The 144179-nt window shown below is 42.0% G+C and overlaps 1 protein-coding gene, 2 long non-coding RNA genes and 1 other non-coding gene across 7 annotated transcripts; 1 reads left to right on the plus strand and 3 right to left on the minus strand.

The window, feature by feature from the left end:
- The first annotated feature begins 673 nt into the window (after positions 1-673).
- Positions 674-45008, plus strand: LOC140194542 (uncharacterized). The gene is made up of 3 exons (XR_011885237.1): positions 674-747; positions 26738-26901; positions 44044-45008. It is a non-coding gene; the product is annotated as an uncharacterized lncRNA (long non-coding RNA).
- Positions 2061-11677, minus strand: LOC140194543 (uncharacterized). Its single transcript, XR_011885238.1, has 3 exons — positions 11618-11677; positions 4673-4855; positions 2061-2393 (listed from the first exon to the last, which is right to left on the minus strand). It is a non-coding gene; the product is annotated as an uncharacterized lncRNA (long non-coding RNA).
- Positions 45009-48422: 3414 nt separating the features above from the next.
- On the minus strand, positions 48423-117627 carry zfr (zinc finger RNA binding protein). Of its 4 annotated transcripts, none has more exons than XM_072252303.1 (21): positions 117316-117624; positions 116975-117063; positions 116667-116748; positions 95145-95415; positions 93887-94010; positions 92458-92676; positions 91685-91911; positions 86521-86709; positions 78220-78490; positions 77580-77755; positions 73537-73656; positions 73312-73457; positions 72124-72262; positions 71541-71743; positions 70848-71013; positions 68915-69056; positions 65723-65820; positions 64777-64872; positions 56706-56817; positions 52318-52415; positions 48423-49469 (listed from the first exon to the last, which is right to left on the minus strand). In XM_072252303.1, exons 2-21 carry the CDS (start codon positions 117009-117011, stop codon positions 49284-49286), a joined length of 3102 nt encoding a protein of 1033 aa, XP_072108404.1. In that variant the 5' UTR covers positions 117012-117063; positions 117316-117624; the 3' UTR covers positions 48423-49283. The 4 variants fall into 4 exon arrangements, with proteins under 4 accessions (XP_072108404.1, XP_072108403.1, XP_072108406.1 ...); XM_072252302.1 differs by having other exon boundaries at positions 70848-71016; positions 117316-117623; XM_072252305.1 differs by lacking the exons at positions 48423-49469; positions 52318-52415; positions 56706-56817; positions 65723-65820 and having other exon boundaries at positions 64785-64872; positions 70848-71016; positions 117316-117627.
- Positions 107660-107805, minus strand: LOC140195755 (small nucleolar RNA SNORA66). Its single transcript, XR_011885542.1, has one exon. It is a non-coding gene; the product is annotated as a small nucleolar RNA SNORA66 (small nucleolar RNA).
- Positions 117628-144179: the final 26552 nt, after the last annotated feature.

The following is a 144179-nucleotide window of genomic DNA, read 5'->3' on the forward strand; positions in this document are numbered from 1 at the left end:
ATATTCCCAATGAGAGACGGAGGGCAAGTAGAACATAAAACATAGAATATAGAACAGTATGACACATTACAGACCCTGTGGTCCATGATGTTGTGCCGACCTTTTAACCTACTCCAAGATCAATCTAACCCTTCCCTCCCACATCAACTTCAGTTCTTCTTTCTTCCACATGCCTAAGAGTTTCTTAAATGTCCCGAGTATACCTGCTTCTACCACCACCACTCACAGCGCGCTCCACGCAAACAGCCTCTCTTTAAGAAACTGCTTCTCTATATTCCCCCAGATACTTTTGACTGGGTAAAGGATGGAAGGCAATTATGGTATTTATCTTCTTGGTTTTTCAGTGAGGCACTGCCCTCTTGTCTCAAAACAACATTTGATTAAGTTTAGTGGAGTTATTGATTGGGATGTCGAATTGTTATTTTTCTCATATTTTCTTGTGGTTTAACTTTCCCATGCTTTTTGTACTTTTATTTAATCATCTATGTACATGTAATTGTTCATTTTTTAGTAATTGTTCATTTTTTTAGTAATTACGGTACAGATGCTTCTGTATCTTTCTAGAAAGTTCTTATTTTTCAGTAGCAGGTGTCACACCACTTGAATCTGGCCATTTTGTAAGTTAATTATTATTACTGGAATTTTGTTTTCTCTAGTCAGAGTATGAGGAAACCGCAACTATTTTCCTTCATCTTCTCTGTACTCTGTTGGCTCGTTCTCTGTGTGTTCTTCATTCTTGTAACATACGTAAGTAACTAGTTTTATGCCTCATTCTTCACTTCCGAAGATCCTTTGGATCGCAAAAATACCGGGATCCAGCACCAGTAACAGTGCATGAGGTAATGAATAATAATATAATTGGGCAGCAATACTGAGTGACTTTAAGCCATTAATAGTTTGTAACACAATAATGAAGAGACGAAGAATGAAACAACATTAAGCAAGTATGGCCCATAAGGGCATTTCAAAGAACACTGTTAACTAGCTATTGCAAACAATACTTTCAACTAATTTTCCCCTGCACTCTTTTCAAAAATTATCAGGTAATACTTGTTTTAATCAACATTTTATCCTGCATTATTAATGTGAGTATGAACATGTGCAAAATGCAAGTTGCTAGAGACATTGAAAATGAGCAGGTATGAAAGATTTGCTCAGCTGTTCCGCTATTCAGAATTAGAATCAAGTTTAATATCATTGGCATATGTCATGAAATTTGTTAACTTTGCAGCATCAGTACTTGCAATGCATAATACTAGAGAGAAAAAACTATGAATTACAGTAAGTACATATATATTAAATAGTTGAATTCAATCAGTGCAAAAAACATAAAAAGCAGTGAGGTAGTGTTTATGGGTCCAATACCCATTCAGAAATTGGATGACAGAGGGGAATAAGTTGTTCCTGAATCACTGAGTGTGTGCTTTCAGGCTTCTGTACCTCCTTCCTGGTGGTAACAATGTGACGAGGGCATGCCCTGGGTGATGGGGGTCCTTAATGATGGACACCGCCTTTCTGAAGATGTCCTGGGTACTACAGAGATTGGTGCCCATGATGGAGCTGACTAACTTTGCAACTCTCTGCACCTTACTTCGATCCTGTACAGTAGCCCCACCCCAATACCAGACAGTGATGCAGCCATGGTACAACTATAGAAATTTGTAAGTGTTTTTGGTGACAAACCAAATCTCCTCAAACTTCTAATGAAATATAGCGATCATGGTTGATTCTTTGTTCTCTGTCTCAATAGCATATTCATACTCACTCCCCATACCCCTTGGTATTGGTATTGGTTTATTATTGTCACATGTTTGTCTTGCATACTCTCCATACAGATCAGATAATGACGCAGTGCAATAAGCTAGAACAAGGTAAAACAATAACAATGCAGAATAAAGTATAACAGCTACAGAGGAAGAGCAGTGCAGATAAATTAGATTAGATTAAATTAGATTCAACTTTATTGTCATTGTGCCGAGTACAGATACAAAGCCAATGAAATGCATTTAGCATCTCACCAGAAATGCAAAGAATAGTGTTATTTACAAGATAACTGCGAATAAAAAAAGTGCTACAGCACACAAATATAAAAGTACTGGGACAGTACAATACAGATGTAATACTGCTTAGTGCTGTGAAGAGAGGTTCAGCAGTGTCACAGCCTCAGGGAAGAAGCTCTTCCTGAGTCTGCTGGTGCAGGAGCGGAGGCTCCTGTAGCGCCTACCGGATGGGAGGAGAGTAAAAAGTCCATGGTTAGGGTGAGATGCATCCCTGATAAAGTGCAGTTTAGATTTTGAGGCCAAGAGCCCATTTTACTGAAGCAGTCCATTCAAGAGTCTGATAACAGTGGGATAGAAGCTGTCCTTGAGCTGGTGGTATGTGCTTTGAGGCTTCTGTGAGAGGGGAGAAGAGAGAAAAGAGAGGTGAGCGAAGGGGGTATTAGTGCATTATTGTCACATTTACCAAGATACAGTGAAAAGGTTGTCTTGCATACTGTTCATACAGATCAAATCATGACACAGTACATTGAGCTAGAACAGGGTAAAACAATAACAATGCAGAATAACGTGTAACAGCTACAGAGGAAGTGCAGAGCAGGTAAATAGTAAACTGCAAGATCGTTGATGGCTTTCGTCTGCTGCAAATGTACAGGGTACTGGTGAAGCTGCACCTGGAGTACTGCCTTACTTAGCTTTGGAGGCAGTGCAGAGGAGATTCACCAGGTTGGTTCCAGAGATGAGGGGGTTAAACTATGAGGAGAGATTCAGATGCCTGGAACCGTACTTACTGGAATTCAGAAGAATTAAAGGAGATCTTATAGAAACATATAAAGTTATGAAAGAGGTAGATAAGACAAAGGCAGGAAAGTTGTTTCCACTGGTAGGTGAGACTAGAACTAAGGGACATAGCCTCAAGATTCAGAGGAGTAGATTTAGGATGGATATGAGGAGGAACTGCTTTTCCCAGAGAGTGGTGAATCTGTGGAATTCCTGCCCAATGAAGCAGTGGAGGCTACCTCAGTCAATATATTCAAGACAAGGTTAGATAGATTTTTGCATAGTAGGGGAATTAAAGGGTTATGGGGAAAAGGCAGGTAGGTCGAGATGAGTCCGTGGCCAGATCAGCCATGATCTTATTGAATGGCAGAGCAGGCTTGATGGGCCAGATGGCCGACTCCTGCTCCTATTTCTTATGTTCTTATTATGTGGATTTGGAATCTTCCTTTGCCGTGCTTTACAGTCGTTTGCGACTCTAGATTACCCACTTCATCATGCCCAGGAGTTGTAAAGGTGAAAAAGGGTGGGGGCTGGTTTTATTGGGGAGGTTGTAAATGGAAGAGAATGTGAATATGCCAATGTAGTGTCACAACTGGACTTCATCCTAATCCACCGGTGCTACCTGTTAGGAACTTGTACAGTCTTCCATGACAGCATGGAGTGTCCCTGGGTGATCTGTTTCTATGCACATCCCAAGGGTGTGTCTGACTGGAAGAACATAAGAACATAATAAATAAGAGTGGCGTAGGCCATTGGGCTCATTGAGCCTGAATTCCAGTGAGTATTGTCCCAGACAGCTCAATCTCTTCTGTTGCAAGTTAACAATCACTACCTTGCTTCCAAGTGCAATACTCCTAGTTATAAAATGCAAAATCATGCTTAATTCTCATCAGATTTCTCAATGTTCTTTAAACTCTGGTAGATACTATTAACTTTGACCACTTAAAAGGAAAACGTCATAGAAAGTTCTAAAAATGGAAATTCAGAATCGAAGATCTATTGTTTATTAATCGCTGATTCAAAGGAGAGTCTGAGCAGTTAGAATTAAGAGGACAGCTGCTGAAGGGTACGTGGTTAGACACCTGGTCAAAATTCCTTTCAAGAGGTTCATCGGTCAAGATCAGCAGCTCTTTCACTTTTCAGTCGACTTGACACACACTTCTTCCTGTGGATCATTTGACCCTGCTCAAGACTTAGCCCAGGTTCAAGTTTCACTGGTCCATTCACGTAGCCAGAAGGCATTTCCCAGCCTTATTGTTGATAGCTTTGGAGTATTAAGATGTCAAGCAATTTTTCCATTTTAAGCTTTCATTCCTAGTAGTTGTCCAACGAACATAGGTGGTATGGTAGTGTAGTGGTTAGCACAAGGCTTTACAGTACCAGCAACATGGGTTCAATTCCCGCCTCTGCCTGTAAGGAGTTTGTGCGTTCTCCCCGTGATCATATGGGTTTCCCTGGGTGCTCTGGTTTCCTCCCACTGTCCAAAGACGTACCGGTCAGTAAATTAATTGGCCATTGTAAATTGTCCCACGATCAGGCCAGGATTAAATTGGGGGTTCGGTGGGTGGTGCGGCTCGAAGGGCCGGAAAGGCCTATTCCGCACTGTATCTCAGTTAATAAATAAAAATGAATAGACATTCACAATCATTTCCCCTGTTTGGTCTTTATCCTACACTGCAGTTATCCAGAAAGTACCTCTGACTGGATTCTATGGTTTCTATGGACTGATTAACAATAGAAATAGGATCAGGAGAGGACCATCTGGCCCGTAGAGCCTGCTCTGCCATTCAACAAGATTATTGCTGATCTGGCCACGGACTCAGCTCCATCTACCTGCCATAATCCTTAATTCCCCAGCTTTGCAGAAATTCCGTATGTTGCGAGAGGATGCTCACCAGACCAGGCAGAAATGGCTGTTACAATGGCAGCAAATTTAATTCAAGACGTGTTGCACTCGAACCTTGGTCTGACAACCTCCGGCACACTCAGCACTCTGTTACACAAGACATTCGGCAGATGCTGGAAATCCAGAGCAACACACACACAATGCTGGAGTAGCTCAGCAGGTCAGGCAGCATCTATGGAAATAAATAAACAGTCAACGTTTCCATAAGACCATAAGACATGGGGGCAGAATTAGGTCATTTGGCCCATCGAGTCTGCTCCGCCAGTCAATCATGGCTGATCCTTTTTTCCCCTCCTCAACCCCATTACCCGGCTTTTACCCCATAACCATTGATGCCATATCCAATCATGAACCTATCAATCTCTGCCTTAAATACACCCAACAACCTGTCCTCCACAGCTGCCTGTGGTAACAAATTCACAAATTCACCACCCACTGGCTAAGTAAGTTTCTCCATATGTTTGAAATGGACGCCCCTTTATCCTGAGGCTGTGCCTTCTTGTCCTAGACTCCCCCAACATGGGAAACATCCTTTTCACATCTACTTTGTCTAGGCCTTTCAACTTTTGAAAGGTTTCAATGAGGTCCCCCTCATCCTTCTAAATTCCAGTGAGTACAGACCCAGAGCCATCAAACGTTCCTCGTATGATAACCCTTTCATTCCTGGAATCACCCTTGCGTACCTCCTCTGGACTCTCTCCAAAGCCAGTACATCTTTTCTGATTTGAGGAGCCCAAAATTGTTCACAATTCTCAAGGTGACACCTCACCAGTGCCTTAAAAAGCCTCAGCATCACACCCCTGCTCTTGTATTCAAGCCGTCCTGAAATGAATGCTAACATTGCATTTGCCTTCCTCACCACCGACTCAACCTGCAAGATAATCTTTAGGGTGTTCTGCGCAAGGTCTCCCAAGTCCCTTTACATCTCAGATTTTTGGATTTTCTCCCCACTTAGAAAATAGTCTGCACGTTCATTTCTACAACCAAAGTGCATGACCATGCATTTTCCAACACTGCATTTCATTTACCATTCTCTTAATCTGTTTAAGTCCTTCTGCAGCCTACCTGTTTCCTCAACATGACCTGCCCCTCCACCAAGAGAGCTGATCTTCACCCTGGGCATTCTCCACACACTGCTGGTGACTAACTAAGTAGCCCAGGGAAGAGGAGGGAGGAGGGGCCTGGCTTGGAAGAGAGGCTTGAAGGGTCCTGGATAGACACGATCAAAGGAAATATTCCCCATGAACACCACGTGGCTGGGATTCGTGAATCTGATGGGTGTTCTGTCTTAAACAGCCAGAGCATCAGTCAGAAGCTGAAAGGTCTAGGTCCACTTACTGAACACTCAGCTCCTGTTTGGGTCTGGCGATGGTGTTCCAGAATAGCCCTCACTTTAATCAATTTTCCCCTGGAGCCAGAATCTGCACCCCACCGCCCATCCTCACCCTGAGGTACAGTTGGACAGTGTCCAGCAGTGTGTGGAGTATGTTGGATTGAAGAGATTCCAAGTGGAAGGTATGCTTGTCTTTAATGCTCAAGTTGGCATTCTCCTTGGGCTCCTGAGCCGGTCTGGGAGTAGTGAAACACAAGGGTGTATGGGGACTGTTAGTGAGGCCTTCCGGTAGCATCCTGGAGATCGGACATCCCTGAGCATCAGAAGCGGGAGAAGCATCTTGGACTGCGGGGCCCGAGGTCCGAGCAGAATGGTGATTGTCCGGGGATACGAGGAGCTCGCTCACCCTGCTAACCCCTCCTGAGTGCAGAGGGGACCTGGACTGCCTCCGTGTGGATCATGAGGGTGGAGCTGAGAGCAGCTGAAGGAGCCAGCTGTTGGATTGTCCAACCCTGGCAGATGTGGCCAAGGTGTGATCCATTGCTCAGGCACAAATGGGAAGCAGTGTGTCACCGAGACAGACCCAGCAGGGGTCCCAGTCCAGCTGCAGAGCCCGGACTCTGGACATTCTGTCTATCTGGAGACACACTGACTTAACCCCACCCTGAGTCTGGAACTGGACCCTTCACTCTCCTAGCCTGTGGAAACACCAGGTGAGCACATCCACGTCCAGCGGCCCAGACACCCACAGGTCCTGAACGTGCCCCCACCCCAAACAGGTGCGAAGCATCTGAAGGACGTGAGGGCCACAGCACCGAGCCCTGTGAAAGCTGGGCACCCCTGGGACACCTGGGACTCAATCAGATGTTGTGACACAGGAGATCTGTGAAGACATTCCCGGTGGAGAGGGGGCCATTCTAAGGCCTCAGGATGACTCTCCCTGGGTGTGGATGGTTGCAGACCATCACATCACCTGCCTGTGGGCCCACTGAGGGTCAGAACAACCCACATTGTGAGCAACATGGGGGGTCAAAGGGCATGAAAGCAGAAGGTTCTCAGTACCCTGGGTCTCCTGGAGCCAAGCACTGGACAGAGCCACCCTGGTGATTCCCCTTGAGATCACTGACAGTGGCTCACTCCACCAGCTCAGTGCTTGGTGACCGAGGCAGGATCAGTGCTTGGGAAGATGGAGATGGAATGGTCTCAGAGGTGACTAGTTGCAGAAGCTGGTCCCTCATTCCTAATCCAGAACGAAGGATCTGCATAGTACAAAGGACATTGAGTTCAGGCACAGACTTGGAGAGGCTGGTGGAGGGGTCAAGGATGAAGTCCAAAGCAATTAAAGAGCCAAGTCTCCAATCCTTGAGTGCCAGTGAGGGATCTCCTGAAGGTTCTACTGCCTTAGCACAGGAGCTGGGAGATGTCCAAGGCGGAAGGGCAGACAAATTGGAGACATCAGGCGGGTAGGACGACAGCCCTTGCTCTTTCACCGAGGTTGCCACAGTGGGTGCTGTCAGAAGGTGCTCCTCACTCTGGCAGCAGTTGTCATGTCAACTTACCTGCAAAACCTGAGCTGCAGGAGCATGTGGATTGGGAGGAGACATTTCGGGGGGGCGGGAGAACGGAGGGATTTCCGGACCCTCAGTTCCAGACTCAGATCACCCTTGTGTTCAGTACATCAGCCGAAACAACGGGAGGTCATGACACCCAGACTCCTGCTGGGCTCCCGAAGACGAGGGGCCCTCGGGAAGCTTCCTTTGGATGAACCAGCAGTGGGGGAGAGCTGAAAGAGAATCCCTGGGAGCAGGAATGAGGGCGGCTATCCAGCTCCGAGCTCACAAATACTGGGGCCGAAGGAGCTCAGCCCTGGTCTGAGCCCCTGCCGCTCAGGGAAGGGGTCTCTGGGGCCCACATACCCTCCCTGGATGTGCCAGCCCGAGGAATCCAGATGCCCCTATAGGAATTGTGGAGAGTGGTTGCAGGTGGGTCCACATTGAGGAAGGGGGAGTCACATAGAGAGACAATTGAAACCTGTGACTGCTCTCTCACAAACTGGGCATCCCTGAGTGGGGTGGGGTCCAAGAGGGTTGCTCTCCAAATGAGCAGCTGCCAACCAGAGACCAAGGTCCCGGGGCTGGGCTGGTGCCACCAGAGGGTGGTGTGCGCCCTTAGTGAAAGGCACATCAACAGAAGCTGGGGGAACTGATTCTGGCACCAATGGACACGACTGCTCAGAGCCAGCTGGTGCCAGACAAAGATCCTTCCTCTATTCTGGGAGGTCTTGGTACCAGTGTGTAGCGAGGTTTACCCAGTGGTGTGGCCTGGGTGGGGGGGAAGTGACTGGTTGGTGAGTAGCCTTAACCTGCCCCTCCCACTCTGCACCAGCGGTTGAACAACCGTTGACTCTGTTCGCCTCAGTGCCATGGAGGACATCCCAGCTGCCATTGGCCAGAATTGACCACATGGATTGGGCCCTCTCCAGTGCCAGTGCGGTAATACCGAACAACGTCGAGCTGAGCCTGGTGTTGGAGCAGGTCGGTTCCTGTTGCCAATGCAGGCTCATGAGACTGAAGGTGAAGATCCTTCCTGGGGGAAGGACTCGTCAAATTTCACCAAGAAATAATCAAGGCAAAACAACTTCAGGCTGAACTGGTCTGGATGACAAATGCCCGTCGAGATACAGAAATGGCAACTTTTAAAATTAGAAATAAATCAGTGTAAAAAGAAATTTAGAGGTGGACACCAGGGTGGATGAGCTGGAAATGGTCCTGAGGTGAGGGAAGTGGTTTCGCTCCATCTCCATGACTCAGAAGATCTGTGGAGGGGAATAGTAGCTGCTGCTGAGATAGCACAGAGAGGTGGATGAGACACGGAGGAGCATCGGTTCGATTGCAGTCAGGACCTGCTGACTCAGGCTTGTAATCACAGATTTATCACTGGCTCGTGCAGGGAAAGCCTTCGTTTCCCTGTGCTCACCCCGAGGCCACAGTTTCCACTAGTCTTGTCCCTCTCGGAGAAGAAAGAGAAAGCAAATTTGCCGGCTTACAACCAGACAATGACAGTACCATTTACACTTAAGAGTCACAGATTTACATTGCATGAGAACCTGTCCACACCTTCTTCACTACCTGCACTTGTACCCCTCGGTCTCTCTGTTCTACACCTCTCCCAAGCCCTCTCACTCACTCTGTATGTTCTGTACTGGTTTCACTTCCCAAAAGCCATCACATTGCATTAGCCTCAGTTAAGTTCCACCTGCCATTCCTTGGCCAAATTTTCCAGCCGGTCTCCATCCCTCTGTAACCTTAGACCACCCTCACTTTCACCTCACATCGATTTTTGTGTCATCCACAAACTCTCTAGTTGTTCGATCTACATTCTCCTCCAAATCATTGACACATCTGATAAACAACAGATTGTTACAAGATGACTACAAGACCATTTACACTTCTAGATTCAGACGGGGGCTGAAACACTGCCTGAGAATTAAAGTCAGCAGATAAGCATTGGACACCGTCTTCAGGAATGCCCAAGTGGTGCATCTGACATCACTGAAGGGCCTTTGTTGACATCACCCCGGGAGCAGCTCCTTAGCAATGGCCCAAGATCAACAAAGACAGTGGGCCCCAAACAGTAATTACCCATATTTATCCAGAGTGACCCTTAAATCCCAAAGACAATCACTCCAAACATCGCCTTGTGAAGAAATGGAAGGAATTGGTACACTGTCTCACTGTTGCTTGAGTTCTTTCTCCCAGGTATCTTCCTTCTCTTCAGAAATCTCCACCTATCCTTTGTGCGTGTCTTTCTTTGCTTCAGAGTTTTGATGTTGAAGATTTGGTTCAGGGAAGTCAGTCAATTCTGGGATGAAGTCCTGTCAAGGACCTGGGTGCTGAATCTCAGGAAGAGGCCTTTTGTCTCATCATGGTGCTGCTACAAAGAACGCTCCACAGATCCTCGAGCTCATTTTCTTTCCTGCCCTCTTTCTTCCTATCTCCAGCTCATCCTCTCTCAGGGCCTCCAGCCTCTCAAAAGAATGTGCTCGCTTCCACATCCATTTCACTGTCTTCCAATACAGAAGATGCAGCTCGGGAAAAGTATTTGACATACGATCAAGGAAGAATTCTGGACTCCAAGACAAGGCCTTTCAGCCCATTGTGGTGCTGCTAGGTTGTAGGTTTGAAAGCACGGGTCCTAACTCAGTGAATGGGAAAGCTGGTGAGCAGGACAATCCAAGGACCAGGTTTGTCACTTGGGGACCAGGCAAATCTCAACATCACCATCCATGAATGAGCCCAAAATGAGGCATTTTAACACATCATGTCTACACCAGCCTCCAGATCATCAAAACATCCTCCAGCCATGCTCTCGTCTCCAGGTGACCAGGATTTAAATCTGGTGTGATGTGTCCCATTGGTGTCACAGTGGCCTTGTGATGTCAGGGCTTGACCTCTCCCAGAGTGGTCACACCGCAACATCTCCGTAGTTAGTAAAAGCCTTGGTCATTGGCTGGGTTACAATGATGTGATGAGAGTGAAAGGACCATCTGGTTTCTATGCTATTGTCAGGAATTATAGAGGTGGGATTGTTCACTTTCCCTGTACCTTTTCCATAATGGAGATTCAGTGTCAAAATACTGCTCGGAAACAAGGAAATGACCAAGTCATTCCACTAAATATTTTGAATTATTCTTCCTGGTTGGATCCGTCCTTGGCTACAACATGGACTCTTCTGAGTTAGTAGTGGAGAGAAAGTCACTAAACAAACTGTTATCCATTATGGACAATCTGGCACATCCTCTCCGTGACCTACTGCATAAACAGCGAAGCATCTTTTCAAACAGACCCATTCAGTTCCGCTGTCACAAGGATTGTTACAGAAAATCATTCCTACCAAATGCTATAAGCATATATAACAGTTCATCTCTGTGCAACAGAACACACATCATAGTTCAATAGTCTCTGTTTTATTTCGTACATTATTATTGCACAGTATTGCACATTAGTAAATTATTATTGTGTATATTATTATTCTGCACTTTATTATTAGTTAATATTATTATTTATTATTATTATTGCTAACTGTGTTTTTAAATGTTGCTACTGTAATGAAATAATTTCCCACTCAGGATCAATAAAGTACTTATTTTTATTATTATCTAACCTAAAAGAATTGGGAAATAAAATGGTATATCTAAGGAAGAAACATAAATTAATCGTGAAAATGACATTTGCAAGGTCTTCTTGTGAACATTGTCGCAGTCCCCTGGAAAACACACTGATGTTACTGATGACAGTTCTGTGAACTCTGTCCCACTCTCTATTGAATCCTTGAGTGCATTCTCACACTTGGGACTCCTTGAGAGTACAGCCATGCCCTGGGAGTTTCCTGTGCTCTGACTTCCTGTCCCACACTTGGGATCCTGCCTCGAACACTCAAATACAATCCTGTTGATCACTTGCAGACTTTGTCCCTTCACCAAATGCATTGCCCGTATATAGTGTCCCCTTATCAGTCTCGCAGTCCTGGGGATGCCTGGGTGCACTGTCACTCTTGAGTGAATGCAACATATGAATTTTCCTCATTCCGAAAGGCATTTACCTTCAGACTTTAAATAACTGAAGTCCAAAAATATATGTCCTTTCAAGATTCAAGATTGTTTAATGCCATTCCTGTTCACAAGTGTAAAGGAAAACAAAATAACTGTTACTGTGGATCGGAATCAGCACAAAAAACACAATAAGATTAAGAACACAGTAATAATTTTAAAAGCACAATAACCATAAATACATAGCTTGTATAGAAAGATTGATTGTATATCCATAAAGTGACTGATGGGAAATAATAAGCAAGACTCACAACACGCTGGAGGAACTCAGCAGGTCGGGCAGCATCCGTGGAAAAGATCGGTCGACATTTCGGGCCGGAACCCTTTGTCAGGATGTGAGTCCTGACGAAGGGTTCCGGCCCGAAACATCGACCGATCTTTTCCCCAAATGCTGCCCGACCTGCTGAGTTTCTCCAGCGTGTTGTGAGTGTTGCTTTGACCCCAGCATCTACAGATTATTTTGTGTTTGGGAAATAATAAAGTAGTGATGGAGTTAGTGTGTATCACTCTTAGTTTATTCACCAAACATCCTCATTCTACAAGAACATACACAAAATGCTGGAGGAACTCAGCAAGTCAGGCAGCATCTGTGGAGGGGAATAAACTGTAGATGTTTCATGCAGTGACATTTCTGATCTTGATGCCATTGCTGATGTGAAGCACTTCCCTCTCTCTGCCCTATCTACATCCTTCACCATTGAATCTATCTCTCGATCATCTATGTGGGTGATAGAATAACTCTGCTCTTTATGTAGCTCAGTGCCAAATCCTGTTGATAACACACATTACATTCCTCTGTACTGTATTCCATCATAATCTGTAGCCTCATGGCTCAGCCTTTATAAGGCACTGTCTGTCCTATTCATTCTTTAATCTCTAACATTATTTTTATATAATTCTTTATAATTGTTGAATTTTGTTATTTTTGTTGCATGTCACAGCAACAATCCACAGCAAAATGTTAATACATGTAAGGCTGTAAGACATTGAAACAGAATTAGGCCATTCGGCCCATCAAGTCTGTTCCACCATTCCATCATCGCTGATTTAATGGTCTGTCTCAATACCATTGTCTTGCCTTCTCCCTGTAACCTTTGATCCCTAGACTAATCAAGAACCTATCGTCCCTACTTTAAATATACCCAATGACTTGGCCTCCATGGCCATCTGTGGCAATGAATTCCACAGATTCACCACCTTCTGGCGCAAGAAATTCTTCCTCATCTCCGTTCTAAATGGACATACATGTAAATATATATTGTGAATAAAGTTGATCCTACTAATCAAATATTAAAAAGTTTAATTGTTCAATAATAGTGTTTTTAATCATCCTGCTGGACACGGTTTGAATAGTCTAACAGAGGACAGCAGGTTTTTATAATGTCTGCAGACTTAATGATATAATTTAAAATTCTCATCAGGTTCAAATTCCTCCATGGGTTTGCCCTTTCTCCTGTTCGGTAAATCCTCCCAGTTTTAAAGACCTCGGGTCTCTATCACCTGTCAGTTGTACTCTCACACACATCTCAGTTTCCTTGGTGTTTTGTTGGTAATAGTTTGTAAACTTACCACTCAGGTTACTCTTGAGCATTGGTTAAGTGAGCCTGAACATTACCCTTTTGAGCAAAAGAGGATGAAAGGTGACTTGATAGAGTTGTTTACAAGATTTTTATTCATTTATTTATTTATTGCTATAAAGATACATAGAAACATAGAGATCCTACAGCACAATACAGGCCTTTCGGCCCACAATGCTGTGCCAAACATGTACTTCCTTTAGAAATTAGTAGGGTTACCCATAGCCCTCAGTTTTTCTGAGTTCCATGTACCTATCCAGGAGTCTCCTAAAAGACCCTATCATATCTGCCTCCACCACCGTCACCGGCAGCTCATTCCATGCACTCACCACTCTCTGAGTAAAAAAACTTGCCCCTGACATCTCCTCTGTACCTACTTCCAAACACCTTAAAACTGTACCCTCTCATGCAAGTCATTTCAGCCCTGGGGGAAAGCCTCTGAATATCCACACGATCAATGCCTCTCAGCATCTTATACACCTCTGTCAGGTCACCTCTCATCTTCCGTCGACCCAAGGACAGAGCAGAAAAGACTCTTCTGACCCTTCAAGCCATGTTGCCCAGCAACCTGGGACATGGCTAATCATGGGAAAATTTACAATGATCAATCAACCGACTAACCAGTACGTCTTCAGACTGTGGAAGGAAGCTCAGCACCGGAAGGAATGGATGGGACTACAACCAGAGATCATTGGTTAAGGGTGAAAGGTGAAAACTTTAAAGGGAACATGAAAGGAACGTGAGAGTGTGGAACGAGATGCCAGCACAGGTGGCGCATGCAAGCTCGACTTCAACATTTAAGAGAAGTTTGAATAGGTCTGTGGATGATAAGGGTATGGAGGGCTATGGACCCGGTGAAGGTCAATGAGAGCAGGCAGTTTAAATGTTTCCACTTACACTGGATGGGCCAAAAAGCCTGTTTCTGTGCTGAACTTTCTATGACACTCTGACCCACACAGGAAGGAACATACAAACTTGCTTACAGAGGACACCCCGACTGTAATAGCATCAGGCTAACCACTATGCAACCGTGACACTTCCGATGATGTTACAAGGGATAGGCTGAGTGGACAGTCAGAGACGTTTTCTAAGGGTGCAAATGTTTAATACCAGTGAGCATCATTTTAAAGTGATTGGAAGAAAGTATAGGGAAGATGTCAGTGGCAGGTTTTTTACACAGAGTGGTAGCTGCATTGGACTCTCTGCCAGGAGTGGTGGTAGAGGCAGATACTAGGGTCATTCAAAAGACTCTGACATAGGCACATTGATGATAGAGAAATGGAGACCGCTGACGCCAGACAGACAATCTCTGAAGAGTAGTGATACTGGCTGGGGTCCACTGGTCTTGTAGAGACACTGCCCAGAGGTAGGCAATGGTAAACCACTTCTGCAGAAAAATTTGCCAAGGACAATCATGGTCATAAGACCAAGATAGCCCACATCATACGACACGGTGCATAATGATGAAAATTATGAGCCTTTACTGCTTTCCTGGGCAGAGAATTCTACAGAATCGTTACTCACCGGGAAAAGCAAATTTTCCACATCTCTGTCCTAAATCTATTACCCTGAAAATTTGAGGCTATACCTTTTAGTTCTTGTCTCACTTACCAGTGGAAACATCTTTCTGTCTCCATCTTGTCTATCCCTGTCATAATTTTATATGTTCATATAAGATCTCCTCTTATTCTTCTGATGTCCAGTGAGTATAGCCCCAGGTTACTCAATCTCTCCTCAAAAGCTAACCCCTCATCTCCAGAATAAAGCTCTGCACCAACTCCAAAGCCAGTATATCTTTCTTCAAGTAAGGAGAGCAGAACGCACGCAGTACTTCAGGAGCAGCCTCAACAGTACTCTATACAGTTGCAGCATAACCTCCTTGATCTTAAACCCAATCCCTCTAGCAAGAAAGACCAGCATTCCATTTGCCTGCTTGATATCAAATGGCCAACTTTAGTGATCCTTGCACAAGCACTCCCCCAACCTTCTGCACAACAGCACACTGCAGTCTTTCACCATTTAAAGAATGACCTGATCTTCTATTTTCCCTTCCGAAGTGGCCTCACATGTACCAACATTGTACTCCATCCATCTGCCAAACCCTTGCCCACTCACTTAACCTATCTATATCCCTCTGCAGACTGTCCACATCCTCTGCTCAGTTTGCTATTCCAGTCAATTTAATGCCATCAGCAAAAGGTTATTTACTTCCTGTAAATTGACCCCTTTGTAATTGGGTGGAGGAGGATCAGGGTGGGAGAGTGGGGTGGAACCAAAGGGAATGAATGGGCACGTGAAGGAGAATAGATTGCATGGAAATCAGTGAACTACTGGGACTGGTGGGATTACTTTAGTTCGGCATTCAATACTCCAAGCTGATCGCCAAACTTCGCCAGCTTGGTATCAGCTCATCCCTCTGCAATTGGACCTTGGACTTTCTGACTAACAGACCTCAATCAGTTAAGTTAGACAACCTCTCCTCCTCCACTCTCACCCTGAACACCAATGTGCCTCAAGGCTGTGTGCTGAGCCCTCTTCTGTACTCCCTTTTCACCTATGACTGCGTTCCTGTACATGTTTCTAACTGCATAATCAAGTTCGCAGATGACACCACGGTGGTTATCCTGATCAGAGGGGATGACGAGACGGCCTACAGGGACGAGGTCCAGCACCTGGCTGTGTGGTGTGCCGACAACAACCTGGTCCTTAACACCCAGAAGACCAAGGAGATCATTGTGGACTTCAGGCATGCTAGGAACCACATTTCACGTCCCCATCTACATCAACGGAGGAGCATGTATCAAGCTACAAATTCCTTGGTGTCCACGTTTCCGAGGATCTCACCTGGTCCCTGAACTCCTCCATCCTGATCAAAAAGGCACAACAGCGCCTTTATTTCCTGCGGAGCATCAAGAAAGCTCACCTCTGTCCCAGGATACTGATGGACTTTTACCGCTGTACCATTGAGAGCATACTCACCAACTGCATCTCAGTGTGGTATGGCAATTGTCCCGTATCGGATTGCAAAGCACTCCAGCATGTGGTGAAAACTGTCCAGCGGATTATCAGCACCCAGTTGCCCACCATTGACAACATCTACCATACACGCTGCCTGGGCAGGGCGAAAAGCATTATCAAGGATGCATCTCACCCTAACCATGGACTTTTTACTCTCCTCCCACCCGGTAGGCACTACAGGAGCCTCCACTCCCGCACCAGCAGGCTCAGGAAGAGTTTCTTCCCTGAGGCTGTGACCCTGCTGAACCTCACATCACAGCGCTAAGCAATATTGCACCCATATTGTACTGTCTCAGTACTTTTATATTTGTATGCTGTAGCACTTACTTTTTATTCACAGTTATTTTGTAAATAACATTATTCTTTGCATTTCTGGTTAGATGCTAACTGCATTTCATTGGCTTTGTATCTGTACTCGGCACAATGACAATGAAGTTGAATCCAATCTAATCTAATACAGCTGGTACAGAGTTGATGGGCCAAATAGCTCGTACAATGTTGTAAGGAAATATGAAAAATGAAAAAAGATTTAAAGCAATATGTAACAGACGCAAAATTCTAGACGAACTCGGCATGTTAGGCAGCATCTATGGAGAGGACTGATGGAAGGTCATAGCCCAGAACGCCATCTTTTTAATCCACTCCATAGATGCCGGCTGACCTACTGAGTAAATCTAGCATTTTGTGTGGCATCTGCAGAATCTCTTGTGCTTATCAAAGGGATATGGTCAGGTTGACTGGGTGGGCAAGAATGTGCCAGATCGTGCCGTGGGAAAATGCAGATCTTCCACTTTGAAGCATATGACGGAAAAGCAGAATATTCATTAACTATTGAGAAACTGGATAATGTTTGTGTTAAACAGCACGTAGGTATGCTTGTAAAAATTTACCAAAGGCCAAAATGTAGGTGCAGTAAAGTGAGTAATAGTCCCAATGTTGTTTTAACCTTTATTGCTAGACAGTTGTTTATGGAAGACAAAGAAATTCTGCAGAAGCTGGAAATTTAAGCAACCTGTAAGAAGTGCAGGAGGAACTCAGCAGGACAGACGGCATCTATAGAGAGAAATAAATATTAGTTTTATTTGTCACATTGAAGCATGCAGTGAACTGAGCTTTTTGCGTCAATGGCCAACAGAATTTGAGGATGTGCTGGGGGCAGCCTGCAAATGCCACCGTGCTTCCGGTGCCAACATTGTATGCCCACAGCTTACCAACCTAACCTGTATGTCTTTGGATTGTGGGAGGAAACTGAAGCACCCGAACGAAACACACAAGGTTATGGGGGAAACATACAGACTCCTTACATAACAGCAGCAGAAATTGAACGCAATCTCCCGATCACTGGCACTGTAAATCACCACACTACTGTTCGGCTTGTGCAGTCGATGTTTTGGGAAGAGGCCCTTCGTCGCCTGGGTATGGTGAGATCAGAGGAGATCTCATCAAAAATTTCAACCTCCTGAAAGGGCCTTCCTGCAAGAGGACCAGACCCTTGTTTGGAGGCTTGCGTGCCTCAATGACCCAGAGAGCGACGCTGGCTGGAGTCAGGTGCCTATTCTCGCTGGAATTCAGAAGGATGAGGGGGGATCTTATTGAAACCTTTCAAATGTTGAAAGGCCTAGTCAGTGCAGATGTGGAAAAGATGTTTCCCGTGGTGGGAGACCCTAGGACAAGAGGGTACAGCCTCAGGATAGAGGGGCTCCCTTTCAAAACAGAGATGGTGAGAAATTTCTTTTGCCAAAGGGTGGTAAATTAATGGAATTTGTTGCCACATGCAGCTGGGGAGGCCAGGTCATTGGGGTATTTAAGGCAGAGATTGATAGATTCTTGATTGGACATGGCATTAAAGGTTATGGGGAGAAGGCGGGGGTGTGGGGTTGAGGAGGAGAAAAAAAAAGGATCAGCCATGATTGAATGGCGGAGCAGACTCGATGGGCCAGATGGCCTAATTCTGCTCCTATGTCTTATGGTCTTACGGTCTTTGTGCTTTGGCTCTTGGTAGGGTCACCCATGCCAAACAGGTCAAAGGGTAGATAACAGATTAAGAGTGGTCCACCAGTTCTCCATGTTCAGGAGTTCAGCTCAGGGCTAACAACCCTGACTGGTTAAACAAAACTGTTACAGAAGGAACAATAAAAAACTCTTCTACATCTGAGTGTGATGGTATTCCTGAGTCTCCACCTGGGATTTGTATGACTGACAGTATTGAGAATTGACAGGAAGATATTGACCTGATGAAGGAAGCCCTAAACACCGAACTGGAGGACCTTCATTGCTGCCCTCAACGCCAGCAATGTAATGGGCACAAAGAAGAAGAAAGGGCCTTGCAGTCTGCAAGGAGAAAGGATGTTTCCTTTGACTGTTGAACTCAGGATCCTGAAAATAGATTGAGAATTAACAGACAGTCATTTAGAACTGAGAAGAGGAGATATTTCTTCTTCCAAACCATGGTTACCCTTTGGAATGCTCCACTCTAGGTGGTTGTCTAAACTTAGCCATTGTGTTCATTCAGTGCAGGGCATTTAAAAAAAAGGGATGTGGGGATAGGGCTAGAAAGTGGCACTGAGGGACAAGATCGAATATTTTCTTAATGACCGAGCTCGACAAACTTCTTCAATTTATTATGGATTAATAATTGTACAGACAGTCCCCAGGTGTTACGACAGGTTTCTGTTCCAGAGAGCTGCTTGTAACCTGAACTGTTCATGAGTCAGAAATGAAAACAGCGTGTGAGAGAGAATCACAGAGAGAGCAGTCGGGAGAATGAGCCGGCAGAGGAAGATCGGTCATCAGACGGCCTCACTGACTCGGTGAGAGAGCGAACTCACTCCACGCTCCCAGCCCTGCTCTGCTCCGCACATCTCTCGATTGTTGTACCTTAGGTATGGGGGCACGAGGCGGGTGGGGTAAAGAATGCCCCCTTCCCACATGGCAGAAGATGCTTCCAGTAAATCTGACTGTCTATCTGCAATTCACTTTCTCTATAACTGGAGCAGCTTATTCTGCATTGTGTTACTGTTTTATCATATACAGTCATCATCATCATCAGGTGCCGTGCCCAGTTTGAGCTTTGACTGCCATGGCCCACACACTCCTGTTTCGGGTCAAGTGGACCAGTCCATTGGTATTCATTTCCAATTCTCCGGTGCTGTCTCCATCATCATTTGTCTTTGTCTTCCTCTTGCTTGCTTCCCTTCAATCTTTCCCATAATTACCGTGCATTCTCACTCCTCTTTCCTAATCTCATGTCCAATGAAGTTACGTTGCCTTTTCATGATCTCATACATTATTTCTCTTTTTGTGCTTGCTCTGTTCATGACATCCTCGTTAGATATTCGTTTTGCCGATGATATTCTTTACATCCTCCTCAAAAACCACATCTCTGTTGCTACAATTCGTTTCCTCATGTTACTAGATATTGTCCAACATTCTGAGCCCTACAACAAACTGGATAAACGTAACATTTCAGTACTCTGAGGCGGGTTGTCATGCCTAGTTTAGTGTCGGTCAGTATACTCTTCATTCTTGTAAAGGTGTCTTTTGCCATCCCTATTCTTCTTTTGATGTCCATGCCGCACCTGCCATCTGATGTCACCCAGCTTCTTAAGTAGCAAAAGTTCTGCACTTGTTTTATGTCTTCCCCGTTTATTCTCAGCCTGCAGATAGGATTCTCCTTCTTTTTGAATATCACCATACATTCTGTCTTTTTGCAATTGATTGATAGACCCATTTTTGCACTTTCTTCAACAACTATATCAATTAAGTTTTGTAGTTCTTCCTCCGTACTTGCAATTAACACAGTGCCATCGGCATATCTGAAATTACTGATGTTTTCATCGCCAACTTTGATTCCCAAGATGTCTCTTATTTTTTGTAATATTGTTTCACTGTACACATTAAATAAATCAGGGGAGAAAACATACCCTTGTCTAAAGCCTCTCTTGATTTTCGTAAACTGACTCACTTCTCCATCTATTCTTACAACATCAGTTTGTTCCCAGTACAGATTTCTGATTAGGCAGTGGTCATTCGAATCTAGATCTAGAGTTTCCTGTAACATTTCAAATAAGTTATTGTGCCTCACTTTATCAAATGCTTTTGTGTAGTCAATAAAACAAACAAGTCTTTTTGCACTTGAATAGCTCGTTCTGATAGTATCCTTAACATCAATATTGCGATTCTTGTACCTTTGTCTTTCACAAAACCACATTGTTCTTTACCTATTTCAGCTTGTATCTTACTTTTAGCTCTTGTCTTCAAAATTCTTAGAAGTATCTTGGTGATATGACTCATTAAACTTATGGTCCTATGTAATTCACATTCTATTGCTCCAGGTTTCTTAGGAAGAGTGATAAATACTGATTTTTTCATCTCTTCTGGTATGATTCCAGTCTCATAAATGTCATTGATGGAAACACCATAGGAAAATTTGGACTAGGGGAAAGAAATGAAAGAGGCGAGAAATGGCTAGAATGGTGCAAGATAAATAATCAGGTCATTATGAACACCTACTTTGAAAACCATCCAAGACACTCATATACAGTACGACCTCAATACACTGTTGTAATGAATTGATCTGCACAGATGGAATACAAGACAAGTTTTTCACTGTACAGTGCTGTGCAAGAAGTTATCCTCCCAGGGCCTGCTGCAGTGAACCAGCCCCACAGCATGACGCAGCCAACACCATGCTTCACAGTAGGGATGGTGCGTGTTAGAGGATGTGCGGTGTTTGGATTACGCCAATCATTGCATTTAGTCTGAAGGCCAAAAAGCTCAGTTTTGGTTTCATCAGACCATAGAACCTTCTTCCAGCTGGCTTCAGAGCCTCCTACATGCATTCCAGCAAATTCCGGCAGATCTAGGTGTATTTTTACTACAATCAGTTGAAACACTTTGACTGCACACAGGTCTCCAAAACCAGATCTCTATTTAACTAATTCTAAAACCAATTGGCTGCACCAGTGATGATTTCGAGTGTCATATTAAAGGGGGGGGGGTGAATCAATTATCAATGATTTTTGTTTTATATTTGTAATTAATTTAGATCACGTTGTAGAGATCTGTTTCCAATTTGACACAAAGGAATCTTTTTCTGTTGCTCAGTGTCAAAAAAAGCCAAATTAAATCTATTGTGAGTCAGTGTTGTAGGACAATAAAACATGAAAACTTTCTGAGGGGATGAATACTTTTTATAGGGAATGTATATCACTTGATTATGCATTTTTGTTCATTTAAATAATTATTTATGGGTTATATGTATAAATACATATAACATATGTATATAGTGGGCACATGGCCAAGTGGTTAAGGCATTGGACTAGCGACCTGAAGGTCGTGAGTCGAGCCCCAGCCGAGGCAGCGTGTTGTTTCCTTGAGCAAGGCACTTAATCACACATTGCTCTGCGACGACACTTGTGCCAAGCTGTATGGGTCCTAATGCCCTTCCCTTGGACAACATCGGTGTCGTGGAGAGAGGAGACGCAGCATGGGCAACTGCTGGTCTTCCATACAACCTTGCCCAGAGTGAAGACTTTCCAGGCGCAGATCCATGGTCTCGCAAGACTAACGGATGCCTTAGATGTATATATCATCACACTACCATGACATACGTGCATGCCTCTCTTAAAAAGTAAATGCAAAGTTAGACCTGCATTTCAGAATCCCATGTCTTACTTTGAATTAGATTAATGTTTTGAAGTTACAAACCATAACAGTGGCATACTCAATTATTCCATTAACCAGAATGGAATCGATGGAAGACCGCACCAACAAGGCAGACAACCAGTGTGTAAAAGACAACAAATTGTGCAAAGACAAAAAGAAAGAAAAAAAAAGAAACAATAATAATAATAACATAATTATAAGAAGAAGAAATAAAAAATAAATATTGAGAACATAAGATGAAGACTCCTTGAAAGTAAGTACACAGGCTGTGGGAATATTTCAGTGATGGGGAAAGTGAAGTTGAGTGAAGTTATCCCTTTTGGTTGAAGAGCCTGATGGCTGAGGAGTAATAACTGTTCCTGAACCTGGTGGTGCGAGTCCTGAAGCTCCTGTATCTTCTTCCTGATGGCAGCAGTGAGCAGAGAGCATGAGCTGGGTGGTGGGGGTCCCTGATGATGGATGCTGCTTTCCTGCAATAACGCTCCAGATAGACGTGCTCACTGGTGAGGGCTTTACCCATGATGGCCTTGCTCTCGTCAGCCTAGTGTTGTCCACAATGTTGCCCAGAATTTCCACAAGGCCACATGACCTTTAGATATAGTCAAAGTCCCCATTATGATAGTTTGCTGGAGAAATTGTGGAAATCAAAATGCAAACCATTATCATATTTTCTGGGAATGCCCCATTATCAAAGACTTATTGGAGTGGAATACATAATGCCCTACAAGACATCTTTAAGTGTGAAATATCCTTAGAGAGTAAGACCATATATTTTGGGTATATACCTCAAGAATGGTTGAAAAGAGATAAATATTTAATGAATGTACTGCTGGTGACTGGTAAAAAGACCCTTACCAGGAAATGGTTATCACAAGAGAGCCAAACTTGAATTGTATGGATGGAAATTATAATGGTCATTTACAAAATGGAGAAGATAACAGCATCTGTTGGTCATAAATTGGAACAATTTTATTCATACTGGAAAAAATGGTTTAACTACATAACACCTCATAGGCCTGATTTTATTCTCACACGTTAATGAATATGTTGTAAAAAAAAATCTCTCCCTACTCTGTACATAGTTTTCTTCTTTTGATTGTTATTTCTTTCCTCTCCTTTCTATAAATGTATGCCTCAGATAAATATTACATGGAGATTTGTGACAAAAATTATATGATATTTATGTACCGTATCTGAAATACATCTTATGGAAATGTTTGTTTGATAATGAAATTCAATAAAAAATAAATTACAAAAAAAAAGATACAGTCAAAGTCAAAGTAAATTTATTATCTAAGTATGTATACAGGATAAAAGGGTACTTAGCAACAGAATCAGAATCGGGTTTAGTATCACCAACATACGTCATGAAAATTAGTTGTTTCGCAGCAGCAGTGCACTATAATGTACAATATAATTAACTATAAATTACAACTAAATTAAATAAGTAGTGGGAAAAGGGAACAAAAAAACTAGTGAGGCAGTATACATGGGTTCATTGTCTGTTCAGAAATCTGGTGGCGCAAAGGTAGAAACTGCTCCAGAAGTTTGATGTAGGAATCAGAAGAGGGCATGTCCTGGGTTCAAAGTTCAAAGTACATTAAATATCAATGTATCCAGTACAAGCCCTGAAATTCGTCCTCTTCACAGACATCCACGAAACAAAGGAACCCTAGAGAATGATTTAAACATTAAATCCCCGAAGAGCCCCTCCCTTTGCACAAGTAGCTGCAAGAAACATCAGAACCCCCCCTCCAGCCCCACCCATGCCAGCAGAAGCACTGGCTTCCCCCCACCCTGCCCTCCATTTCGCAAGCAACAGCAGAAACACCAGGCAGTCCATCAAACTACAGTCCACAGACCAGCACAGGCAGGCTCTCTCAGACAGGCTCTCTCAGACAGGCTCTCTCAGGCAGGCTCCCTCTCTCTCTCCAGCGAGGGGCAGGGAGGTTGTTGCTGCATCAGCGAGAGTGGACACCAGCCACTTGTTGTTCCGATGCCATAGTCGTCCGCGTCGCTTCTCCACGCCCCCATCTCGAGGACCGACAGTCTCTCACTCCCCGTCGAAAGAGAAAGAGAGAGGAATCGCTTGAGTACAGGAGCCTTCCTCTGAGAGCGGCCGGCGATTGGCAAACACACCGCCTGCTGCCTCGGTGTCCCAGTCGTGATGTTTCAGGCTCCCGTAATGCTTCAGTTGGCAAAATTTGCGAGGAACTAGGTCCCTCATGGGGCCACTCACTGACCTCCGACCTCCCAGACCCGAGGGCATACATCTTCCAGGCCATTCCTGGAGATAGTGAAGCGCTAGGACATACAGTCAGTCCGAAAACCCTCTGCTTGTGAAGAACCATAGTCTGAACTGTAAACCACGGACGCCGGCAGAACCACGACCACCTTGAAAAGAAAAAGAAGACATAAGGGATGAACAATAAGGTGTTTCATGGACAAACTTGAAGAGGTCTCCTGGGTGTGCAGAATCCGCTGGTGCCATCTTTCCTTGCTCCTCCCCCTTGGGTGATGGAGTCCTTAATGATGGATGCCGACTTCTTGAGGCATCGCCTTTTGAAGGTGTTCCGGATGCTGGGGAGGCTGGTGCCCATGATGGAGCTGGCTGAGCTTACAACTTACTGCAGCTTTTTCTGATCCTGTGCAGTGGCCCCTCCAAACCAGACTGTGACGCAACCAGTTAGAATGCTCTCCATACTACCTCTGTAGAAATTTGCCAGAGTCTTTGGTGACTTACCAAATCTTTTCAAACTCCTAATGAAATACTATATAGCCGCTGTCATGCCTTCTTTGTAGTTCCATGAATATGTTATCTTCAGAGACGTTGACAGCCAGGAACTTAAAACAGCTCACACTTTCCACTGCTGATCCTTTGCTGAGGACTGGTGCATGTTCCCTCAACTTGATAATAAATAGGTATCCGTTAGTCTCGTGAGACCATGGATTTGCGCCTTGGAAGGTTTCCAGGGCGCAGGCCTGGACAAGGTTGTATGGAAGACTGGCAGTTCCCCATGCTGCAAGTCTCCCCTCTCCACGCCATCAATGTTGTCCGAGGGAAGGGCACGAGGGCCGATACAGCTTGGCACCAGTGTCATTGCAGAGCAATATGTGGTTAAGTGCCTTGCTCAAGGACACAACACGCCACCTCAGCTGAGGCATAATAAATACAGAAGCAGAATTAGATTATTCATCCCACAGATCTGCTCTGACATCCAATCATGGGATGGTCTCTTTTTCCATCTCCACTCTCCTGCCTTCTTCCTATAACCCTGAATCACACATCACCTGAACAATCACCGATGTATCAGTCTCTGCCTTAAATAAAAGGCTAAATTGGCCTCCATGGTTCACTGTTGCAACAAATTCCACAGATTAAACACCTTCTGGAGGAAAAAATCCTCATCGTTCCAGTTCTAAAAAGAATCCTTTTATTCTGAGGCTGTGTCCTTGGACCCTACACTCTCCTATTAATGGAAGTATCTCCTCCACATTCACTCTATCCAGGCCTTTCATTGTCTAATTATCTCATTTTCAAACTTCAACCTTCTTAGCTCCATCTAGTATGGTCTCAGAGACATCAACTACTCCTCATATGCTCAACCTTCCATTCTTAAGAATTCTTGTGAGAATTTCACCTCTGATTTTGATAATATGGCACATAGAACATTACAGTACAGTACATGCCCATCGGCCTACAATGTTGTACCAACCTTTGAGTCTAATCTAACACTTCCTTCCAACATAATCCTCCACTTTTCTAACATTCAAGTGCCTACCTAAGAGTTTCTTAAAAGCCCCTAATGTATCTATCTCTAACACCATCCCTGAAAGGGTGTTCCACAATTCTGTGTTAAATACCTATCTCTGACATCCCTCCTATGCTTTCTTCCAGTTTCCTTAAAATTATGCCCCCTGATATACCTCTTCCCGGAAAAAAGTCTCTGGCTGTCCACTCGATCTATGCCTCTTATCATCTTGTACACCTCTGTCAAGTCACCTGTCATCCTCCTTCGCTCTAGAAAGAAAAGCTCTAGCTCACTCAATCTATCTTCATAAGACAAGCTCTGTAATCCAGGTAGCACCCAGGTAAATCTCAGCCCCCTCCCTAAAGTTTCCACGTTCTTCCTACAATAGGGACAACCAGAATTGAACACAATATTCCAAGTGTGGTCCAACCAGGGCTTTAGAGAAATTCAGCATTGGTTGCAGCTCTTGAACTTAATCCCCTGATTAATGAAGACCAACACTCCATATGCCTTTTTAATAACCCTATCAGTTTGTGCAGCAACTTTGAGGGAATGCGGATTAGGGAATTACGGATGTGAGCCCAAGATCTCTGTTTATCCACCCAGCTAAGAATCCTAGCTTAGGCTTGTACTCTGCCTTCAAATTTGACCTTCCAAAGTGAATCACTTCATACTTTTCCGGGCTGAACTCTGTAACAAAAGATTATCTTATCAAATGTCACTTGCAGTGTCACATGCCTGGTCCTGACACAATATTTCCAGCATTTGTAGCTTCTAATGTCTCCATTGGCTCAGTACTAAGTGGCTTATCACATTACACAATTGTGTAAGCTTCACAGACACATTTGAAATATAAATCATCAGCCTCTCTTCTGCAGACAGTAATCATCTTGTTTCATGTTCCGCTGTGGATTTCCTCATTAGTAATAGTTCATATTTTGATAACGCTTGTAAAAATATCAGTTGGCTGAAATATATAAAACACTGCAAAGCCAATATATTAAACAAATAACACTTCCAGTAAAAATAATCTGCCCTCCTCTCCTTGACAAGTGACTCATTCTGGTGTCTAAATAATGAATGTAATTTATGTGTTCAGGATTAAGTGTGAAGATTCAAGTAACTTTGTGCCGTGGAGTCATAGAAAAGTACAGCACAGAAACAGGCCCCTCGGCCCATCGCGTCCCAGTGAAACCCTTTATACTGCTTACTCCGGTCAAGATGGTGCCAGCGAACTATGATTCCTCGGACGACATCAACCAGGTAGCAAATCTTTCCAATCATTTCACTTTTTCTACGCCTTCTGCTTGTTCCTTTTGCCTTATTTGTGTTATGGAAACTGTTGGAACCTCTGATGCACATTTTGGATCTCGATCAAAGGATCCAGTGCTCTGCTGTGGCTGGAGAACTGGCTCGTGGAGATCAGAGATTGGATGGAGCGGGGGGGGGGGGTACGAAAAGATCCGAGAACACAAGCTAACTCATGGAAAAGACCAGAGACGAAGAGTGGGGGTCATGAATGACTCTGCCTCGAAGTGGTGGGGAAGACTCAAGACTCAAGCTTCGGGGTGAATGCGGAGGGGGTCAGCGATATCTCTCAACAGAGATGGTCAGTGCTCGGGCCTGGATTGGTGCGTTTGGATCCTGGTCAGTGGTCACTCTTTACGGAAGGACTGAGTTCATGCAGCTGCTCTCCTCATATGCAGGTGAAAAGCTGCTTCCCATATTCTGAGATTTATGTGATTATTAGGGTGTTTTTTTTATTGGTTTCCTTCAGTTTCTCAGTGTTCCCGCTCTTGTGGACGACTGGCGGGAGGGTGATCCGTTCATTTTTTGTGCGTAAGAGAGGGTTGGGGGATATGGTGCTAATGTCACTGTTCTGTGAGTGAGAGGGTCGAGGACTGTTATGTGTAGGGGGTTGGAGATTGTTATTGTGGCTGTTGTTTGCTGTGGGCGAGGGAGGGATTTTGTGGTTTGCCAGCCTGGTTTCTGTTCTTTTTCGTGTCGGTTGGGGAGGAGTTGATGCCTTTTTTCTCATCAACTCCCATGGTCTTCCTGTATTTATTGGCTATCTGGAGTAGACAAATATTAGAGTTGTGTTATACATACATACGTTGACAATAAAATGAACTTTTAAACCTTTGAACTCCCACTGACCTGCACTGGAACCATAGCCCTCCACACCCCTGCCATTCATGTGGCTATCCAAACTTATCTTAAACATTAAAATCGAGCTCACTTACACTACTCCTGCTGGCAGCTCATTCCACACTCTCACGCCTCTCTGAGTGAAGGAATTTCCCCTCATGTTCCCCTCAGACTATTCACCTTTCACCCCTAACCCATGACCTCTGGTTGTAGTCCCACCCAACCTCAGTGGAAAACGCCTGCTTACATTCACCCTCATAATTTTGTATACATCTATCCAATCTCCTCTCAATCTTTGACATTTCAAGGAATAAAGTCCTAAGCTATTTAAACTTTCCTCCAGTCCTGGCAACATCCTTGTGCGTTTTCTCTGCACTCTTTCAACCTTATTCTACATTCTACATGAAGTACTGTATACAATTGCAAGGGCTTCATGAGGGTGTGAATGGGACACTGGGGAACTACTGCACTGCACTTCTGTGCGAGGTTTTTAAAAAGCATGCATATGGACGAGATGATTGACGTCTTGGCACCCAGTACCAAAATACACAATATTTGAAGAACACATTGAAGATGCAGCATAAATCAGCATGGAATGAGAAGAAGGGATATTTCTTACTACTAAGAATATTGAACAGTACAGAACAATGTTGTGCCGACCTTGTAACCAACTCCAAGGTCAATCTCACCCTCCCTCTCACGTTGCCCTCCATCTTCCTTTCATCTATGTGCCTATCCAGAGTCTCTTAAATGTCCCAAATGTATCAACCTGTCCCTCCACCCCTGAGAGCATGTTGCACACACCGACCATTCTCTGTGTAAAAAAAAGACTACCTCTGACATTCCCACCAATACTTTCCACCAAACACTTCAGACTTCCTTATATTAGCCATCTCAAAATTCTCCTGCTGTCCACTCGATTGATGCCTCTTATCAACATACACCACTAGCTAGTCACCTCTCATCCTCCTTTGCTCCAGAGACAAAAGCCCTAGCTTGCTCAACCATCCCTCAGGAGACACACTCTCTAATCCAGGCAGCATCCTGGTAGTTCTCCTCTGCCCCTCTCTCTAGAGCTTTCACATCCTTCCAATAACGAGGTGACCAAAACCAAGCAGTAATGAACAAAAACACAAAAAAAAGGTAGGTGTATAGATCCTTCCCAGCTGACAAATGGCCAGCTACTATACATGAATCGCAGTGGATTTAATTTGGCTTTTTTGACACTGATCAACAGAAAAAGACTCCTTTGTGTCAAAGTGAAAACAGATCTCTGCAAAGAGATCTGTTAATTACAAATATAAAACACAAAATAATTGATTTTGCTTAAGTATTCACCCCTTTTAATATGACGCACCAAATCATCACTAGTGCAGCCAACTGGTTTTAGAAGTCATATAATTAGTTAAGTGGAGATCTATTTTTGGAGACCTGTGTGCAGTCAAGGTGTTTCAATTGATTGTAGTAAAACTACACCATAAAGACAAAAGAACACTCCAAGTAACTCTGCAAAAAGGTGATTGAAAAGCACAAGTCAGGAGATGGATACAAGAAAATTTCCAAGTCACTGATTATCACTTGGAGTACAGTTAAGTCAATCATCGAGAAATGGAAAGAATATGGCACAGCTGTAAATCTGTCTAGAGCTGGCCGTCCTCAAAAACTGAGTAACTGTGCAAGAAGCGACTAGAGAGGGAGGCCACCAAGAGACCTATGACAACTCTGGAGAAGCTACAAGCTTCAGAGGCTGAGATGAGAGGGATTGTGCATACAATCCTGCCCAGGAGCTTCACCAGTTGCAGCTTTATAAGAGAATGGCAAAGAGAAAGCCACTGTTGAAAAAAACTTACATGAAATCTCGGCTAGAGTTTGCCAAAAGACATGTGGGAGACTCTGAAGTCAGCTAGAAAAAGGTTATATGGTCTGATGAAACCAAAATTGAGCTTTCTGGCCATCAGAGTGCACACTATGTTTGGTGTAAGCCAAACAGCACACATCTTGAAAACAACCGATTGACAGATGACGCAATAGCCACAGCTCTACACACTGAACTTACACATCTGGAGAAGAGGGATGCTTATGTGAGAACGCTGTTCTTAGGCTACAGTTCAGCATTCAACACCATAATTCCCTCCAAGCTCGACAAGAAACTCAGAGACCTCGGCCTGAACCCTGCCTTGTGCAGCTGGATCTTGGACTTCCTGTCAGATCGCCGGCAGGTGGTAAGAGTGGGCTCCCTCACCTCTGACCCTCTGACCCTCAACACAGGCGCCCCTCAGGGCTGTGTACTATCCCCTCCTTCACCCTCTGTATACCCATGACTGTGTCGCCACCCACAGCTTCAATCTGATAATTAAATTTGCTGACAACACTAATTTGATCGGCCTTATCTCAAATAATAGCGAGACAGCCTACAGAGAAGAAGTCATCACCCTGACACAGTGGTGTCAAGAAAACAACCTCTCCCTCAATGTCACAAAAACCAAGGAGCTGATTGTGGACTACAGGAGGAATGGAGACAGGCTAACCCCTATTGACATCAATGGATCTGGGGTTGAGAGAGTGGACAGCTTTAGGTTTCTCAGCATAAACATCACAGAGGACCTCACGTGGTCTGTACGTACCAGCTGTGTGGTGAAAAAGACACAACAGCACCTCTTTCACCTCAAGCGGTTGAAGAAGTTTGATATGGGCACCCAAATCCTAAGAACTTTCTATAGGGGCACAATTGAGAGCATCCTGACTGGCTGGTATGGGAACTGTACTTCCCTCAATCGCAGGACTCTGCAGAGAGAGGTGCGGATAGCTCAACATCGCTGTAGATGTGAACTTCCCATGATTCAGGACATTTATAAAGACAGGTGTGTAAAAAGGGCCCGAAAGATCATTGGAGACCGGAGTCACCCCAATCACAAACTGTTCCAGCTGCTACCATCCGGGAAATGGTACCACAGCATAAAAGCCAGGACTAACAGGCTCCAGGACAGCTTCTTCCACCAGGCCATCAGACTGATTAACACATGCTGACACAACTGTATTTCTATGTTATATTGACTGTCCTGTTGTACATACTATTTATTATAAATTACACATTGCACATTTAGACAGAGACGTAACGTAAAGATTTTTACTCCTCCTGTATAAGAAGGATATAAGTAATAAAGTCAGTCCAATGCAAAGCAATTCAATTCACTTCAAAACACACCTTCCCTACCGTGAAGCACGGTGATGGCTGCATCATGCTGTGGGGATGCTTCACTGCAGCAGGCACTGGAAGGTTTGTGAAGGTAGAGGGTAAATGAATGCAGCAAAATACAGGGAAATCCCGGAGGAAAGCCTGATGCAGTCTGCAAGAGAACTGCGACTTGGGAGAAGATTTGTTTTCCAGCAAGGCAACGACCCCGAGCATAAAGCCAAAGCTACACGGGAATGGCTGTAAAACAACAAAGTTAGTGTCCCGGAACGGCTATGTCAGAGTCCAGACCTCAATCCAATTGAGAATTTGTAGCTGGATTTGAAAAGGGCTGTTCGTTCATGATCTCCATGAAATCGGACAGAGCTTGAGCAGTTTTGTAAAGAAGAATGGGGAAAAACTGCAGTATCCAGATACGCAAAGCTGATAGAGACCTATCCACACAGACTCAAGCTGTAATCACTGCCAGCATTGCAACTACTAAATACCGACTTGAAGGGGGTGAATATTTATGCAATCAATTGTTTTCTGCTTTTTACATTTGTATTTAATTTAGATCACTTTGACACAAAAGCGCCTTTTTCTGTTGATCAGTGTCAAAAAAGCCCAACTAAATCCACAGTGATGCAAATTCGTAAAACAATAAAACATGAAAACTTCTAAGGGGAGTGAATACTTTTCACAGGCACAGTATATATGTGTTGTGTGTGTGTGTGTGTGTGTGTGTGTGTGTGTGTGTGTGTGTGTGTGTTTGTGTGTGTGTGTGTTTGCGTGTGTGTTGTGTGTGTGTGTGTTGTGTGTGTGTGTTTGTGTGTGTGTGTGTGTGTGTGTGTGTGTGTGTCTAATAAACCAATAAAATAAACCAATTTGTCATACATTCACAAGGTTACTCAAATGTAACTGAAATATTAAATACACAATAGCCTGCAAGAAAATGAATCTCAGGGATGTACACAGTGACATAACGTATTTTGATAATAAATTTGCTTTAAAGTGAACTGAAAAGAATTGCAGAAAGACTGCGATAACTTTGATGATTCTTAAACCATACCAGCTGAGAGAGGAGGGTAGAAAGAATACACCCTGAAATGTGAAGTACACGTTTGGTGACCCAGAAAAGGGTAACCGTGAACTGGCGCTGAGGTACTGAACTTTATAATGAGGATGTAGGGTTATGGAAGGCTGTAAGACCAGGTCACTGGGGTTAGGGGTCTGTGTGAGTACTGAAGTTGAGGCCCGAAGTTCAAACCCATGATAAGTGTGTGAGAAGTTGGAGGCCCAATGTCTGTAAAGAGTCTGGGCCTAAGGACTGGAGGCCTGGGAGTAGCCTATCCTGGGGTTAGAAGCTTGTCTGGGTAGGTGGGAGGGTGAGAGAGGGACTTGTTTTGCTGTTGCTGTTGCCTGTGTTGTTTTATCAAATACTGTGGGCATGCTAAATTGGCGCCAGAACGTGTGGCAATTCTTGTGGGCTGCCCCCAGCACATCGTTGAGTGTGCTGGTTGTTAACACTAAAAATGCATTTCTCTGTATGCTTTGATGTGCATGTGACAAATAAATCTGATTCTACGAACAGTGACCTGTGAGCACAGGGGGAAGCGTGTGCTCAGATGTCGGCACGTACAGGGTTTACGTATGAATATGGCAAACAGTTAAAGAGCTGCTGACAAGATGAACCTGTTGCCCTTAAGGTCTTCCATCCCACCCAGCTCCACACTCACTAACATTAACCTCCAGGGAGAAGTTAAAGGAAACAAAAACTCCTGGCTGAATTGTGGCTGGGAACGTGGAGTGAAGGGAAAAAGAAATTCCTCCTTAAACCAGAAATTACGTTTGATAAATTCCAGGAGACCATGGTGACCACAAGACAGATAATTCAATAGCCTAGCTTTCGTTTGTAATGTGGGAGTCACCAGCCACACAAGGAATTTGTTCAACTTCCCATTTTTTTAACTGCCTGCATAATTGCACTCACCGAACAAGGCAACAAGCTGTTCACGTTATTGTCTCTGCAAAGAAATATATTTCTGACATTTAAGCCAGAGATGCAGATAAGTGATTTAGCTTCTTTTGTGCCTCTACAAGCAACTTTCAGCAAATAATCACTTATGAGTTACAGGAGCCTGAAGACCCACCCTCAACATTTTAGGAATAGCTTCTTCCTCTCTGCCATTGAGACCATAAGACGATTAGACATGCGGGCACAATTAGGCCATTAATATTGCCTGACCTACCAAATTCCTCCAGGATTTTGTATGTGTTTCTCTGGATTTCCAGCATCTGCAGAATCTCTTGTGTGTTTACGGATGAATTCCTTATGCCCCCTGAACCCATGAACACTATCTCACTATTTACTTATCATTTGTTTATTTCAAAGATTCAAGGTACATTTATTATCAGAGTATGTATACAGAATACAACTCTGAGATCCGTCCCCCCACAGGTCGCCAGAAAACAAAGGAACACCATGGAAGTCACACTGCATCTCCAGACCCAAGCGCAGGATCATACAGAGACTCCGAAGTGTTAAACAAAATTGGGAATTTTATTAACAAAAGAGACAGTAGAATATACAAGGTATTGGATAACTCAGAATAATTCAGCTAGAATTTCATTAGGCAAGGAGCTGAATGACTAAGCCAACTAGGGGATAACACTGACCCTTTAAATACAGTCCAGAGCATGAAAGAACCTGTGGCCAGCTGATAAAACCCCAGACTAATTACACAACTTACAATTAATCATTCTAGTAAGAGACGAAAGTCCAAGACAATTAATTGGACACCAGCAAGGTCTCTGAAAATTAACTGGAAGTAATCAAGGACAATTGCGACTTAAATGTAAACTGGGGAAGGCTTAACAATAACACAACAGGTGCAACAATACAGATAATTGTAATTAATAAAACGCAGAGAATACAAAAAAAACAACAGCAAAAAGACTCAGAGCACGCAGAATACTCTAACGATTACCTGAGGTGGTGGCAATGGAACCCATTCATAAAAAATAACAAACATTTATATGTTACGGTAATTTTTCATGTTTTGCACTGTCACAGAATAACAAATTTCATGATAAACTGTACATCAGTGATAATAAACCTGAGACTGAGTTGGAAATGCGGCTAACAGGAGTGACCCACAGACACCAATTCCATCACGCTAAGGTGACCTTTTAGATCTGTTTAGCTGAGGGATACATCGTGACTGGGATTTCAGGATGAAATTTTCTTCACCTTCTGAAAGCACCCAAGAGAACAGGCGGATCCTCAGTATAACATCTTGCTTTAAAAAGAATGGCATCGCTGATCATGCAGTCCTCCCTCGGCGCTGAACTGAGGTGTCAACGTGGGTCTGGTTCACAATTCTCTGCTGATGGACTTCAACCATTCACCTGTTTCCACTGATGTTTGGGTGCTATCGATAGAAAACTACTCCACTAGAGGCAGAATCTTGCTCGAATCACAGACAGCCTCAATACACCCATAATAAGATTTTTTTTAACTGATTTAGTTCTGCCTGAATTTACCGGTTTCAATCAAATCAGGACCAACCTACGAAATAAAATTGGAAATGTTGAATTTCAGAGCTCAAGCTTTAGGATTCCAGGGGTGGAGGGGAAAAGCTTTTGTTGAAGAAAAACTCATCTTTGTATAAGTTGGGCCACAGATATTTAGAATCAGAATCAGGTTTATTATCACCAGCATGTGACATGAAATTTGTTAACTTAGCAGCAGCAATTCAATGCAATACATAATCTAGCAGAAAAAAATAATAATAATAAATAAAATTTTTAAATAATAATAATAAATAAGTAAATCAATTACGGTATACGTATATAGAATAGATTTTTTAAAAACATGCAAAAACAGAAATACTATATATTAACAAAGTGAGGTCGTGTCCAAAGATTCAATGTCCATTTAGGAATTGGATGGCAGAGGGGAAGAAGCTGTTCCTGAATCACTGAGTGTGTGTCTTCAGGCTTCTGTACCTCTTACCTGATGGTAACAGTGAGAAAAGGGCTTGCCCTTTACAAATGTTGGTTAGTATTGATGAGGAACTCTGAATTGGATAAATGATGCAAGAATGTTCCTTGTCAATTAAAGAGTGGCTGATTTATACCTATCATGTTATACAGTAAATGAGTCAAGTAACTAAATGCTGTGTCCAGATTGTAAGACAGTGTCAAGGCCTCATGTTAACTGAGTTTAATGAATTGTAGTGAAGTAATGACATCATAACACCGTTTTCTTCATTAACATAGATGCACAAATTCAATATTTAAACCATGTTCAAAGCAGCCAGCCTCACTTTCACCACATATCTGGTGACTCATTCTTGCAAAATGCAGAAAACAAGCTGAAAGACTAAAGGCAAAATCCATCACACCACAATCCCTCACACGATAATCCCTCATACCATAATCCCTCACACCACAATACCTCACACCACATTCCCCCATTCCACAATATCTCAGAGGACAATCCCTCACACCACAAACCCTCACACCACAATCCCTCATACGATAATCCATCACGTCACAAACCCTCACACCACAATCCCTCATACGATAATCCATCACACCACAAACCCTCACACCACAATCCCTCATACGATAATCCATCACACCACAAACCCTCACACCACAATACCTCATACGGTAATCCATCACACCACAATCCCTCACATGAAAATGCTTTGCAACACAACCCTCAATGCCAGCATCCCTAACAACACCATCCATAACACCACCATCCTGCACAAGGACTCCCAAGTCCCTTTGCACATAAGTTTTTTGTACTTTCTCTCCATTTAGAAAACAGTCAACCTTTTCATTTCTTCTACCAAAGTGCATGACCATACACTTCCCAACACTGTATTCCATCTGCCATTTCTTTGCCCATTCTCCTAATCCGTCTAAGTCCCTCTGTAGACTCTCTACTTCTCAAAACTAACTGCTTCTTCACCTATCTTCATATCTTCTGCAAACTTCGAAACAAAGTCACCAATGCCACCATCCAAATCATTGACACATAACATAAAAAGAAGTTGTCCCAACACAGACCTCTGTAGAACTCCACTAGTCACCAGCAACCAACCAGAAAAGGCTCCCTTTATTCCCACTCTTTGCCTCCTGCCAATCAGTCACTGCTTTATCCATGCTAGAATCCTTTCCTGTAATACCATGGGCATGTAGCTTGTAAAACAGCCTCATGTATGGCATCTTGCCAAAGACCTTCTGAAAATGCAAGTACACAACTTCAAGCAATCCTTCTTTGTCTATCCTGCTTGCTATTTCTTCAAAGAATTCTAACAGATTTGTCAGGCAAGATTTTCTCTTGAGGAAACCATGCTGACTATGGTCTATTTTATCATGTGCCCCCAAGCACCCTGAGACATCATCCTTAATAATCGACTCAAACGTCTGCCCAGCCACTGACATCAGACTAACTGGCCTGTACTTTCCTTTCTTCTGCATCTCTCCCTTCTTGAAGAGTGGGGTGACATTTGCAATTTTCCAATCTTCTGGAACCATTCCAGAATCTAATGATCCTTGAAAGATCATTAATAATCCACAATCTCTTCAGCCACCTCTTTCAGAACCCTGGGGTGTACAGCATCAGGTCCAGGTGACTTATCTACCTTCAGACCTTTCAATTTCCCAAGAACCTTCTCTCTAGTTATGGTAACTTCACACACTTGACCATCTGGAGCTTCCACCATGCTGCTAGTGTCTTCCACGGTGAAGACTGATGCAATGTACTTTCTCAGTTCGTCTGCCATTTCATTGTCCCCCATTGCTACCTCTCCAACATTGTTTTCCAGAATTAGATCATAAAACTGAAGAAAAATACATTATCAGCCTAGACTGGCAGAAGGGTTTGCTTCTGTGCTGTGGTGCTCTATGATTCTGTGACTCTACCAGTTCAAGATCCTGAATTATTTGGGTGCCACAGTAGATTAGTTACAAGCCATGGTAGCGTAGTGGTTAGGGATGGTGGTGTTAGGGACAATAGTGTTAGGAATGGTGGTGTTAGGGATGATAGTATTAGGGATGGTGGTGTTAGGGACAATGGTGTTAGGATAGTGGTGTTAGGGATGATGGTATTAGGAATGGTGGTGTTAGGGATGATAGTATTAGAGGTGTTCCGGAATTCATGGTACAATTGACTGTAAGTTCTCCCCATGACTGCATTGGTTTCCTCCCACATTCCAAAGACATAGGGGTTAGTAGGTCATAGTCATTGTAAGTTGCCCTGTGATTAGTCTGGTGTGAATCGGTGGGTTGCTGGGCACTGTGGTTCACTGGGCCGGAAGAGCCTGTTCCACGTCGTATCACTAAATAAACAGACAATGTTTAAAATCTATAACTTCTCAGCTACTGAAGGAATATAATCCCAAATTAATAATTTACAGTATGTTAGCTTCAGACTCTGAACCTTTGTTATAAGTTAAGAATTAGCAATATATTACGAACTAACTGAAGTGCAGTAGAGACACGACAGGTTGTCAGTTTCTTCCCCTCAGCCGAGCGTTGCAGTCAAACCAGGGGCTTAACAGGGCCACTGAGACAAGTAGTGTGCCATGCCCGGAGGACCACCAAGCATATCTACAAATGAGGTGCTAACCTGTTGAAGCCACAATAAACTGCAAAACTAGCACCCACAGGATGAAACCAAATGACTCTACAGCCAATCGATCAGATCAGTAGCCCTGTCAGGCTCCAAGAGCAACACACACAAAACGCTGGAGGAACTCAGCAGGCCAGGCAGCATCTGTGGAAGGGAGTAAACAGTCGACGTTTTGGACCGGGACCCTTCCAGGACTGGAAAGGAAGTCAGAGTAAGAAGGTAGGGGGAGGGGAGGAAGAAGTACAAGGTGATAGGTGAAATCGGGATAGGGGGAGGGGTGAAGTAAAGAGCTGGGAAGTGATTGGTGAAAGGGGTAAAGGGCTGGAGAAGGGAGAATCTGATAGGCGAGGGTGGAAGACCATGGAACAAAGGGAAGGGGGAGGAGCACCAGAGGGAGGTGATGGGCAGGTAAGGAGATACGGAGAGAGAGGGAAATGGGAATGGGAATGGAGAGGGGTGAAGGGGGGGCCATAACCGGAAGTTCGAGAGAGCTATGTTCACGCCATCAGATTAGAGACTACCCTGGCTAAAAATGAGGTGTTGCTCCTTCAGCCTGAGTGCGACCTCATCACAGCAGAAGAGGAAGCAGTGGACTGACGTGCCGGAATGGGAATGGGAATTGGAATTGGAGATCCTGCAACCATCCTCAATTATGTAAAGAAAAGGTGACCGTATTCAGCCGGAAGAGTTGAGTGAAACATTCTCTCGGCCTCCTGCTGAGGTCACCACCAGCACCGAAGAAAATCTTCAGTTAATCTGATTGATTTAATGTTGTTGCAGGACTAAGTCTCTACACAAGTATCTTTGAGCACACTAGCATGGCTAGTTGACTGTCCGCTCTCTGTCAGATTTTTTCGTCTCGTATTTTAAACCTTCTATCTTTTATTTCCTTTTTCCTGGGTAAAAGATTGAGCACACTCCCCCTGTCGACACCTTCTGTACACTTATGATTTGATACACCTCTGCATGGCCACCCCAGCGCGGAAGGACCGTAGCGTAGGGTTACTCTGCCTCTGGAGGGGGGAGCCAGGTTGTGGGAAAAAGACCATCAATGTTTGTAGTTGGATACGACCCCAGGGCCACACAAATGGCGACTGTGCTCTTGACATGTCTGAATGTGATAGCACAGTTGTGGAAAGCATTGACGAGGAAAGTAAAGAATGAAAAGGATTGAATTGTGTATTCTTACAACTAATTTTTTATTATAAGGTTTATTTTGTTTATAAAAAAATACACTCCAGCTCCCACAATCAATATCCTGACTGATAAAGGCCAGTGTTCCAAGTACTTTTTTTATTTGATCGATTGCTAAAAGGAACTGGTAGAGTTCATTTCCTTGCAAAGTAACAGAAGAAATTTATCGCAGGAAGCGTTGTCCCCACCTAGGACTCCCTCAGATGTGGGGTTGCGTACAAAGGATACATAAACGGGAAGTGTCATTATAAACTGTGTTTAGCATGGGTAGACTCACATACGTCATGTCTTGTTCATAGTTAGACGTATGATTCATTAAGTAACAGTCTGGTTGTCCACATTTCTTGTGTTAGAACAGGCCGTTCAGCCCGTGACGTCCGTGCTGCCCCATGCCAAATTAAACGAAAACTATCTGCCTGCATATGATCCTGCATTCCCTGCACCTTTATTGTGTTGTCCAAATACACCTTTAACACTAACATCATGGCTGCTTCCACCATTACCCCCCGACAGCCTGCTCCAGGAACCTAACACTCTCTGTAAAAAGCCTGGGTGATGCAAAAAGACAATGATCCGAAACACAAGAGTTAATCAACAGAATGGTTTAAACAGAAGAAGGTTTGTGTTTTGGAATGGCCAAGTCAGAGTCCAGTCCTTAACCCAACTGAGATGCTGTGACATTTCAATTGGATATAGGACCGATAGAAAATGATGCTGGAGAAATTGTAATAGGAGATGAGGAGATGGCAGAGGAACTGAATGAGTATTTTGCATCAGTCTTCACCGAGGAAGACATCAGCAGTATACTGGACACGCAAGGGTGGCAGGGAAAAGAAGTGTGCGCAGTCACAATTACGGCAGAGAAAGTACTCAGGAAGCTGAATAGTCTAAAGGTAGATAAATCTCCTGGACCAGATGGACTGCACCCTCGTGTTCTGAAGGAAGTAGCTGTGGAGACTGCAGAGGCATTAGCGATGATCTTTCAAAAGTCGATAGATTCTGGCATGGTTCCGGAGGACTGGAAGATTGCAAATGTCACTCCGCTATTTAAGAAGGGGGCAAGGAAGCAAAAATGAAATTATAGACCTGTTAGCTTGACATCGGAGGTTGGGAAGTTGTTGGAGTCGATTGTCAAGGATGAGATTACGGAGTACCTGGAGGCATATGACAAGATAGACAGAACTCAGCATGGATTCCTTAAAGGAAAATCCTGCCTGACAAACCTATTACAATTTTTTGAGGAAATTACCAGTAGGCTAGACAAGGGAGATGCAGTGGATGTTGTATATTTGGATTTTCAGAAGGCCTTTGACAAAGTGCCACACAAGGCTACTTAACAAGATAAGAGCCCATGGAATTACGGGAAAGTTACATACGTGGATGGAGCGTTGGCTGATTGGCATGAAACAGAGAGTGGGAATATAGGGATCCTATTCTGGTTGGCTGCCAGTTACCGGTGGTGTTCCACAGGGATCAGTGTTGGGGCTGCTTCTTTTTACATTGTACATCAACAATTTGGATTATGGAATAGATGGTTTTGTGGCTAAGTTTGCTGACGATACGAAGATAGGTGGAGGGGCCGGTAGTGCTGAGGAAACGGAGAGTCTGCAGAGAGACTTGGATAGATTGGAAGAATGGGCAGAGAAGTGGCAAATGAAGTACAATGTTGGAAAGTGTATGGTTATGCACTTTGGCAGAAAAAATAAACAGGCAGACTATTATTTAAATGGGGAAATAATTCAAAGTTCTGAGATGCAACGGGACTTGGGAGTCCTCGTACAGGATACCCTTAAAGTTAACCTCCAGGTTGAGTCAGTAGTGAAGAAGGTGAATGCAATGTTGGCATTCGTTTCTAGAGGAATAGAGTATAGGAGCAGGGATGTGATGTTGAGGCTCTATAAGGCGCTGGTGAGACCTCACTTGGAGTACTGTGGGCAGTTTTGGTCTCCTTATTTAAGAAAGGATGTGCTGACGTTTGAGAGGGTACAGAGAAGATTCACTAGAATGAGTCCGGGAATGAGAGAGTTAACATATGAGCAACGTTTGTCCGCTCTTGAACTGTATTCCTTGGAGTTTAGAAGAACGAGGGGAGACCTCATAGAAACATTTCGAATGTTGAAAGGCATGGACAGAGTGGATGTGGCAAAGTTGTTTCCCATGATGGGGGAGTCTAGTACGAGAGGGCATGACTTAAGAATTGAAGGGCGCCCATTCAGAACAGAAATGCGAAGAAATTTTTTTAGCCAGAGGGTGGTGAATCTATGGAATTTGTTGCCACGGGCAGCAGTGGAGGCCAAGTCATTGGGTGTATTTAAGGCAGAGATTGATAGGTATCTGAGTAGCCAGGGCATCAAAGGTTATGGTGAAAAGGTGGGGGAGTGGGACTAAATAGGAGAATGGATCAGCTCATGATAAAATGGCGGAGCAGACTCGATGGGCCAAATGGCCGACTTCTGCTCCTTTGTCTTATGGTCTTATGGTCTTATGGCATGACCTGAAGAGGGCTGTTCATGCAAGTTATGCAAGAAATACTGAGGAACTAAAATAGTTTTGTATGGAGGAATGGTCTAAAATTCCTCCTCGTCCTTGTGCAAGTCTGATCAGCAATTACAGGAAATGTTTGGTGGAGATTATTGCTGCAAAAAGAGGTTCTATCAGTTATTAAGTACAAGGGTTCACATACTTTCTCCAACTTGCACTATGAATTTTTAAACAATGTGTTCAATAAAGACATGAAAACTACAATTGTTTGTGTGTTTTTAGTTTAGGCAGATTGTGTTTGTTTATTATTGTGACTTAGATGAAGATCAGACCACATTTTAAGAGTAATTAATGTAGAAAACCAGGTAATCACAAACTTTTTCTTGCAGCTCTGTGTATATACAATATACCATATACACCCAGTGGCCACTGCGTGTATGTTCATGGTCTTCTGCTGTTGTAGTACATCCACTTCAAGGTTTGGTACGCTGTGATTCGGAGATGTTCTTCTAAAAACAACGCTGTTAAAATGCATGGTTATTTGGGTTACCATCAGCTTCCTGTCATCTTGAAACAGTCTGGTCAGTCTCTTCTGATCTCACCCATTAACAAGGCATTTTTTGAACTGCTGCTCACTGGATGTTTTTGTTTTTTGAACCATTTTCTGTAAACTCTAGAAAATGTTGTGCTTAAAAATCTGAGATACTCAAACCACTGTGTGTGGCACCAACTATCATTCCACGGTCAAAGTCACAAAGTCACATTTCTTCCTCATTCTAAAGTTTGGTCTGAATAACAACTGAACCAATTAACATACTTTTATGAATTGAGTTGCTGCCAAATGATTGGCTGATGAGCTATTTGCATTAACGAGCAGGTGTACTGATGTACCTAATAAAGTGACCACTGAGTATATGTAATGTTGAACAGAAGATGAGAAGCTTAGTGAATATATGAGGCAGGAAGGAATAGGACATGCTGATCAGGTGCATTGTAGAATGAGATTCACAAATACTGGCATTGGTCTTTCAATGCTGTGATTTCCAGGGAAGTAAATTAAATCTGCTATTGCTACCTTTAGCCACTAGATGGCGCCAATGTCCACAAGTAATCAGAAAGTCACCCATTGTTTTTTCTCTGGTGGAAAAAATGGGCCCAAAGTGTGAAAAAGCAACATATGTGATTTTTAATTGTTCTGCTGATCATTCGGTAAATTGAAAAAAGTTGGGAAAGTATTTTAAATAGTTTTATCACACTATATTATAAAGTCCAAAAATATATTACCAATATGAATAAATGCAAGAGGATGTGCAGTACGACTTACAATGGGCGATAGAAAAGGCATGTAAAAAGGGCAATGTTACAATTGTCATGGGGAATTTCAGCCATAATTCCCCTCTCCCTGTCCTCTTCCCACTCTCAATCCACAGAAGAGACCCATATCAGAATCAGGTTTATCATTTCTCACATATGTCATGAAATTTGTTTCCTGTACAGTGCAACACATAAAATTACTACAGTACTGTGCAAAAATCTTGGGCACCCTAGCCATTATATATATATATATGTGTGTGTGTGTGTGTGTGTGTGTGTGTGTGCCTAAGACGTTTTCACAGTACTGTCCCAGCCATTGATTTAACCGTCATACAATATGTAGATGATGTCTTGATTACATCCAAAATGGCGGACCAGCATGAACATGACGTGCGTTACTTCTTCAACTATCTATGCTCCAAGGGTCACAACACAAATCTAGACAAGGCACAGCTGCAACAAAGATTTGCCGAGGTAAGCAGAAAATCACTGCGGATTGTGCAAAGGTTATTAAATTTGCAAAACTACCCTACAGCAGTCTTGCAAACCTGATTATTTCTGGGTTCATAGAACTACAACAGAGCATGGGTCGATTTATATGCTGAAATTGCACAACCACTCAACAACCTGTTGAAGAGCAGTAAGCGTTCAGGTAATGTGACTCTTAATGAAGGACAACTGGAAGTGTTTCAAACTTTAAAGGTGACATTATGTACTGCACCTGCATTAGGAATCCCCAATATAGGCAAACCTTTTTGTATGTCGACGAGGAGCATGACTAATTGATGGCAGTCTTAAATGTTGGAAACCACTGATTTTTTTAATAATACCTTTCATAAGATTTGTACTTTTTAACAAACTCGTGTTTTTCACACTCACTGGCAGAAATCTGTATAGTCACTAAACTAACAGTTTATCACCGTTTTTCATTGGCTGAGCATCAGCACATTACCCATGTGATGTAATTGTTTTAATTATGTAATCTATTAGCTAGTTTATCCCCACTAAAGAATTTCTTATCTATAAAAGTGATGTATTTTTCAGAGACGCCATCTTTATTCTTTTTGTCTTTGCATCCATTTGCTTCTTAACATTGTTTCTCAGTCTTTATTTAGCTTGCTTAGTATTTGTAGGTTTGTTTGTACTCTAAAGTGAACCATGATAAGAATTATGACTGCCCTTCGTTCTTGACTCCTGGAAGAACCCAAAGGATGAGAAAATAAACAGAATTCTATCGTAACTCAAGAACCCAGTGTCCTGGTAGTTCTTACTCTGCCAAAATGGAAAATGTAGAATTAGGATGGGGTCTGTGCTTACAAGCAGTCATGGCTGTTTGTGGCATTGTGTTTGACCAAGTTTTAAAAGTTTGATGTCCGCACTCATTACACACCTTACCGACTATGAATAGGGCCTCGGAAGTAACAAGTGGTCTTCTGTTCTTGAGGTACCTAATTCAGCAAACGACGCCAGTGAATCCAGCTACCCTGTTACCATCGGATATGGAAGACTATGATGGCCATGACTGCGCAAGGGTAATAACATGCTAGCGGTGGAAGGAGAAGTTAAAAGCAAGTGAATGCATGCTAGCCACCGTAAAGAAGCTAAAGCGGTACCCAACAAAGACAAGTTCTGCAGTTAATGTGCTGGTAACCTCTAACTTAGTACCTGCACTGCTGGGTTACAGTGGCAAATCACTAACCAGCCTGAAGACTTCAAATTGCTGTTTATTATGATGCATATTCTAATATTATTCATTGTTATATTTCTGCCAATTTTCCCTATTCATAATGTGCCAACTGAGTTTGCTCATAATATGTACTTGTGGGTATCACATGAATTTGCTGATGCTGTTAATGTCTCTAGCTGTTGAGAATGTCAATATATACCAGACACTATGAAAGTGTACCCATCACGGGTAAAGCTCTCCCCACCATTGAGCACGTCTATACAGAGCACTGTTGCAGGAAAGCAGCATCCATCATTAATGACCCCGAACATCCAGGCTATGCTCCCTTCTCACTGTTGCCAGCAGGAAGCCTCAGTACCCTCACCACCAGATTCAGGAACAGCTATTACCCTTCACCCATCAGGCTCTCGAACCAGAGGGGATAACATCCCTCATCCCATCATTGAAATGTTTCCACAACCTATGGACACACTTTCAAGAACTCTTCATCTCATGTTCTCCATATTTATTGTCATTTATCTTTTATTATTGTTTTTCTCTTTCTTTTTGTATTTCCACATTTTGTTGTTTTTTTTATATTGGTTGTAGTCCGTCTTGTTGGGTGCGGTCTTTCATTGACTCTATCGTGTTTATTTGTATTTACCACGATTGCCCACAAGAAAATGAATCTCGGGGTTGTATATGGTGACATATATGTACTTTAATAATAAATTTACTTTGAATTTGAACTTTGAATAGTTGCCATATGTAAAATGGATCTTCAAAATGATATGGCATTAGATCTTCTCTTGGCAGTTAAGGGTGGGGGCCTGTTCTTATATACCTGACAAGTGTGAAGACACAACTGATTTGGCTGAACAACATTTGTAAAGAAACAGCTAAAGTACATCCCTTTGACTGGATTCAATATGGTCTAGGAAGCTGGGGTTACTCAATATTATGAGTCATAATATTTGTCCTGATATGCATCATTTACATCTTTTTAACTTGTACAAGGGCAATCATTAATACAGTTCAAACTCACGTGAGTGTGCCTACTTACAAACCTAACGATGACACAATCCTATGAATACCCTTCGATAATTCCAAAAATTCAGTGAATTCTTGATTATTTTTATACTTAACACAGGTACCACAAACACAGATTCAGCTGATACTGGAAATGCAGAGCAACACATTCAAAATGTTGGAGGAACTCAGACACAATGGATGACCCAACAGGTTCGCAGGTGAAGTGTTTCCTCACCCGGAAGAACTGTCTGAGATCCAGAATGGAGGGGAGGGAGAGGAGGTGAATGGGCAGGTGTAGCATTTCTTGTCACTTGCAAGGATACATTCCAAGAAAGAGGTTTGCAGGGAGGGACGAATAGACAAGGGAATCACAAGAGGAGTGATCCTTCAGGATAGCGGCGAAAGAGCTGGGGGTGGATGGTGGTGGAATACAGAAATACGGATGTGCTTGGTGGTTGGATCCCGTTGAAGATGGTAAGAGTGGCAATGAATGATGTGTTGGATGCACAGGCTCATGGGGTGGTGGGTGAGGACAAAAGAAACTCTATCCCTGTTAAGGAGGCAGGAAGATGGGGTAAGCACAGATGTCTGGAAAATGGAGGTGTGGGTGATGGCTGCATCAGTGGTGGAGGAAGAGAAACTGTGTTCTTTGGAGGAGGAAACATCTGACGATCTAGAAAGGAAAGCCTCACCCTGGGAACAGAGGCTACAGAGACGAAGGAGCTGAGAAAAGGGAACAGCATTTTTACAGGAGACAGGACGGTAAGAGATGTGGTCAAGATAGCCATTGGAATCAGGTTTATAAAAGAGGTCGGTAGACAGTACCCTTCAGAGATGGAGAGTTCAAGAAAGGTAAGAGAGGTGTCAGAAATGGACCAAAACCGGGGAACAAGTTTGAGACAAATTTGATGAAAATCATGAGCTCAGTGTGGGTGCATGAAGCAGCCTCAATGCAGCATGGAGAGAATTGAGGAGCAGAAGAACTGTGGGCTATGGATAACCCTAGGTAATTTCCAAGGTAAGGACATATTCAGCACAGCTTTGTGGGCCAAAGGGCCTGTATTGTGCTGTAGGTTTTCTATGTTTCTAACACCTGGGTAACATGTTCTTTGTCCTATGGCATGGGTATTCATGGCCTTTCCATAACAATGATTGCTCTTGGCAGATGTATTCATTCTAAACGTGTGATTTAGAATCAAATGGAGGAATTTTGCATTGAATTGCATAATTGTTATTTCCTTTATTTAACTTTAAACTTGTTTCTATTGTTATATGCTCACATATACTTTAATTGTTTAAGTTTTTTGGTGTTTGTAGTTGCAGGTATCGCATTACTTGAATAGGGACTAATCTTATTGGTTAATTTATCTATGGAAATTCAATGGGATTAGCAATCTCATAAAACAACTAGACCACATTGGATCAGTTTCTTTTGTCTTCATCTTCCTCCTGGCTATTAGACTCTGCATTTGCCATTCTCCTTCCTCATTCCTTTGTTCTTTTAATGTTTAATTAAAACGGCCATAAGCAACAAGTTTTATGCCTCATTCTTGACTTCTGAAGAACCATTGGATCAAAATCATCAGGATACAACAGCTACAACCAAGAGAAAATCTGCAGATGCTGGAAATCCAAGCAACACACACAAAATGCTGGAGGAACTCAGGACTCCTGCTGAAGGTCTGGGCCCAAAATATCGGCTGTTTACTCTTCTCCATAGATGCCGACTGTCCTGCTGAGTTCCTCCAGCATTTTGTGTGTTGCTTGGATTTCCAGCAACTGCAGATTTTCTCTTGTTTGTGATGGGACTACTACACCGCAAAGTCTCTTCCAGGGGTGCCTACGCTTAAGTTTAAATCTTCCCTTCCACAGGAGTTCAGTAAAATCCTCTCACTGCTCTCCACCACCCTGTGATCTCAAGACACAACAGCTGCAGTGTATTTTAGTCTTACAACTCCAAGTCAAGTCCTGGTGATTTTGCCTCTGCACTCTCCCCCAGTATAAAATGTACTATCAGTAGTAAATGCAGTAAAATTGCGTAGCTACAGTGCCTATTTTGATTTCTGACAGCAGCTTCAAACCCCATGGTTTGAAGTGTGGGCAGCACTTAATGTCCATCTTAAATGCTCTGAACAGAATATTCCAGACCTTAAAGAATCATGTGCATTGTTGTGAGCCTCGTGATACTGAACAAACAGTGCCCTTGTTATCTGCTTTGTTTCAAAAAAGAGCACCAAGTAATTAATTGATTTTAAATGTTATTGTTACCATGGTGGGATTTGAACTCTAGTCTCTGTATTCCCAATACACACATTTGGGGCTCTAGTTTTGCATTTTAACTATTGTTACTTCTGATTTGCTGCTCAGCCTGTGATCCAGTCACCCAGCCTTCTTTAAGCCAGTAATTTAAAACTGTATGGCAGTTCATCATAGAATAGATGCCTAATTTTATGTTGTAACCTCTGGATTTTGCAACAAGATAACTGGATACAAAATATTTTTAAGGTTGTCATAGCCAGGAGAGGGAGTGGGGAACAGCTCCCACTACCTCTCCCAATGATCCCAATGATATGTGTCTCAAATAGCCTCTGACAACCAAGTCCAGCTCCTGATTGTCTATGTGGCTTAGCTACTAGCCAGTGGAACAGTTTCTACCGACTGGAGTAGAGAAAAAGGCCAGTTACTGAAACCTTAAAACCAATCGCTCCCGGCAGATGGGACTCGTCAGCCATGGTTGGCAGCTCATCTGGAAGCAAAAAAAATGGTCTCAAACCTCCACTGCATGGTGCTATACCCACTCAGGGAAAGGCTTCAGGAATAAACCGAGAGAAAAAACCTGGTGCTGGAGTCCCCAAAACGTCCAACAGAGTTCAAAACTGACTGGACACTCCAGCAACGCAGCTGGTGCTAAACTGCATGGGTCTCTGCCGTTCCTTTGGATTCATCAGCCGCGTGGAGAGGGGGGCAGCCTGCTCTCCACATCATACTACCCTGGCTTTCATATTGACACCATACCCATGGTCAACCTCGACCAACAGAGGGCCATTAGAACACAACAAAAACATTTCACACAATTAGGAACTGTGTTACACCAAGCAAAATCCAATGAGAAACTTAAAGGGATGTTTGTGTTGCTTTAAGTTTTATTGTTGAGTAAGAATTGACAAAGTATACACAGGGGTACAATCCAACCTCAATTACAACAGAGATGTTCAACATGGCAATTGCATACAAGCTTATTACTACATATTTGAACCATACAAAACAAACTACATAACTTTTCCATTGAAAACAAAAACAAAAAACATGAAAACTGTTAGCTTCATAAAAAGCATTTCTACAACACAAACTTCGAAGGGTATAGATCAGTCATGCAAGTTGACGTACTAGGAACGAAAGTAAAGCACTGTATTAAAACTGCTGGCAAGCTCAATATAGGACTGCTTATTTCCTTCAATGCACAACTATGAACTTGAGATAGACTGAAGAAATCAAATCCTTATTCACATTCATCTTTATACTTAACAGACAAGTCACAGGTTCTGCATAAGCAAGTATTTAGTTGAATTCAAGTTCCAGTACTACATTGCAAACCTTAGAAATACTTTCACTTGTATTAGTGAAATCTACATGACCCTCCACCCTGCTTTTAACATTCTAAACAGATGAATGTTTAAGGAAGCAATACTATTTTACATACGCATCTCTTCAAATTATAAAACAAGTTTAGCACTGGTCATTAAACAATAGAGAAAAATTATGTAATTTAGTAGTTCTGTATAAGTGTCACAAATGGAACCATTAACAATTGGTTTGTTTAAATATGCTTAGACATCATGCCACTGAGTGTAAGCGTGAGTACCTTATTTACATTTAACATAACTATATTTAAAATAATATCGAAACACTTACAAATCAGACTTTATTTTTTCAGTCCATAGATGGTCAATTTTGTATGAACAACCTTGGACATTCTGCAAAATGATTTAGAATTCTCCACTGTCAAAATCTTTTTTATCTTTCTTTCCCTCTGCTTCCAATCCATCGGTACCATCACTGTTGTCCCTCCTCCTCTTTCGATTACGTACACTGAAACGCGGATTCATCTGAGGTAACGGATCCATTCCCAAGACTTTGTGAATCTGACGGAATGCTACTAATCTCAGAGCAAACTGTAGAATGGAACGAAAAAAATCCAAATTGTAGTTTGTTTCCTCTGAATAGAAATTACATACCAGATCAAGGTAGAATTCAACATTCCATTTTTGTCACGCTTATAATGTAGAAAGATGGTTCAGGTCCCCTTACAGAAGTTAGTGACAAACCGAAGACAAGGTTACAGATTCTGAGTTTGGAGATGGTGCTTAATCCGGGCAAATATGAAGTGTTGCACCTTGACAAGTCAAATGTACACAGCAGTACACTGTTAAGGAATAGACCCTTAACAATATTGCTGATCAGAGGGACCTAAGGGTCCAAGTTCATAGCTCCCTGAAAGTGACTACACGGGTTGATAAGGTGGCTAAGAAGACATATGGCATGCTTGTCTTTATTAGTCAAGGCATTGGGTTCAAAAGTCAGGAAGTTTCGTTGCAGCTTTCTAAAACTCTAGCTAGGTCGCAGCAGGAGTATTGCACAGAGTTCTGGTCACCCCATTTTAGGAAGAATGCCAAGGCTTTGGAGAGGGTGCAGAAGAGGTTTACCAGGATGCTGGCTGCACTAGAGGGCATATGCTATACTGAGAGGTTAGATAAACTTGGGTTGTTTTCTCTGGAGCGGTAGAGGCTGAGGGGAAATCTGATAGAGGTTTATAAGATTGTGAGAGGCATAGATACACAGCATCTTTTTCCCAGGTTGAAATATCTAATACCAGAGGGGTCATTTCAAAGAGATGTCAGGGGCAAATTTTTCTCCCCCACAGATAGTGGTGGGTGCCTGGAATGTACTGCATACCAGGTGGGTAGAAACAGATACCTTAGGGACTTTTAAGAGACATCTAGATAGGCACATGAATGTAAGGAAAATAGAATAGGGACATTGTGTAGGTAGAAGGGATGCGTTTAGTTAGCCATTGGATTACTAATTTAATTGGTTCATCACAACATTGTGGGATGAAGGGCCTGGACCTGAGCTGTTCTATGTTCAATGTGCCCAGCAAGCTGAAGACCTTAGCTTTCAACTTTTACTCCAGATGTCTGCCAACTAATCTCTGATCCATGATGGTTGAAAACCTAGAAGCCATCTTTAGGTTGAACCAATGAACATTTCCTGCTCTGACGGTCTGCTAATGCTACCTGCCTGCTGGAGAACTGAACTTGCAGAGGTGGGGCCTACAACTCTAACCTGCCACTCTTGCAGGAAGAAAAGTGGGGAAGGGGGTGAGGCAAAGAAATCTTAGTGCACTGAAAAAAGTTGGGGTTATTCCCATGATTCCGATTGTGCATTCTCCTTATCCAAATTATACCAAATTTTTGTCAGTTAGGGCGTCACAGTATAGCGTAACAGTTAGCATGAAGCTATATATAGTGACAAGGGTTCAGTTCCCACCACCATCTGAACAAACTTTGTACATTCTCCCCATAACCACGTGGGTTTCCTCCCACTGTTCAGAGATGTACAGGTTAGAAGGTTAATTGGTCACACATGTGTAACTGGGAGGAGTGGGTTTGTTGGGTTGGAAGGGCCTGTTATGGAGCTGCCGCTCTAGAAGGAGTATAAATAATTAAGCTACAACAGATAGCTTCCTGCTGCTCGCTAGGAAAACGACCCCTTTTACCATCTGCAAAAAGAAATATTCCTTAGTCGTTGCTGCTTTCAAAGTTCATCGCCCCTTGGAGCTGCAGCAAGACCATGCATTAGTCTTGTTTCACCTATGACAAGGAATGCACAGTTCCAACTGCTGGCCACACTGATTCTTTTGCTGTTTGGAAAAGGCATGGAACTAGAATCTATGTACCATTTTCTGCTCCAAAACATGCACTGAAAGATAGGAACAAATGGTTCTGGCAGAGCTAACAGGGTGGGCCAAAGTCAATTTGTAGACACAGAAGAAAATGAATGAATGTATTTCTTTGTTGCACTATCCATTCCACACTCCAACCACCCACCTTCCCAAACACAAGGTAATAGCATTTCAAATGCAAGGTAATTTGCACCATCTCTAATCACGGGAGTAATTGACAGTACGATAGTTTCAATTTACTAATTTGGAGCTTAGTAAAATAGAGGGCTATAGGTAAGCCTAGTAATTTCTAAGGTAGGGACATGTTCGGCACAACTCTGTGGGCCGAAGGGCCTGTATTGTGCTGTAGGTTTTCCATGTTTCTATGTTTCCAATGATCACAGGAAACCCTTGGGATTTTTCTTCTATTCTATTTCAATTTCATTCACTTAATTTCCACAATCTGAATAGAAAGCATACTTTTTCTTAAAAAAAAGGAGGATATGAGTAAAATCTAGTCACTTTAAATTGTTAAATGTGTCAAATATGACTGGTAGTGGCAACATCTGAATCCAGAGACACTAAACCTGTATTTACTTATTATTTAGAGATACAAGCCATATTGCCAAGAACTTCCTACTTAACCCTAGCCTTATCACAGGACAATTTACAATGACCAATTAACCTACAAACCAGGACATCTTTGAACAGAGGGAGGAAACAGGAGCACCCAGAGAAAACCCATGTGCAACATACAAACTAATTAGAGGCGAATTTGTCACAATAAGGAAAATTTGAAAATGCTTATAGATCATGAGGCAAATGGAGAATTACGATATTGAACATGGATGACTAGCATGTAGTCTAAACAGAGTCTACACAAATGGGAGAGTAGGGGTGAGGCATGGAAACCAATCTAATACCAAATAGGGAACAAAATATAATTATGGAAGTAATTAGCATCAGTAGCTAACTACAAAAATTCAGAATAGTTTATTCTAGCAATGCATCATCAGGACAGACCACTACAATAATTAAGATGGACTTTTATAGCTGTCCTTTCATGCTGAGAGTCATACCTGTGCACTAGTTGTTATATCTTCCCGTTGCTGTGCCGTCACTGAATTCAATGTATCGGTAGGATTCTTTTCACAAGGATCATAGAGACCAGGACCACCTGAAAACAAAGTTAAGGAAAATAGCTATTTCACAGCATTTAGGACTTATTCTCAAACATTATTGCAGTTTCTTCGTTTTGCAGGATACCAAAGCTGAACCAAAACTAGCTTGCCGCAAGGAAGCATGATCTTCTGTTCCCCAGCTTCACAAACTACAACTCATACCAATTCCACGTGTCATCAGCTAATCATTTCCACTTACTCCTGAATAAATTTTGGCTATTGCCTGAAGTCACATCTCCCCAAAGTTCACATCAATGCTGAAATATTGGGAAAGCCTATATGGAAGCCAGCAGAAGTAAACGGTACTGCTTACACAGATTTATTTCTGGATCTTTTTTCTGCCAAGTCCAAAAATACCAATTTAAAGTTAGCAAAAGCATAAAGCCTAGCAGTTAGATATACTGTCTCACAGCTCTAATGACTCAGATTCAAACCTGACTTCAGATACTGTTCACGTGAAGGGATTCCAGTTCCCTCCCACATCCCAAAGACATGGTCAATTAGGGAATATGCAGATTGCAAGGAAATAGATGGGAGAATGTTGAGAATGCCCAGAGCAGACATAGGTTCAAAATAAACAGATAGTCTCCTCAAATACAAGAATATGAATGAATAACATGAAAGTACAGTACACTTTGGACCAATTAAACCTATGGCCCAAATTACACCAAAGAAAGAGGCCCCTCAGCCCATCTATAAAGTTGCACACTAGAAGGTACAACACCATCATTATTAATAGACTAGTCCAATGGTTCAGTACGATTGAGGGAATTTAAATGGGTAATAAACTAAAGCTACAATAAAACTAAAAATTGCTGAAAACAAAAACAAATTGTTTCACAAATAGCTTCAGGGAAGGAGACCTATAATTTTTAGCTAGCCTGGACTGGCCATCATCAACATCAGAAACACTCATGCAGTTGAACATCGCTGTCCTAGGAAGCCACATAGGAGCAATTAGGAATGGTTAATAAATGCCAACTTTGTCACAGATGTCACATCACTGAAAAAATGATTTTGATAAGCAGAGATTCTTTCCCTTGATCATCTCCTGATCAACTGTTGACTATGAATAAAAGGCCAACTAACATTATCAGGCAAATTTTTTTGCAGAACTCATAATTCTAAAGTTGAAAGTAAATTTATAACCAAAGTATGTATGTCACCATATAGAACCCTGAGATTAATTTTATTGTGAGCATTCACAGTAAATTAAAAGAAATACAGTATAATCAGGTCGATAGGGTGATTAATAAGGCTTAGGAAAGGATTAGCTTTTATTAATCGAGGCATTGCTTTCAAAAGTCGGTAAGTTAATTTGCAACTTTATAAAACTCTGGTTAGGCAACATCTACAGTATTGCACACAATGTTGGTTGCCCCATTATAGGAACGATGACGAGGCTTTGGAGAGGAGGCAGAAGAGATTTACCAGGATGCTGCTTGGTTTAGAGGACATGAGACTGGATAAACTTGGGTTGTTTTTTTTTCTGGCACGAAAACTATGGGGAGATCATAGAGGTTTACAAGATTTTGAGAGACACAGATAGAGTGGACAGAGAGCATCTCCCAGGGTTGTAATGTCTAACGCCAGAGGGCATGCATTGAAGCTGAGAAGGGGTAGATGTGACAGGCAAGTTTTTTTACTCAGAGTTATGGATGCCTGGAATGCACTGCCTGGTATGGTGGTAGCGGCAAATATATTAGATGTTTTTAAAAGATGTTTGGATAGACACGTGGATGTAAGGAAGGAAGGAAGGATGGATGGATATGGACATGGAGTGGGTAGGAGGGTTTAGTGTTTGGGTGATTTTGATTTGCTTTTCAGCTGGTTTGGCAGAAATGTGTGGGCTTGTTGCTCTGCTGTACTCTTCTACTTTCTAAAAGCTACACAAAGATGGACAATCAATGTGCAAAAGACCAATGGTGCAAATACAAAAAGAAAATAGAAACATAATTAATAAATATATAATACTGAGAACATGGGTTGTAGTCCTTGAAAGTGAGCCCGTAGTTTGTGCAATCAGTTTGGCGTTGGGGCGAGTAAACTAACACCTCTGTACCTTCTTCCAGCGAGAAGAGAGCATAGCCTGGGAAGTGAGGGTCCTCCATGATAGATGCTGCTTTCCTGCGACAGCGCTCCTTGTAGATATGCTCAGTGAGGACCCAATCCATCACCAGAAAAGCCCCACCCACCGTCAAGTACATCCACACAGACTGCTGTTGCCAGAAAGCAGTATCCATCATCGAGACCCATACCACCCAGACCGTGCTCTCTTCTCACCACTGCCATCAGGGAGGCGGTACAGGAGCCTCAAGACCCACACCACCAGGTTCAGGAACAGTTATCACGTCTCAACCACCCGACTCTTGAACTAGAGGGGGATAACTTCACTCACCTCGTCACTGAACTGTTCCCACCCTATGGACTCACTTTCAGGGACTCTTCATCTCATTATTTATTTGTTTATTTTCTTTTTGTATTTGTACAATGGTTGTTTGTCCGTCCAGTTAGGTACGGTCTTTCATTGACTCTATTCTGTTTCTTACATTTACTGTGAATGCCCACAAGAAAAGGAATCTCAGGGTAGTACAGTGATTTATACGTACTTTGATAATAAATTTACCTTAAACTTTGAGATGGTACACTGTGAAGCCACAGCACAGATAGTGAAAGTGGCCAACTTTTAGGGTGGCCAGTCAGGCAAGAAATTGCAGATGAACATTAAATTAAAACCACGTTACTTGGAATTGTTCAACCTTCAAAATGTTTCTTTATCATTGTTTTCATAGAGGGGAACAGATGGACGTTATTTACTTGGATTTCCAGAGGGGCATCCAATAAGGTGCCCCATAAAAGACTTAGCCATTAAGGATACATAGAGCTGGGGTGATGTATTAGCATGGATCAAGACATGGTTAAATAATAGAAAGCAGAGAGTTGGAACACGTGGGTGTTACTCTGTTTGGCAATCAATGGTGAGTGGTTTGCTGCAGGGGTCGGTGCGGAACACACAATTTCACAGTACACATTAAGGACTTGGAAGAGGGGACCGAGCATAGTGTATCCAAGTTTGCTGATGATACTAAACTGAGTGGAAAAGCAAATTGTGCAGAAGATACGGACAGTCTGCAGACGAGATATAGATAGGTTAAGTGAGTGGGCAAGGGTCCGGCAGATGGAATACAATGTTGGTAAATGCGAGGTCATCCACTTTGGAAAGGAAAATGAAAGAGCAAATCATTTTAATAGCAAAAAAATTGCAGCATGCTGCTGTGCAGAGCAACTTGGGAGTGCTTGTGCAAGAATCACAAAAGGATGGTTAGCAGGTCCAGCAGGCTATCAAGAAGGCAGATGGAACATTGGCCTTCATTGCCAGAGAGACTGAATTTAAGAGCAGGGAGGTTATGCTGTAACTGTACAGAGTACTGGTGAGGCTGTACGTTGAGTACTGCAGGCAGTTCTGGTCTCCTTACTTGAGAAAGGATATGGGCTTTGGAGGTGGAGAGGTGGTGGTTCACCAGGTTGATTCCAGAGATGAGGGGGTTAGATTATGAGGACAGATTAAATCCCCTGGGACTGTACTCACTGGAATTCAGAAGAATGAGAGATCTTACAGAAACATACAAAATTACGAAAGGGATTGATAAAATAGAGGCAGGGAAGTTGTTTCCACTGGTAGGTGAGACTAGAACTAGGGGACACACCCTCAAGATTCGGGAGAGTACATTTAGGATGGAGATGAGGAGGAACTGCTTTTCCCAGAGAGTGGTGAATCTGTGGAATTCTCTGCGCAATGAAGCAGTGGAAGCTACCTCAGTAAATGCATTTAAGACCAGCTTGGATAGATTTTTGCATAGCAGGGTAATTACAGGGTTTGGGGGAAAGGAGGTAGGTGGAGATGAATCCATGGTCAGATCAGCCACGATCTTATCGAATGACGGAGCAGGCTCGACAGGCCAGATGGCCTACTCCTGCTCCTACTTATGTTCTTATGTCAATGTAAGACTTAGAAAAATGTAGTGTGGCAACTAGCAATACGTTGAACAATGATAACAACTTATTATTAGTATTCTGAAATCTGGAACTTTTTGTATCCTGAAATCTGGCATCCTGGAACATTTTTGTTTAAAATGCAGCTAAGATTGAATAGGTGTGCAAGGACAGTAAGGTGGATTGCTCAAATTATTAGTATGCTCAGATAAAAGAACAAGTGTTTTTCTTCAGATCCAGTAACAGTAGCCAACATTTGAGGTTTATAGAAGACGACCACACATGGAACTCACCTGGTAAGAGTATTCCAGATGAAACACATTCGAAAACTCTCCTCATGGCGTCACCAGGACTGAGTGGTCCAGAGGCACTGCTGATCACTTTTTCCACCAGCAACTCCATGGCCTAAGTAAATTACACAAAGATCAATGGAGAATATTCCAAAACAAATTAATTCATTCATATTCTTTCAGTAACTGGTATCATTCAAAAGGAGGTAAAGATACAGAAAAGGCACAGAGAGCTTGAAACAGAATGAGAAAGGACAGACTAAAGACTCAAAGAGTGGGCAAAAACAAGTATTTTGCAAGGAAACAGATAAGACTGCAGATGTGGGAATTGAGAGCAAAAAACTGTTGCAGAACCCAAGTAGATCAGGCAGCATTTTCAGTGGAAAATGGGATCTAGACTGAAATAGATACAATAGAGGAGATAGGCAACATAAAAAGGTGGAGGGAAGGGATGGAGCAAGAGGTGGCAAGTGATAGGTGGACCCAGGTAAGCAGGAGTGGAAGTTATGACAAACTCTGGGAGGTGATAGGTGAAGGCAAAAGCCAGTCGATAATGGAATCTGATAGGAAAGTGAAGCATAGAATAAAGGAGGTGAGATGGGCAGATGGAATAAGTAGAAGAGGGGAAGAAAAAGGGTGAGCAGGGGCTGAGTGGGGTGTGGTACTAGTGCATGTAGGAGGAACTAGGTAGCTCAGGAGAAAGAAAAGGGACAGGCATAACAGGTGACCCTAAATTGGAGACTTCAAAGCTCATGCAGTTGGGTTGTGGACTACCCAAGTGGAAATATAAGGTGCTATTCCTCTATCTTGCATTTACCCTAACCCCTATACTGGAGTAAGCTGTATCAGACAAGTTCATGTGGGAATGGGGAGGGGATTAAAATGGCTGGCAAGCAGTAGCTACAGGTGGCCAAGTTAGATAAAGTGCAAGTATTCAACAAAGCAGTCACCTGGTCTCATGTAGAGAAGGTCACATCAAGATCACTGAATGCAGTAACAAGGTTAGAAGTAGTACATGTTAATCACTGTCTCATCTGGAAGGGCTGCTTATGTCTTTGGATGGTGGTGAGGGAGATGTAGGGACTGATATTTCAGCTCCTATGGTTAAAGATTTGAAGACTGGCTCTATTTGTCACATGTACATCAAAGCATACAGTGAAATGTATTGTTTGCATCAATGACCTACACAGTAGGAAATGTGCTGGGGACAGCCGAGTGTCACCATGTTTCAGACATCAACATAACATGCCCACAACTCACTAACCCTACCCTGTAACGTCTTGGGAATGTGGAAGGAAACCACAGCATACAGAGGAACACATGGAGTCACACGGAGAATGTACAAAGTCCTTACAGGCAGCAACAGGAACTGAACCCTGATCTAGTTGCATGGAAAGTGCCTGAGGAGGGAGAGGGATGGGTCAATCAGCCAGTCACAGAGAGAGTGATCCCTGCAGAAAGCAGCAAAGGCTGGGGAGGGAAAGATGCAGCCGACAGCGGATCATGTTGTAGCCAGCAGAAACTGAGAAATGATGCACTGGATATATGGAATGGTGTGCGAAAGACAGAGACCAGAGAAACTCCGTGCCTGTTTGTTTGAAGGAAGGCAGAAGGCTGGGTGAGAGTAAAAAGTATGGAAAATAAGAGCAGATGCTGGTGAGGGCCCAGTTGGGGGGAGAACAGCGCCAATGCCATTATTGATTTAGTGGAGATAGAGTTGGGAATGATGCCAGAGCAGAATTTGGAACAAGAGACTACTCCACATAGCCAATAATAAAAAAAAGGCATAACTAGGGCCCATGCGAGTACCCATGGCTACACCTTCTGACTTGTAAGAAGTGGGAGGAATTAGAGAGAAGCTGTTTAGAGCAAGAACACATTCTGCGGAGCTGTAAGCAGGAGGGGAACTAGTTGGATCCATTTTATTTTTAGGAAGAAACAAAGGCCCAAGGGTTTACCGATGGACAATGGAAGAGTAACAGGATTGGGCATTCGGGTGAAAATGAGGCACAAAGGAAGGGGCACTGGAGAAGGCACGGTGAGTGTGGGGAGATAGGATGGAGCTGAGATATGAGGAGATAAAGTTAGGTGGAGCAAGAGCAAGCAGAAACAATGGGCCTAACAGGATGTTCTGTTTGTGAATTATGGACAGGAGATAACTTTATTAAGAATAAAGGGTAGCTGGGGAAAAGAATAGATCCCATTAGCACTCAGTAGCACCACCTCTGTATAAAGCAGAAGATGGGTGGGATTTCTTAAATAAATATTTCTCCTCTGTATTAAGACCATAAGACAGAGGAGCAGAATCAGGCCATCTGGCCCATCAAGTCTGCTCCACCATTCTATTATGGCTGATTTATTATCCTTCTCAACCTCATTCTCCTGCCTTCTGTCAGTAACCTTTGACCCTTTACTAATCAAGAACTGATCAACCTTCACTTTAAATATATCTAGTGATTTGGCATCCACACCCATCTGTGACAATGAATTCCAGATTCACTACCATCCAGCTGAAGGAATTACTCATCTCTGTTCCTCTTATTGCTGCAGTCGGAGGTTTCCACCTGCCTCAAACGAGCGTTAATTTTATCTGAGCCTAAGAGCAGGGTGAGCTGCTCAATGACTTCCACCCGGCAGCACTTACATGAACTACTCTGAGAGGTTGGTCTCGGCTAGAATAAACTCCTGCATAAGGAGTCACAGCAATTTGCCTACTGCCATAACAGGTTGGCAGTGGATGCAATCTCACAAACTACGTCAGATTGCTGTTTATTGATTACAGCTTAGCATTCAACACCATCATCCCCCTCAAGACTAATTATCTGTATCTCCCTCTGCAACTGGATGCTTGACCTCATCAGGAGACCACAGTCAGTGTGAACGGGAAATACCAGCACTTTCTTGCTGATAATCAACACCGGTGCATCTCGAAGGCACGTGCTAAGCTCACTGCTTTACTCCCTCCATACTGCGGGGCCAGTAACAACTCAAACGCCATCTATAAATTTGCCAATGACAATTGCTGTTGGCAGAATCTCAGATGGTAACAAGGTGGCATACAAGAGTGATATAGATGGGCCAGTTGAACGGCATCACAACAACAATTTAGCACTCATTGTCAGTAAGAAAGAGGAATTCATTAATAGGAAGAACACACAGTAGTCCACAACAAGGAGTCAGAATTGGAAAGGGAAAGCAGCTTCAAGTTCCTAGGGATCAGAGGATCAATCCCTGGGCCCAACCTATTATTGCAACTATAAAGAAGGAAAACTAGCAGCTATACTTTATTCGGAGGGAGATTTGATACGTCACCAAAAGACTAACACATTTCTACAGATGTACAGTGGAGAGCATTCTGACTGGTTGCATCACAACCTGGTATGCAGGCTCCAATGCACAGGATTGAAGAAAGGTGCAGAGGATGTTAAACTCAGCCAGCTCCTTCATGGGCAAAACACTCCCCACCGTCAAGGACATCTTCAAGAGGTGACGTCTCAATAAAGCAACACCCATCATTAAGGGCGCTCACCATTCAGGACGTGCCCTCTTCCCATTACCAGCATTAAGAAGAAAGTACAGGAGCCTGAAGACACACACCAAATTTCAGCAGTAGCTTCGTCCCCTCCACCATCAGATTTCTTAACGGTCCACGGAGACCACCTCATTATTTTGCTCTCCAATGCACTTTTACATGTCTTACTGTAACCTATAGCAACTTTATATGCATTTAATTGTACTGCTGCAAAACAAATTTCACAACATGTCAACGATAATAAGCCTGATTTTATACCAACAATGGTTTAGATATCTTCCCTCAGCAAGCTGAAAGCAGGATTTCTTTACAAAGTATGCGATCCATCATACTGAACAAAACTAATTCTGGCTGTAGCCTAAATAAGAGCAAGCTTACACCAGGGTGCACATAGTGTTAGAGCAGTTACAATAAACAGCATTTTATATATCTGATTGTCACCTTTGGAAAAAGATTAGTTAATTAAAAAATGTGAGTATCACTGCCTGAGAAAAATTTATTGCCTGGTTCTAAATTCCTTCAGAAGGTAGAAGTGGAGAGCTGCTTCCAAGAATAAGTGAAGACCTTCTTGTGAAGTTACCCCATGTTGGATAAGGGGTTCTGATATTTTCACATGCAAGTCAAAAATGTGGATGTACTTGAATCTCTATTGTCATAATTAAACACTAGTTAACTGCATAAACAGATTAATTTTCCTTATATAACTGCAAATTGCATATTGGATAAGGGGTTCCGATATCTAGTTCTAACATTTACAGTCTGATAAGATTTTTCCAAGTTAAAATGGAGGAAGATTTACAAGGGAAGCAGGAAGGGTGGTGATCTTGTGCTACTGCCACTCTTGACTTGATTTTTGCTGAAAGTTGTGGGTTTGGCAAACACTAAAGTACCCTAGGAGAGTAACTGCAATGTATTCTGAACTAATGATACAATGATCATTTATGGTATTAATCAAATAGGCTGCTTTGCCCTGGATGTGACAGGTGGCGTGAGCGTAAGAATATTACAACACTGGACAACGGGGTGACCCGTTGGAGCACCCTTTGAGAGAAGGGTACTGCAGTCTGAGGTGACCAAAATTAACATAAAATTTTCCTGAATGCTATTGCTATCTCTTTGATTTGGAAATTAAAGATGAAAAACTCAACTTATTAAAGAAGAAAGATGCATAGCAAGACAAATATGTGACCAGAATGAGCATTAAATATCCATGAAGTAAATTTGAACGAATTGGGCTTGCTGGGGTGGGTCTCGAATTAAGTGTCCGATGTAATGATGGATTTGGCCTTGAATAATCACAAAAGGATTCCATCGATTCCTAGTTGGAATGACTTCTTTGGCACCGAAGGATGTCATTTGGAAGAGGCAATTGTATTGTCTGATGTTCTTCCTGAACTCGTTTGCAATAGGTTCATCATTGCTGTACAAATTGAGGAGTTCATTAGGTACAGGCTGCAAATTGCCCATCCTGACCTGTCCCTTCATACAGCAGAATTGTGCGGTTTCTCTAGTGAATAGGTAGGCATGACAGTGAGGGCATACTCTGGTCACCGAACCGACATCAGCAGAAATCTGACGGCATGCGAGTCGTGCATTTTGTCTTTTTCTTTCTCTGTCGAGGTATTGTCATCGAAAGCGGCCATTGTCATCTTCAGCAACTCTCGCAATACTCTGTGCCGCATATTCGAGTTGATCTTTCCTTTTCTCCTGTCTCTTCCTCTCTCCTCCTTCTCTGCCTGTTTTTGTCATTCTGGAGATGCGCAGCCCTTTCATCCTTCATCTCTTCTACCATTTGTTCTTTCTCTCTGATCCTGAAGTCATGTGGCCCTGGCCTGATCGGATTCTTGTTCTCTCCTCAGTCTGTGCCTATTGTTGTCATTTTGAAGACATGCATGCCTGTCCTCCTCTGTCTCGTCTTCTCTCATCTTTTTCGTCCTGACTCTTTGATCCTGGAGTTGTGCGGCCTTGGCCTCATCCGATGGTTGTTCTCTCCCTCTCCTTGCCGCTTCCCAACGACATTTGGCGTCATCTCTTGACCATAACGTCCCCCTTCTCTTTCCACACGGCATAATTAGGCTATCCATATAATTTTACCCTAATGCTTGATAGAAGATAGGAAGCAGTAACACCAAAGCCTCCAAGCTGCTGAGGCTGGCCATGCGCAAGCGTCGGGCTGTGGTGTCCCAACTTCCATGATGGCTGATCAGGTCTTGGGTGAAAAGCAGCCTGTTGATTTTTGGCGAGTAAGTCATTTTATACAAATATGTAGCCCTGAACTTTGCCTGCATTCTGTAAGTTGGCTCAATCAAATTAAAATGCGCTGAAATGCACCGTTTATGCTAATTGGAGGTCACAAACAGACAGAGCATGAGAGTTTTAGTAGTATATAGATAATACTTCTTGTACCTCCGCTGAAAAATATTTGGAAAATAAGAACAAACCAAGGTTTGAGATAAGTGCATTATTTCAGTTGCTGATTTAATTTCCTGATCAGCAGAGAATGGTCGTCGTCAGGATCTAACATGATAAAATCCAGTTGACACTAAGATTAAGGGAGTAGTGGACTGTGAGAAAGACCATCAATGCCTGCAGCGGGATCTAGACAACCTGAAAAAAAACGGGCTGAAAAATGGCAGGTGGAATTTAATGCAGATAAATGTAAGGTGTGGCACTTTGGGCGGACAAACAAGGATAGGACAAACACAGTCAACAATAGTGTACTGAGGAGTTGTGATAGAACAGATGGATCTAAGAATACAGATCCAAAATTCCTGGAAAGTGGCATCACAGGTAGATAGGGTTGTACAGAGAGCCAATAAATTGGCCATTATATATCAGACCATTGAGTACAGGAGTTGGGATGTTATTTTGAAGCCACACAAGATGTTGTGGAGGCCAAATATGGAGTGTTATGTGCAGTTTTGATCATCCACCTACAGGAAGGATACCAATAAGATTGAAAGAGCACAGAGAAAATCTACAGGGATGCTGGTAGGACTTGAGGAACTGAGCTATAGAGACAGATTGAATAAAATATTCACTCTAAATTTTTTTTTTTTTTTTTAAAACAGCTGCACAGATCATTGTTCCGAGCAGAAATTTTTAAAAATTATTATAAACAGCCTGAAAACTGCGCGGCACTTTAATAAGCGGTGGTGTTCAGCGGGCCGGCAGTTTATTAACAATGAGTTACTGACTTCCTTTTTGTACTTACTATTACAATTTGAAACAGTGTTGCAACTTGAAACCCCGACAATGTAAATACATTGAAGCTCTAAAATGTTTCAAAATAAAGGTTGTGGTACATATATTATTAAAAATATGGCTATATTCATTACCATCATTAATTGCAAGGCACTGCACAACTACATTAACAGATTTCAAAATTGTGTTAGCACAATTTCAAAATTATACTATCATATAAAAGAAAATTCCAGCTTTGCGACAACAAAAGCTATGTACATGGGAGCATTTCAGTTACTGTGCAGTCCTGCACCTGCACAGCTTGGAGGGAATAGTGGTTGAATAGGTTACAACTTTATTCCCTGGATCCTAGGAGAATGATGGGAAATTTGATAGAAGTATATAAAATTATGAGAGGTATAGAGGCTGCAGATGCAAGCAGACTTTTTCCACTAAGGTTTAGTGAGACTAGATCTACAGGTCAGAGGTTAAAGGCAAAAGCTGAAATATTTTAGGGGAACCCAAGGGGGAACTTTTTCCATTCAGAGGATGGTGAGAGTGTGGAACAAGCTGTGAGAGGAAGTGGTGGATGTAGGTTTGATTGCAACAATTAAGAGAAGTTTGGATAATTACATGTTTCGGGGGGAGGGTATGAAGGGCTATGGTCCAGGTAGTTTGAGGGGACGAGGCAGAATGACAGTTTGTCATGGACTAGATGGGCCAAGGGCCTGTTTCTTTGTTGTAACTATGACTCCACGATCATAAAGTGAAACGTCAAGGATGGGTTGACTTATTTTCCCTCTCAACCCCATTCTCCTAACTTCTCCCCATAGCCTTTTGATGTCCACACTAATCAAGAACCTACCAACACCCAATGACTTGGCCTCCACAACCATCTGTGGCAATGAATTTCACAGATTCACTGCCCTCTGGCTAAATAAATTCCTCCTCATCTCTGTTCCAAAGAGATGTCCTCCTATTCTGAGGCTGTGCCCTCCAGTCCTAGACTCCACCAAGTCTAGCAGGCTGAGGACAAAATAGTAATTAACCAGACTGGATTTATCCTACTTTCTTTTTTTCGGGACATTCCTGGAAGAACTTCCAGACTGTTTGTTAGAAGCCATTGAAGTGCATTGGCATGGATAGTTCTGGAGCATAAATCTCCAGTATTTTAAAGATGTCATTGCAGTAGGATAACAGTAACAAATGTAGTTATGCTACTTTTGCCAACTATTTTGTGGCCAATTCTTATCATAGAAAAATGCAATTCGTGTAATTAGATTATTATTGTATATACTGACAAAGTTAAAGCAAGATTTTCTTAAATAACTGTTACAATCAAAAAGAGGATACACTCACCCAGCTTGGCAAAACTCCCCATGTTGGCATCCGCTGGCAGAGGTCACGTAAGATGCGAATAATAATTACACAGGATTGCAAACCATTGGCTCTAGCCTGGAGCAGAAACAAAAATCTGAAATCACATGGACGTCAGTAAGTCTCAAGGCTAGAGACTAAGTAATGGGGGAAAACACTGCTGTTTTGAAACAAAAGCTTGTAAAGATGATGGATTTAAAGAAAACATATCCAGCACTTTACTCATGAGCCTTCTGTTCACAGCAGAATTCTTCTGTGGAAGAAATGGGGGTCAAAGTACACAGCAGATACAGGAAGAAGCTGGCCTAGCTCATCTTCCTGGCCTCTTGAGAACTTCCTCTCCCCCACGTTCTTCCTCTATGACATTTTTAAAAGAATACAAGTTTTATCCATGGAAAGTACATTATTGCACATGTTAAAAGGAAAATATAAATCACGGAACACAGAGTAGGCTGCCTTTTCTTACTGCACGTTTGCCACGCTGCAAAGTCGCAGTAAGCTTGAGCAACTTCTGTCTCCCGCTCTCCAACATAAACTTTAAATCTTACAAATTATAAATGAAGCAGGTGAAGAAAGCTGAGCAAAAAAGCATTACAGATACCCTTTTAAAAGCTAGTTAAACTGCAGCCTTATGGAACAATTACAACACAATACTGATGTGCAAACATTACAAAAAGCGACACAAGGATGCCTCATGCTACAGGCAATGACCAGAAAAAAAATAGTCAAAGCTGAATTTAAAGTTTTAAACAATGGGGGGGAAAAAAATAGTATTTTTCCTGGTCACTTTCCTAGGCAAAGGCACGATCAATGTAGGCAGCCTTGGGAATATTAGGTTTACTAATGTAACAGCTCATTTTCATGGAAAAGTCAAACTCAATCATCTCTCATAAGGCTACAAGTAAGTAAGTAAAATGATGTTCCGAACCTGGAACCACTTAGCGTGGCGGAGAGCAGCCAGAGCGTCAAGGCATTTTTGCCTGTCCAAGACGTCCGGTGGGTCTTTCACCATAACCGAGGTTACATCTAAAATGGATCGAATTGGCAAAGTGCAGTGAGGAATGGGTGTTTGACCAGGTAGGCATGACATTTCAGAAACATAGCCATACTGCCACACATTCTACTAAAAATTTACAATACACGAGGGAATTATCAATATAACCTTTTGAAATATCCAATAACTTCCAATTAAACGTTTCACTGTACTTGAGCTTTTGACATCTCAAGTAGCATGATGAATAATGACACATTCACGAATGTCCTGGTATATACAAAAAGAATGATACTGCTCAGAATATTAGTTTTCCCTAAAAATACACGGAGGACTAGTAGCCACACTTCACCAGCCAATTCAGAACATGTAATAGAAGGGCCTCCAGAAATCCATGTATAGAATTAACAATAAAAGAATCTTATATACCAGAGTTGGTCAATTGATAAGGTGTATAGTTTAGCTAGTTCACTGTATTTCATGTTCATGACTTTGTTGGGAATGACTTTAAGGTAAGCTACAGAAATGTTCTGGCGAAACTGGGCTATTGTTCATTGCCATGTTACAAAGTGGTATTTGGCAAACTATTTGCCTTAATGAGTTATTTAAAAGTATCCAATAACTACAGAATGCACAAAACAGAAAAAAAGGTTAACCCTTGCAACACGTTTACACTATTTTTTTTTAAAAAATCACTGAAATTACTCCAAAAAAATTGCATTTGAAAAGTGAAAAATAAAATCTGTTTAATCTTTAAGGATTTAATGAAAAGTCATGGACTGATAATATCAACAGTTGCTTGAGTGGTACTTGAGTAGTTTGAGCATTTCCAACATTTATTTAAAAAGTACAGTCAATACCATGGATTATGCAGACACTTTCTTGTATGGAATGTTGTGTAAATACTAATAAAGTAAGAGAACTACCAAGCCAACATTTAAGTTTTCAGGCCAATTATCTTTAGGACTTGTGGTCCCAGATTCAAAAATATTTATTTTGCAGCTTTGCTACAAATGTGAGAAAAGTACTAAATTCTAATTAGTGTACCTAGAGACAGCAAGATCAGTAAGTTTGCTTGGCTTTTAAGCAATTTGGATAGGAAACACGTTCATCATATTTAGATGTTTTCCTAAAAACACACTACTCTCCAAATTAATAATGTCAATCTTTGGCTGTTAGATTTAGCTTTTATAAGCTTTCATTACAGAAAGGAAACGCATGGTATTAAAGTCACTAATAGACAAATAATTTAAACAAAAAAGTCACTGGACATTGAATTAAGGAAAATCTGCACTAATAATTACAGATGAAGGGTCACTGACAAATGTATGAATCGTTTCCCTCTAATGCTGCCTGACCTGCAGATTATTTTTTATATTTTGGATTTGCGGCATTTTTCTTTTATCGGTAATTATGGACCCTTCAAGCTTGGAAGCTATTATGCTAGCTTGAAATGAACTTGGCCCTTGTGATACATGTGTACTTACTCTGTTTTTGAGGGCAAACCTGTTATGTTCAAATCAGTTCATTGCCATTTTCTTCGGCAAGAAGAATTGTATTCTCAATTATAGACATTACAATCAAGTATTCGACCAGAGCAAAGGACTTATGATTACTGGACCAGTAAAAACAAATGAATTTTTGTGGCCCTGCTAAAGATTCATAGAAAATATTTACTTTTATGTCAGCGGCATTAAACCAGGTCAAAGAAAGCAAGAAAGGAAATGGAATTCTGCAAGAAATACTTAAGAGATAGACCGATACCACATATCTGGCAGCATGCAATATCCTGGCATGACATACCAGGAATTTGATTGTAAACAAAATAACCCTAAAACTAAATTTGGATGCTTTTATTTGGCAAGTATATAATGGGTTGAAATTGAATTCTTAAATTACAGCCTCAATTAAATGTAATTTTCCAGAAGGCAGCATCATGAAAGCCATTTACAAACAGAAATATCTGATATCAACATTAAGTGGCATTGTTCGATCTCTGGATACATTTTATATGTAAGCAAGGCTGGAGTGGCCCCAGTCCATCCAACAACTGTGTGGCAGGTGTGGCTAAGCTCTTACAAAAACCTTGGTCAAAAATCCTTCCGATGACGTGTCAGCAGCCCCTGAGAGGATTCCACTCTTGCTGTTGATGCTAGAAGGCTTTGGACTGAATCCATGAGCTATGGATAGATAAAAACAACCATCTTGCAGGAAATCTACATCCCAACACAAGTTATTGCAGAGTCAACAGGAGCAGAACACGCAGACTCAGTAAACGGGTGCAATCTAACAAAGATTTTTTCATTATACCCCGTCCCTCATCCATCAGAGATTCCTCTCACAAAGCCTTCATTAGTAGTTTAGTAACTCCACCAAGAGATTCCAAGAACCCAAATGAAATCCATAATTTTAAATCACCAGGGCTCTAAAATTCAATTAAAAAAAAGAATTCTGTGCTGCTCCTGAAGCAGAAGTTCTAAAAAAAATGATACCAATAATTTGCCTAGAAGTTCATAGTCAAATAATGTAGACGTGGATGTCAAGATTTTAAAGGTCTTTACTCCAAATTAATATTTAATGTACTACATCCACTCTTATTAAAGTTTCTGCATAAAAGGAAAAAATCTGTTTGAAAGTTTATTGAATGTAACTCAAAAACAATAGGGCGAACAAAGACAATTAACCAATTATCCAGATCCTAATTTCAATTCTATCAGATAATAAATTTTAGACATCTCAAAATTTTGAAAGGACAAAATTGAATTTAAGAGCCCTGTTCTGCCATAAGCATTTCCTTGAAGATAAATAATGTGTAAAAATATAAAGACCAGCATACTTATAAATTACAGTACAAAAATATTCTTAAGAATACAGGTTCAACTTGTACTCAGAGGAGCTATACGTTGAATACCAAGGGACCACAGAATAGCAAGTTCTACAACACTTTCCTTTGCTACCATATAGGTGACCACATTCTACAGACACTACCATGCTTTGAACATCGTTTTCTTTCAAATCACTTATGAATGGAAAAGTGTCATAGAGTAACTCTTAGGGCCCATTGGCATATGATAGCAGAAAGTTAACGAAAGAGAAAAGTAGACAGGTAAAGAATCTTAGACTTCCAACCTCCAACTCCCATGTTCTCCTCTCTAATGACCGGTGATGTAAGTGTGATGGTGACTTGCATTTTTGGTTCCATGTTTGATGTAATGAATATGGCCGAGTCAGGAACGGAGCACTTCACTTCATATTTCTCAGGAGTGGTCACCTATCATCATTTTTTCAAATAAAAGCAATGTTACACAAACAAACAGGGAACCATCAAAACAAAAACAGAAGATTGCTAGAAAATACAACCACCACATTTAAAGTAAATGTTAGGTAACGTTCTCTTTACAGATGCCAAGGGATTTTGCATCCCAGGAATTTCTGTTCCTTATTTATAGCATTTGAAATGTTTTATTTTAAAAATGTCCCTTATTTTAAAAAACATTTAAAAAGTGAATAACTTATGTTGGCGTAACACATTCTAAATAGAGTTGAAAATTAGCCTTCAGAATATCTCAGCTGCAAGAGATATTAGCCTCAGTTACATTTTAAAAACGAGCCTGTACAGAGCTATATTGTTCTTTAGCCCACAACGATGTGCCGATCTCTTAACCTACTCTAATTTCAATCTAACTCTTCTCTCCCACATAGCCCTTTTTATTTCCTCCACATGCCCAAGGATCTGTTAATGTCTCTAAAGTATCTGCCTCCACCACCACCATATTCCATACACTTAGCACTCTGTAAAAGTAACTACCTCTGACTTCCAGCTTTCCTTCTATCACTTTAAAAGTATGCCCTTTTGTATTACCCACTGCTACCCCAAGAGAAAAAACACTAGCTATCAGCCTGTTTGTGCCCCTTATCATCTTCAACAACACTATCAAGTCACCTCTCATTCTCTTTTGCTCCAAAAAGACCTAGCCCATTCAACTTAACTTCAAAAGACATGCTCTGTAATCTAGGCAGCACCCTGGTAAATCTTCCACATAATTCCTATAACGAGATGACCAGACTGAACACAATGTTTTAAGTGTGGTCTAACCAGAGTTTCAATAGAGCTGCAATTCTATTAAACTTCCTTGTGGTTCTTAAACTCAATTCTGCAACTCATAAAGGCCAACACACAATACACTTTCTTAAGCACCCTGTCAACTTTGTGAGATCTATGATGTGGACCCCAAAATTCCTCTGTTCCTCCACACTACTAAGAATTCTGCCATTAATCTAATCCACCTTCAGCCTACTCAAGTGTATTGAACTCCATCTGCCGCTTCCCAGTTCATCGCTGCATCCTATCAATGTACTGTTGTAAGCTACGACCTTGTAACCAACAATCTTCTACACTGTACACAATGCCACCAACCTGCGTGTCATCTGCAAATTTATTAACCCACCCACCCACTTTCTCATCCAAGTTATTTATAAAATCACAGAGTAGTGATCCCAGGATACATTCCTGCCCCTTGCACCAATTCTTCAGCCACATAGTTATCTGTCATATCACCCTTTTTACCCTCACTGGCACATGGCAAAAGCAACAAACCAGATTACTACCCTCAAGGTCCTGCTTTTTAGCTACGTTCCCAGCTCCCTATATTCCCTCTCCAGGACCTCATCCTTTTCCCTAGCTATATTGCTGGCACCAATATTTAAGCAAGAGGTCTGGCTGCCACCCTCTCCCTTCAGAACACTGTGAACTCGACCTTATACTGCTCAACATTCCTACTTGTAGGATGAAGTTGATTGCCAAAAGCAAAAAGGAACATTAAAGCAGTATGAAAAGTTACAACAGGAATTCTGCAGATGCTGGAAATTCAAGCAACACACATAAAAGTTGCTGGTGAACGCAGCAGGCCAGGCAGCATCTCTAAGAAGAGGTGCAGTCTTCCTAGAGATGCTGCCTGGCCTGCTGCGTTCACCAGCAACTTTTATGTGAAAAGTTACAATGAAGTTTTTTAAAAAAGCAATAGAAAATCAGATTTGTGTTGTAGGACTAAAAGTACCATACCGCAAGCTGTTTTGGCAGGTTATCTGCAATGCGATTCAGCAGTGCTCCAGTCGGTTTTTCAGCACAGAGCAGCACAAGGTCCACATTTTTGTCCCCACGTAACAGCAACCCTTTAGCAAGTACACCAACTCGCATAACACCCTTCAAAGCTCTCTGGTTATCATCTCTTCTGTAGCAAGTGGGGTAGCAGAGAGAAAAGAAAGAAGTAACTTCTTTAATGTGACTTATCAATTAGCAAGAGTTAATTATCAACTGGCAGTAAATACAATTGACTCCTTCCACCTAGTTGCTTCGCAAAGTGCCCCTGTAGCAATTAGTTCTCAATTCTTTCAATCAAAGGCTTCTAATAAAAAAAACAATGTAGGTTTTAAGATGAAACCACAATCCTCATTCCTCATGTTTTCCAGTTGTTTTATGAATCACTTAATTACAAATCAGGGACAGATTTTCAGCAAACATTAATATGCTTATAAACCTTTCTCAAGCTTCCAGCTGGGTAGAGGTATCGAATATAATCGATGTTCTGCCATCTTCTTCAAGGACCCCCTGGTCATAGACTGCCTGACTATAGAAAACATCTCCACACTTTATCTAGGCCTTTAGATAAAATATATTCTATGTAAATAATTTTAACATCACAAAATTTATCACAGAACTGCACATATCAGAAACTGCAAGCATTAAATACCATACCTATCTTTGACGACATCTTTCTTATCTTCCTCTTTGTTCTTTGGTTTATCTTGCTCTGTTATGTAGTCAGACACAAGTTTAAGAGCACGTTCAGTATGTGAAACTATCTTCTGGACGGCCTGCAACTCCTCTTCAGTTGGGTAGATAGCAGCATGTTTTGTCATAACGTAGCGATCATCTGATGAATCTGGACGCCTAGGAGGCTAAGTAAAGGTATATAATTGACACCAAAATTATGCGTGTCCTCTGCAAATTATAATATAATAAAGCTGAAAGGAGCGTTGCCTGCAGCAAGATTTTATTTGCTGCGAATTATTCCTTCTGAAGTATGCAAATGACAACTTTTATCCAAACCAATCTTACTCTTATAACTATTGTACAAAAGGAAAAGCCAAATCTGCAAATCTTTCATCAGTTACAAATTGCAAGATATAGTTGCAGGGATTAAATTTTCTTTCTATTCTGAGGCTGTGCCTTCTGGTCCTAGGCGTCTCCATTTATTAAAATAGGAGAAGGTCAGAAGTATTTTTTCTTCTCAGACTTGTTTATCAAAGGAATATTAAATTATTAAAAAACAATATACCACTGGCCCCTGGGGCTGCATCATTCCGGGTCGAACACCAAGGAGGCCTGGTGGATATCCATCAGCCATTCTGCGGCGGTCATCCCAGTAATGGTGCTCTTCTTCCATCCTCCTCCAGTAAATGTCCTCCTCATACCGCCTGAATAACACAGAAAGCAGGCACATTTGTCACCCATTTCAAAGGTCCAACTGACGTTCAGTATTTCTGACCTCAGCTGATCGAAATATCTAAAATAAACTAATTTCACTTCAGGATCTCCTTTTTTTTAAAAAAAAATGCAATAAAAAGACCATACATGTAATAGGAGAGCTTTTAAAAGTAATTTAAAGTAATTTTTAAGGTGATTGGAGGAACGTCTGTGGGTGGGGGGGGGGGGTGTCAGAGGAAAGTTCTTTTAAAAACACAGTTGTGGGTGCCTGGGACCCATGGCAGTAGGGTGGTTAGTAAGATGCTATTACAACTTGTGGGGTTCTGGAGTTCAGAATTCAATTCCACAGTCCTCTGTAAGGAGTATCTTTCTGTACACCCTCCCCATGGAATGCATGAGGGTTAATCGGGTTTGTTGGGGGCTGCTGGGCTGAACTCCGCGCTGTATCTTTAAAATAAAATTAAATATATAAATGGAACCTGCCACCAGGGATGTTAGTAGAGGCAGATACATTAGGAACATTAAAGAGACTCTTAGATGTATTGATGGTAGAAAAATGGACGGCTATGCAGGAAGTAAATGATAAGACTGATCTTAGAGTAGGTCAAAAAGGTCAGCACGATATCATGGACCGAACAGCATGTACTGTTCTATGTTTATTCACGACTTTGGATGAAAACTGAGCGTTTACTGAAAAAGTAACTAAGAATCAGCATCCTGGCCAGTCTGGGGATGCACAACAGATCCAGAATATCATTATCAAACCAGGAGTAGTTTTTAGCAAAATCTAGCAAGTTGATGAATATTTCCAAAGTTGTTTTTTTTTAAAAAATAATACATTCATTCATTTTGCAGATATGCTTCTTCATGTGTGAAAGAGAAAAAAGGGGCAAAGGGATAGACAGAAAATAACAAAGGAAAAAGCTAAAATTGCAGGTGTGGGGGAATACATAAAAATTCCTCAGAACTTTGACATACAAAGACCAGGATTCGGGGTTATGGATAAGTATCTTAAAATAAAGACGACTTTTTTGATTACCTCATTTCCATTCTCCAGCGTTCTTCTTCCTCCCGCCGCCTCCAGTATTCTTCCTTCTGCATTTGTTTTCTCATTTTTTCTTCTTGAATTTTTCTTGCTCTAATACTTGGCTTTACTTCTACTTGCAATTCAGGATTTACTTTTTTCTTGTTTGAGAAAAGGATAAATATTTCAGACTCTGTGAGATATCTTGTCAGTTAATCATTTAATCACTGCAAAGCTTACCTTATACTGCAGCCTGTGTCTTCTTCCTTTTAAATGCATTTCCTTTGCATTTGGGTCATTAAAACTACACTCACATAACTTACAATGAAAGCGAATCACTTTTCCTTCATCATTTCGAACCTTACAAGAGAAGAAAAAAGTTAAAAATTAATTCATGAGAAAAATTATGGATTTTTCCTGATAAGCTATAATGTAGTTAAAGGAAAGTCCAAGTTTCTGCTCACTACAGCACATCGTGTCTAAATACACCAGCAGTATTTGGATGACCAGGGTACAATCCATACTAAGAAAGCAATTTCTAGGCACATAAGAATATTCTGATATTTACTGGTGTTCTAATAGTTTCAAAATATAGCTGATATTGGAAAGGAAATCCGAGAAATAAAACTCAAAAGTAAAAATAATGACCTACAAAGCCGCTGATCAATATTTGTTTTTGGCTGGCAATGGATGAAGCGATAACCTGCATCTTAAATGTCTGCAACTCAAATCCAAATATTTTGACACAGGCATAGGATTTGATTCAATAAATTACATTTATTGCCGACAATAAGCTAAAAACCAATTACTCTCCTAGCGAAAGAACTTTTTTTTTTTAAAGTTTATCTATGCATCATAGTAAAGGGAGAATGTAAAGAAATAGTACAAAATGTTTAAAGACAGTGGGAAATGGAATCCCATTAAATATACAGAGAATCACAAGGTTCATTTAAAACCCAAGAACAGGACTGAGGACAGTACCTTCTTAATATATTCAGAGATAGAAATTTTGTCTTCATGGTATTAAAATAAATGACCTTTTTTCATTTTTGAAATACAAAAACCAAATAAACTAAGATCAATATCTTCAGCAAATGGTCAGATCTCTGTCCAGTTCGGTTCTTAGGAAACATCACTATGGGCTCATCTTCCAATTTCAAAACTAACAGAGTTTACAATTTATACTTTTGGTTTGGAAATTCAAATTATACATTTGGTTTGGAAATTCAATCAGATAAGCTGGTTTCTGAAAACTCTGAAAATAAGCTGGGTCACATTTGGAGTCCTTTCTAAAAATAAGAAACTATATCCTTTCACAAAGTCCTGAAGAATCTCATCCAACGATTCAGGAATACCCAGTGCCATCAAATTTCTCAACAACCGAGGAACAAATAAGGATCTACTGCTTTCCCGGTGTATATGAATAAACTCTTCTCCACATTTCAATGACAAATTCTTCATCAGGGATGATGCCTAGGGTTGTCAAATTCAGTGGTATTTATATCCCCCGTCATCCGTCCCTCCTGATTGGTTAGTCCTCATCCAATCAGGTTTTCATGTTTACAATTGAATTCTAGTTCTTACTTAGAGTGAGACTTTCATCTATGTTAAAATTCTTTTCCTCTAGTTTTATCTCAATGGCTTCCTTCGCCAAGCAGTCTCAAACCCATTGGCACTGCATAGTAGTTTTGTGCCAAAGTCAATCCTATGACTTTGAGAATACAATGATCTGCTACAACCAATTTCTCGGGTAGCCCAAATGGATAACACCTCTTATGTTCCTTGATGCAGGTTTCCACCATGCCCATATACACTGCTCCGCATTCACAAGAAATCCTGTATACGCCAACCAACCTGAGTCCCAGGTCCTCTTTGACCCATATAAGCTGGGACTTGAGCTTCCTTACAAAACCCAGAGAGTCTCCATGAGGAAATAAGATTACACACGACGTTCCTACAGAATGGCTGCAAGGCGAAGAAAATCAATTGTGCCATTAAATGAGCTGACAGAAAAACCAGGAAACCACCTAACCCGTCTCTACCGCCTGTCTTCCCTACATTTCCATCGTTTCTGGAAGGATCACACCAGGATTCTGAAGAAATGCCAGATTAATACCATCCACAAATCCATAAGGAAGTTCAAATCACACTTATACTGGTCAAAGATAACCTGGGACTCGAGACAACTGGTGTTTACAGGATTCCCTGTGAATGTAGAGCAGTGTGCATTAGCCAGACGGGACACAAGGTGGGAACCCACATCATAGAGTATAGATGTTGTTATCAGTTTGGATTGCTCGAAGAAATCAGCAGTAGCATAACACTGGATTCACAGTAGCCATAGGATCGACTTTGACAGCACAAAACTATTCTGCCGTGCCAACGGTTTTTGGGACTGCCTGGTAAAGGAAGCCATTGAAATAAAACTAGAGAAAAAGAACTTTAACAAAGACGAAGGTCTCACTCCAAGTAAGAACTAGAATTCAATTGTAAACAAGGTGGGACAGCAGAAACCTAGTTGGTTGAGAACTAACCAATCAGGAGGGACAGACAACGGGGGTATATACACCACCAGATTAGACTAGCCTAGGCACCATCCCTGAAGGCAGGAGAGTATGGTATTGAAATGCCAGTTAAAATCAATACCTGTACCCATCTGGAAGCCCAAGAAGAGTTGATTCATCCCAGGAGCATTACCTCATTATTCTGTTTTTTTTTTTTGGACTATTTATTTTTGTAATTTAGAACATAGAATAGTACAGCACAGTACAGGCCCTTCAGCCCACAATGTTGTGCCAACCCTCAAACCCTGCCTCCCATATAAGCCCCCATCTTAGGTTCCTCCATATACCTGTCTAGTAGTCTCTTAAACTTCACTAGTGTATCTGCCTCCATCACTGACTCAGGCAGTGCATTCCACACACCAACCACTCTCTGAGTAAAAAACCTTCCTCTAATATCCCCCTTGAACTTCCCACCCCTTACCTTAAAGCCATGTCCTCTTGTATTGAGCAGTGGTGCCCTTGGGGAAGAGGCGCTGGTTATCCACTCTATCTATTCCTCTTATTATCTTGTACACCTCTATCATGTCTCCTCTCATCCTCCTTCTCTCTAAAGAATAAAGCCCTAGCTCCCTTAATCTCTGATCATAATGCATACTTTCTAAACCAGGCGGCATCCTGGTAAATCTCCTCTGTACCCTTTCCACTGCTTCCACATCCTTCCTATAGTGAGGTGACCAGAACTGGACACAGTACTCCAAGTGTGGCCTAACCAGAGTTTTATACAGCTGCATCATTACATCGCGACTCTTAAACTCTATCCCTCGACTTATGAAAGCTAACACCCCATAAGCTTTCTTAACTGTACTGTCTTTTGCACTGTACTGTTGCTGCAAGAAAACAAAATTCACATCACACAAATCAGTGATAATAAATCTGATTCTGATACCACCACCACTCCTGGCCAGATGTGTTAAAAAATTTTATTGCAATGCAGCTCCACAGTAACCACATATCCTCCAATTTCTATTTAAAAAGGAAAATTAAGAGAACACAAGGCTAAGAAAACTGAAAGTGGCAGAAATGTGTCATGAGGGTCTGAAAACAATGATTGGTTAATCTTAGTTAGAAATGAATGGAAGGTAGAAATCAGGAATAACTCCTTATCTTTTCAAACTACCAAACACTCAGTAATATCCATCCAAATAAGGACTTGTATTTAAGATGTATTCAAAATTGGCACACCTTCAAATGTAGTGGTTGGCCAAGTGTCAGCTTAGAAAATGTGCTCAAGCCCAGTACCCAGATATGAACCCAACATTAAAGGGCATGTACCAGCTGCATCACATAATGAACATAGGTCTACAGTAGGAATTTTGACAGTAATTAACAGGCTACAGATTGCAGGGACTAGAGTGAAAACATACATTTGATGTCCATACTTCCACACAAAAGACAAGCTGTGCAGCAAATGAACAAATTCAATATTCTGACCTTACTAAAGATTAACTTTTCAATATGTTTATTAAAACTTATTTAATATCTATTCAGCAAATAAGCTAATTATACAAATATAAATGCAAAATAAGCTTTCAATAGATATTCCCTCGATATTTCAATATGGAAATACATGGAAGAGTTTCATTTTTCTGCATAAAATTTATAGGATCCTGATTTGCCCTCCTCTTATGAAAAGCATCTGTTACTCTTTTAATTATAAAAAGTGCCTTAGTAATTAATAGGGAACCAACATCATTCATAGGCAGATCACTGTAAAATTACCTCTTCCACGTAATCATGACCAACAGGCTGAACATCACTCTGCAATGCAGCAAGTGCATTTATTGGCTCCACCACTGCCTCTGATTTGGTCTCTTGAACAGGTGGTGTTGCCAACTTTACTTCAGGAGTTTTGGCTTCTTCAATTATAGTTCCTGTAGTCTGCAACTTGTTACCACCTAGAGAACAATTCAATACTTCAACCAGTCAAGAATTTTTTTCTCTCTTACAACTTTGTTTTAAAAACACAAACAGTAGCTAATTTCTGCATTTACATTGCACCTGGGGTTCAGTTGAATGCATGACATTTTTAATCAAATTTAACAGCTGTCAACATCAATGCCACAACCAGGATTTCATTTTAAATTTTATCCACATGAAGTCAAGGTTAGGGCATTTAGAACATCACTTAGTTTCTATATTTACTGTTTGGCAACCATATTTTTGTCGTGACAATTATTATTCCAGTTCTTCCCTCCAGTTTTCAATCTCAAATATGGCAAATAGGGTAGTCAGATACTCTTCAATTACCACCTCTGGGTGGTACTCAACAAGTTAGCAAATAGGAACTGTAGTTGCAGCAGAGCCAGCTTGTTGACTGAAAGTGAGATGTGCAAGCAACTTAATAAATTTGAGTACTTGCCTACAAAAGTAATCTTCGGAGTTGGTGCTTTTTTTGCAGTAAGCACCTTATTAGCAACATTATTCACAGATACAGCAGCGACTGGATTAGTCTTTACAACAGTGGAAACAGTGGGAGTTGCAGTGGCCGCACCACTGCTGGATCCTGCGGGTGGACTTGGAGTAACTGGCTTGACAGAGGTCCCAGCTGTAGTTGTAGTTGTTGTCTGGCTGCCCATGCTGGGCTCCGTTGATGGGATGGGCTTGCCAAGCTTTGTGTGCAACTTGACTACCTACATGGTACAAAAGTTAAAAAATGGAGATTAATTTGACATTAAAACAAGTTTGCTAACAGCTGTAGGAATTTTTAAATGAATTAAACTACAAAAAACTTTTTTTAAAATTGGTTTATAAACGCAAATAAAAAATCACAGTTAATAGCACAACACGTCTGTTAGGACAAGAGGGCACAGCGTAGAGGAGCACCCTTTCAAAACAGAGATGCGGAGAAATTTCTTTAGCCAAAGGGTGGTGAGTTTGTGGAATTTGTTGCCATATGCAGCTGTGGAGGCCAGGTCATTGGGTGTATTTAACGCAGAGATTGATAGGCTCTTGATTGAACACGGCATCAAAGGTTACGGGGAGAAGGCCGGGAACTGGGGTTGAGGATAGAAAAAAAAAGGTTCAGCCATGATTGAATGGTGGAGTAGACTGGATGGGCCAGATGGTCTAATTAGCCCACTTTTAAAAATGGGATACATTTCAAAACTCCTTTTCTCTTGGCGCATATATATATATATATATACACAAACACACACACACACACACACACACACACACACACACACGATAATATATTTATTTATTTACTTATTGTGCTGGCACGTGGACAAGTGATTAAGGCGTTCGTCTAGTGATTTGAAGGTCACTAGGTCGAGCTTCGGCTGAGGCAGCATGTGTGTCCTTGAGCAAAGCACTTAACCACACAGTGCTCTGCAACGACACCAGTGCCAAACTGTATGGGTCCTAATGCTCTTCCCTTGGACAACATTGGTGTCGTGGAGAGGGGAGACTTGCAGCATGGGCAACTGCTGGTCTTTCATACAACCTTGCCCAGGCCTATGCCCTGGAAACCTTCCAAGGCACAAATCCATGGTCTCATGAGACTAACAGATGCCTATAATTTCTAGAAGATAGCAAAGGAACTGCTTAGAAGAATTTTTCAGATGTGGTGTAACAGAGGAGTGAAGTGAACCTGTGGAATTCATTGCCATAGACAGCTTTGGAAGCCTAATCATTAAGTATACTTAAAACAGAGGTTGATAGGTTCTTGATTAATCTGGCAACAAAGGTTACAGGGAGAAGGCAGGAGAATGGGGTTAAGAGGGATAATAAATCAGCCATGGTGGAATGGCAGAGCAGACACGATGGGCTGAATGGCATAATTCTGCTCCCAAGTCTTATGGCCTTCTGAATTCAATCAAATACTAAACCACATGTACACTACTTAAACCAGAGGTGCAAGTGTTTAAAAGGTAGCTCTTGCAAGTTACTGGTATTTCACTTAAAAGGACCCAAAAAAAGAGGTACTTTTTCCCCAAGTTGTTAGGGAAAAATTAATTGGCTAATAGACAGCACCCAATAAAAAGTTAGGGTCAAGCAAAATTGCTAGTGTTACGGTGGAGAGCTGAGGCTTTGGCTCAATAGACATTGGTGCAAGAGGAAGAGTTAGTGGCTCAGATATGGTGAAAAAGAACAGGCAAGGTTTACTTTTGCTCTTAATCCTTGACTCAGTGTAGGCAGGATGGCAGTTAGGGCAGTGGACTGCTCCTCCTGAAAGATGTGGTAAGGCAGGGAACATCAGTCTCCCTGATGACTACATCTGCGGGAATTACACCCAGGTGCAGCTCCTGACTGACCTGGTCAAGGTTCTGGATATACTGAGGATTATCTGGGAAACTGAAGGCTTCGAAGATGAGACTTATACTGAGGTGATCATACCCAACCCAAAGCAGGAGGGGGCGAAGAGAGAATGACCATCAGGGCACAGCAGTAGCACAGCCTGGTTAGTAGCATTGTGATCAGTTCTGACCCTCAGCAGAGATGGGAAAAGACATACCAATCAATAGCGATAGGAAACTTGGTATTTCATAGTCATATTTTATTCATCCCGGGGGTAATTAGTTTTCGTTACAGTTGCACCATAAATAATAAATAGTAATAAAACCATAAACAGTTAAATAGTAATATGTAAATTATGCTAGGAAATAAGTCCAGGACCAGCCTATTGGCTCAGGGTGTCTGACCCTCCAAGGGAGGAGTTGTAAAGTTTGATGGCCACAGGCAGGAATGACTTCCTATGACGCTCTGTGTTGCATCTCAGTGGAATGAGTCTCTGGTTGAATGTACTCCTGTGCCCAACCAGTACATTATGTAGTGGATGGGAGACATTGTCCAAGGTGGCATGCAATTTGGACAGCATCCTCTTTTCAGACACCACTGTCAGAGAGTCCAGTTCCATCCCCACAACATCACTGGCCTTACGAATGAGTTTGTTGATTCTGTTGGTGTCTGCTACCCTCAGCCTGCCGCCCCAGCACACAACAGCAAACATGATAGCACTGGCCACCACAGACTCGTAGAACATCCTCAGCATCGTCCGGCAGATGTTAAGGGAAATGTTAAGACAGATGTCTCCTCAGGAAATAGAGACGGCTATTTAGGGAGCTAGACAGGAGATTCAATGGCCACAGAAGAGATGCCAGGATGGGTCGTTGCCTCTCAAATGCTAGGGAAAAGTATGTCTCCGAGCTAATGGAAATTCTCCGGGGGTGGGGAGGTTAAGGGAACGAACAAACAGCCAGAATGATTGTACACATCGGTACAAATTTATATAGGAAGAAAAAGATGAGGTTCTGCAAAATGAGTACGTATAAGAAGTTAATAAAAAAATTAGTATGCTGGACCAAGGGGAGTGATCTCCAATCCAAGGTGCTAGCTAGTGAGTCCACAAATAGAACAATGGGTCAGAGATGGTGCAGGAGGCAGGGATTCAGGTTCTGACAATGACCTACAAAGGTTGGTTTGGGAGATGGCAGAGGTCTGGCAAGTAAATTTCAACATAGATACATGCATGGTGATGCATTTTGACCCAGGTAGTTGTACATTTAATGGTAGGGCACTGACAAGTGTTATGGGACAAAGAACGCTGGAAGCACAAGTTTACTGAAAGCCATTCATTATCCAAAGAATCAGAATCAGGTTTATTATCACTGGCATATAACGTGAAATTTGTTAACTTAGCAGCAGCAGTTCAATGCAATCCATAATCTAGCAGAGGAAAAAAATAAATAAAAAAAATAAAAATAATAATAAACAAATCAATTATGTATACTGAATAATTTTAAAATGCACAAAAACAGAAATACTGTATATTTAAAAAAAAGTGAGGTAGCGTCCAAAGTTTCAATGACCATTTAGGAATCAGATGGTAGAGGGGAAGAAGCTATTCCTGAATCACTGGGTGTGTGCCTTCAGGCTTCTGTACCTCCTTCCTGATGGTAACAGTGAGAAAAGTGCATGCCCTGGGTGCTGGAGGTCCTTACTAATGGACACTGCCTTTCTGAGATACTTTGCCCCGAAGATGTCCTGGGTACTTTGTAGGCTAATACCCAAGACAGAGCTGACTAGATTTACAACCTTCTGCAGCTTCTTTTGGCCCTGTGCAGTAGCCCCCCCACCCCCCCATACCCGACAGTGATGCAGCCTGTCAGAATGCTCTCCACAGTATAACTACAGAAGTTTTTTAGTGCATTTGTTGACAAGCCAAATATCTTCATACTCCTAATGAACTGTAGCCGCTGTTTTGCCTTCTTTATAACTACCTTGATATGTTGGGACCAGTTAGATCCTCAGAGATCTTGACACCCAGGAACTTAGCTGCTCACCCTCTCCACTTCTGACCCCTCTATGAGGATTGGTTTGTGTTCCTTCATCTTACCCTTCTTGAAGTCCAGAATCAGCTCTTTCATCTTACTGATGTTGAGTGCCAGGTTGTTGCTGCAGCACCACTCCACTAGTTGGCATATCTCACTCCTGTACACCCTCTTGTCACCACCTGAGATTCTACCAACAATGGTAGAGCCTTGCATGCAAATCCATTCTCAATTTACGAATGCAGTGGGCCAAATGGAATTACAACTATTACACAAATTTGTTTTGCCCATTAAACATTTCACAGAAATGTTATCAAAATTTGACAAAGAAGCTATTAGGGAAGGTAATCAAAATTTAGTCAGAATGAAGTTTTATAAACTTTAAAGGAAGAAGTAGCCAGAAATGGTCAAATAGGAAATTTCAAAGGCAGATCTGGCAACGGAAATTGCCAATGGCAGAATGATATTGTGAAAATTCAAGCCACTGCTGCAAAGACCCAAGATATTTTTGCTTAGCCACTGACCTGAATATTTGTACAAAGGCTCACTGAAGACCTCTCAAATAAGAATACTAAGTTTGAATTTGTCTCAGGTGGCTACCAGGGAAATGAATAAATGATGTACAAGAGTCTAGATGTGAAGTGTACATTCAAGGATTGTAGACCTGAAAGAGGTTACTGAGATAGCAAGCATTAATGTCACTTCAGGATCAGAAACAATGAATTTTAAATTTGTCTCTTATTTAACAAATAGTCAGCATTGTTCACTGAACAGAAGGCAGAAAAATAATGCCTGATGAAAGTTCAAACAGGGGCTTGAATATCCTGGATAAGCTTAAGTTCAAAACTGGAATGATGGGAAACATACACATGAACAGTCAGGTCAAGCCAAGAAAAACAATGAAAGACAGAAATCAAGCAGTGTTATGCAGAAAGGAATAACTAGGTTTGGTGTTAGCACACACGTGGTCAGAACTTCATCTTTGGGTCAAGTAAGAATGCAACACCTGACCCAAATTCAGACAACTATTAGGGAGGAAATGGAAACTTGTTGGGGAGCAAAGGGAATACAATTAAGACATTGGAACAGAATTAGGCCATTTGACCCATCGAGTTTACTCCGCCATTCCATCATGGCTGATTTATTGTCCCTCTCAACCCATCCCCCGCTTTCTCCCTGTAACCTTTGACACCCTTATTAATCAAGAACCTGTCATCCTCTGCTTTAAATATACCCAATAACCTGGCCTCCACCGTCAGCTGTGGCTTTGAATTCCACAGATTTACCACCCTCTGGCTAAAGAAATTCCTCCTCATTTCTGTTCTAAAGGGACATCCTTCTATTCTGAGGCTCTGCCCTCTGATCCCAGGCTCTCCCACTATAGAAACCATCTTTGCCATATCCACTATATCTTGTCCTTTCTTTCAATATTTTTATTAGTTTCTACATAAGAGAATACAAAGTACAAGAAAGTATATATAAAGGTCAAAAAAAAATACAACTACCAATTACATTATATCTATTCGTAATAACAATCTCATTACCCCGTATTCATGTAGGTTAGTCAGTTATATTGAAATATACTAATTACAATATTATTACAAAAAAAAATCTAACCCCTACCAAGACCGAAGCTGTTTATTAAGGAGAGAAAAAAGGTAAAATACCTTCTCGTATAATAAAAATTAATAATAATCAACATCTAAATTTAAACAATGAATTGAGGGTTTTGAAAGTTTTGAAAATAATTCAGAAAGGGTCCCCACAACGTTTGAAAGTCTTGACAAGATTCAGAAATTGATCAACGAATCTTCTCTAAATCTAAGCATGATATAACATCACATAGCCATTGAGCATGAGTAGGAGGAGAAACATCTTTCCATTTAAACAAAAGCACCCTCCTAGCTATAAGAGAGTTAAAGCCTAAAATATATAAATCTGATGTCTTCAACTTGATATCTTGTCCTGCAACAATACTGAATAGAGACATCAAAGGACTAGGCTTAAAATTGACTTTGAAAAGTAAAGACAAAGTTTGAAAAACTTCCTTCCAATATTTTTCAGGACATGGACAAGTTCAAAACATATGAATTAATGAAGCTTCTCCATTATTGCATCTGTCACAGTAGGGAGATATATCCAAATAAAAACGAGATAGCTTTAGTCATATGGACTCTATGTACCACTTTAAATTGTATGAAGGAATGGCGAGCACATAGCGATGACGTATTAACCAGTTTAAAAATTTCCTTCCAAGTTTCTTAGATATTGTTGTAAGTCTTGTTCCCAGAGATTCTTAATTATGTCTAAAGGAACATTCCTCATCTCCAGTAACATACCATAAATATTAGATATTGAACCATTATAAAAAGGTGTCAAATTAAAAATTACCTCTAGTAAGTTCTTATCTGAGCTTATAGGAAATGTGCATAATTGAGATCTTAGAAAGCCTCTAATTTGTAGATATCTAAAAAAAGTGAGTTTTGGGTAGGCTATATTTAGCTGACAATTGCTCAAATGAAAAAAGATTTCCTCCAAAAAAAAAACAGATCCCAAAAACATTTAATACCCAACCTGTCCCATTCTTTAAAAACTATATCAGTCATGGAGGGTTTAAAAAACAAAATTTGAATAAATGGAACTAGAAAGGGAAAATCTCAATAAACCAAAATGTTTTCTAAATTGTATCCAGATCCTATTTTTACCATACCTATAGTATGTTTACCTATTAAATTATCAGTTAGTTTACTGACAAATAAAGAAAGTGAGGATCCAAGAAGAGAAATAATAGAAAACTGAATAACAGAATTAAGCTTCTAAAGAAACCCATACCAGACAATCTACACCATTAATATAATATAGCCAAAATGCAAGATATCCTATATTAAGTGCCCAGTAATAAAACCTAAAATTAGGTAAGGATAAACCTCCAAACTTTTTAGGTTTTTGAAGATGAACTTTATTTAAACAAGGACATTTATTTTTCCATATATAGGATAAAACAGATTCAAGAGAGTCAAAAAAGGATTTAGGAATAAAAATGGGCAAAGCCTGAAAAAGATATTTAAATTTAAGTAGAATATTCATTTTAATAGAATTAATTCGTCCAATCAACGATATTGAAGGAGGTGACCAATTTAGTATCTTTTTTTTACATGGTTCGATAAAGTAAGCAAGTTTTCCTTAAAAGAGGTATTTGTAATTCTTAGTGATTGTTACACCCTAATAAGTAAATTGATTCCTTACAATTTTAAAAGGAAGATTAGTATTAATTGATACCAAATTATTTAAAGGAAGTAATTCACTCTTATGTAGGTTCAATTTATATCCTGAAAACTGGCTAAAACGGGAGAGTAAAGAAAGTACACAAGGTAACAAAATCTCAACATTAGAGATAAAAAGCAATATATCATCAGTGTAAAGCGAGATTTTGTGGGGTGATACCTCTCCTTGAAATACCACGGATATCATTAGATTCTCGAAAAGCAATAGCAAGGGGTTCTAAAGCTAAATCAAAAAGCAAAGGACTCAACGGACAGCCTTGTCTAGTTCCACAGTGAAATTTAAATGCTTTGGAATTTTGAAAATTAGTAAGAACTTGAGCAGAAGGAGATAAATAATTTAATCCATTGAATAAAATCTGGTCCAAAATTAAATTTTTCTAAGGTTTTAAATAAATAATTCCATTCAACCCAATCAAAGGCCTTCTCAGCATCTAAGGATATCACACATTCCGATATCTCCTGAGAAGGGGAGTAAATAACATTTAATACATGGCATATGTTAAAAAGGGAATGTACGTTTTTAATAAATCCAGTCTGATCATCAGAAATAATAGAAGGCAAAATATTTTCAACCTTATAAGCCAGAACTTTGGAAAGAATTTTAGTATCTGCATTAAGCAATGAAATTGGCCTATATGAAGAGCATTCAGTTGGATCCTTGTTCTTTTTTAGGATAAGTGAAATAGAAGCTTTATAAAAAGATTGAGGCAAACTATCCAATTTGAAAGAATCTAAAAATACTAAGTGTAACTGCTATGTAATTAGTGAAGAAAAAGCCTTATAAAATTCTCCAGAAAATCCATCTGGACTCAAATCTTGCCCTTTCAATATGTTTGAATTAAAGCTCCTCTCCCATTCTTCTAAACCCCAGTGAGAACAGGCCGAGAGCTATTAAGCACTCAAATGGTAACCCCTTCACTCCTGGGATCATTCTCATAAACCTCCTCTGGACCCTCTCCAATGCTGCATCTTCCAAACATTAATTCGAGAAAATCAGTACAAGATGTCAGTTAACCATTCTGGGCATTGCCAGTGCATATACGGAAATTTACTCACTTTTTTTTTAATTAAAGGTTCTTGGTTATACAGGTGCAAACTATTTACCTTCTGATGCTTTGCTCCACGAATATGAGCTGCATATGCATCAGCCCCAGTGCAGGAGACGTCACAGAGTTCACACCGCAGCTGATTTTGAATGCTTCGAGCAGTCCCAGTATTGCTGCTTTGATTAGTAGCCTTCAGAGCAGCTTCCTTTTTCTTGTGTTTTTGTCCTTCTAAATGTTCTCTATAAGTCTGAGGAAGAAGAAAGTTTTGATTTTCCACCTGAATGGTAAGCAATGAATAACTTTCCCAATTTAAGGCTAGTGAAAATAAACCATTATTTGTTGTGCTCAAAAGGGGAACAGATGTACAAAAGAGGGAAAATGTCAGGTTATTCTGGGTCTTTACTGATTTAAAACAAATGACAATTCCATAAACTTGCCTCATTTTTCTAAACCAAATATTTATCCAATTTCACTTCTTCAATAAAATGATGTCCACTTCAACTACTCAGTAACACTACTCTATGCTCTGGTAATTGGCACACTATTTCCAAATAACCAAAAGAAACAGCCAGTCCTTTCCAGTTCCAATCTTTCCTTTCCAAATCTCTTCATCTGTCAGAAATATTGGGGCACCACAATAGCGCAGCAGTTAGAGTGACACTATTATAGTTTGGGGCATCAGAGTCAATTCTGATGCTGCCTCTAAGGAGCTTGTACGTTTAGAGCAGTTCCAGTATTGCTGCTTTGATCCATGAAGAGTTGTATATGGTGACAGATATGTACTTTGACAGTAAATTTACTTTGAACTTTAATGTTGGCATTGGAAGCATGGCGACAGTTGCAGGCTACCCCCAGCACATCCTTGATGCAAACGGTGCATTTTAATGCATGTCTCAAAGTACATGTGACAGATAAAGTTCATCTTTATCACACTATACTCAACTGCAGTCCCTAAGATAGCGCTAGTGAACCACGATCTGCAGGCTACGTACAATACTGGTGGTGGGGCAGGTAGTGTTGAGGAAACAGGTAGGCTGCAGAAGGATTTAGATTATGAGAACGGGCAAGACTGATAAATGAAATACAAAGTTGAAAAATGCATGGTCATGCACTTTGGTAGTAGAAATAAATGGGCAGACTATTTTCTAAATGGGAAGAAAAATCTGAGATGCAAAGGGACTTGGGAGTCCTTGTGCAGAACACCCTAAAGGTTAACTTGCAGGTTGAGTCGGTGGTGAGGAAGGCAAATGCAATGTCAGCATTTATTTCAAGGGGTCTAGAATACAAGAGCAGGGATGTGAAGCTGAGGTTTTATAAGGCACTAGTGAGGCCTCGCCTCGAGTATTGTGAACAGTTTTGGACTCTTCATCCAAGAAAAGGTGTGCTGGCATTGGAGAGGGTTCAGAGGTTCACAAAGTTAATTCCAGGAATGAAAGGGTTATCATACAAGGAATGTTTGATAGCTCTGGGTCTGTACTCGCTGGAATTTAGAAGGGTGGGGGGGGGGGATCTCATTGAAACCTTTCCAATGTTGAAAGGCCTAGACAAAGTAGATGAGGAAAGGATGTTTCCCATGGTGGGGTAGTCTAGGACAAGAGGGCACAGCCTCAGCGTAGAGTAGCGTCCATTTAAAACAGATGCGGAGAAATTTCTTTAGCCAAAGGGTGGTGAATTTGCAGAATTTATTACCACAGGCAGCTGTGGAGACCAGGTCGTTGGGTATATTTAAAGCAGAGCTTGGTAGGTTCTTGATTGCACATGGCATCAAAGATTACAGGGATAAGACTAGGGAGCAGGGCTGAAGAGGGGCAAAAAGGATCAGCCATGATTGAATGGCAGAGCAAACTCGATGGACCAAATGGCCTAATTCACTCCCATGTCTTATGGTTTTCTAAATATACCTCCTGAATTACTCCCACTATAGCATGTAATTTCCCTCTGCATAATGTACTTTTAAATCAACTTAATGATCTACAGGTTTCACAATCTTCTGGAGATCTCACTGGTCTTGACTCTCAAACAATCAGTACAGCACCTTTAAGCAGACCAAAGTTCATCGCCATGGCTGGAAGCAAGACAGGTGGGGGGGAGGGGGGAACCAAACCAGGCTGAAACAGAGACATGTGACACCCTCTACCCAGCATCTTGTTAGCAAATGTGCAGTCACTGGAGACCAAAATTGAGGACCTGAGGGCAAGATTGCTGCGTCAAAGGGAAAGGAGAGACTGTAGTGTTCTATTTAAAAACGCAAACACGAAGAAATCTGCAGATGCTGGAATTTCAAGCAACACACATAAAAGCTACTGGTGAACTGTACCTCTTCCTAGAGATGCTGCCTGGCCTGCTGCGTTCACCAGTAATTTTTATGTGTGCTGCTTGTAGTGTTCTATGTTTAACCAAGACATGACTTGCTCCTAGCATGCCAGATATGGCGATCAGACCCAAAGGGTAAACTACTAGTGGTGTTCCGATGTCACAGTCTGTTAAACTTGTGTTTCCCCAACCCTGGATGCATAACGATCAAATGCTGTCTGTTCTCATCTGTGATCCTCACCAGAGTTTACACCAGTAGGCAACTACAATCAAGCACTCGAGATATGCCATCACCTAACAAGAAAAAGTCCATCCCAATGCATTTCAAATCATAGTATGGGACTTCAACCAGGCTTGTTTGAAAAAATTCCCTGTCCAGATCCATCAACACCTATAGCACAGGAGCTCCCAACACAGTAAACCACAGTTATACTAAAATAAGGAATGCCTACTGCACCATGCCAGAACACATTTCAAGAAATCTGATCAATTGGCTGTCCTTCTACCTGCATACAGACAGAGGCTAAAGAGCATAGCTCCTGAGATGAGAACAACAAAAAAAGTAGTCGTAGGAGACAGGGCAGCAGCTCGAGACTGCTTCAAGTTAATAGACTGGGTCGTGTTCAAGGACTTATCTGTGGATCTGAACAAATATACCATGATTGTCACAGTGGTAAACATGTCTGTCCCCACAAATCATTCAGTCTTCCCCAACTAAAAGCCATGGAAGAACCATGAGATCTGCAACCTGCTGCGGGCCAGATAGATCAGAGGCATTCAAGTCTGACAACCAAGAAAGTTGCAGGAGCCCAAGTACGATCTCCCAAAAGCCACCTCACAGGTAAACTGGCGATTCCAGACTAGATTTGAATCAATGAAGGATGCTCGATTGTTGTGGCAGGACTTGAATACTATCACTTCTTAAAAAGTAAAATCAGGCGCCATAGATGACAACAGGGCTTTGCATCCAGATAAGCCCTATGCCTTCTATTCTTGCTTTGACTCTCAAAACATGGAGGAACCATCACAAACTCCCAGAGTCCCCAATGATCCTGTGATTTCAGTCTTGAGGCTGACGTACAAGCATCCTTCAGGAGGGTGAACTCATGAAAGCATCCGGCGCAGACTAGGTACCTGGCCAAGTACTAAAGAGCTGTGCTGATCATCGGCTCTTCACTCAACTGGATCATCTTGACTGCAAAGATGCATACATCAGGATGCTCTTTATCGACTACAGCTCGACATTCAATACTATCACCCCTCAAAGGTGGAGAGGGTCAGCAACTTTAAGTTCCTCAGTGTTATCACTTCACAGGACATATCGTGGGCCTAGCACATAAGTGCAATTATGAAAAAGTACAGCAGCACCTCTACTTCCTTAGGATTTTGCAAAGGTTCAACCATGGCATCCAAAACCTTGACAAATTTCTGTAGATGTGCGGTGGATAGGATATTGACTGCCTGCATCACAGCCTAGTATGGAAACACCAATGCCCTTGAATGGAAAATCCTACGAAGAGTAGCGGATATGGCCCAGTCCATCATGGGTAAAGCCCTCCACAACACTTAGCATATCTACACAGAACAATGTCAGAGGAAAGCAGTATCCATCATCAGGGACCCCCCCCCCAACATCACCACCCAGGTCATACTCTGTTCTCACTGCTGCCATCAGGAAGGTACAGGAGCCTCAGGACTCACACCACCAGGTTCAGGAATAGTTATTACCCTTCAACCATCAGGCTCTTGAACCACCACATTCAAGGACTCTTCATTTCAGGTTCTCGATAGTTATTGCTTATTTATTTATTTATTTATTTATTGTTTCTTTCTTTTTGTCTTTGCACAGTTTGTTGTCTTTTGCATATTGGTTGCTTGTCTGTCCTGTTGGATGCGGTCTTTCATCGATTCTATTATGGTTCTTGGATTTATTATGCCCACAAGAAAATGAATCTCAGGGTTGTTTATGGTGACATACACGTACTTTGATAGTAAATTTACTTTGAACTCATTCAGGTAGGGCTAATGCGAGGCATCATCATTCAAATCATGCAAGAGCTTGCTAAGGATTATTCCCTATCATCGTTTAAGTACTGGCTCTTATTAATCAGCATTATCACTAGAAAGTCTCCACAGGAACATCCCAAGAGGCTGCTATCTACTAAAACTTTAACAGGAATAACCAGACAAATGTGGCTTCAGCAAATTATTTCATAGCAAGAAACTCAGCCCCTTACTCCCAAAGTCTCTAAATTCTCTACAAATGAATAATCACTTGGCTAGAAGACTGCAATTCTAACAACACTCAAGCAGCCAGAAGCCAAACCAAACCTCCTGATTACATTACATTCACTCCATTCACCATTAGTGCACAATGGCTGCATTGTGTATTATAAAGTGCATAACTGTCACCCATCAAGGCTGCTTGAAAAGTACACCTAACAGACAGACCCATCAACTTCTATAATCAGATAGGGTAGCTGGTACATAGGAATACTATCAGCCCCGGGCTGCTTTGTCCAATCACTCACTATCCTAACAGCTCACTCATCGTTAATGGGTCAATATAGCTTACTTCCTATCCAACAGAACTACAAGAGTACCACAATCAGAAATCTATGGATTATACCAAAATAAAAGCATTTATTTATAAATACAAGTCTAAATTTTCTTATAACTCAACTGCTGCATTTCACATTCTAAACCTTCTCGAACTCTACAAGCAACAAAACAGAATCCTGCTTCAGGAAGGTTGCAAAGACCAATTTATGTTGGAGATTAACAGGATCAATAGGTATCTGACCTCATGCCCAGTCACAGTTGCAGAAAATATTCTGCAACCATGAACCATAAATCAACAGTTAACATTAGTCTAACACTGGCACATTTAAAATCCAATTCATCCTTACCTGTGGCCCGGCACAACTGATCTTACAAACATCACAGTAATGGATCTGAGGTTGCTTGGGTGGCTGCTTTGGCTTCTGCTTATTCTGGAAAGGAACTTTCTTAGTGAAAGTACTCCCAGCCCAAGCTGCAGCTTGTTTTTGTTGTTGTTGCTGTTGCTGCTGCTGCTGTTGGTAATAGGAAGATGCAGCAGAATATACCGCAGCTTCATATCCGGCATATGTAGCGCCTATAAAATAAACAAATTGTTATTTCCTCACAGAACTTCCAAGCTTTCAAACACAAGAGAATTTCAATTTTGAGAGAAAGATTATAAACAGATGAAAACTCATCACCATGACATTAATATTAAAGTATTTCTTAATATCTGTAGGATGCTCGTCTTGAAGCTGAAAAAGCAAATCCTGTGTTCTTGGTGGCTAACGTTGTTAGACTTAATTGATGACCCAGTGAATTTTTTTTCATGTTATTACTCTGCATGAAGATATTATTCACTCAACTGGATCAAGGGAGATTTACAGCAAGAATTTATATTTGTGTATGAAAATATGTAAGTCCATGAGAAGCTATTCATATCAAAGTCAATATACAAATTTGATTTCACGCTACTCGATTCAAAAAAAAAAGCTTGAAAGCTGATTCCCAACATTAAACAATCTATTTTTAAAAAATCCAAAAGGCTCAAGTTTCGAAGTGCCTTTCCTTTAAATCAGCAGAACGCACCACATTTGGTACTGCATCTTGGAATCTATGCTTGTTTATCTTTTATACTTACCAGTATACGTCACAGCAGTCGAGCTATATGTACCACTCTGTGTATAGGATGGAACCACAGTGGCAGCAGCTGCAGCTGCTGGCTGCACAGTAGTCGAAACAGGATAAACAGTAAAGGTAGTAGTCGGGTTTGGTGTAGCTGGCTTGATGGCCGTCACCTGTCGAGTCTGTTGAGCTTGTGTATATTGTGTAGCAGCTTGACTGTATCCTGCCTTGGCAGCTGGAACAAAAACTTAACTCTTAGGAATTGATACAAAACAGTAGTTTCTCATCAATATTCGTTAAAACCATTAGTACACACAAAACCCAATCTACAATTCATCTACTCCAATGTAGTATGCTTGGTGTGTCAAGGCCGACCTGGATGGGAAAGGCAGTTTCCCGGAGCAAATAGCTTTCACCACATTGCATCCAGATACAATTGTATGGTCTGACACCAGCAAAGAAGTGGTTATTGGTGAACTCACAGTCCCCTGGGAAGACAACATCGATGAAGCCCATGAACGCAAGTTAACCAAGTATGCAGAATTAAGATCAGAATGCAGAGACAGAGGGTGGAAGGTCTCATGCTATCCATTTGAAGTAGGCTGCCGTGACTTTATTGCGTTCACTTTCCAGAAGTGGCTGTGTGACCTTGGCTTCACTAGAAGAGAGATCAAGCCAACCAGCAGGGCAATAGCTGAGGCAGCAGAGACAGGATCAGCGTGGGTGTGAACCAAGTACGCCCCAAGGGGCAGATAGTCGGACAGTGTATCCATCTTCTGCAAACCCTTCAGTAGTTGCATAGACACCTGAAGAGCAGGCTATCTGTTGGACGGAAGCGATCAACAACTCTGATAGAGGCAGATGCCAAGTTTTTAAGGTCACCAGTGGGAGGTGGTGCTTTAGCACTGCTGGCCCACCACCTCGAGGGAGTCTTGATCATAAGTGAGCCAAAATTCCTGAAGACAGGTGGCAGATCAACTGATGATCCCACTGGTGATAGCACAGGACAGTTAACATCTTAGTCCAAGTGTATTTTCAATTCTGCTACTCCATGCAGCTCAATGCTGCTTTAATATTTTGCTCTTAACACATTATCTTAAACTTATATTTACATCTCTAGTCACCTTTTCATAGATCAACAAATAGGCATTTCTGTTTTCCCCAGCTGATGATATCCAGAGAGTATATCACCCAAACTTAGCAAGATATGGAGTAGAGCAGGGGTGCAAAGACCTCTTGCTTAATGGTATTGGTCCAAGGCATAATAAAAAAGGTTGGGAACCCCTGGAGTAGAGGCTTATTTTGTCATCAGATGGAGTGGGAGCTCCAAAAGGAAGCATTTGTTCCAAATACCCTATATAGAACTTGCAGCCAATTATACACTTCTCCTTTCCATTAAATTTTGTCAATTCATTTCTAATTTCTTAACAGAGTTGCAGACTCACCAGCTTGATAGTAGGCTTCAGCAGCAGTTGGTTGTGGCTGTGCTGCAGCACCAGGCTGTTGATAGTATTGTTTACTGTCATAGGCTATTGCTGGTGCTGTAGAGCGCACATATGTATAAGTATCCTGAAATAGAAGGGTTCAATTAAAACCTTATCTTAACGTTTTAGCTCTTAAATATGAACTGAAAAGCAGACTTTTAAAATAAATTTTGGCCTAATGTAGTATATGAAGGGCCAGCCAGTGGTGTAGTGGCATCAACATTGGACTTCGAGGTAGATGGCCAGAGTTCAAATCCGGCTGGGTCCCAACCAGATCATCAGCAGTATCTGCGCAGAAGAAAGGCTTGGCAATCCACTTCTGTATCTTGCTGTGAAAACCCTATGGGCACCCAACAACATAGTACCTGAACCCGTACCAGTATCCATCTTAAGCAATGTGCATAAAAACTGAATGGGTTCTAGATAGTTATGAAATTGGTACAAGTTATAATCAAAAACGCAAATCTAACTATAAGCAATATCTCTAAAAATAATAGCCGTAATATTTTAAAATGATAAAGTAATATGTGGAATTCTTTATTTATTTTTTGGAACACGTACATTGCTGGCAACCCAAGTTAGGATTCTGTAGAAAGTGCAGACTGCAGCTAATGTAGATGGATGGTATCGAAAGTGAATGCTCGGACTTGAATACCCACACCTCCCCTCCCCACCCCCCATTTGAAATATCTACCCAATTCTATTCTAACATGCTTTTGCCTTGGCCTCACAACTAATGTGTTTCTAGTCACCTCATTGTTCAATCTCATGAAGAGTGACACAAACAAGAGAAAACCCACAGACGCTGATGTTGACAGTACTTTTTTCCATAGATGCTGCCTGGCCTGCTGAGTTCCTCCAGCATTTTGTGTGTGTTGCTCATGAAGAATGAGTCATGTTGTTACACTTCAAACTACCAAAAATTATTTCTCCATCTCTCCAAAATGATAAAGCTATTATATTCCCCTAACTTCCAATCTCCCATCATATATTTTATATACCCTGAAAAAAAACATTGATGTCTATTTTACAATTCTAACAATGCAAAGCACTGAATTGGATTCACATAAACAGACAAGCTATTTAAAAAAAATATTGATTAAAAATGCACTGTGCTGATAGCTTATAATAATTTATCTCTCTTCCTCCTCTGACACTTTGTGGGGAAAAACTCTCTAGAATTAACAAATACAGCTATAAAAAGTGATCCAGTCCATACCTGGTAATTCTGCGAGGTGACTGGTGGAGGTGGCGGTGGGGCTTCTTGTTGCCGCTGCGTATAACCGTACTCCGCTGCGGTATGAGTTGCTTGGTATCCTCCATAGGCTGCGGTGGCTGCAGCTGCAGCAGGGATTGGTCTGGCTGCCGTAGCAGCCGCTGCAGGAGCATAAGCTGCCGTGACAGCATGAGCAGCTACTGGTGCCTGGTGGACTGTATAGCTGCCAGCTGTGGTTGGATGGGAGTATGCAATGCCAGTGGCCGGCTGTTGGCTAGTCAAAAAGACAAAACATTCAGTGTTTAGAAATACAAAACCTGAAACGGATGCTCAGAATTTGATTTGACAAGCTGCATCTCAGGAAATGCTGTAGAGATTGGTGGGATCCAATAGGTACAGAAAAGTTAACTTGCTTTAGATTTAATGTATTAGTTCAAATATTTTGCCTTAGCTGTTCCATTCCAAAATGCTTCTTGGACTTTTAACATGATAAACTGCAATACCTTTTTTCCAATCAGGTAGAATGTTGTCGTTTCTCAGGGTTCACGAGTGGTTCACATCTTTGATCTTAACCTTGTAACCTCAGGCGGGGGGGAGGGGGGCAGAGGAACGGGGCAGCAGATGTACCAAGAAATGACAGAGTGTAACAGACTTAAGTGCTACTTCCTTAGAGTTCAATAGTTTTCAATTGCTTCTGAGTTAAGAGGGATATTGAGTGACCGTGCAAAGTTCTAGCAAATTCACTTTTGCCCTAGGTTGTAGCTGACACAGTCAGTGATCAGGGCAGCAGAAGGAAAACATTATTCATTTCTCCAACTACATAAAAGCAAGAGTACACCATTCTCCATTGTAACCAATCGATACAGTTATGGTTAATATGCCATAGGCTTCAACACCACTTCTCTGCCAACTTCCCATGTCCCTCAAATCTATTAACTTCTCTTTACATACCCACAGTGATTCAGCCTCCACGATCCCAAAGGTTCAAAATTAGAGAATCACTATCCTCTCCAAGACCACCCTATGGATTCACTTTTCACCCAATCAGCTCATCAATATCCAGATGCAGAGTCATCATAACACACCCACCAGCTTTCTTCATCCCATATGTCCCCTCTTAAAGTTCACTAATACGGACTATAAATGCATATTGATCCTTGTAAGTTGAAAAAGATACACTCGGACTCTGTATTCCATATATTAATTTGGCTGGAATAGACTGGTACAGGTTGCAGGAAAATTGAATTAAACAAAATTGGCAAGCAGGAATACTATTCAATGTTACCATGAACGACACAACTCAGCACAAAATGTGAGAACACATTGCCAACATTTCTTGATTGCAATATAGACCAACATAATTCAAAGCAGAAGAGCACAATACTTGTTTGCAAAACTGCTCATTTCTTCTCCACCTAACCTTCATTGGTATCAAACACTGAAATGTATCAAAGCCAATGTATTCAACACCAGACAAAGTAACATCTTCCAATACGTCAGTGGAAAGAGTAAGCAGAGATGAATACTGAAGCACAATGCAGTTAGTAGTCTTAACTGCATTTATTTCAGTGCAAGGATCTTCACATGTAGAGCAATGTGCTGAAAGCATGGATCAGCCCGTGGGATTATGTTGCCAACACAAAAGCAGACTGAGAGAAGGACAGGACTAGCAGCTTAATATTCTGGGTATAGAAGTTTAAGATATGATAGAAAAGGTGCAAAAGAGGTGGGGGGGGGAAGCAAGCCTGCATCAGACAATTAAGCTACATAATGCAGTGGTGATCATTTTGATGGGATGATACAATAGGCCTCCCACTAGTCAGGAATTAAATTATACAGCTAAAGCGTAGAAGGGTTAAAAGGAATTGGCTGTAGCAGTCGGGGATTTTCACACTGTCTAATGTTAACTCCGATTGCCTCAGAGCAAGAGGCTTAAATGAGAAGGAATTTGTAAAATGCACAAAACCACCCAAGAAGGTTTTTCTCAAGTGCATGGGGAGTCCTTTTCGCTTTGGTGGAATGCGAAGGAGTAGGAAGACAGGCTGTGCTATGCTTGACCTTACCTTAGGAAATGAGATTAAGCAAATGAATAGAATTTCTGAGAAGGAATCTTTTGGGAACAGTGACCAGTTTGATATGCTTTAAGATAGTCATGGAAAAAGGCAAGATTGGTCGTCAAGATAGGCCCCTAAACTGTGGCAAGGCAGATTCTGACAGTTTAAGATGCCAGCTGGAAGAGGCAGAATTGGGAGCCACTGCAAGGATGGGTGGGAAGAACAATATCTGAAGAACAGGAGGCATTGATAAGCAATATAGTAAAAAGTCAGCGTGTCCCTGGAAAGCCAGGAGGCAAAGATGGCAAGTTTAACAACAGTTATTAACAGATATTGAAGCTTTGATCAGGGAAAAGGAATGCCAGGTATTAAAAATTGTTACCAAACACGTTATTTGAGGTTTTTAAGGACTATGGGAGAAAATTGGCTCCTTAAGGTTGTTATAGCTGGGGGTGGTAATGGGAGTAAGCTCCCACTACCTATTAAATGCCCCCAATAACATTTGTCTCAAAACATAAGAACATAAGAAATAGGAGCAGGAATAGGCCAACTAGCCTGTCGAGCCTGCTCCACCATTCAATAAAATCACGGCTGATCTGGCCATGCACTCATCTCCACGTACCTGCCTTTTCCCCATAAACCTCAATTCCCCTATGTAAAAGTCTATCCAATCTTGTCTTAAACATATTTTCTGAAGTAGCCTCCACTGCTTCATTGGGCAGAGAATTCCACAGAGTTACCACACTCTGGGAAAAACAGTTTCCACTCATCTCCTTCCTATCTATTCCCCAAGTATTGAGGCTATGTCCCCTAGTCCTAGTCTCACCTATCAACTTTCCTTCCTGTATCTTACCCATCCCTTTCATAATTTTATGTTTCCATTAGATCTCCTCTCACTCTTCTGAATTCCAGAGAGTTCAGTCCCAGGTGACTCAATCTCTCCTCACAATCTAACCTCATCATCTCTGGAATCAACCTGGTGAACCTCCTCCGCACTGCCTCCAAAGCCAGTATACCCTTCCTCCAGAAAGGAGACCAGAACTGCACGCAGTACTCCAAGTGTGGCCTCACCAGTACGCTGTAAAATTGCAGCATAATCTTCCTGCTCTTAAATTTAATCCCTCTAGCAATGAAGGCCAACATCGCATTTGCCTTGATAGCCTGATGCACATGCAAACCAACCTTTTGTGATTCATGCACAAGCACTCCCAAGGTTTTCTGCACAGCAACATGCTGTAACTTATTACAATTTAAATAATAACCTGCACTTCTATGTTTCCTTCCAAAGCAGATGACCTCATATTTACCAATATCGTAATCCATCTGCCAGACCAGTGCCCACTCACTTAGCCTACCTACCATATCCCTCTACAGACTCTCTGTATCTTCTGCACTCAATTTAGTATCAAACTTACACTACACTTGGTTCCCTCTTCCAGATCTTTAATGTATCTCATGAACAGTTACAGGCCCATCACCAAACCCTGCAGCACATCGCTCACCACTGATTGCCAACCAGAGTAACACCCATGTATCCCAACTCTCTGCTTTCTATTAGTTAACCAATCCTATATCCATGTTAATACATCATCCCCAACTCTAGGCATCCATATCTTATGGCTAAGTCTTCTATGTGGCACCTTATCAAACGCCTCCTGGAAATCCAAGTAAATAGCGTCCATATGTTCCCCTCTATCAACTACGCTCATTATATCCTCAAAGAGCTCCAGTAAGTTTATCAAACAGGATCTGCCTTTGTTGAATCCATGCTGTCTGCCTGATGGATCCATTTCTTTCCAGATGCCTCGTTATTTCTTCTTTAATGACAGTTTCAAGCATTTTTCCAACTACAGATGTTAAACTAACTGGCCAATAGTTACCTACCTTTTGCCTACATTCTTCTTTGAACAGTGGAGTAACAATAGTGGCGTCTCCTAATCTGCCAGGATCTGCCCAGAGTCCAATTTTGGCAAATTATCACCAAACCCTCTGCTATAACTTCTGTCATTTCTTTCAGTACCCTGGGATGCATTCCATTAGGACCAGGGCAGCCGGAGGCTGTGGTGCACATTGACATCAATGACATTGGAAGAAACAGGGGAAAGGTCATGCACAGTGAGTATAGGGAGTTAGAGAAGAGGCTGATGAGCAGGACTTCCAAGGTAGTAATCTCTGTATTACTCCCAGTGCCATGTGCTAGTCAGGTCAGGAATAGGATGATTGTACAGTTGAATGAGAGGCTGAGAAACTGGTGCAGGGGGCAGGGATTCAGGTTCTATGAAAGTCTCCCACCGTTCCACCATCTAGCCTGTGTTCCCAGTCTACACTAGCTAAATCCTCCCTCATTCCATTGTAGTCTCCATTGTTTAGGCATAATACACTGGTTTTCGATGGAACTATTGCATCCTCCATTTCTACGAGAAACTCAGTTATACTGTGATCACTCTTCCCTTTTTTTTTGGCATGTGCCTGCATGCGTACGACCGTGATGATGTCTTTTGCATGGGGGAGGGGGAGGGGGAGGGGGAGAGAGAGAGAGAGACGGACTGACTGACTGGCGTGCCGCTCCTCACACAGACATTTTTGCAGTATTTTCCCTTTATTTTACGAAGTCGAGTTGCAATCTTGACACTCAACCCGGCATGGATGGAAAGCGTAGTTGGGGGTGGACTTGACTAGTTTCAAACCCGGGAACCTCCACTCCCGGGTCCGGCGTTGATGTCGTTGTGCCACCAGCCGGCCCAGTGATCACTCTTTCCAAGATGATCATTAGCTACAAGATCACTAATTCTACCTGTCTCATTGCACAGACCATTTCCAAGATAGCACGTTCCTTGTAGATTCAGCAACATGCTGTTCAAGAAATCCATCACAGTGAGTATGACAGCTGAGTATTACCTAATAACATATAGTTTTCCCATTTTTATGAAAACGTTTCACCAGTTGTACTTCAACACATCAAATTCTCCAATATACTACTTTTTGTGCATAAATATCTATAAATAGTTGCAACTGACTTCTTCAGTATCTGGTCTATGGGAATCATCTACGTACAAATCAAAATATATTTTAAAACATTCTGGCAATGAAAATCCTCATTTAAACTTAGGTCCCAAATCATAGAGGCACTTTCTCCATACTGTAACACTTCATACTACACCATTATATGTTGTAATGAATTGATCTGCATAAACAGTACTCTAGACAGGTTTTTGCCACTGTACCTCAGTACATGTGACAAGAATAAATCAATTTATCAGGAGCATCAAGACTAGGATGGCAAGACTGGGTAACAGCGTCTTCCCTCAGGCTGGGAGACTAATGAATACCACTGAGGTCTCATCACGAGGAAAGTGAGCTGTTTACCGTTTGCCTGTTTTGAGCATTACATGCACTTCGAATTGTATTTTATTAACTTATTTGTGGTAATGTTTGGTATTAAGTGCTGCGTGTGATTCATGTTTTGTGGGTGCACTATGGTTCAGAGGAACATTGTTTTGTTTGGTTGTATTTATGGACAGTCAGGTGACAATAAACTTGAAGAATAAATTTATCAATTTAATTTCTCCCAGCAGGTCAGACAGCATTAACAGACAGAGAAACTGAACATCCTATGAAAAGGCCCATTCTAAGTCGAGGTCATCAATCCAAAACATTACCTATTCTCTCCACAAGTATTTCCTGTGCTGATGAGACTTTGCAGCTTGCTTTAATATCAGATTATTGGCCTCTGTAGTTACTTGCATGGGATCGTTCGATGCGGAAAGCCATGATCACCCAAGCGTGCAGTGCACAAGGCACATGGAGAAGTAGTTATTTGCTTTTCCATTATGGTATCGTCAGTGAATGTTTTCAAGCACCACATCAAAAAAGGTAATTACTAAACAATGCTTCAAACCAAAAATCCTTAATTCAGCCATCAAATCTCACTTTCATCATTCCTCTCAAGTCCTTGAACATACTGCCATCTTAACACTAATAGATTTCCTTAAAATTTATCATTCAATATTCCTACAGTACAATTTTTCACCAAAATCACATTTTGGTAGCTCTGATTTAACAATGAAATTTCATTTTCCTCATTATCTGTCCATTTCCATTCTACTGACCATCTTGCCTTGTCTATATCCTGGAAAATGTCCTTGCCGTTTTATTCATAACAAATCCAATGGAATCACAACAGCAACAGCAATGTTTTCTCTGCATTCATGTTTATCACTTACAACAACAAAAAAAACAACGGTATTTTAGCACACAGTAATTCTCAGTCCTTGACAAAATGCCGTACACAAGGCTGCTAAACAAGCTAAGATCCTATGGTGTAGTGATCGACGCAATGTACAAACACTGATAGAAAACTGGCTGACTGGCAGATCTGGGCAGAAACATAGAACACAGAAATCTACACCATATTACAGGCCCTTCGGCCCACAATGTTGTGCCGACCATGTAACCTACTCTAGAAACTGCCTAGAATTACTCTACCGCATAGCAATCTATTTTTCTAAGCTTCATGTACCCAAGAATCTCTTAAAAGACCCTATCGTATCTGCCTCCACCACCGTCACAGGCAGTACATTCCACGCACCCACCACTCTCTGTGTGAAAAACTTACTCCTGACACCTCCTCTGTACCTACTTCCAAGCAGCTTAAAACTATGCCTCCTTGTGTTAGCCATTTCAGCCCTGAGGAAAAAGCTTCTGGCTATCCACACGATCAATGCCTCTCATCATCTCATACACCTCTATCAGGTCACCTCGCATCCTCTGTTGCTCCAAGGAAAAAGGCCAAGTTCACTCAACCTATTCTCATAAGGCACGCTCTCCAATCCAGGCAGCATCCTTGTAAATCTCCTCTGCACTCTCTCTCTCTACAGTATCCACATCCATCCTGCAGTGAGGCGACCAGAATTGAACACAGTACTCCAAGTGGGGTTTGACCAAGGTCTTATATAGCTGTAATAGTACCTCATGGCTCTTGAACTCAGTCCCATGGTTGATGAATGCCAACACAACATACACCTTCTTAATAACACTGTCAACCTGCGCAGTAGCTTTGAGTCCCATGGACACAGACCCCAAGATCTTGCTGATCCTCCACACTGCCAAGAGTCTTATCATTAACACTATATTCCATCTTCAAATTTGACTCCAAAATGAACAACTTCATAGTTATCCGGGTTGAACTCCATCTGCCACTTCTCAGCCCAGTTCTACATCTTTTTGATGCCCTGCTATAACTTCTGACCACGCTGCAGTCTATCCACAACACCCGAAACTTTTGTGTCATCAGCAAACTTGCTAACTCACCCTTCTACTTCTTCATTCAGGTCATTTATAAAAATCACAAAGAGTAGGGATCCCTGTGGAACACACTGGACACTGACCTCCATGCAGAATACGAACCATCTACAACCACCCTTTGCCTTCTGTGGGCAAGCCAATTCTAGATCCACAAAGCAAGGTCTCCTTGGATCCCATGCCTCCTTACTTTTTAAATGAGCCTTGCAAGGGGAACTTTACATGCCTTACTGAAATCCATGTACACTACATCCACTGCTCTACCTTCAATGTGCTTTGTTACATCCTCAAAAGAATTCAATCAGACTCATGAGGCATGACCTGTCCTTGACAAAATCATGCTGACTATCCCGAATCAGATAATGTCTCTACAAATGCTCATAAATCCTGTCTCTCAAGATCTTCTCCAACAAATTGCTTATCACTGAAGTAAGACTCTATGGTCTATGCTTTCTTGGGCTATCTCTAATCCCTTTCTTGAACAAGGGAACAACATTCACGACCCTCCAATCCTCCAGAACTTCTCCCATCCCTATTGATAATGAAAAGATCATTGTCAGAGGCTCAGCAATCTCCTCCCTCACTTCCCACAGTAGCTTGGGGTATATCTCATCTGGTCCCAGCACCATATCTAACTTAATGCTTTTCAAAAGCTCCAGCACATCCTCTTTCTTAATATCTATCTGCTCAAGCATTTTAGTCCGCTGTAAGTCATCCCCGCAATTGCCAAGGACCTTTTCACTGGTGAATTCTGAATCAAAGTATTCATTAAGTACCTCCACTACCTCCTCCAACTCCATGCACACATTTCCACTATCGCACCTGATTGGTCCAATTCTCACACAGCTCATCCTCTTGCTCTTAACAAACTTGTAGAATGTCTTAGGATTTTCCTTAATCTTGCTCGCTAAGGTGTTCTCATGGCCCCTTCTAGCTCTCCTAATTTCATTCTCAAGCTCCTTCCTGCCAACCTCGTAATTTTCTAGAACTCTATCAGTAACTAGTTTCCTGAATCTTTCTTCTTCTTAACAACACTTGGAGTACTATGTTCAGTTCTGGTTACCTTACTACAGGGAAGAATGTGGATACTATAGACAGACTGCAGAGGAGATTTACAAGGATGTTGCCTAGATTGGAGGGCGCACCTTGTGAGAATAGATTAAGTGTATTTGGCCTTTTCTCCTTGGAGCAGTGGAGCTTAGAAAGATAGAGGGCTGTGCTCTAGGGAGTCTCAAGAGTAGGTTAAATGGTCGGCACAACATTATGGGCTGAAGGGCCTGTATGTGCTGTAAATTTCTATGTTCTATGTTCTAACTAGATCTTCAACATCCTTTGTACACCATCGTTCTTTTACCCTACCATCCTTTCTCTGCCTGAATGAAACCTACCTATGCAAAACACCATGCAAATGTTTCCGGAACATTTGCTACATTTCTGCCGTGCATTTTCCTGAGAACATCTGCTCCCAAGTTCTTGCCTAACAGCATTATATTTCCCCCTACCCCAATTAAATGTTTTTCCCAAATTGTCTGCTCCTATCCCTCTCCAGCGCTATGCTAAAGGAGATAGAGCTGTGAGCACTATCTCCAAAATGCTCTCCCACTGAGTGGTGACACCTGATCAGGTTCATTTCCCATTACCATATCAATTACAGCCTCTGGCTGGGGCGGAGGGGCTGAGGCGTGCAACAAGAACTGGCAGGAGCGGACTGCCAAGGTGAAACAGAAACTGGGACTGTGGGGAGGGCGCTCCCTGTCGATAACGGGCAAGAACCTGGTCATCAGGTGTGAGGTGCTCTCAGGGCTGCTGTACTTGGCGCAGGTCTGGCCCGTCCCCCGCTCCTACAGCTCGGAAATCACCCGGGCTGTCTTCAGATTCGTCTGGGGATCAAAGATGGAGCGGGTGAGACGGACCGCCATGCACAAGTCCCTGGACAACGGGGGCAAGAACGTCCCCAATGTCGCCCTCACCCTGATGGCCAGCTTCGTATGTGGCTGCATCAGGTTATGTGTAGAGCCCAGGTATGTGGGCACCAAGTACCACTATGTGCCCAGGTTCTACTTGTCGCCCTGGCTACGAAAGATGGGTCTGGCCCCACTCCCGCGCAACGCCCCAGTCAGCTGGTCGTTGCCGGCATACCTGTCCCACGTAGCAAAGTTCTTCGAGGAGAACGCCTTTGACCACAAGGCCATTAGGCAGTGGTCGGCACGAAGTGTCCTGCAGGCACTGCAGGACAAGGACGTGATGGACACAGTGGGGTGGTTCCCTGAGCAGACTGTCCAGTTCATCTGGCAAAATGCCTCATCGCCAGATCTCACCAACAGGCACCAAGACCTCGCCTGGCTGGCGGTGAGAGGGGCCCTCCCAGTCAGAGCCCTCCTGTACGCCCGGAATGTCGTCCCCGCACCCCACTGCCCACGGGAGGACTGCAGTGAGGAGGAGTCTGTGACCCACCTCTTTGCACACTGCCAGTTCGCAAAGAGGGTGTGGAGGAGGATGGACGGGCTAGTGTCACGTTTTATCCCCAGCAGCTGCGTGACAGAGGACTCTCTGATCTACGGGCTGTTCCCGGGGACGCACACGGAGACCAACATCCGGTGCTGCTGGCAGATCATCAACTCGGTGAAAGACGCTCTTTGGTCAGCCCGAAACTTGATCATCTACCAGCACATGGAGATGTCCGTGGGAGAATGCTGCCGACTGGCACACTCTCGGCTGCAGGAGTACGTGCTGAGGGACGCACTGAAACTTGGTGCAGCCACCGCAAGGGCCCGGTGGGGAAGGACCACAGTATAGGTTTTCTCCACCCGTGAGAGTGGGAGGGGTCGGTGGGCGAGGAGTATACCCCTCAACAATGAGATGCTAAGCTAAACTACTGGAGTGCCACGTGGGTGGCTATAAACACGGGTATTTTACTGAGTATAATGGAAACGTATGTAAAGGATGAAAAGTTATTGAATGGTTTATTGTATATATTTATTTTTGAATAAAGTATATTTTGAAATAAAAAAAAATCAATTACAGCCTCTCCTCCAGCTGGCTCTACATATTGCATCAGGAAACCTTCCTAAACACACCTAACAAACTCCACCCCATCTAAAGCCCCTGCACTACAGAGATGCCAGTCAATATTAGGAAAGTTAAAATCTCCTAGAACAATAACCCTAATATTATTGGATCATTCCAGTATCTGCCTCCCTATTTGCTCCTCAATGTCTCTGTTACTATTGGGGGGGAGGGGGAGAAAGAGGAGGGTCTATAAAAAAAACACCTAGTTATTGCCCCCTTTCTGTTTCTGACTTCCACCCACACTGACTCAGTAGATAATCCCTCCATAAAGGATCCATTTCAGGATGACTGGTTCACTTTATTGTCATTCAATCATACACAAGTATACCGTCAAACGAAGCAATATTCCTCCGGATTGAGATGCACAACACAGCATCTTTAACTCACACATTGAACAGAAAGTAATATTACCATCAATTAACAAATAATGAGGTATATTTACATGTTAAAAAGTAAACAGGATAACACTACTAGTGTTTCATACATGATGAGACCTGGATTGAGGCACCGAGTTCAGTAGTCTTACAGCCTGGGGGGAGAAGCTATTTCCCATCCTAACAGTCCTTTCCCTAATTCTGCAGTTCCTTCTGCGTGATCGTAGGGGTCAAAGAAGTTGTTAGATGGATGGGAGAGATCATAAACAATACTGACAGCATTACATACACAGCGCTCCTGATAAAAATCTCTAATACTTCTAATGGGTAGAAGAGAGACCCCGATGATCCTCTCAGTAGTCCTCAGAATCCCTCATCAGGACTTGCGGCTAGATGCCTTGCAATTCCCGTACCAGACAGTGATGCAGCTGGTCAGCACACTCTTGATGGTGCTTCTGTAATAATTGGCTAAAATGGGAGGGGGTCATTCTCTTTATTCACCCTGGCTGAACTGTTCACAATTGTATAAGTATTAAATTTTCTTGGCTTTTTCTACTTAAAATGAGAACTCCAATCTCTCCATTCCATTACCAGTTACATGCATAAAGTTTGCTAACAGCTTGTATTGATTTGGCTTCTGGGTTACAAATTTAATCCCTAGATTAACTAGTGATTCTCAAAAACATTCACATTCTTAGTGTGATGTTCAAAGTTGGAGTGATTGAAATGTATCAAGATTTTCCACATATCATTAGCTGCCTATTCTACTGTTACCACACATAGCCTCTAACCATGGGGAATGTTTTCCCATGAAAAATGATATGAATTTTTTCCCTCTCTCTCTGCATCAATGTTGTAAATTAACTTTATTGCTCGACTGCCTGTTGGAAGCCAAATTAGCAGATGATTGGAAGTTTCCCTTAGTCACTAATGAACTACCTAAGATTAGAGTGCTCCAGAATTTCAATGCCCCGTGTGAAGCACTTTCCTACATCATCCCTAAAATACCCAACTTTCATTTTAAAGGAACTTGCTCTTATAATTTCTCTTCTCCTCACTATCTCCCCTATTAAATCCTACACACAATAAGCATAAAACCTCTCCAGCAATAGCCCGCCTTTTCATTTTCAGTGATCATGTTTTACTATAGTGACCTATGACATGGTGAATGAATAAAAGTGGACTCTCTGCTTCAGGCACTGAGGCAAGAAAAAAGGGGAAATTCACCATTTCAGTCCTCAGGATTTGCGAACACTTGAGATATCATCAAAAAGAGTCAAGTTTGCACTGTCAGAAAAAAGGCATATTCAGATGATATTTCACACATCTGAGAACAAACTTCTTGGGAGAAATTCAGAAATACCCACACTAATAAAATTGGATACAAGTAAAAATAAAGAAATCGAAAGGAAGATAAAGCTTAGGACATTTTTGCTGTAGTCCATAAACGAATTTCCTGTATTTAGTATTCAAGCAAGTTTGACACGTGATAGTACTTAATTATATTATTGCAAACAGAAAATTAAAACAAAATCTAAGAATGAAGAACTGAAATGTAAATAGCGTTTTTGTCAAAAATGTTTCAAATGCCAATAAGGAAGCATTTTTCTCTTAGCTGACTTTTAAGCATTCGTCCTAAAAGGGCTAGTTGTTAAATTCTGGAAGAACCTTTATAATTATTAAACAATGAACAGGAAGAATTTGTTACTCCATCATTTTCTCTTGTATGTGATACAGAGCTGCTAGCCAAAATAAATTGAATCGGCTAGCTGGAATTCTGCCTGTAACCACAGTTACAAGTTAATGTTGCAAACATGTTCCCCTCACTCCAGCAACATTATGCTGAGCAAGTGATCTGGTTTGCAATGAGAACCTGCTTTGTACTTACTGGATACAAAATCTGAAGAATATTTTTTTTCTTACAAGCTTGTCATGAATAAATATAATTTAAGTTTAAGAACAAGTTAATAGGAAAAGCTTAAAGTAACCCTTTATTTGCCCAATTACATGTACTGCGAAGGTTGAAGTCATCACTGTCAACATTCCTATCCAACATTTTCCACCATTTATCTGTTCTTCTCAAAGTAATTATCTTTAGATATCCAGACTTGCAGTGTTCATCCATCCCTTAAAACGTTGGTGTAGAATCTAAATAACTGAAGTTCAAAACTGATTCATGAAGCATACCAATCAATACTGCTTGCCAACTCAAATATGGTCCATTTATCCATAACAACACACACAAAATGCAAGTTAGGAATAAATAGTCGATGTTTTGGGTCAAGACCCAAAACATCAAGTGTTCATAAATGCCTCCTGTCCCTCTAAATTCCTCCAGCATTTCACATGTGTGTTGCCCTGATTTCCTAGTATCTGCAGAATTTCTTGTTTACTGTTTATCCATAATTTTTGCTTTCTGACAATTAGTCCTTCAGCCACAATAATATTAACTTTTGTCCCATAAGCTCATAGTCTCATTTTATGTAGCAACTTTTGGAAGTGCTTCAAAATCTGAATCTATTATACAATCTGGATCCTCATCTATTTTGCTGGTTACATCCTTAAAATAACTAATAACAACTTTGCTTAACAGAATTTCTCTTTCATAAAGCATGTATAAAGCTGATTACCCATGCCTTTCACATGATTTTGCATTAAGAGCTGCTCAAAAGCATTCTTTCAAGACCTTGAAATTAAAATTCATACCATCTGTAAAATGTTACAAAATTATGCATCAAAATACGAGATAAATATTTAACAGTAAACTAATATGCACTTAGCTACTTGTTTTTGAAAAATGAATTCAGTTAATTTTGTGCATAATGCTAAAACAAGATCTATGTACAAACATGCAATGCCTTTTAAAAAGAGCAGAACATGAGGGTGAAGGAATATGGAAAAGGCACAGGGGGGAGCTTTTAAGATTACAAAGCGAGTAATCTTGTTCCACACAGGTGCAAAAAAGCATTACAGGCATGAAGTTTTCAAGTAAATCTAACATGAAGTACACCTACATTTGGGTTAATCTTGAAGTTATATACATGAAGGTGTACTTTGTTAAGAGCAGAATGCAATGCCAATCTTATGTTGAATGAAATTCTGTTCTGAAAATTTTCAAACTGCTTTACCACTAAGATTTTGGCTCTGGATTCTCACTAAACTTCACTTTTAAACACTTAACACTGAGGTCAGACCAAGCTTTTCCACCAATACCTCGCTGTACCACAATATTAAATCTTGTTTAATGATACTCCTGCTCACGGGTGAATTGAAATGAGGTTTGAGATGGATATTAGTAATTCCAATAAGCAACAGAAAAAGCTTTTGTTAAAATTGAAAAAAAATAGATGTCTGATCATAAATCACAACTGAGATGCAAAACAAAGCTGTATTTAAGGATAATACTCATAACACAAAGAACAGAATGGAAGGACATATTGATTAGATTACATGTTGGGCATGGATTATTTGGACCGATATAGTGTTTTTAAATTAAATTTCCCCACTGGAAATGCAAATCTCAACTATGATATTTGAATATTCACACATAAGCATTCCAAAGATTATTAATGATTTTAATAAAAGCACACATGATCACTTATTTTTCCTTCAAGATTCTGTATTCCCCAATTCACTCACAGAACTCCAGTGCTGTCAAAGATTGACCATCCTTAATTCCAGAAAATTTTACAAGGTCATTTCTAAGAAATGAGTTAACCATAATGTACTGGGTCCAGATCTTAAACTCTTCTCTCTTGACTATTAATCCATGCTCCTGGTTTACTTGTCTAGTATCATGTCCTCTATTAATTTCTACCACATACATGTTAAAAGCCAACAGACTTTTCGTCCCTCTTCCCTCCAGGAGAAGGTTCAGGAGCTTGAAGACTCGTACGGTCAGATTTGGGAATAGCTTCTTTCTAACTGTGATAAGACTGCTGAATGGATCCTGACCCGGATCTAGGCCATATCCTCCAAATATCTGGACCTGCCTCTGTTTTTTTGCACTACCTTACTTCCCATTTTTCTATTTTCTATTTATGATTTATAATTTAAATGTTTAATATTTACTAATTTTAACTATTTTTAATATCTTTAATATTTAATATTTGTAATCCAGGGAGTGTGAAGCACAAAATCAAATATCGCTGTGATGATTGTATGTTCTAGTACCAACTGTTCGGCGACAATAAAGTAAAAAAAGTAAAAGTAAAATGTTATGTATGAAAACTGGACAATATATTTATCTGGAAAAAAATGGTCACCAATCCTGATCATTTTTAAATCCACTTCCAATTACTGGTAGCCAGCACCTACATTCTGCTCCTCATGAAAATTCCCACTCAAATTTCAAATTTTCACCTCAGCGCCTGGGTACCAACTTTACTGGAATATAATTCCAGTGATTCTTTGATCAGTCAGTCAAGTTTCATGGATGGCCCACTGTTCTAATATTTGCTGAACACTTCACCAACTGTTCTGATATATAACTAAATTAGAACGCAGATTAGCCATATTTTGACAACCTTTTATCAGATACAAAGAGGAAAAATACAAACTGTTTTTTGCAACAAGTTACAAAGGATGGGAGTAGACAAATCCATTATCTCCTGGATTACTGACTACCTGACAGATAGATCCCAGTTTGTATGGCTGGGTAATTCTCTGTCTGAGTTGGTGGTGAGGGGCACTGGGGCACCTTAGGGGACTGTCCTGTCTGCGTTTCTGTTCACACTGTACCCCTCAGACAGTTAGTACAACTCTGAGTCTTGCCACTTGCAGAAGCTCTCTAATAACTCTGCAGTGGTTGGGTGTTATCAGAGATGGGCAGGAGTCAGAGTACAGAGGACTGGTGGACAAGTCTGTGGAGTGGTACAGGAGGAATCACCTGCTCCTGAATGTGGCCAAAACCAGGAAGATGGTGATTGATCTTAGGAGGAAAGGGACTGTGACAAAATCTGTATACATTCTTGGAGAAGAGGTTGCAGTGGTGGCATACAAACACTTGAGTGTTCACCGTGACAACAGACTTGACTGGAAAACCAACACCATGGCTGTTTACAAGAAGGGGATGAGCAGACTATTTACTAAGAAAGCTGAGATCCTTCAATGTGTGCAGCAGGATGTTGGAGATCTTTTACCAGTCTGTTGTAGCAAGTGCAGTCTTCTTTGCTGCTTTATAATGGGGGAGCAGCATCGGTGCTGGTGATTCAAAAAGACAAATAAACTCATCAAAAAAGCTGGATCCGTCCTTGGCTACAACTTTTGAGTTAGTGGTGGAGAAGAGCTCGCTAAACAGTTATCCATTATGGACAATCTGGCACATCCTCTCCATGACCGACTGAATAAACGGCAAAGCACCTTTTCAAACAGACCCATTCAGTTCCGCTGTCACAAGGATCGTTACAGAAAATTTGTTCCTACCAAATGCTGTAAGCATATATAACAGTTCATCTCTGTGCAACAGGAGAACACACATCATAGTTCAATAGTCTGTTTTAATTCGTACATTATTATTGCATAGTGGTACATGATTGTGTATATGATTATTCTGTACTTTATTATTAGTTAAGTCTGCACATTGCTAAGTGTGTTTTCAAATGTTGCTACTGTAATGAAAATTCCCACTTGGGATCAATAAAGTGCTTATTATTATGTCATTATACTGCTGCAGTAAAGTTAACACATTTCACGACATATGCTGCTGATATTAAACCTGATTCTGATTTCAAGCACATGCAGCTAAATACAGTACAGGACAGAAAAACCAAAGGATTTAGCCACTATTGAGCAATGCAAAATCAAGGAGACTGAAGACATCAAACTAAAGAAAAGCAGGTGGGGTTCAGATCTTGGAGAGATTGAGAGTGAAGCTAATATAAATCAGCAAACTACAGAATATGATAAGGGTTAGAACATAGGCAGTACAAGTTTGGATGAGCTCTAGTTTATAGAATGCAGAGAGATGCCAGTCATGAAAGCCTTGGAATAGTTCTCTATTTTAAGATTCATAGTGTAGTGTGCAATGACATTCTTGAAATGAGTAAAATTATAGCTGGGAAGTGCACAAATTTTTACAAAGTGTAACAGATACTAAAAGCTGTTCAATGATTTTTTTTCCAAATAATAAAGCTATGTAGGGATACCACAAATAGTAGGCTATTTGGTTCCTTCTGCCTGCTCCACCATTCATCAAGATCATGGTTGACCTGTCACCTCAGTACCACTTCACTGCACTGACTCTATATCCTTCAGTTTCCTTAAATTAATCACTCTTTTTCTTGAATTTACAAGGGACTACCATGTTGTGGCCATTCAGGTAACAGAATAACACAAGAACTGACCCTTCAGCCCACAATGCTGTGCCAAACTAGTAACTAACTGTACAATAAAACTAATCCCCTCTATCTACACAATGACCATATCCCTCTATTCTCTGCACATTCACATTTCCACTCAAGAGCTTTTTAAATGCATCTTATCATATCTTCTTCCACCACCACCCGGGCAGCACATCAGGCTCCAACCACTCTTGTGAAAAAATAATTGCCCTGCACATCTCCTTTGAATTTATCCCCTCACCTTAAATGCATGCCCTCTAATATTAGACATTTTGACTCGGGTAAAAGATATTGGCTATCTACTCTATACCTATCATAATCATCCTCGATCAAGTCTCCCTTCTGTTGATCACTACCCAGAAATGAGATTAAATAAAAATCACTGTCAGGGAATTAATAAAAAAAGGAATATTTTTCCCTAGCTCTCCTTTGTTAATACATAAGCAGATGATGCAATAAGATTGCACTCCCAGGTGGGCTCATTGCTTTTTATGCTCACTTTGAGGCATCTTCATGAACTCCCACTGCCCCCAATACCCAAGTGATTTCAGACTCTGAGGCTGATGTTTGAGTACCCTTCAGGAAGGAGGCAGAACCCACCAAACACATCTGACCCAGACGGTACTAAGAACCAGTGCTAAACAACTGGCTGGAGTATTTACTGACATCTTTAACCTTTAGCTTCATCAGTCTGAGATATCCACTTGTTTCAAGCAAGCTTCAATCATATCAGTGCACAACAACGCGATAACCTGCCTCAATAACTATCGTCCAGTAGCACTTACTTCCACTGTGATAAAGTGCTTTGTGAGGTTGGTTATGAAAAATATCAGCTCCTGCCTAATTAATGACATGGATATCCTCCAATTTGCCTCCTGTCACCACAGGACAACAGCAACTGCCATCTCATTGGCTCTTCACTTAGCCCTGGAGATGTGGACAGTGAAAGATGTATACATCAGAACGCTCTTCATTGACTACAACTCTGCATTTAGCACTATCATCCTCTCAAAACTAATCAATAAGCTCCAAATCCTAGGCCTAGATATGTCCTTGTGCAACTGGAACCCCAATTTCCTCACTTCCCCAGTCAGTTAGGATTGGCAACATCTCTTCCACAATCACCATCTATACAGGTGCACTACAAGGCTATGTGCTTCATCCCCTGCACTAATCATTTTATACTTGTGACTGTGAGGCTAGGTACAACTGCAATGCCATATTGAAGTTTGCTGATTACATCACTGTTATTGTCCAAATCAAAGGTGGTGACAAATTGGCACATGGGAGGCAGATTGAAAATCCGGCTTAATACTGCCACAACAACAACCCCTCACTCAACGTCAGCAAAACCAGGACTGATTATTGACTCAGGATGAGGAAAACGGACATCCATGAGCAAGTCCTCATTGGAAGAATCAGAGATAAGGTCAGCAACTTTAAATTTCTTGGTGTTATCATTTCAGAGTATCTGTCCTGGGACAAGCATGTTAAGTGTCATTACAAAGAAAGCAGCAGCATCTCTACTTTGTTGTTTATCGAAGATTCGGCATGTCGTCTAAAACTGACAAAGTTCTATAGATGTACCATGTAGAATAGCAAAGACAGCAGATTCTGAAATTAACGTTACCCCGATCTTGAGCGTCTAAAACCAAAATAAGGGTTAGAAAAAGTGTTTCTTCATACAAAGAGTCGTGAATCTCCAGAATTTTTCATCTAAGAGGACTCTGAAAGCTTTGTTTTTATGTTAATTCAAGAGCAAGCAACAGATTTTCATGTTTTAATAGAATAAAGTGACTTGGGATGAGTGCAGAAAAGAAATGCTGAAGTATATGATCTGCCATAACTTTCACAGAATAGGCATGAAAATCCCAGACCTGATGAAGGGTGTCAGCCCAAAACATCAACTGTTTATTCTTTTTCCATAAACACTGCCCGACCTGCCATCTATTCTTAATTCAAATACAGGCACAATTTGCTCAGTCTGTCTTCAACTCCAGGAATCTATCTGGCAAACTTTTTTCTCTACATAACTGACTTTATTGAACAAGCTCAAATCAATGCAGATCAAAATGACATTTTATTATTAATGTGACAATTTTATGAATCACAAAATGCTCCATTATTGCTTTCAAAAAATGTCTTTCTAATCTGGTCATCAGGAAAGAAACAGCTACCAGCAGTCAAACAAAGCTCTCCTGAAAGTACTTTGTATCCCAATGGGAAAGTGTGCATCTAACCAATCCTTTTAATAAGTTATGCCCAAAAACATTTTTAAGCAATCCTCCCCATTGGTAGAAAATAGTACACAAATTTTTGAAATAAAATTACCCTGTTTCTGGGGTTAAAATACAGAACAATTCTATGGACTACTGGTCTGTGTGACAAAAACATAACCAGGCATTGTAAGCAGTCTCGAACAAAGCCTATATTCTCATTCTCCCTGAAAAAAATTTCAATTTTACCAAGAGCCAATCCACATATTTACAGACATACAACTGCCCATCAAACCAGAGCAACCACATAAATAAAAGCACCAGACTGATGCTCCCTGGTAACATCACTTCATTTATCTCCAAGACTGTTCCTGTCAATCCAAGTTATTTTTGTTCTCACAGATAGTACGCATTGGCCAATCACACCTACATTCTGCACTACCATCTCCTGATTTCAGTTGGCCTGCATTCTTCCCTTCACATTTGATTCCACAGCACCAGAAGCAAGCTTGACTCTAAATTCCAGACCAAAAATCCCTCCTACTCCACAGAACTGTTAGACTTGTATTAAAAATACATACTAGGGGTAAGAAAAACAACAGCGGTCTTTGGAAACAATATTTTACCAGTTGTGATCAAACTTGCCAATTAATACTGCTGCAGCAAGAATAAGTATTTTAATACGTAACAATTTAACTTTTAAATTTTACAAACAAGAAAATCTACAGATGCTGGAAATCCAAAACGACATGCGCAAAATGCTGGAGGAACTCAGCAGGCCAGGCAGCATCTATGGAAAAGAGTACACAGTTGACGCTTAGGGCTGAGACCACCAGTCCTGACGTCGGCTGTTTACTCTTTTCCAGAGATGCCACCTGATCTGTTGACCTCCTCCAGCATTTTGTGTGTGTTGCTTCGAATTTTACAAGATTGCTTACTTAAGTGCTATTTTAAGAGCAGACTCGATGGGCCGAATGGCTGACTTCTGCTCCTTTGTCTTATGGTCTTATTGTGCTAAAATACAGTATCATGGAATGTATATGCCTTTAGTGATCAACCATTTCTAAAAAGATGCAAGAATTGAAACAAATCGATGATACTTTCAACAGTAGGGGAAAAGGGTCAAATTCCAATTATAGACCCCCAGCTGTTATTTCGTCCCATCTCATTTTAATGACCAACTCCAAACACAGCACTGCAACACCCAGTTCAGAAATCCTACAGATCAGTAATAACTGAGAACTTTACTGAATTTGATAGTGAATGACACGGTTCTGAACTGAAACATCAGGCTTGACTTCAAATTTTCCTTCTGCTGTCACTGTGTGTTAACTCCTTTCTGGGGAAGCTGTGTGAAGTGCAATTTAAAGTACTGGAAACCTGGTATAAATAATGTACTGTACTCCCATACGTGACGTGTATCAGATCGCAGCACGCCACATTAATACTTAAAAAGCCTGCCGACAGCACGTGCAGTCAAAATTCTGTTGAAACTGGAACTGGGAGTAGATCCAAATGCGACATTAAAGATTGAGCCATTGAATATATAACCGAAATAGCCAATTGCACATATGGAATGCTGAACATGGGCCAAATCCTTCCTCTTTACCCTCACTCAATCCCCCCACCCCACCAAACCCATCACAATGAAAACTCCGAATTTTATTTTGCACCTGCATACTAATGCACCAAGAGCTCGGACGCTAGTCGCACCTGTTTGATGGTAGATGTCCGCATGCAACGGACCGGGTTACCGTTATAAATCAAGGCTATTTTTCTTTAAAAATACAAAGATCAAAGTGGAATGCACGGGTTGATAATGCTCAGAAGAGATCCGGCTCAAGAGGCAGGAGGGACGAGTTTAATTTTAGTCAAAATAAATAGCTCAAACCAACCGCATTATTCTAAACCGCACACCAAGTCGCCATTTTGTGACTATTCAAAAGGGAGTTTTAATTTATGCACAACAAAGGGAGAAAGCAAGTCTTTGAATCAGAGAGACCATGCGGTCAGTTCCTTATAGAATTAGTGTTTTAAGTGGGGGTTCTGTCCCCTCCCCGACAATGAAATTAAATAAATGAAGGGCTGGAGAGGGAGGGGTGGGGGAGGGAGGCTGTGGATTTGAATGGAGTGTGAGAGAGGCCGCGGCATGTGTGCGGTGAGAACGTACCTGTACTGCGCAGCACCACCATGGGCAAATCCAAAGTAGTTACTGGTAGCCATTTTGGCATCTTCGCCTAGCCGGCCAGGCACTGAGCACCACGCGAAGCGCCCAAGTAAACAAGAGGGAGAAGGGAGAGACCAGTAAAACATCATCAGAGCCCACACATCACATCGCCCAGCTTCAGCAAACAGGAACAAAAAAAAAGCCGCTCTTTATTCAAGTCTTTAGTATTCTCCTCAAGCCGAAACCAGCACCTTTTTTTCTTAAAAGTTTTTTTTAATAAGTTTTTTTTTAACGTTGTCAATTTCACTTACCATACGTAAAAGAAACAACTGGGCATATAGGAATCATGGGGGTTTCTTTCAGCGACCAACAACGACCTTTTACCTTTCAAGTGTGTACCCTGTGGAGAAAGACGTCACTGTCAGGGGAAGGCACAAAGCGCATGCGTTGCCCCGCCGCTGACTTCTGGGAGTTGTAGTCCTCTCTTTCCAGGAACAACAACAACAACCTTTTTTTTCATTTTAACATTACACGAAGGAAAAGCCGATCACACAAGAAAGGGAGGATTTACCACTTTTTTTTAAATCGCCAAACAAGGCGTAAACACCAGAATTAAGAACACAATAACACAACGCACAGTAGAAATCCAAACCTTTTATCCGGTCCACAGAGAACAGGGCTGGTGCAGCAGTCAAGATCACCATTCGATGTCGCAATACATGAGCCCCTTTTTCCACCAGAGCCGAGATTCGAGAAAAGCGACTCACCGAAAATTTATATTAATAAAATAATAAATATCCACTTGTCTCTGTGCGACGGACGATACGAAAAGAAACACGTTGCAGCTGGTCTAGTCATCTCAACTGATTACCAATCAGCTTCACGGTTTTTTTTCCATCGGGTCTGACCTTGGCAAATACGCAGCCTACAATCTTAATCCAGCTCTATCGAGTCCAGGAAATGGAGCTTGCACATGTACAGCTCTTCTTACGCAGTCGTGTTTCAAACACCGGGCAGCACGCTCTGTCCCAGTTTTGCTGGCAGCATTACAGTGCACCAAGATATTACATTGCGGCAATGTGATGGAGATTTTTTTTAAACTTTACTCTGAAGGGCCCACCGCCTATCCCAAGAATTCTGTACCGCACAGTTAAACATTCATTAAAATATGTTCTGCCTTGGAACAGCCGAAAATATCGATTGTAATACGCTTTTGCAATGTCAACATTGAAACATTGGAGGAAAAAGGCAGATGCTGGCAAAGTAAAAACAGAGAATGTTTGAATTAATCCGCATCCGTGGAAGAACATGAAGAAGGGTCTCAGCCGAAACGTCGCCGGTTTGTTCATTTCCATAGATGCTGCCTGTCCCGCTGAGTTCCTCCAGCATTTTGCGTATGCTGCTTTGGGTTTCCAGCATCTGCAGACTTTTTCGTGTTTGTAACTTTTCAGGAGCTAGTTCTGTCAATCAAACTTCGTTTTATACTTTTTTCACAATGATGGTTATGCATGGCCGAAAGAAGTGACATTTTTGATTGTATGTTTTAGTTTAAAGCTTTCTTACCTTGTCTCATCACTTTCAGTATGTATTACCCAGGTCTCCTGATTCTGCACCCCTTTTACAACAGCATCCTTTACTCTGTCTTGGTTCTATTCATTCTTCCTGTCAAAGTGCATAATCTTTTATTTCTCCAAATTTAACTTCGTCTATAAAGCATCTACACACTCTACAAGTGCATATTGTTATTTTATGTATCATCCATAAATTCAGAATTTGTGCCTTGGGTGCCCAAATCTAGGTCATTAATGCAAAAAAAAACAACGAACCTGAAAACTGACCCCTGGGAAAAGCTGCTCTTTTCCTTCTTCGCAATAAATAACCAATCAGTTGTTTGTTCTCTATCAACTCTGTATCCATACTAAGCTTCTATTTCACAGTATGAGCTTTATTTTGTTGATAGGAAGACTAGATGGTTCCATGTTTGAAAACCATAGAGTCACAGAAACAGGCCATTCAGCCCATCTAGTTCATACCAAACTATTATACTACCTAGTCCCAACGGACTTCTGAAACTCCACATACGTTAAACTACTAGCTGCCACTTACTTTTTTGCTTTGCCTGGAATGGTTGGAAATGAAGAGCTGAATGGACAGGTATTGCATCCCCTCCGGTTGCATGAGAAAGTGGAATGGGATGCAGTGGATAGCAGCTAGTGACAAAAGAAAAATTCTCACGTTAGGTGAATATAGCAGATACTAATTCAAGCAAGAGCCAGTCTTAAGTTCTTATTGAAAATTTCAATTAGTAAATTGTAGGTAAAAGCACAGGCCAGCCCACAGACGAAGAGATTGCATATGCATCAGCCAAACGTTAAGACAAATAGGTTTGATCATTTCCCAGCATCAATCCAGGCTGGGTTTAAGTAATTTGCACCATTGTAAACAAATTCAGGGAAGTGTCCCAGCAAAGACATTTGAACATTCAGAGGTGTCTCTCACTGTAGATACGCAATTCAAAGGAAGCATCGTTAACCCAGAGTATTAAAGTTAGCAATGTCATTGTATGTATAGAAACTGTATTGAATCACCTATTGATCTTAATGGTATAAAAGTCTAATGCACTTTTGAGTCTGTGAGATTCTACTGTGAGGATATCCAGAAGAATACATGTTATGATGAGTAAAGATTTCTATATTACCAGCTTAATGTCTTTTTGGTGATTTTGGTCACAGTCACAGCACCAGGGAATCACAAAATGAATGGTCCTTTACAATGAAGAAAGGGGAGGGGAAGAAGTGACTGGTGGTGGTATCATGTCTTATTTTATTTGTTATATTGTGTAGAGATACAGCACAGAATAGGCACTTCCAGCCTGTTGAGCTGCTCCACCAGCAACCCATCAATTCATCCCCAGCCTAATCATGGGACAATTTACAATGACCAATTAACCAACTGATTGTTACGCCTTTGGACTATGGGAGGAAACTGAAGTGCCCAGAGGAAACACACACATTCCATGGGGAGGACATACAAACTCCATGCAGAGGACACCAGGACTGAAATCTGAACTGTGAATACTCCAAATTGTAATAGAGTTATGCTAACCTTTACACAACCATGGTGCCCACAAGTTAAAGTTGGCAAAAATCGTGAAGAAAAACATGTATGGTATTATAGACAATAGACAATAGGTGCAGAAGTAGACCATTCGGCCCTTCGAGCCTGCACTGCCATTCTGAGATCATGGCTGATCATCTACTATCAATACCCAGTTCCTGCCTTGTCCCCATAACCCTTGATTCCCCTATCCATAAGATACCTATCTAGCTCCTTCTTGAAAGCATCCAGAGAATTGGCCTCCACTGCCTTCTGAGGCAGCGCATTCCACACCTCCACAACTCTCTGGGAGAAGAAGTTCCTCCTCAACTCTGTCCTAAATGACCTACCAGTTATTCTTAAACCATGCCCTCTGGTACTGGACTCCCCCAGCATCTGGAACATATTTCCTGCCTCTATCTTGTCCAATCCCTTAATAATCTTATATATCTCAATCAGATCCCCCCTCAATCTCCTTAATTCCAGCGCATACAAGCCCAGTCTCTCTAACCTCTCTACGTAAGACAGTCTGGACATCCCAGGAATTAACCTAGTGAACCTACGCTGCACCTCCTCCACAGCCAGGACGTCCTTCCTTAACCCTGGAGACCAAAACTGCACACAATACTCCAGGTGTGGTCTCACCAGAGCCCTGTACAAATGCAGAAGGATTTCCTTGCTCTTGTACTCAATTCCCTTTGTAATAAAGGCCAACATTCCATTAGCCTTCTTCACTGCCTGCTGCACTTGCTCATTCACCTTCAGAGACTGATGAACAAGTACTCCTAGATCTCTTTGTATTTCTCCCTTACCTAACTCCACATCGTTCAGATAATAATCTGCCTTCCTGTTCTTGCTCCCAAAGTGAATAACCTCACACTTATTCACATTAAACACCATCTGCCAAGTTTCTGCCCACTCACCCAGCCTATCCAAGTCACCTTGAATTCTCCGAACATCCTCATCACATGTCACACTGCCACCCAGCTTAGTATCATCAGCAAACTTGCTGGTGTTATTCACAATGCCTTCCTCTAAATCATTGACGTAAATCGTAAACAGCTGTGGTCCCAATACGGAGCCCTGTGGCACCCCACTAGTCACCACCTGCCATTCTGAGAAACACCCATTCACTGCTACCCTTTGCTTTCTATCTGCCAACCAGTTTTCCATCCATGTCAATATCGTCCCCCCAATGCCATGAGCTCTGATCTTACCCACCAATCTCCTATGTTGTACCTTATCAAATGCCTTCTGAAAGTCAAGGTACACCACATCCACTGGATCTCCCACGTCTATCTTCCTGGTTACATCCTCAAAAAACTCCAACAGATTAGTCAAGCATGATTTGCCCTTGGTAAATCCATGCTGGCTCGGCCCAATCTTATCACTGCTATCAAGATATGCCACTATTTCATCTTTAATAATGGACTCTAGCATCTTCCCCACTACTGATGTTAGGCTAACAGGGCGATAGTTCTCTGTTTTCTCCCTCCCTCCTTTCTTAAAAAGTGGGATAACATTAGCCATTCCCCAACCCTCAGGAACTGATCCTGAATCTAAGGAACATTGGAAAATGATCACCAATGCATCCGCAATTTCCAGAGCCACCTCCCTTAGTACCCTAGGATGCAGACCATCTGGACCTGGGGATTTGTTAGCCTTCAGTCCCATCAGTCTACTCATCACCATTTCCTTCCTAATGTCAATCTGTTTCAGTTCCTCTGTTACCCTATGTCCTTGGCCCATCCATACATCTGGGAGATTGCTTGTGTCTTCCCTAGTGAAGACAGATCCAAAGTACTTATAAAATTCGTCTGCCATTTCTCTGTTTCCCATAACAATTTCTCCCAATTCATTCTTCAAGGGCCCAACATTGTTCTTAACTATCTTCTTTCTCTTCACATACCTAAAAAAACTTTTGCTATCCTCCTTTATATTCCTAGCTAGCTTGCATTCATACCTCATTTTTTCTCCCCGTATTGCCTTTTTAGTTAAGTTCTGTTGCTCCTTAAAAATTTCCCAATCATCTGTCTTCCGACTCACCTTAGCTCTGTTATACTTCTTTTTTAATGCTATGCTATCTCTGACTTCCTTTGTCAACCACTGTGGCCACCTTCCCCCCTTTGAATCCTTCCTTCTCCGGGGGATGAACTGATTTTGCACCTTGTGCATTATTCCCAAGAATACCCACCATTGCTGTTCCACTGTCTTTTCTGCTAGGATATCCAACCAGTCAACTTTGGCCAGCTCCTCCCTCATGGCTCCATAGTCTCCTTTGTTCAACTGCAATACTGACACTTCTGATCTGCCCTTATCCCTCTCAACTTGCAGATAAAAACTTATCATATTATGGTCACTACCTCCTAGTGGCTCACTTATCAAATCCTGTTCATTGCACAACACTAAATCCAGAATAGCCTTATCCCTGGTCGGCTCTCGTACAAGCTGCTCCAAAAATGCATCCCGTAGGCACTCTACAAACTCCCTATCCTGGGGTCCAGTACCAACCTGATTTTCCCAGTTCACCAGCATGTTGAAATCCCCCATAACTACTACGACATTTCCTTTGCCACATGCCATTGTTAACTCCCTATTCAACTTGCACCCAATATCCATGCTACTGTTTAGGGGCCTGTAGATAACACCTATTAGGGTCTTTTTGCCCTTACTGTTCCTCAGTTCTATCCACACTGACTCTATTTCTCCTGATTCTATGTCCCCCCTTGCAAGGGACTGAATCTCATTCCTCACCAACAAGGCCGCCCCACCTTTCTGTCCCTTCAATAGCACATATACCCTTGTACATTCAATTCCCAGGTCTGATCCCCTTGCGGCCATGTCTCCGTTATCCCAACAACATCATAGTTACCCATTCGCACCTGAGCTTCAAGCTCCTCTGCCTTTTTTCTGACACTTCGTGCATTCAGATATAGAATTTTTAACCCATTTCTCCTCTCTCTGTTTAAATCGCTGCCTATTGTGCATAACCCAGCTCCCCGAACCCTCACCGGGCTCTACGCCCCTTGAATTTTGTTGTCCTTAAATTTACTTACTCTTTCTGCACATTTAACTCCATGCTCCGTCAGACCATCCCTCTGCACATGTATCCTCCTTATCACTCGTTCCACCTCACCTTTCTCTACTTCACACTTAATATTCCAGAACCGTGTAATCCCCACCTGTCCTTTATACTTCATCTCGCTATCCTCTCTCACATTCTGGATCCCTGCCCCCTGCAAATTTAGTTTAAACCCCGCCAAGCAGCACTAGCAAACTTTCGTGCAAGAATATTAGTACCCCTCCAGTTCAGGTGTAAACTGTCCCGTCGGAACAGATCCCACCTTCTCTGGAACAAAGCCCAATTATCTAAAAACCTGAAGCCCTCCCTCCAGCACCATCCTCTCAGCCACGTATTGATCTGTATAATCCTTCTGTTCCTCACCTCACTCGCACATAGCACAGGTAGCAATCCTGAGACTGTTACCCTGGAGGTCCTGCCCTTCAGCTTCGCACCTAACTCCCTGAACTCACTACGCAGGACCCCCTCACTCTTCCCACCCACGTCATTGGTCCCTACATGGACCACAACATCTGGATTCTTGCCCTCCCTCTCGAGAATAACCTGCACCCGATCTGAGACTCCCGATCTCCCCCACAAAATCTCCTATCTGCCCCCCTGACTATAGAATCCCCTATCACTAACACTGTCCTCTCTTGCCTCCTCCCCTTCTGTGTCAAGGGTCCAACCTCAGTGCCAGAGACAGGACCCACTGCAACTTGTTCCTGGTAGGTCATCCCCACCAACAGTATCCAAAACGGTATACTTATTGTTGATGGGAATGGCCACAAGGGTGCTCTGCTCTCTCTGCCTGCTCCCCCTCCATCTCCTGACAGTCACCCAGTTGCCTACCTCCCGTATTTTCGGTGTGACTACCTCCTGATAACTCTTATCTATCTCTGTCTCTGCCTCCCGAATGATCCGTAGTTCATCCAGCTCCAGCTCCAATTCCCTAACTCGCTCTGATAGGAGCTGCAGCTGGATGCACCTTCTGCAGGTGTGGTCATCAGGGACAACTGCGTTGACCCCGACCTCCCACATACTGCATACGGAGCACACCACTGCTCTAACTATCTCCCCCATTACCTGATCCCAGGTTAATCAGAATAAATGAAAAAGTACCTACAGACCTTACCTTTTTTCCTCAGCAAGCACATACTCAGGCTCACTGATTACCTCTCACCGAAGACCCCCTTACGCCAAAGCCCACTGAGCCAAAGCCCAGCACTCTGCTCCCGCGCACTCCCCTGCCCGCACCTGAAAGTGGGCCTCTTTTTAAACTCCGCACTCACCACTGACGTCACCCGCGCCTGCGCAGTTTTACTTCCCTCCTCAGGTAATGCCTAGGTAGTCCTGATCTTCCTCGGCCTACCTGTATGGTATTATGATATGGCGGGTCCCACACACTAGGTTCAAGAACAATTAATAGCCTTCAACCATCAGGTTCTTGAACCAAAGGGGATAACTTCTCTCACTTCAACACTGAACTGACTTCACAACCTATGGGCTCACTTTTAAGGACTCTGCAGCTCATGTTGTTGATAATTATTGCTTTTTGTTTGGTATCTGAGCGGTCTTTTGCACATTGGCTGTTTGTCTGTCTCTATCACTTGCAGCTTTTTATGGGTAGTCTGGTGCTTCTTTGTACCTACTGTGAATGCCCACAAGAAAATAAATCTCATGGTGATATATATGTACTACAGTAACAAACTGACTTTGAACTTTGAACTTTGAAGTTGAATGTGAAGGCTTAGGGTTGAAAGTGACTACCAGGGGAACTCTACCTTTCTTCAGTGGGGGAGGGGGGAGGGCGGGGGAGAGCCAGTGAAGCAATTGTGTGCAAAATAGAGGAAATGTAGTTCAGAACTCTACTCCTCTATGGTAGAGGGGAAGTCATATTTCAGGAAGGAAGAAGACATTTCAAAGACACAAGAGCAGAAAACCTCTTCACTGGAACTTTTTAGGAAGTGGGGAGGGTCCAGGTGAACCAGGAATACTGGAGATGGGATAAAGAGCCTTTAGTCTGGGGTAAGGATTCCTGGCCAAAGAAATGGGCAGTTTTGTTCTTGGCACTCTATACTTGCACAAGAAATTCTGTAGACGCTGGAAAACCAAAGCAACATACACAGAATGCTGGAGGAACTCAGCAGGTAAGACAACATCCATGGGAACGAACAAGTAGTCAACTCTTTGGGCCGAGACTTTTCATCAGGACTGGAAAGGAAGATGCCAGGTGCAGGGAGGGGAAGGAGGACAGTTAGAAGGTGATAGGTGAAGCCAACTGGTGGGAAACATAAAAGGCAGGAGAAAAGAAATTTGGTAGGAAAGGAGAGTGGACCTAGGAGTAAGGGGGGCACCAGGGGGCAGTGAGAAGAGGTAAAAGGCCAGAGTGTGGAATAGAAAAGGGCAGGGAAACATTTTACTGGAAGGAGAAATCAATATTCATGCCATCGGGTTGGAGACTACACAGACGGAATATAGGTGTTGCTCCTCCACTCTGAGGGTGGCTTCATTGTGGCACAGGAGGAAGTCGTGGACTGATATGTCAGAATAGAATGGGAATTGAAATTTAAATGTTTGGCCACTGGGAACTTCCGCTTTTAGCGGATGGAGCAGACGTGCTCAACAAAGCATCTCTATTCTTGCCCTTCCAAAAGGAAAGAGGGTGAAAACACAGGAATGGCAAACAAAGAGATGCTGTCAAGGGTTCTCTCTTCTATGCTAGTTCTCAAGTTCAAGTTTTATTGTCATTCAACCATGCATAAATACCCATGAATACAGCCAAACAAAGCAGCATTTCTCCGGGGCCAAGGAGCAAAACACAGTGCCCACACTCACACACAGTACAAGGCACATGTGGCACATATAAGATAGCTAACATATATAAGATATCAGCAAAGTACAGTCGCTTAAAAAAAATAGTCCAACACACAGAGTTCATGAATGTTGCAGCAGTAGGCAGTGGAACACAATACAGCTTGTCTTCAGCCGAGCGAACACTGGATGCCATGCCTCACCATCCCTGGCACTCCAATGCCTCTCTCCTGGGCAGCTGGAAACAGGCAACACCCCGGCTTGAGGCCTAGTCCTTGCAATGACCGAAGCCACACAGCTCCCTCAGTGGCCGCCGATAAATGAGTGAATCACACTTGCAGTATTCCACATTAACAACATCCAACAGGATCGTGCGATCACAAGAATAGCAACTAAGATGATCACTTGTCGCTAGACTGCACACCACCTTCATGCACGGACTCCTCTGACGTAAGCAGTAGCATGATTTGCACCAAGTCCAGCTCCTTCAGTTTCTCCAACAGTGAGCAACTAACTAATGAAGTAGACCTGCACTACTACCTTACACACTTAATGTCCAGGTGGGACTTACACAGGCTGCCAGGATCGTACTCAGAAATCCGATGCCCCGGTCTGTAACAGTGTAGGTTTTTGTAAATAAAACGGCAGAGGCATTTTAAGTTTAAGGCAAGTCATAACAACTCACTTATTGTCAACCAATTTAGACGGGGCAGAGTTTGTTAAGTGTCCAGGACAGATTCCTGTCACGGTATGTTGACAGGCCGACTGGGAGAATGCCATACTAGATCTAGTACTAGATAATGAACCGGATCAGGTCACAGATCTCTCAGTGGATGAGCATCTGGGGGACAGTGACCACCACTCCCTGACCTTTAACATTACCATGGAAAAGGATAGAATCAGAGAGGACAGGAAAATTTTTAATTGGGGAAGGGCAAATTATGAGGCTATAAGGCTAGAACTTGTGGGTGTGAATTGGGATGATGTTTTTGCAGGGAAATGTACTATGGACATGTGGTCGATGTTTAGAGATCTCTTGCAGGATGTTAGGGATAAATTTGTCCCGGTGAGGAAGATGAAGAACGGTAAGGTGAAGGAACCATGGGTGACAAGTGAGGTGGAAAATCTAGTCAGGAGGAAGAAGGCAGCATACATGAGGTTTAGGAAGCAAGGATCAGATGGGTCTATTGAGGAATATAGGGTAACAAGAAAGGAGCTTAAGAAGGGGCTGAGGAGAGCGAGAAGGGGGCATGAAAAGGGCTTGGCGAGTAGGGTAAAGGAAAACCCCAAGGCATTCTTCAATTATGTGAAGGAAAAAAGGATGACAGGAGTGAAGGTAGGACCGATTAGAGATAAAGGTGGGAAGATGTGCCTGGAGGCTGTGGAAGTGATCGAGGTCCTCAATGAATACTTCTCTTCGGTATTCACCAATGAGAGGGAACTTGATGATGGTGAGGACAAGATGAGTGAGGTTGACGTTCTGGAGCATGCTGATATTAAGGGAGAGGACGTGTTGGAGTTGTTAAAATACATTAGGACAGATAAGTCCCCGGGGCCTGACGGAATATTCCCCAGGCTGCTCCACGAGGCGAGAGAAGAGATTGCTGAGCCTCTGGCTAGGATCTTTATGTCCTCGTTGTCCACGGGAATGATACCGAAGGATTGGAGGAGGTGAATGTTGTCCCCTTGTTCAAAAAAGGTAGTAGGGATAGTCCGGGTAATTATAGACCAGTGAGCCTTACGTCTGTGGTGGGAAAGCTGTTGGAAAAGATTCTTAGAGATAGGATCTATGGGCATTTAGAGAATCAGGGACAGTCAGTATGGCTTTGTGAAGGGCAGATTGTGTCTAACAAGCCTGATAGAGTTCGTTGAGGTGGTGACCAGGCATATAGATGAGGGTAGTGCAGTGGATATGATCTACATGGATTTTAGTAAGGCATTTGACAAGGTTCCACACGGTAAGCTTGTTCAGAAAGTCAGAAGGCATGGGATCCACGGAAGTTTGGCCAGGTGGATTCAGAATTGGCTTGCCTGCAGAAAGCAGAGGGTCGTGGTGGAGGGAGTACATTCCGATTGGAGGGTTGTGACTAGTGGTGTCCCATAAGGATCGGTTCTGGGACCTCTACTTTTCATGATTTTTATTGAAGACCTGGATGTAGGGGTAGAAGGGTGGGTTGGAAGTTTGCTGATGACACAAAGGTTGGTGGTGTTGTGGATAGTGTAGAGGATTGTTGAAGATTGCAGAGAGACAATGATAGGATGCAGAAGTGGGCTGAGAAGTGGTAGATGGAGTTCAACCCAGAGAAGTGTGAGGTGGTACACTTTGGAAGGACAAACTCCAAGGCAGAGTACAAAGTAAATGGCAGGATACTTGGTAGTGTGGAGGAGCAGAGGGATCTGGGGGTATATGTCCACAGATCCCTGAAAGTTGCCTCACAGGTAGATAGGGTAGTTAAAAAAGCTTATGGGGTGTTAGCTTTCATAAGTCGAGGGATAGAGTTTAAGAGTTGCGAGGTAATGATGCAGCTCTATAAAACTCTGGTTAGGCCGCACTTGGAGTACTGTGTCCAGTTCTGGTCGCCTCACTATAAGAAGGATGTGGAAGCATTGGAAAGGGTACAGAGGAGATTTACCAGGATGCTGCCTGGTTTAGAGAATATGCATTATGGTTAGAGATTAAGGGAGCTAGGGCTTTACTCTTTGGAGAGAAGGAGGATAAGAGGAGACATGATAGAGGTATACAAGATATTAAGAAGAATAGATAGAGAGGACAGCCAGCACCCGTTCCCCAGGGCACCACTGCTCAATACAAGAGGCATGGCTTTAAGGTAAGGGGTGGGAAGTTCAAGGGGGATATTAGAGGAAAGTATTTTACTCAGAAAGTGGTTGGTGCATGGAATGCACTGCCCGAGTCAGTGGTGGAGGCAGATACACTAGTGAAATTTAAGAGACTACTAGGCTGGAGGAATTTAAGGTGGGGGGTTATATGGGAGGCAGGGTTTAAGGGTCGGCACAACACTGTGGGCCGAAGGGCCTGTACTGTGCTGTACTATTCTATGTTCTATGTTCAAGCACAGAACATAAAGCATGGTAAAAAGCTTCACGTCATTACTTCATCACATCAGACCAGCCTCTTAAAATGAACCCCAACTCAATGTCAGCATTTGTGAACTATGCACATGGTTCCACCCATTACATTACCCTACAATAGCGTCGCACTAACCGCTATGCTACCACGGTGCTCCAAATTTCCCCTTTGATGATTGACTCCAGCATCTTGGCAAGAATAGGTAATTGAACTAACTTGCCTGTAGTTCCCCCAACTTCTGTCTTCCTTCCGTTCTGAACAAGTGAGTCACATTGGCAGTTTGCCATACTTCTGGTGTCCTTCTGGAAGTTAAAGAGATTTGAAAACTTTCAAACAATGCGTCCACTGTCTCTGCCAACACTTCCATTAAAATCTTCAAGTACAGGCTGTGAGGTCCTGGTGATTTGTTTGCCTCAAGCCCTACAAGTTTCTCTAACAATTCAGATTTTTATAATTCCCTTTCTGTCATTTGAAATTAGCCAATCTGTTACCTAAGGGGCACCTGCAGTGTCCTTCACAATGGGGCTGCAGCATTCTTTTTAACAAAGCTAAAATTATTTTCTGTTTTTAATGCACCAGTCGCATTCTCTAGAGGTCCCACACTCACTTTAGCTAACTTCAATCCTGAAGGAGGGTTTCAGTCCAAAACATTGACGGTTTACTCAATTCCATAGATGCTACCTGACCTGCTGTGTTCCTCCAGCATTTTGTGTGTGTTGCTTTAGATTTCCAGCATCTGCAGAATTTCTTGTGTTTATGATCTATCTACCTTCTTCCTATTTGATTGAGCAATTTGGCACTTTTGCTGTCTCTGAGGGTGTTCCAAGAGGCTTGCACCCTCAAGGCCAAGAAGGCTGGAGACCATGATTGACTCAGTTTCTCACCAATCTTGTGGATTAACCTACAAGAGGACCACAACCTTGTCATAGTTTGGAGACCCACGTGTCTCAATGACCCAGAGAGCTACATTGGCTGGAGTCAGATCCTTGTGCTTTGACTCTCGGTAGGGTTGCCCATGCCAAACAGGTCAAAGGGTAGAGGCCAGACTAATAGGTGTGGTTCACAGGTTCTCCAGGAATGGGGGTTCAGCTCACAGCTAACAACCTTAACTGGCCAAACAAAAATTGTTTTGGAAACAACAATGAAGAATCCTATATCTGAGTGCAAAGGTATTTCTGAGTCTCCACCCGGGATTTGCCTAACTGACAGTGGTGAAAACCAAGGGGAAGCAACTGGCACAATGAAGGAAGCCTGAACACTGCCAAGATCAAGACCAAAACTGGCTTTTTGAATGTACAAGCCATGTACAACAATGGCAAGCTAGCACAAATGACAGCAGAAACAGAGGAAATGCATCGTTACAACCTACATATACCGGGGTCTGGCAGACTAAAGGCAGCAACTGTTTATACTCAGGAAGGCGAGTGTCCACACCAAGGTGAAGCTGTACCAGAGCTCGGTTCTGTCCATACTCTTTTACGGGTCAGAATGCTGGCGCATGACAAAGAATGACCTGTCATCATTCCACACCATGAGCCTATGGAAGATCCTCTGTATTCTCTGGCCAAGAAAAATCTCCAACCACACCCACTACTCCTTCAGTATCTCCAAGAGGACAAGGCCACAACCATCATGAGGAAATGAAGGAGGTAGATTGGGCATGTGATGAGAAGAGAGGCCAACTCCGTCAACGAGACCGCACTTCATTGTACTCTTGAAGGGCGGAGGAAACATAGGAGGACCAAAGGCAACTTGGTAAAAATGAGGATCCTGAACCACACCTGAAGCACAATGAAAAAGGTGGCCAAGGACAGCGAGAGATGGAGGGCCTTCATTGCTCCCCTTAACGCCACCGGCATAGCAGGCAGTAACTTGCGATTAAAGCACCGAAGAAGATTGAAATCATTAAGGCAAGTTCGGAAGATGAAAGTACGCTCAGCGCTGTCTACCAGCCTCTCACGCACTGCTGCCAGAGGAAGGCCCCTGCATTCGGATGCTCTCTCTCTCTCCCATGATGCTTTTGGAGGATTGGGTCTTGGGCAAGGTGTAATCGATGTGGTTTGTGGTTTGTGCTCTGTAGCTCACATTATGGTGTGTTTCTGGTTTCTGGTCGCTCTGTTTTTTTGTTGCTATTTTGGGCGATTTTGAATCAGGGCCGCCTGTAGGTAATGAACACTGAGCTCAACAATATGCGTGGACTCTTTTGATTTTGTGTTTTATATTCTGTGTTTTTCGCTCTTTTGTTACCGTTTGCAGGATTTGTTTTTTTTATTGTGTGTGGGGGAGGGTTGGGGGGTTGTGTACTGTTTTACTTTGGACAGGTTCCATGATTTTCTTTCTTTGAACAGTACCTGTCTGGTGCTGTTCTTTTTCACACCTTGTGGCGTATCGAGTACATTTTTGACATTTCTGTAGCATTTGGCTGTTTCTTACAAGGCCGAGTTACACAGATGGAAAGTGTGCAAGGAGCCGGCCGGATTTGAACCTGAGACCATTTACCTCAGAGTCCAGTGCTGATGTCACTACAGTACCAGCCGGCTAATGTCCGTCTGTGGGGAAGACAAATCTCAGGGTTGTATACTGTACTTTGAATCTTTAAATTTAAACATCAGTAGAAATTCTTTCCATTTGTTTCGATATTACATGCAAGTACTTTCTGAAATTTAATTTTCTCATTTTTTGAGGTTTTTTTTAAGTCTTTCATTATTGGAGCCTAAAACTTCACAGCCCTTGCCACTTTGTATGACCTACTTTTCAATTTAACCTTTATCCTTGACCTTCTTTACTGCTGACAGATTACACCTCTTTTTCATAGATTTCCTCTATCTAAGTGGAATAATTTCCTCCTGAATAAGATGAACTCTGAGCATTTAGAATATCTGCCACTGTTCACTAACTGAATGGTTTCTGAACTTATCTCCCCAGTCCACCTTAGACAACTTCACCTTAATACGATCATAATTATTATAATTAAGTTGACAGGTAGGACCAGAAGACACAGCCTCAGAATAGAGGCGCATCCTTTTAGAATGGAGAAGAGAAGGGATTTCTTTAGCCCGGGAGTGGTGAACCTGTGGAATTTATTGCCACATGCGGCTATGAAGGCAAGTCATTGGGTATATTTAAGGCAGAGGTTGATAGATTCTTGATTAGTCAGGGCATGAAGGGATTTGCGGAGAAAGCAGAGGATTGGGGCAAAGGAGGAAAATTAATCAGCCAATGATGAAATGGCGGAACATACTCGATGGGTGAAATGGCCTAATTTTGCTCCTATATTTTATGATCTTATGGGCTTAAATTGTGGTCACGGCCTCCAAGGGAATCTTTAACTATAAAATCTCTTTGTAATCCATTCTCATTACTCATGACCAAATCTAAAATAGCCCGTACCTGGATAGGTTCCATAACATACTATTCTATGAAGCAATCCCTGATGCACTCCACAGATTCGTCCTTAAAGATACACTTGTCAATTTTTTTCATCCATTCAATATGAAGATTAAAATCTTCCATGATAATTGCAGTTCCCATCAGACATGTCAAAGACAGTTCCAACTTTTTGTTCCACTCCATCGAGAGGTCACACTTTGGGGCTTATTGACTATGGAGTAGTCAAAAGTCCAATGTAATGAGTTGAAGGCCATGTCATTTGGTATATTTAAGGCACTGTAACAGCAGAACAGTGACCTGCTGGCCTCCCATCTCGTTGTTGCAGGAGCAGTATCTCTCTCTCTCCCTCATTAGTGAGAGAGGGGACCTGTGGGATGTCAAGGTGTTGGGATGAGCAGTAGTTTTTGATGGACTATAAATCATGGTCTCTGGAGGCTTGCCATTGCTTGCATGGTGGGTGGGGTGAGGGGTTGATGCTTTCTGCTGGAATAAGTAGGGGAGGGGAAGGGGAAGAGTTGATGCTTTGCTGCTGTTTGTGCGTGGGAGAGGGGAGGGTAGCCTTTAGGGTTCTAATTTTTTTGTAATTCATTCTTTGGGTTTTTTCTCTGTATTTCATGGATGTCTGTGAAGAATTAGGATTTAGACCATAAGACCATAAGATATAGGAGCAGAAGTAGGCCATTTGGCCTATCGAGTCTGCTCTGACATACAATCATGGGCTGGTCCAATTCTTCCAGTCATCCCCATACCCTTTGATGCCCCAGCTAATCAAGAACCTATCCATCTCTGCCTCAAATACACCCAATGACTTGGCCCCCACAGCCACTCATGGCAACAAATTCCACAAATTCATCACCCTTTGACTAAAGTAATTTCTCCTCATCTCTGTTCTAAATGGATGTCCTTCAATCCTGAAGTCGTGCCCTCTTGTCCTAGATTCCCCTGACATGGGAAATAACTTTGCCATATCTAATATGTTCAGGCATTTTAACATTCAGAATGTTTCTATGAGATTCCCCCCTCATTCTCCTGAACTCCAGGGAATACAGCCCAATAGCTGCCAGACGTTCCTCATACGGTAACCCTTTCATTCCTGGAATCATTCTTGTGAATCTTCTCTGAACCCTCTCCAATGTCAGTATATCCCTTCTAAAATAAGGAGCCCAAAACGGCACACAATACTCCAAGTGTGATCTCACGAGTGCCTTATAGAGCCTCAATATCACATCCCTGGTCTTATATTCTATACCTCTAGAAATGAATGCCAACATTGCATTCGCCTTCTTCAGCACTGACTCAACCTGAAGATTAACCTCTGGGGTATCCTGCACAAGGGTTCCCAAGTCCCTTCGCATCTCTGCATTTTGAATTCTCTCCCCATCTACATAATAGTCTGCCCGTTTATTTCTTCCACCAAAGTGTATGACCATACACTTTCCAACATTGTATTTCATTTGCTACTTCTTTGCCCATTCCCCTAAACTAACTAAGTCTCTCTGCAGGCTCTCTGTTTCCTTAATTTCAGTTTGTATATTGAACAATTGAACCATTAATAGAATCTTGATTATTCTGGGCATGAAGGGATGTGGGAGAAGGCAGGAAAGTGCAGTTGAGAGGGAAAATGGATCAGCCACAATGAAATGGCAGAGCAGACTCAATGGACAAACTAGCTCAATTCTGCTCCTATATCTTATGGTCTTATGTCTTCTTTCTGCTGCTATAAGTGATTTCAATCCAGTGCTTCTATTTTACAACTCAACACTGCTTTGATACCTTCCCTTAATAACAATGCCAGTTCATCTCCTTTCCCCATTGGCTGTTGTTTTGGAACACAAGATAACCTGGAATATTGAGCGCCCAGTCCTGGCCACCTTGTAACTCTTAGACACCGCACAATATAAGAGGAGTAACTATATTCATCTCAATACTTTATTTGAACCTGCATTAAAACTTCTCCTGCCTTAAGCTTTTCTTACTTTCCCCACAATCACTCTGAAGTCACATGAATCAGTTGGCATGATTAGCACAATATAAATGGTGTGTTTAGAACTGATCTTTTAGATGATGTAGATGGTTAGTTTCATTAAATAAGATAAGGAAGTTATCTATGACAGCACACATAGTGTGACTCATGATAAATTGTATTAGAAGTTGGGTGGTTAGTCGAAGAGGATTGTGAACTAAACAGCTACTGCCCAGTGGCACGGGTACCAATCATCAAATGGCGCACATCATAAATCCATTCCTGCCACACTGGACCCTCAACAATATGCTTACCAACAGAACCGCTCAACAACAGATGCCAAAGCACACCTGACACACCTAGAAAACAAGGACGTTTATGTCAGAATATAGTTTCTGGATTTCAGTTCATCATTCAACACTGCTGTCCCACAGTCCTTGGTGAACAAACCCCTAGGCCTTGGTCTAAGTGTACAACTGCGCAACTGGGTGTTGGACTTCCTAACTAGAGGACCTCAGATAGTCAGGATGCACGCCTGCTCCTCCCTCCCCATCATCCTCAACAAGGTGCCCCCCCCGCCCCCCGGGACTGTGTGCTGAGCCCATTGCTGTACACTCTGCTCACACATAACTGCATGGCCAAACACATTGTCAAGTTTACTGATGACACGACAGTGGTGAGGCTCATAACCAACAACAATGAGACAGCCTACAGAGAGGAGGTGGAACAGCTTCGGGCCTGGTGCCAGGCAAATAACCTCTACCTTAATGTCAACAAGACAAAGGAAATGGTTATCGATTTTGGAAGAACTCATACTACTCAAACCCATCTTTCCATCGGGGGCACAGCAGTGGAAACTGCAAGCAGTTTCAAACTAATAGGAGTGCACATCTTACACAACCCCTCATGGTCCCAGAACACATTTTACATGATCAGGAAAGCTCATCAACGCCTCTACTTTCTGAAGAGAGCTGGACTATGCACATCTGTACTAGCGACCTTCTACAGATGCACATCCAAACATGCTGCATTACTGCACTGTGGTGGACAGGATGACTCTACAACGGGTCATCAGAACTGTCCAACAGATCACCAGCACCAGCCTACCCACCGTCAAAGGCATTTATACAGAAAGGTGCCAGGAAAGGGCCAGTAACATCATGAAGGTTCCCATACACCCTGCTCGTGGACTGTTTGTCCCACTCCCATTAGGGAGGAGACTATGTAGCATCCACACCAGGACCACTGGACTCAAAAACGGATACTTTCACCAAGCAGTGAAGATAATCAACACCACAACCCGGACCACCTCTACTTTATCATTTCCTGGCAGAGTCATCTTATGAACCTCACAACACTTTCTGGACATACAATCAATCTACAATACTGGGCAAAAGTCTAAGTCACATATTAAAAAATGCTGTAAAGTGAAGATGCTTTCAAAAATAATGAAATGAAAAGTCTCTAAATATCAAAAAATTATATAAAGAGCAGTAAACAGTAAAAAACTAAATCGAATCATTATTTGGTGTGGTTACTCTTTGCCTTTAAAACTTCTTCATTTCTCTTAGTTACACTGCCGTGCAGTTTTATGAGAAAGTCAGCTGTTAGGTTGTTCCAAGCATCTTGGAGAACTTCCACAGTTCTGCTGCAGACTTTGGTTGTCTCGATTGCTTCTGTCTCTCCAGACAGTTTCAATTACGTTGAGGTCAGGTTCAATGGAGGCCATACCATCTGAAACCATATCAAAAATCTAGAGCGCATAAGACTTTTTGCACAGTACTGTATGTATTTAGCATTCTTATAGGCATCCGTTAGTCTCGTGAGACCATGGATTTGCACCTTGGAAAGTTTCCAGGGCAAGGTTGTATGGAAGGCAGTCAGTTCCCCATGCTGCAAATCTCCCCTTTCCACGCCACTGATGTTGTCCAAGAGAAGGGCACTAGGGCCGATACAGCTTGGCACCGATGTCGTCGTAGAGCAATGTGTGGTTAAGTGCCTTGCTCAAGGACACAACACACTGCCTCAGCTGAGGCTCGAACTAACGACCTTCAGATCACTAGACCAACGCCTTAACCACTTGGCCAACGCATTCTTATATATTTCTATTTATATTAATTGTGTTTTTATTATTGTGTTCTTTATCTTATTGTGTTATTTTGTGCTGCTTCAGATCCAGAGTAACAATTATTTCATTCTCCTTTGCACTTATGTACTGGAAATGAAATTAAACAATCTTGAATCTTGAACCTTGCACCTTGTAAAAATATGCCCTAATGCCGACTGTGATGCCTTTCTATGCTATTCCATTTGTCCTCATTATGCCCATATCCCTCTACGCCTTTATTTTCCAGGCATCTGTCTAAATTCTTTTTAAATGTTGCAGTTGTGCCTCCATTGCAATGGAGCTGTTTCTTCCAAATATTCACCACTCTGCGTGAAAATCTGCCCTTCAGTTGTCCTTTAAATTTATCCTATTTCACCCTGAAACTATTCTCTTTAGTTCTACACTCTATGTCCTGGGAAAAATAGATTATATAGTTTTAACATAACTTTACAAACCACATAATTTTGGTTATCTTTATAAGGTTATCTATCAACCTCCTACATTCAAGTTAATATAAAACCAATCTGTGCAATTTCTCCATACATGCATTCCATCCCAGTGAATCTCTTCTGCACTGTTTCTACTGTTCCTGAAGTGTGGTGACCAGAACTGTTCTTTAAGTACAGTCCCCCCAAATGCTTTGTACAACTGCAACATGATGCCCCAACTCTTACTCAATTCCTTGGCTTATGAAAGCAAGGATAGTAAGTGACTTTTTCACTGCCCTATCCATCTGTGTCACCACATTCAGAGAGCTATGGACTTGAACCCCAAAGTCTCGCTGTATACCAAAAACTCTTTCTCCAGCCATTTGACTTCCTAAATTACTTCACCACAACTTGTCTGCGTTAGATTCCATCTGCCATTGCTCTGCCCAGTTTCCCTGCAGATTTAGAACAAGAGAAAATCTGCAGACGCTGGAAATCTAAGCAACACACATGCAAAATGCTGGAGGAAGGATCCTGATGAAGGGTCTCGGCCCAGAATGTCCACTGTACTCATTTCCATAGATGCTGTCTGGCCTGCTGAGTTCCTCCAGCATTTTATGTGTGTTTCCTGTTGACTTATATCAGAATTAAAAGCAGTATCAGGTTTAATATCACTGGCATACGTCATGAATTTGTTTTACAGATTTCACAATATAAAAATTTATACTTACTTACTACCTGTTACATCAAGAAGGTCCTCCATCTCTGGCGGTGTTCAGGGCTTCCTTCATCGTGCCAATAACTTCCTTTCAGTTTTCAATACTGCCAGCCATACAAGTCCCGGGTGGAGACTTGGGAATACCATCACACTCACATGTAGAAGGTTTCTTCATTGCTGTTCCTGTAACATTTTTGTTTTACCAGTCAGGATTTTTAGCCCTGAGTTGAACCCCCGAACCTGGCAGACCACTCTTAGTACGCCCCCTGCCCTTTGACCTGTTTGGCATGGGTGACCCTACCAAGAGCCAAAGCATAAAGCCCTGACCCCAGTCGGCATAGCTCTCTGGGTCATTGAGGCACACAGGGTTCTGGTCCTCTTGGAAGTACAAAAAAGTCATAGTTTTTAAATTACTATTTATTGCAGTACATCTCAATACATAATAATAAAAAGCTATAAATTACAATAAAATATGTTTTCAAAAATGAAATTAATCAAGTAGTGCAACATGAGCTTGTTGTCCATTCAGAAATCTGAATTCTGAAGATTACCTCTGAATAATCTGAAGGTAATCTCTAAATAAGCTTTGTTGCTATCTATGACTTCACCAATTTTCATATCATTTGCAAACCTAGTAATAATATAATCAACTAATTTACATTGAATACAAACAACAAAGCAGCAGTTCCTGCAGTACAGTACATTGCTTGGTGAAGATTCCCAGTCAGGAGAGCATCCATCCACCACTACGCTCAGCATCCAATTGTCTGGACAACCTTGGATCCAGTTCGACAATTCATATTGCCATCACATGGTTTGAAGTTTGGAATAGCGAAGTGCATCTGTGAGCTGACTAAGCGGGTCCTGGAGCGACTATGTATTTCCTTTGTAAGGACGTTTAAATCAGAATGACAAATCAAGCACAGAGAAAAAAGTCTGAATCAGGATCAGGCTTATTATTACTGAAGTAAGTTATGAAATTTGTTGTTTTGTGGCTACAGCACAGTGTAAGTTATAAAAAATACTGTAGGGTACAATAAAAAATAAATAAATAGTGCAAAAAAGGAATAGTGAGGTAGTGTTCATGAGTTAATGGGCTGTTCAGAAATCTAATGGTGGAGGAGAAGAAGCTGTTTCTAAAATGTGGAGCGTGAGTCTTCAGGCTCCTGCACCTCCTAGCTGACAGTAGTAATGAAGAGAAGGCTTGTCCCTGATGGTGAAGGTCCTTAATGATGGATGCTGCCTTCTTGAGGCACTTTGGAAGATGTCCTTGATGGTGGAAAAATATGTAGAAAATTGTATTAAAAGAGATGGAAAATAGGAAAATGATTTAGCTTTTTAAACTCCTAGGGACTGAGACCCTACACTGGTAATGATTTTATTTTCATTGTCGGAGGGACTTTACTTTGTCATACTTTTCTGATGATATGCAAGATGTGAAATGATTCGAACAACTGTATAAATTTATTTGATATCTACATGATAGGACAAGGAACAAGATTTGTCAATTACTTTAATGAAATAATTGGCATTGTTAACCAAATTAACATCAAAATTAGCCTTGTCATGATTTTGATGGAAAATTTTTGTCAGATCTGAACTCCTTTGTCTCCATTATTATTTTATAATTTTATAATTGATTGTCACCTAAAACTCTCACAAATTTCTACAAATGTACTGCGGAGTGCATCCTAACTGGCTGCATTACCGTCTGGTATGGGGGGGGGGGCGGGGTGTTGCTACTGCACAGGATCGAAGTCAGCTGCAGAGTTGTAAACTTAGTTATCTCCATCACGGGTACTAGCCTCAGTAGTATTCAAGACATCTTCAAGGAGCGAATCCTCAAAAAAGCGGCATCCATCAGTCAGGATCCCCAATACCCAGGACAAGCCTTGTCCTCATTGCTACCATCAGAAGCGCGCAGGCACACACTCAAAGATTCTGGATTCTGGAACAGCTTCTCCTCCTCTATCATCTAATTTCAGAGTTGACATTGAACCCATGGACATGACCTCACTACTTGGTTTATTTCTATTTTTTGTGCCACTTATTTAATCTACCTAGATACTTACTGTAATTCACAGTTTTTTTTCTATTATACTGATATTGCAAAATTAACAAGTTTCATGACATATGCCAGTGATATTATGATTATGATTCTGAGGACACGCAGTCCCCTTTTATTGTCATTTAGTAATGCATGATTCAGAATTTTGTGATATAGGTAATAAAATATTTCTTTAAGAAGAAAGGATGCTTTTTCTTAAGACTAGCAAAACACCATAGAATTTACAAGGGTATGTATAAACAGGATTTTCATTTGTCACAAGCAGTGGCAATTAGTAATGATGTTGTGTTGCATTAATATTCCACAGTTGTAGTTACCTTTGAAATGTCTAAATATTTAAACAGCATATTCCATTACAGATTTAAATGTGATGAGCAGCAGGAATCTATGATGAAGTGAATTGCAAATGATCCAATCTGAGGGATGAGGTTTTTAAAATGAGTGGCTTTTTATGCTCTTGGATAATTTTCTTTTACTTATCAGAAGAACAGTGTCATTTGGTGCGAGAGGTCATCAAAACCATACTCTTAAGCAATAAATCCAAATTTCAAATTTTAAAGTAGTCGTCTTCAAAACATAGTACTGTATTTGCTTACCAATTAAATTAAATTGGTTCATAAAAAATGAAAAGGTGGGTGTTCCATCTGTTGAATAATGAATACCTGAGAATGATTACAACATAGCATAGTCATTTGATCAAGAAGTTCAGCTGACAGGAATACTGCAAGTAAAACACACAAATGATTTATAATTCTCATCCATATCCTATTTTTTGGAATGTAAGTCACTTCTATTAGCAGAGAATATTGTTTTGCAAAATATACCTGTCATCGCCCATTTGAAAATCAATAATTGTCTGTTTTATGAAAATCATTTGAACTTGATTAACAAGTAGTTCAATGGACAATACTTCAAGAGGTAATTTGTGATTTTTGGAGGCAGTAGGGTATTAGTACTTCTGCAAGGCTGCCAATTGCCTTGAAATATTGGGGTCTAATTAGATTATATTTTATGGGTTCTTTATTTTTAACTGCTTCCATCCCCAAAAATTCACACTTATGGTGAGTGCAATTTCACATTTATTCTCTGCTACTTCATATATATGTGGAGCTGATAAATATGAATCAAGGCAAACAAAGTCAGAAATTTCTTGTAACTACACATTTTAATACAAAGACAGAAAATGCTGGAAATACTCAGCAAGTCAGGCCACAGAGTGGGAAGAGAAACAAAGTGAACAGATCATGCCATGGGGCGCCACGGTAGTGTAGTTGTTACCACGACACTATCACAGTTCGTGGCGCCGGAGTTCAGAGTTCAATTCCAGCATACTCTGTAAGCAAGTTGGTATGTTCCTTCCTGTGTGCACATGGGGTTTTTTTTAAAGATTATGAGGACACTCAGTCCTCATTTATTGTCATTTAGAAATGCATGCATTAAGAAATAATACAATGTTCCTCCAGAGTGATATCACAAAAAAAACAGGACAAACCAAAGACTAACACTGACAAAACCACATAATTATAACATATAGTTACAGCAGTGCAAAACAATACCATAATTTGATAAAGGGCAGACCATGGGCACGGTAAAAAAAAAAGTCTCAAAGTCCCCATCGACTTCCGATAGCCCTGATAGCAGGCGGCAAAAGGGAGAAACTCTCCCTGCCATAAACCTCCAGGCGCCGACAACTTGCCAATGCATTGGAAGCACCCAACCACAGCCGACTCTGAGTCCACCCGAAAACTTCGAGCCTCCGACCAGCCCCTCTAATACAGCCTCACGAGCACCATCCTCTGCCAAGCACTTCGACCTCAGCCCGGCCACCGAGCAACAAGCAAAGCCAAGGACTCAGGGCCTTCTCCTCCAGAGATTCTGGATCGCACAGCGGCAGCGAAGCAGGCATTTCAGAAGTTTCTCTAGATGTTCCTCCGTACTCTCACATCTATCTCCATCAATCAGGATTGTGCACGGCACCCTACTTGACAGATAGCAGATATTATTCACCGGAGTGGCCGCTGCAAGCTGTGTCGCACCGCCATCTTCTCCTCCTGGTTTCCCCCCATAGTCCGAAGATGTACTGGTTGGCAAGTCAATTGGTCATTGTAAATTGACCTGTTATTAGGCTGGGGTTTAAATCAGTGAGTTGTTGGGCGGCGCGACTCAAAAGGACGGAAAAGCCTGTATCACTGAATAATTAAAATAAAATCAATGGGAATAGTGACCAGGAACAGGATCTCAGGAATATTGACTTTTGAATCCAAGTATGTTCTACCTAGCAACACACACAAAATGCTGGTGGAACACAGCAGGCCAGGTAGCATCCATAGGAAGAAGTACAGTCGACGTTTCGGGCTGAAACCCTTTGTCAGGACTAACTGAAAGAAGAGATAGTAAGAGATTTGAAAGTTGGAGGGGGAAAGGGAGATCCAAAATGATAGGAGAAGACAGGAGGGGGAGTAGATGTTCAGTGAAACGGTCTTCCAGTCTGCGTCGGGTCTCACCAATATATAGGAGGCCTCACCGGGAGCACCGGGTGCAGTATATCACACCAGCTGACTCACAGGTGAAGTGTCGCCTCAGCTGGAAGGACTGTCTGGGGCCCTGAATGGTAGTGAGGGAGGAAGTGTAAGGGCATGTGTAGCACTTGTTCCGCTTACAAGGTGCCGGGAGGGAGATCGGTGGGAAGGGATGGGGGGGATGAATAGACAAGGGAGTTGCATAGGGACCGATCCCTGCGGAAAGCAGCAAGGGGGGGGAGGGAAAGATGTGTTTGGTGGTGGGATCCCATTGGAGGTGGCAGAAGTTACAGAGAATTATATATTGGACCCGGAGGCTGGTGGGGTAGTAGGTGAGGACAAGGGGACCCCCATTCCTAGTGGGGTGTCGGGAGGATGGAGTGAGAGCAGATGTACGTGAAATGGGAGAGATATGTTTGAGAGCAGAGTTGATGGTGGAGGAAGGGAAGCCCCTCTCTTTAAAAAAGGAAGACATCTCCTTTGTCCTGGAATGAAAAACCTCATCCTAAGAGCAGATGCGGCGGAGACGGAGGAATTGCGAGAAGGGAATGGCATTTTTGCAAAAGACAGGGTGAGAAGAGGAATAGTCCAGATAGCTATGAGAGTCAGTAGGCTTATAGTAGACATCAGTAGATAAGCTGCCTCCAGAAACAGAGACAGAAAGATCAAGAAAGGGGAGGGAGGTGTCGGAAATGGACCAGGTAAACTTGAGGGCAGGGTGAAAGTTGGAGGCAAAGTTAATGAAGTCAACAAGCTCAGCATGCGTGCAGGAAGCAGCGCCAAAGCAGTCGTCGATGTAGCGAAGGAAAAGTGGGGGACAGATAGCAGTATAGGCTTGGAACATGGATTGTTCCACAAAGCCAACAAAAAGGCAGGCATAGCTGAGACCCATACGGGTGCCCATGGCTACACCTTTAGTTTGGAGGAAGTGGGAGGAGCCAAAGGAGAAATTATTACGAGTAAGGACTAATTCCACCAAATGGAGGAGAGTGGTGGTAGAGGGGAACTGTTTAGGTCTGGAATCCAAAAAGTAGCTGAGAGCTTTGAGACCTTCCTGGTGGGGGATGGAGGTATATAGGGACTGGACATCCATGGTGAAAATAAAGTGGGGGGGACCAGGGAACTTAAAATCATTGAAAAAATTCAGAGCATGAGAAGTGTCACGAACATAGGTGGGAAGGGATTGAACAAGGGGGGATAAAACAGTGTCAAGGTATGTAGAAATGAGTTCAGTGGGGCAGGAGCAAGCTGACTCTTCACCTGTGAGTTGGCTGGGGTGCTATATTGCATCCAGTGCTTCCAATGTGGTCTTCTATATATTGGTGAGATCCAACGCAGATAGGGAGACCATTTCGCTGAACACCTACGCTCTGTCCGCCAGAGAAAGCAGGATCTTCCAAGGGCCACTCATTTTAATTTCACGTCCCATTCCCATTCTGATATGTCAATCCATGGCCTCCTCTACTGTCAAGATGAAGCCACACTCAGGGTGGAGGAACAACACCTTATATTCTGTCTGGGTAGCCTCCAACCTGATGGCATGACCAGTGATTTCTCTAACTTCCGTTAATTTCCCTCCTCCCCTTCTTACCCCATCCCTTGTTTATTTATTTATTAGTTTGTTTGTTTGTTTATTTATTTATTATTTTTCTTCTTCTTTTCTTCTCTCTTTTTTCTCCCTCTGTCCCTCTCACTATAACTCCTTGCCCATCCTCTGGGCTCCCCTCCCCCTTTCTTTCTCCCTAGGCCTCCCATCCCATGAGCTTCTCCCTTCTCCAGCCTTGTATCCCTTTTGCCAATCAACTTCCCAGCTCTTAGCTCCATCCCTCCCATTCCTATCTTCTATCATTTCAGATCTCCCCCTCCCCCCCACTTTCAAATCTCTTACTACCTCTTCCTTCAGTTAGTCCTGACGAAGGGTCTCAGCCTGAAACATCGACTGTACTTCTTCCCATAGATGCTGCCTGGCCTGCTGTGTTCCACCAGCATTTTGTGTGTGTTGCTTGAATTTCCAGCATCTGCAGATTTCCTCATGTTCTGCCTAGAATCAGTTAATTCAGCAATGACTGGGAGCTATGCTTAGGAGTTTCATACTCTGATATGCTTCAATGAGCAAGTCAACAATTGCCTGGAGTTCGGTCTCAAAGTGTGAGCAAATGCAAGTGCCATCTGCATAATGCAGCTCAGTTGCTGCCGTTCAGATGACCTTTACTGTGGAGGGCGGCCGCAAAGGGATGCCACGTTACTGTGGATAGGCGAGGATG

This window comes from Mobula birostris, chromosome 3 (assembly GCF_030028105.1).
Source record: "Mobula birostris isolate sMobBir1 chromosome 3, sMobBir1.hap1, whole genome shotgun sequence".
NCBI lineage: Eukaryota > Metazoa > Chordata > Chondrichthyes > Myliobatiformes > Myliobatidae > Mobula > Mobula birostris.

What these genes read in the sequence shown, in the direction of transcription:
- zfr (XM_072252302.1), bottom strand. Translation starts at nt 117,011, where the DNA reads ATGATTCCTATATGCCCAGTTGTTTCTTTTACGTATG. An exon ending in GACTGCTGTGACGTATACTG is followed by an intron (nt 91,912 to 92,457) that starts GTAAGTATAAAA and finishes TTTATTTTATAG; the next exon opens with GCGCTACATATGCCGGATAT. An exon ending in ACCTGCCAAAACAGCTTGCG is followed by an intron (nt 69,057 to 70,847) that starts GTATGGTACTTT and finishes AAATGATGATAG; the next exon opens with GTGACCACTCCTGAGAAATA.